This window comes from Malus sylvestris, chromosome 8 (assembly GCF_916048215.2).
Source record: "Malus sylvestris chromosome 8, drMalSylv7.2, whole genome shotgun sequence".
Classification (NCBI taxonomy): domain Eukaryota; kingdom Viridiplantae; phylum Streptophyta; class Magnoliopsida; order Rosales; family Rosaceae; genus Malus; species Malus sylvestris.
Window position 1 is genome coordinate 1,067,419 of NC_062267.1, and position 138,012 is coordinate 1,205,430.

General features: G+C 36.3%; 15 protein-coding genes and 1 long non-coding RNA gene across 21 annotated transcripts; 9 read left to right on the top strand and 7 right to left on the bottom strand.

The window, feature by feature from the left end:
- Positions 1-430: 430 nt before the first annotated feature.
- On the top strand, positions 431-1,082 carry LOC126633404 (uncharacterized). Its single transcript, XM_050303994.1, has one exon. The coding sequence runs from the start codon at positions 431-433 to the stop codon at positions 872-874; it is 444 nt and encodes a 147-aa protein (XP_050159951.1). The 3' UTR covers positions 875-1,082.
- A 727-nt stretch (positions 1,083-1,809) lies between these two features.
- LOC126631193 (WEB family protein At1g75720-like) lies at positions 1,810-4,012 on the bottom strand. 2 transcript variants are annotated; one of them, XM_050301365.1, is made up of 2 exons: positions 3,578-4,012; positions 1,810-2,558 (listed from the first exon to the last, which is right to left on the bottom strand). In XM_050301365.1, exons 1-2 carry the CDS (start codon positions 3,740-3,742, stop codon positions 2,064-2,066), a joined length of 660 nt encoding a protein of 219 aa, XP_050157322.1. In that variant the 5' UTR covers positions 3,743-4,012; the 3' UTR covers positions 1,810-2,063. The 2 variants fall into 2 exon arrangements, with proteins under 2 accessions (XP_050157322.1, XP_050157321.1); XM_050301364.1 differs by having other exon boundaries at positions 1,810-2,564; positions 3,578-3,949.
- Positions 4,013-5,642: 1,630 nt separating this feature from the next.
- On the top strand, positions 5,643-7,663 carry LOC126631196 (AP-2 complex subunit sigma). Its single transcript, XM_050301368.1, has 6 exons — positions 5,643-5,815; positions 5,890-5,988; positions 6,101-6,151; positions 6,240-6,413; positions 6,816-6,875; positions 7,370-7,663. The coding sequence occupies exons 1-6, from the start codon at positions 5,813-5,815 to the stop codon at positions 7,409-7,411; spliced, it is 429 nt and encodes a 142-aa protein (XP_050157325.1). The 5' UTR covers positions 5,643-5,812; the 3' UTR covers positions 7,412-7,663.
- Positions 7,664-8,443: 780 nt separating this feature from the next.
- LOC126631187 (uncharacterized) lies at positions 8,444-11,762 on the bottom strand. 2 transcript variants are annotated; one of them, XM_050301357.1, is made up of 10 exons: positions 11,610-11,762; positions 11,337-11,517; positions 10,946-11,240; positions 10,761-10,827; positions 10,617-10,674; positions 10,406-10,481; positions 10,231-10,318; positions 9,732-10,082; positions 9,442-9,654; positions 8,444-9,195 (listed from the first exon to the last, which is right to left on the bottom strand). In XM_050301357.1, exons 1-10 carry the CDS (start codon positions 11,736-11,738, stop codon positions 8,740-8,742), a joined length of 1,914 nt encoding a protein of 637 aa, XP_050157314.1. In that variant the 5' UTR covers positions 11,739-11,762; the 3' UTR covers positions 8,444-8,739. The 2 variants fall into 2 exon arrangements, with proteins under 2 accessions (XP_050157314.1, XP_050157313.1); XM_050301356.1 differs by having other exon boundaries at positions 10,761-10,830.
- Positions 11,763-20,233: 8,471 nt separating this feature from the next.
- On the top strand, positions 20,234-23,210 carry LOC126631190 (putative HVA22-like protein g). Its single transcript, XM_050301360.1, has 7 exons — positions 20,234-20,496; positions 21,226-21,268; positions 21,370-21,468; positions 21,556-21,612; positions 21,727-21,790; positions 21,897-22,106; positions 22,675-23,210. Exons 2-7 carry the CDS (start codon positions 21,237-21,239, stop codon positions 23,095-23,097), a joined length of 885 nt encoding a protein of 294 aa, XP_050157317.1. The 5' UTR covers positions 20,234-20,496; positions 21,226-21,236; the 3' UTR covers positions 23,098-23,210.
- An 855-nt stretch (positions 23,211-24,065) lies between these two features.
- LOC126631195 (protein disulfide-isomerase LQY1, chloroplastic-like) lies at positions 24,066-25,403 on the top strand. The gene is made up of 5 exons (XM_050301367.1): positions 24,066-24,387; positions 24,477-24,560; positions 24,646-24,697; positions 25,009-25,165; positions 25,254-25,403. Exons 1-5 carry the CDS (start codon positions 24,220-24,222, stop codon positions 25,273-25,275), a joined length of 483 nt encoding a protein of 160 aa, XP_050157324.1. The 5' UTR covers positions 24,066-24,219; the 3' UTR covers positions 25,276-25,403.
- A 743-nt stretch (positions 25,404-26,146) lies between these two features.
- On the top strand, positions 26,147-28,302 carry LOC126631191 (probable diphthine methyl ester synthase). Of its 2 annotated transcripts, none has more exons than XM_050301361.1 (6): positions 26,147-26,509; positions 26,598-26,722; positions 26,910-27,139; positions 27,391-27,430; positions 27,562-27,653; positions 27,766-28,302. In XM_050301361.1, exons 1-6 carry the CDS (start codon positions 26,360-26,362, stop codon positions 27,972-27,974), a joined length of 846 nt encoding a protein of 281 aa, XP_050157318.1. In that variant the 5' UTR covers positions 26,147-26,359; the 3' UTR covers positions 27,975-28,302. The 2 variants fall into 2 exon arrangements, with proteins under 2 accessions (XP_050157318.1, XP_050157320.1); XM_050301363.1 differs by having other exon boundaries at positions 26,910-27,106.
- On the bottom strand, positions 28,295-30,044 carry LOC126631189 (L10-interacting MYB domain-containing protein-like). The gene is made up of 2 exons (XM_050301359.1): positions 29,887-30,044; positions 28,295-29,440 (listed from the first exon to the last, which is right to left on the bottom strand). Exon 2 carries the CDS (start codon positions 29,416-29,418, stop codon positions 28,486-28,488), a length of 933 nt encoding a protein of 310 aa, XP_050157316.1. The 5' UTR covers positions 29,419-29,440; positions 29,887-30,044; the 3' UTR covers positions 28,295-28,485.
- A 1,688-nt stretch (positions 30,045-31,732) lies between these two features.
- On the top strand, positions 31,733-35,411 carry LOC126631188 (endoglucanase 10-like). The gene is made up of 6 exons (XM_050301358.1): positions 31,733-32,172; positions 32,747-33,030; positions 33,236-33,673; positions 33,878-34,019; positions 34,570-34,736; positions 34,853-35,411. Exons 1-6 carry the CDS (start codon positions 31,956-31,958, stop codon positions 35,183-35,185), a joined length of 1,581 nt encoding a protein of 526 aa, XP_050157315.1. The 5' UTR covers positions 31,733-31,955; the 3' UTR covers positions 35,186-35,411.
- Positions 35,412-37,677: 2,266 nt separating this feature from the next.
- Positions 37,678-40,401, bottom strand: LOC126631194 (cytokinin riboside 5'-monophosphate phosphoribohydrolase LOG1-like). The gene is made up of 7 exons (XM_050301366.1): positions 39,579-40,401; positions 39,057-39,154; positions 38,884-38,914; positions 38,693-38,792; positions 38,460-38,530; positions 38,218-38,361; positions 37,678-37,919 (listed from the first exon to the last, which is right to left on the bottom strand). The coding sequence occupies exons 1-7, from the start codon at positions 39,699-39,701 to the stop codon at positions 37,836-37,838; spliced, it is 651 nt and encodes a 216-aa protein (XP_050157323.1). The 5' UTR covers positions 39,702-40,401; the 3' UTR covers positions 37,678-37,835.
- A 14,288-nt stretch (positions 40,402-54,689) lies between these two features.
- LOC126632247 (5'-3' exoribonuclease 3-like) lies at positions 54,690-63,650 on the bottom strand. 2 transcript variants are annotated; one of them, XM_050302563.1, is made up of 23 exons: positions 63,275-63,650; positions 63,019-63,121; positions 62,837-62,913; positions 62,032-62,223; positions 61,764-61,883; positions 61,573-61,635; positions 61,261-61,410; positions 60,905-61,069; positions 60,618-60,695; positions 60,432-60,518; positions 59,351-59,611; positions 58,984-59,079; positions 58,521-58,616; positions 58,365-58,435; positions 57,928-58,056; positions 57,778-57,854; positions 57,644-57,684; positions 57,458-57,532; positions 57,212-57,369; positions 56,521-56,625; positions 56,214-56,289; positions 55,750-55,856; positions 54,690-55,637 (listed from the first exon to the last, which is right to left on the bottom strand). In XM_050302563.1, the coding sequence occupies exons 1-23, from the start codon at positions 63,476-63,478 to the stop codon at positions 54,971-54,973; spliced, it is 3,198 nt and encodes a 1,065-aa protein (XP_050158520.1). In that variant the 5' UTR covers positions 63,479-63,650; the 3' UTR covers positions 54,690-54,970. The 2 variants fall into 2 exon arrangements, with proteins under 2 accessions (XP_050158520.1, XP_050158519.1); XM_050302562.1 differs by having other exon boundaries at positions 56,521-56,637.
- Positions 63,651-66,233: 2,583 nt separating this feature from the next.
- Positions 66,234-70,254, top strand: LOC126633443 (ATP sulfurylase 2-like). The gene is made up of 5 exons (XM_050304053.1): positions 66,234-67,210; positions 68,316-68,721; positions 68,939-69,199; positions 69,484-69,570; positions 69,853-70,254. Exons 1-5 carry the CDS (start codon positions 66,642-66,644, stop codon positions 69,988-69,990), a joined length of 1,461 nt encoding a protein of 486 aa, XP_050160010.1. The 5' UTR covers positions 66,234-66,641; the 3' UTR covers positions 69,991-70,254.
- Positions 70,255-78,317: 8,063 nt separating this feature from the next.
- Positions 78,318-79,094, top strand: LOC126631152 (protein SMALL AUXIN UP-REGULATED RNA 51-like). The gene has a single exon (XM_050301310.1). It carries the CDS (start codon positions 78,448-78,450, stop codon positions 78,763-78,765), a length of 318 nt encoding a protein of 105 aa, XP_050157267.1. The 5' UTR covers positions 78,318-78,447; the 3' UTR covers positions 78,766-79,094.
- Positions 79,095-98,119: 19,025 nt separating this feature from the next.
- On the bottom strand, positions 98,120-103,397 carry LOC126632296 (filament-like plant protein 6). 2 transcript variants are annotated; one of them, XM_050302651.1, is made up of 6 exons: positions 103,108-103,397; positions 102,274-102,396; positions 101,748-101,988; positions 99,204-101,613; positions 99,021-99,063; positions 98,120-98,882 (listed from the first exon to the last, which is right to left on the bottom strand). In XM_050302651.1, exons 2-6 carry the CDS (start codon positions 102,379-102,381, stop codon positions 98,430-98,432), a joined length of 3,255 nt encoding a protein of 1,084 aa, XP_050158608.1. In that variant the 5' UTR covers positions 102,382-102,396; positions 103,108-103,397; the 3' UTR covers positions 98,120-98,429. The 2 variants fall into 2 exon arrangements, with proteins under 2 accessions (XP_050158608.1, XP_050158609.1); XM_050302652.1 differs by lacking the exon at positions 103,108-103,397 and having other exon boundaries at positions 101,748-101,985; positions 102,270-102,396.
- A 21,017-nt stretch (positions 103,398-124,414) lies between these two features.
- Positions 124,415-125,579, bottom strand: LOC126631224 (protein SMALL AUXIN UP-REGULATED RNA 12-like). Its single transcript, XM_050301396.1, has one exon. It carries the CDS (start codon positions 125,474-125,476, stop codon positions 125,024-125,026), a length of 453 nt encoding a protein of 150 aa, XP_050157353.1. The 5' UTR covers positions 125,477-125,579; the 3' UTR covers positions 124,415-125,023.
- A 3,259-nt stretch (positions 125,580-128,838) lies between these two features.
- On the top strand, positions 128,839-129,625 carry LOC126632976 (uncharacterized). The gene is made up of 2 exons (XR_007626920.1): positions 128,839-128,933; positions 129,264-129,625. It is a non-coding gene; the product is annotated as an uncharacterized LOC126632976 (long non-coding RNA).
- Positions 129,626-138,012: the final 8,387 nt, after the last annotated feature.

The following is a 138,012-nucleotide window of genomic DNA, read 5'->3' on the forward strand; positions in this document are numbered from 1 at the left end:
GTTGAAGGTTAATCATATATAATTTAGGAAGGCTTTTGTTGTGTGATTAATTAACAAAAGGTATCTCATCTCATGAGGACAAGTGAAGCCCATGCAAATGATTTTAGCACATGGAGAACGCCATTGCCTACTCCGAATGTGCATGCTCATCATCATCCTTGAGGCTTGAGAGAGTTTTAATTTCCCAAATATATAGAATAACATCAACACCATGGAACTTCGAAAAAAATTTCAGTGTGCCGAAAACATAGTTCGATATACTAAATGTCATAATATAATTAATTAAAATGTTTTTTTTCAAGTTTCGAACCAATTGTATTATGACACTTAGTTTACTGAATTATATTTATGGCACACTGAAAAATCTCTCTGAAACTTCACACCCTCATCTCTCTCTCCCATTTTATATGTATAAGGCAGACACCCTCCCATGATAGCATTCCATTTCCCGGAGGACAAAATCACAGAGAATACAATGCTGCATAATATTCCAAGAAACCACAGCTTTATTATACAAGTAGGTCAAGAAACCCTCCTCCATCGCCAAAGCTCAGACCCTCATCGTCAACCTCCCAAGCTGAACTTGTCTGCAATGAAAATCTTCAACCGCTTCAGGAAGATAATAATGAGGCTCGTGTTTTCTGTCCCGTCTCGATCGGCCAGAGGCACGTCGTCGTCGGGAGCTACGAGCACTACCAGGCAAAGGAACAGCAGCTGTGACAGATTTGAGCCTCCGAAGACTTCATGCAGTTCGCACTACTCGTCGCATTCGCATTACAACGAGGCCATCGCTGACTGCATCGAGTTCTTTAACAAATCATCTTCTAGCCAAGAGGGCAGTTTAAATGATGGAGAATTCAACGTTATGGTTTGATATATCATTCCCATGCATCAATCTCAATATCACATATCACATATGGTTTGGTTACTACTTGTGTTTAATATTTGCCTCATTTTTTCTTATAATTAATTTGCAATCTTTGTTTTCATCCCAAGCGCATCAAAATAACATGTATTGTGACTTCGGTGTAACGATAAACGCTCTTATCCAGTTGCACGTTAAATATTTGATTTGTTTGCCATTCATGTCTCTTACAATGTGGGATTTAAACCTACAACGTACTGTTTCAGTTTGCTTGCGCTATACATTCTCCAATGTATTCATGAAAATTAAAACAACCTTTACTAAACATATCCATATTTTTCTTAATGAATGCATTAGTTTTGTTTAAATTATATCTCATTGTACTATTTTCACTAGAGCTGGGTTGAATATGAAAGAAAAAAAAAATCCTAAAAAGCGAAATGACTATTGTTTCTAGCTAATTTGAGAGGAGAAAAATTTCATTAGAACACCATGACCACGTTATTAAAAAGGAATCTCTTACAAAAGCATGATATTCTTTGTGCTTTGGTCTCATCTTACTCCGTAATGATTCTATCTAGTTTGAAAGCTACTCTAATTAGATCTTACTCCATGATGATTCTATCCAGTTTAAGAGGTACTCTAATTAGACAATTTTATCGAAATTTCTGTCATGCTCCGTATTTGTCGTCAGATGTCAAGGACTCAAAGCACATATTGTTGCGGGCTGTCCATCTATAACAAGGCTGGTCCTGGTCCAGTGGCTCGAGCCCTATGTTTTTATGGCCCGTTGTATTAAAGTCCATTTCATCAAGGACCATTCAATTGACCAAAGGATACACTACTCAAATAATAAAAAATAAAAAATAAAAAAGGTCACTAGTTTAAGAATGAAAATGAAAAGGAACATAACAGCAAGCTTAAAGGGTATCAAGCACACTAAATTATTAGGTACTCCATTCAAGGATGCTGATTTATTAGGTATTTTCGTTGAGAAATTATTATGCAGTACTGGAATACAGTCACGTGGTATAACAAATCGACATACAACGTTACAATTTAATCTTATCTCGAGCTAGATGTGCAATGGATTAAAAGAACTGAAACATAGAAAATACACTTGTGCAAAAAAAGGGTGAAAAGAGTTGGGATGCATTCTTCTTGGAACCAAGAAGTATGTGCGTGCATGTATGTTGCATCAAGCGTAAGCGACTGGCGAGCTTCCTTTCTTCTTAGAAAAGATCCCTGAAATCAGAGGAATCAAGGGCTTCTTCTTTTTCTTGAGAGAAGGGTGTCTTTCCAGTGTTTCCTCAACCCCTCCCGGCGCAATCATCACTTTCGCAAGGGAAGGTGGATTTGCAAATGTCACATACCTTTTCTTTTGGAACTCAAAACTTTCATCTTCCTCACTAGATGCTTGTGGTTTGGTTTCAAACTTGGTCGAGTCTTCGTCGAATGTCCTGACGTCTTCAATCTCGGTTTCTATGAAGTGTTTTTCGTACTCTCGTTCCTTCAGTTGCTGGAGCTCTCGCTTTGTGAGATCGAGCTCCTGTTTTAGAGAAGAGAGGCAGTTTTCCATGAGCTCACTTTCTTCTCTGGCTTTCTGGAGGCTTTGTTTTGTGTCCTCTAGTTCTGCTGTCACAGTTCCAATTCTGGATAATGCAGGGTTATGCCCATTTCTATTTGCTTCATTCTGCATCTATATACGGATCATGTTACAAAAAAAACCAATTAGCATCGAAATCAAATGCATCCCTTAATTAAAATTTTAATTGTATCAGTCAAATATATGTAAGTAAAACAGTTTGGGGAGAAATTTTCAGTATAATGATTTTCATGTCACATCACTTGTACTTTAACAGTCACACACAACGTGATCTTCCTGCATTTAGATCCATTCAAAATGGTCCTTGTGAAACCAAATTTGCAAATATCCTCTTTGTATGTGTTATGTGCGTGCGAGTGACGTGACACGAAAGTCTCAACTCTAGAATCTCTGCAATTAAGAGTCATACTGATATTTGATAGTGCAACAAATAGTAAAGGAACCATGGATGCTTGCTTTGCTTGCTTGTGAGCCCTCCTAAAGTCTAAATAAACATTAGTTAATTTTATTTAAAAAGAAAAGGAAGGGATAGTGCAAGTGCATAGCATATAACTTGGCATCTCTTCATATGAAAGCCAAGAAGATTAGATTCCCTAAAAAGCCGATTAATAAGGAATTAGGCCTTGTGATGATTAGCGTTCTTTGCTTATAGTCTCATAATTAAATATATCAAACTATACATATTTAGCTTTATATATTCCACCAAACATGATAATTAAGGGCAAGTTGTACTCAGCCACAAGCAAAAAGCATATATGATTGACCAGCTTCTAGCAAGACCAACAAAGAAATTACATTTTGCAGAGGTTGAAATCTAAGATTCACGAATACATACAAATATTGATTACAATACAATACGATAGAATATATGAATTGTAGAAATACAAATTTTTTATTAAAAATGTGTACAAATTACGAAAAAATTTCGGAAAAAAACTTACATGCATGATAGCTAAGCTAGTTAACATAAGTAGTAACCCTTAACCTAGCTGATGACCCTAATGCAATTATCAATGTGGTTAAATAAATTAAGGGGAACATGTGTTATATAACGGGTGGAGGATATGAAATTGAAATGTGATGAAGGTTGATGATGAATGATGCACCTGTTTGAGCTGGGAGGCATAGAGCTCTCCGGCAAGAACTTTTTCTCCGAACAACGCAACGGCCTCTTTGACAGAGCGGAAGGGTCGCCTCGTATCAATCTCCGCCCTCCTTGTCCTCGTCGTTTGCATTCCTCCTCCTCTTCCTCCTCCTACTTCTTTCTCCATGTTCACTTTGGAAAATGGTGCACTCCTAGGGTTGAAATAATGAAAGGAAAGAATGTGTTTTTTATTTGGACTAGTAGTACTTGAGAGAGAGAGAGAGATGGGGTGGTTGGTTAGATTGACAGCTTACAAGTGAGGGGGAGAGAGAGGGACTCACAGGGGGAGGGAGGGTGTTATAGGAGGGAGGGACTGGGGAGGTTGAATTCGTTTCTTCGCGTCCACTTCACTAGATATCTGTTCATATCTGTGAATGCGAAAGGCGGTGGGTGGGTGGCTCCGTGGACTTCGGCAATAGAGAGAGACTCTTCGCCAAATGCCCCAACACACCCACACCAACAGAACAAACTCCACCAATTCCAACCCAACTCTTCTAGTATTGGGCTTGCCTACCAACATGGACTACAATCCACAAGTAGTAGTAGCGTTTACATATTCTGATGTTTTACTGCGACATTCCAGATTAATGACTCTGTCATGTAAAAATATAAAAACACATGACATCGTATTAATTGTTTAGCGAATAACGTGTGGAATCCCTTCTCCCATATAGCACCCAATGAATCTCCCTTTTAGCACCCAATGAACGGATTAGAGGGTACACATGAACAGTAATTTATCAAATCTGATCGGCGGCCACAACTCAAGGTTGACGAAAATTTGAGAATTTCAAAAGGAGAATAATTAAGCCAATAATAAAACGGTTTAGGAGAATCATCAATCACTCTCAACTAATCATTATCAATAACCATATTAACAAGATCTTAAGCTTGGCCAGATTCCTCTTCATTTACCTTGTGTTTTACAAAAAATAATATTTGATGGGACAGGAGAACATATAAAAAGGAAATGCTGGCGGTCCAAGTCACGGTAAGCATATTAGGACAGGATATATACTAAAAAACTGAAAAAACATGTTGCAAGCATTCCGATTTCGACCTAACAGCACCAAGCGCAGATCGTTGTTGCGTCTCGCATCCACAAGTCGACATTGTTTTATCAGTCCAGTCCCAATTGTTGTCCAAACACTCATCTTAATCACAAATTTGACGATATTTTAAATTTTTCTAATTAATAGATGGAGAGTTAAATTTAAATAAAGTTACGCTATCTGATTAAGTAACTTAAATTGAGCTTTTAAGTGGTGGATTGTGTGGGTAAATAAGCTCCTCTTGTAATGTAGCTTAGAGTAGTATTATCGTGGTTATGACTTAACTACTGATTGTTGTTAAGTAAGTTAGCTGTTTGGCTAGCCGAAAACTGTTGGGAACATTTTGCCAGTTGCAAACTTTCAAATACCTAGAAAAGATTACAAGATAAATTTCCTTTCACAATCTAAATTTAGACAATCAAATTTCAGTAATAACATGTGTAACGAAATTTGCCTTTCTGGAAATCCAAAAAACCTAGTGAAATCGCTAGCAAGCATTTTGATAACAGAGAAACTCTAGTGAAATCACTAGCAAGAATTTTGATTTCTCAAGTAATTGGTTTGAGCCTCCAGAATATAGAATATTTACTGAGCGTGGTATTAGTAATTGGTTTAGAATCTTCATTTTGTCATTCATTTTATAAGTTGCTAATAAAAGGGAACTTTAACGAAAAGCACCCGGTACTGTTCACTTTAATGAAAAACCACATTTTTACACTAAAAAATCAATTCTGGTACTATTCACTTTACCCTTTATTTTGTCCTTATCATTAAAACTCAAAGTTTTCAAGCCCTTTTCATTAGTTTTCCTAATCAATTATTGTGTGATTCTAAGATGGACCGACAACAAAATCCAAGAGTTTTAAATGAATGAATTAGTTATATCACATGATGACGGTATTTCAGGATCACACAAAACTTGAACAATTCAAATTAGCCGTTGGATGTCTACGTTGACCAAGACCGTCACCCAAGTTACGCCAGCTCCCTCTCCCTCTTCCTCCTCTCTTACCCGCCCCGCTACTCATTGGAACTCCGAAACGACATCGCACAAAGAAACCAAAAGTAAAAAAAAAAGTTGGTAGCTTTCGTCCCGAAGTTTGGGGTTCCTCTGCTGTTAATTTCTCTTCAATTTTGCTTCGACAATGGTACTCCTCTCTAAACATTTCCAGTATTATTTGATTCGATTTCGAAATCTGACCCGATCCGATTCGTATGGCAGATCCGATTCATACTGTTACAGAACCGGCAGGGAAAGACCCGGTTAGCCAAGTACTACGTTCCTCTCGAGGATTCTGAGAAGCACAAGGTCGAATACGAGGTATGATCCACACCTAATTCCCCTTTATTTCAATTGATATTAAATTTTTAATTGTAATTTGCGCTTCAAGTTTCGAAATTTCTAGGGTTTTTGAATTCGATGGTACTTGCAGGTTCATCGTTTGGTGGTCAACAGAGATCCCAAGTTCACAAATTTCGTCGAGGTTTGTAATTTAATTTGTTTTTTTTTGTTGGGATTTTTTAAAATAGTTTGGTTAAACCAAAGATTTAATTTTCTAAATTAATTTGCAGTTCCGTACACACAAGGTTATATACAGGAGATATGCAGGGTTGTTTTTCTCACTGTGTGTTGATATAACTGACAATGAACTGGCATACTTGGAATGCATTCATCTGTTCGTTGAAATTTTGGATCATTTTTTCAGCAATGTTTGCGAGCTCGATTTGGTCTTTAACTTTCACAAGGTCCGTTGCTTGTACTCGCCTTCGTTTTGATGTGATTATCTTCTTTCGTATTTAGTTCCCGAGGTAGTAGTAGTCACCCCGCGCTGATTATATTCGCGAAACTTAACTTGGATAGTGGTAGGAGTAGATTATATGAAATAATGAATCGGCCATACTGCTGGAAGCCGTTGATTTTGCGAATTCAAGCCCGTTGTTTTCTCCTCCAACATTATACCGTACCTTGTGGTTTTCTCTCTGTCAGTTGATGTTAGGCGGTAACCAAGTCAGGCTGCATGATAGATGCCAGTACCTAAAGTTGTAAATACCTTGGTGTTGCAGAGTTTCTTCTCCGCTCGTGAGTATATATGGGTGTGGTTGTTTGTTATCTTACTGATTAATGTTTTCCGTTTTCATTTATGGAAGGTCTATCTGATACTTGATGAGTTCATTCTTGCTGGAGAGCTCCAAGAAACAAGCAAGAAGGTAAGACCACGAGAATGTCTACGAATTATTTTCTTGTGAAGTTTTGTCATCAATGTAGCTTTTCTTCTGTTTCTCCTGCGTTTTGCGTTTGTATGCTGTTAGAATGGGGACGGCAACAGAAACCTTGGTTTTTCGTTATCCATTTTGGTCCGGGGACCCTTTGATCTGATTTATCGTTAATCATCATGTATCAGAATTTTGTGAAAGAAAGTCTCTGCCTTTCTTTGCCCTCATGGGTCTTCTCGTTCTTTCCCCACTAGCTCTTGTCTTGTTTTGTATAGTACACAAAGAAACCAAAATCCTCACTCCAACTTGGCTACATCGCTCTATTTATTTCCCAGAAACTACCTTGCTTTTGTGCCTCGTCGTGTTTATACTGATGTTATGTAATCATTGGTATCATTTGTGGTCTGAATTTGGTATATGGTTATCTGCAATGCAAACATACAACATCGAAGATATCTGGTTTCATGAATTTTTTGCTGTTCATGCAGGCGATAATAGAGAGAATGGGGGAACTCGAAAAACTAGAGTGAAGATTTTCCTTGTGTGACAGGTTTTTAGGATTGAAGTATTGGTGCTTTGTTTCTGCAGATTGTTTCAGTCAATTCTTGTATCGCCATTCCTTATGTGAATTCCGTTCGGGTAGTAAACCTCAATTGAACTTGAAGGTTTCTCTTTTTCGTATCTCCTTTGTACCCGGTTTATCCCCCATTTTGGCATTTGTGTTTGAAATACATATTCATATAATTGAAGGCATATACACGACCAACGGTGTCTATTTTTCAGTTTTTCTGTTTCCAGATAGGCACTTTTGTAGTTTACATGGAACAATGGGTATATGCAAGTTAGCAGACAAATCAGTTTTCGTTGACATTGCTTGGAACAGGGGTCGTGTTATGTTGGCTTCGGTTGCTAAGGTGAGAGCTCCTATCCTGCTGTGCGGACCAACGGTATTGCTGAATGCATTTCACGGGGACCTTTCGATCCCTCTTCAGTTCTACAGGTGTTTAACTTGAATTGTAACAAAGCAATGTTTAACCCCGTGGAAAACTGGACGTTTTCCGGTGAAATCCATTAATTAACCTGCATATTCTTATGTTGTGAGATCGACAATGCGTTACTGATTTGAGATATCGTTGTTGGAAGGTAGGTGTCTCTTTTTGAGGATTGAAAACGAAATATGCTTTTGAAATCACATCACGTCCTTTTAGTGCAAGACAACGTTGTACAAACGAAGGGACCTACGAAAGAGACCAAACATCACCAAAAATACCAAAATCTTCCTAAACTAAATTTTATTCCCCAAGTCTTTTGAAGGAAATTTTAATGAAACATTTTTGGAACTGTTCATTTTTAACGAAAATAACATTTTTACTCCAAAAAATCACTTATGGTACAATTCACTTACACCACATCTTTGTCCTTTTGATTAAAATTTAAAATTTTCAAGTCATTTTTATTAGTTTTTCTTTTAGATTATTGGCTCTGCTTCGATTTAGAAAAGCCGAAGCCATTTTCCGAAACACAAGCCAAATTTGATCCCAATGCAATATACGACCGAGTACTTTGTAGAGCACAAACATTTCTAATCTTCTATTATCTTCTTTGTAAAAGATGAACAATGTGCCCCCAATATGTTCATGAAACGATTACTACAAAACCTCAATGGCCTAATAGTCTAGGGCAATTTCCCTACCAGCCGAATGCCCCAGCTTATCAAGCCATGGCCGAAATGGCGGGTGATCATTTATACATGTTCTTATCTTATTGAGTCGCGATAAAGTTAAGCAGCAAGTCCCCACTTCTGAACAGAAGAAAGAATGAAATAATTTACGAACCAGCTACTTCCCAATAGAATTTACTAGAGGTACTCGCTGCAGAGCAACTGCAGTGGCATTGCACTTCCAGCACGAAATCCACCTCCAGATTCCTCGTACACAGAAGGTAGGTGGTGTTCCTGTCTTTTTACCCTGCCGGGAGGAAAAGATGAAGTGACAGCCATTAGCTGTTGTTGAGACAGTGGTGCGTACTTGGGACCAACAAGTTCAAGTGTTGAAGGGGATGGAGACATTAGACCTTGGCTGCATGGAATCAGCATCATATCCTGCCTTCCATTTTGCCAACCGGGAACATGAACTGTGGGCGCTGAAGTTCCCACCGGCCTGTACTGAGCGGCTAAGTGAGCGGCCCAAAGCCTCTGCTGATGCTGTTGGAGCTGTAGATGTTGCTGTTGAGGTTGCTGCTTTGTCGAGGCTGTGGGGCTTGCTTGAGGACCACAAAATGGGTTGCCATGATATGGAGATACCTGCATCTGGCCCTACAATTAAGTATTATTTCGTAATTTTAGTACTTTGCATTCAATGTTTATATTCAACACTATTACTATAGGTCTAAAATAGTAAAAGGTCTGCTTAATTTGTCAAAGATGATTAGGATAACTCTCAGTTGTCCCTCTCAACCTCCCCGTTGCGTATAAGATTAAATCCTGGTTCTATTAAAGTGAATCTAAGCTTTACAGAAGAACTGGAATAAAAAGCAAACAATTAAAGGAGAACGGAAAAACCTGCTGCGACAGTGAAGGATTGTTAGGGTGAGCGGAGGAGCTGTACTGAGACGGGGTCAAAGAGAAAGGAATGAGTGTGTGACGTTGCATGAGAGGATGGATATAAGTAGCTTGGGATTGTGATGATGGCTCCATCCCGTTTCTAGATCTGCTAAAACCATTATTACTTTCTGAGCCACCACCTCCAGCGGACAATGACAGGAAATCAATACTCTGCAAGAAATGAGACCAGTGAGAACATCATCAAAACCCTGCGATGAACAAATAGCAATTACAACACTAAGCTTTACCTGCTTTGGTGAAGTGTATGCCCAAGATCCCATAGCAAACTGTGGCTGATCTTGATGGAGTCTTGTCTGCTGCAGTGTACCGTTCTTAGCTACGGTTGAATTTTTTTCAGAAATAGAAATACCTATACTACTAGTAGAAACAATCCCGTTTAAACCATTGTTCGATTTGGCATTGATATTAACTCCCAGAAAAGACACTTGTTTTGATCCTTCATGTGGTCTCCTTTGATTAGGCTGTAGCTGTATCTTATTTTTACACTCGGAGTTTTGTAAAGCCTGAATTAAGTGACTTATGTAAACATGAGCTGCGCACTTCTTACACGACCTTCTACCATTGAGAACAGTAGTCACCTGTACAGTTGATAGTCCACCATACCCTCAATCAGAAGCTTCACATGGTATTGAAATTTGAGAAGAAAAGAGTGGCGCATATTGAATTGTTAAAATAGCCGATAATCATACAATGGAATCATTAGAAAATTGAAATTCCTCTCTTCACCTTTCCAAAAGACGAACCATTTTGGACCAAAGCTCTCGAGGTAGACAAGGCAGCATCCAGCCAGTGCGGAATTTTAGCAGCAGGAGACCTTGAACGGATAAAAAGCATGAGAAACGGGAAAATACGGAGAAATAAAACTTATCTAGAAAATTTATTCAGGAATGAAGACACTTACTGTGACGATGATGATGGACTATCATTCCTAGCACCATGAGAGAGACTTGAAGACAAGCCAGGCCACAATACTGGACCTTTGAATCAAAGAACCAAAGATTATGTCATCTTGAAGAAATTGATATGCAATGCAATACTAAAACACGGCTTTTCACAAGTGAAAGTGAAATTAAAACCAATAGTGAAGACTTATCAGCAAACAAGAACTATACCATTTTTCTTGGTTTCCTCCGTATCGTGCGGTACAACTTGACCCCCAACAGTTGTGCTCTGAAGAGTAATCCAAATCTTAAAATCAAACCGATCTCGATCTCACCAAATGATATTTGACTTAGACTTGATGAGTTAATGCTTACCAGCTCCAGTGCTATTACTGGTTTTCTCTCAGGAATTGAGGACAACTCTTGCACAGGCTGCTTTAACCTGCTGGGAGATTAGAAATATGATAATGCTTAAAAACGAAACAGATAGGCGGACACACAAACACACAATGAAATAGAATACAGGGATGGAAGCCAGAATTAAGTTGAAGAGTACCCACCGACTATCCAGACTTATATCAGATATGCAAAAGTTGACAGCATTGCTTGTAGCAGGCCTTTCATTGCACCCCTCAACTTTCAGTGACAACGACGAAACATTCAGATTTTGAGGAACTGAATTATCTGAATTTATACTTGATTTCCTGCTGTTAGGTGATTCAGGCTCTGGTTGAGTACTGGGTTTGTTCAAACAATCAACTTGATCATTTTCTTTTGCTAATCTTTCTACATTTGATGGACCGGCGGCCTTGGTAGCTCTCAAGAGGGAGTCTGAACCCGATTTATCATTTCCAACTGCAGAAACCAATTCCACCACATACATTAACAGTCTGGCACAATGGCATATATTTAAGAAAAAGAAGATTTCTAAGAAGTGAATTACAAATCAACCTTCAAATGCAGGTGTCAAACTCTCCTTTGACTCTGGCAAAGCCGAAGGATTGGCATCTAACGATTCACAGTCTACTTTACTATTATCATTTGCGTCGTTTCTGGGAAACAGTCCGGCCAAAGCATACAACGTCTCCACAACTTCTTCCTCATCTTTGGTGATTTCTGAGCCTCCTTGTTTCTTCACAAGTAATTTCGAGTATATGCATTAGAGTTGCAAACAGAAAAGGCAAACACAACGAAAACATCGAAACAGCAGACAGAGATGACTACCAAGTATGGTTTGGACTTATTTACACCATCCCCTTTCGGAGATTTGATTCCACTCATTGTATGGTTCACCTTCTTTGCATTTGGTAAAGACCGGGCCGGAGATGCAGATTCACGATTGCGTTTCTTCATTGCTGCAAGTGCATAAACAATTTCAAAAAGGTACAAGACATTCATACTTCATACAACAGAATAAAACAGGAACTGTTCCATTTTTTTTTTTTTAAATTCCCCAAAATCCGAAAGGGACCCGAATCATTGAAAGCCATTAAAGTATCTCTTTTGGAAAAGTAAAACTACAGAAACAAAAGGAGGGCAAAATCTCAGACCCAAATATAATAAAGGAAAAATTAGTATCCGGTCCCTAGTTCTTACTGTTCATTGACTAAGACCTTATTAGTTCTCAAATTTTGATTCAAGTCCCTAGCATTAATGTGATAATGAATTTACATGTTTATTATATAATTTTTTAATATAAAAATTAGTAATTAATTTAGGGTTTAATACTCACACCTCTATTAAACTTCTAATTAATTTTCAATTCAAACATTTCCAAAATAATAAAAAAAATTAAATTAAATTAAGTTTGTACCTATTAGTTTTTTTTTTTTATATATATAAAAAGATTCTCAAATTTTTAATCTTAAATGTACCCATTCATATAATTTTTAAATTTTTTTAATCTTAAATGTACCCATTCTCAAATATATCAAAAATTTGTTATATGTAAAATGTACCCTTTTTTTAATATAAAACCCTTTCAAATTTTTTAATCCATGTTTAAACTTATATGGGTACATTCTTTTTCGTTGATTTGAGAATGTATCCATGTTTTGGTACAATAACTTTTTTTGTTAATTTTGGTTAATGTACCCATACATATATATGTACACACACACACAATATAATAGAGAGTATCATTTATATTTTATTATTTTTAATCCTATAAATTATGGTTTTTATTTAAAATCTCATTAATATAAACAATTACAAATTTCAATTTTTAATTTTTAATTTTAAAAATATAGTAACTTACATTATTACATTAATGTCAGGGACCTCAATCAAAAACTAAAAACTAACAAGGTTTCAATCAAAGAATATTGATAGCTAAGGACCGCATCCAAAGTGTCCCAAATTTAGAAAATTAGGTTTTCATCCTTATTTTTACTACTCTATTGATTAAAACCTTATTACTTTTCAATTTTTGATCAAGGTCCTTTGTATTAATAATATCATTAATTATTTCATTAATAAAATATTTTTTATTTATAAATATATTCATTTAATATTAAAAATGTTACAATTAGTATATTTATATTTATGGCTAAATTTTTTATCATATATTTTTATTTTTAGTTTGTACCCATTTTTAATTTGCAACCCTTTTTTAATTTGTACCAATTTTCCTTTCAATTTTAATTTGTACCCATATATTAATTTCTTTTTGTGCCCATATTTTTTAAAGTTTTATTTGTATTGTACCCATATTTTTTAATTTATTTGTACCCATTTTTATTTTTGCTAAATGTACCCATTTTGAAGAATGTACCCATGTTTTGATACAATAATTTTTTGGTTATTTTTTATGAATGTACCCATGTTTACACACACACACAATAGTATATTTATATTTTAATATTTTTAATCCCACAAATTATGTTTTTTATTTAAAATCTCATTAATATAAACAACTATAAATTTTAATTTTTAATTTAAAAAATATAGTAACGTACATAGAAATAAATTATCAATTAATTTTAGGGACTTGGATCAAAAATTGAAAACCAACAAAGTTTCAGTCAAAAATTGTTCATAACTAGGGACCGCATCCAAAGTCTCCCAATGTATAATTTAGTACCCATTCATTAATAATACATATCAATTAAAGACTAGAAAACATCATTATTTTTTAGTCCCATATTGACAAGGTTAGTAAATAAGAAAAAAACACCTCACGATTTATTCAAAAACATATTCAAAGTTCAGATGGAAAACAAAACTCATCATCTATCTACTTATAAGCCCGAAGTTTTTTTGTTTCCCTCTCTCAATACAAAATAAATTAGTCTTTCTGTGTTTCTAAATTATTGAGTTTGAAGTGTTTTTCTAAGTATAATTTTTTCGATATCTTATATGTGAAAATAAATAATTTTCTTACATAAAGTTAGGGCACTTTTTTTTACGTCGCCCCGGGCCTCAAAAATCTCTGGACCGGCCCTGATAAGCATGTCGATACGATATCAAACAATTACATAATCGAAGAATCAATAATACTAATAGTATAGTTATTATCTTGTTCATACATGTCACATGGTCTGACATTTTGATCTAAGGTTATGTGTTTTATAAAATTAGTAGGTGGTGACATATTACATGAGGGAGGTAATTGTGGGGTCGTTATTTAATCTGTAATCCAACCACTAGCCTTCCTCGACATGATTTAAAAGGATTTGTAATGTCCGACATAGCAGCTAGAGTTGGATATGCTGTCACTGCAAGTCGTTTATTTAAGAAAAGCCACCAAAATTTTACCTAACTTCCCAGTTCTTATCTACGACGGATTTTAATACTAATACCATCAATTAAAGTAGGATTTCAATGAGAGAGGATCGTTGCTGGATTCTCTTTGTGAGGATTTCGGAAATCCTCAAATCATATATGTTTATCGTATATCATGCGATCAGTTTTTATCAGGTATCGTTTATATTCAATTTTAAATAAAAAAATTTACAATAATTTCTAACTGCATGATGTACAATGAACATATATGATTGGAGTATCTCCACAAGGATTTCAATTGGCCATGTACTCACAAACCACAATAAAGACCATACAAATCACAATCAGATTTGGTGGAGCTTAGGTTACACGTGTTTAGACCCCGATGTTGATCATTTTCTCCTCTCTCTCATGATTCATGAGTCAAATTATGTACTGTAAGACCAACGGAATGAGTTCGTAATACGATTTTTTTAGTATGCACTGGTAAATAGTGCATATTAAAATCCTTAGCTGTTAAATTTTTAGTTGCTGTAATTATGTTTTTTGGTAACAATAAGTCGAGGGAGGTGGGAGGCTACCTTATTTTAGGATCAGAGTACATCACAAGCTTTTTGAAGACTTATAGAGAAGGTTTTAGTTTCTTTTTTAGTTTTTATAGATCACCTATCAAGATGGATTACTACAGTGAAACTGAAACCTAGGTCATGATCTAGCGAAGAGAACGATCTTACCAACTCAACCAATCCTTGTTGGCTTAGCTATTGTATCTTTGGTCGTACGTTCAACGTTACATTCATCTGGTACATGTCATACACAAAACTGGAGCATAATAAAATTTTGCCATTTTATATGAGAACCGCCATGAATTAATTTCTTTGAATGGAAAACAGTAAAAATCAGCTGTGGAGTTGCACTTATTATTATAAAAGAGAGTAATTGATGGTAGAGATAACAGTTTGCCCATCCCTTCTTCCCAAATAATGCATACAACAAAGTAGGTAGATGGTGATAACAATTATCAAGTGACTTCAATTATCTTTGGTCATTTTTTTTTTTTGACAAAAAATAAAAAATTGACCAAATCCCCTTCCCAAAAGTATGTATAGTTTCACAAATGAAAATGATATGGACTAGTTTAATTAATTGTTTTTAGCGGGTTTTGGCCTAGTTCCCCCGTTTGTTCTACTTTTCCTTTTTTCTTCTTATTATTAATAAAATCTTGTAGAGGGGGGACGGGCGGGGGGTTTCTGGGTGCAACGGTCCTTTCTCCTTTGGGAGAGGGTTGGTGCCTCGCACGCGACTGTTGACGAAGAGCTAATCTCGTCTAATCTGTCTCTACAAAAATTTAAAAAAAAAATTGTATAGTTTCACAAATTATAAGAACACACTATTCTCGACTCTAGCCAACTCGGTTATGTCCAAAATATACTTAAAGAATTGCTACAGTAAGTAAGGACCGCTTCAAATTTTCCCTACATTGGAAAGAATTATAAGGGAGACTGGGGGTATGTTTTGTACCAAAAAAGGAAAAGAGCAGAGAAAAATAGATAGTATTTTTGCTCACCACCCTTAAATAACGGTGACGCTGATCACCCTATTTATTATCGTTGAATAAATTTAAATTTCGAAATTTGTGCAATAAATAGACATAAATCTCAAAATTTAAATTCATCTAATAGTAATAAATAAAGTGATGAGCAAAATTGCACTCAAAGAAAAATATAGAGCATTTGAAGGTTTATGAAAAGGACAAGCAAATAAGTAAAAGAAGTAAAGAAAGAAAAAATGGGTGGGGGTAAAGGGTAAAAGGTATGAGAAAGACATGCCAACAAACAAACATAAATAATTACAGGCACATGAGGGGAAGAAGAAGCCAGGGGAGGGGAGGGGACGATTGTCCCATGAAATGCAATGCCATAGGATTATTTGGACCACCACTCTATCCAACTGCTTCCACTAGCTATGATTTCATTTGCCAGAAATGTGGAATCCAAGGCTTCGAAAACCTTCCCCACTTTCTACATGCCTCTCCCTTTTTGTCTCTTACGATGAAGAACAACTTTGATGACATGAGTATAGTTTTAACGTAGTATTTTGTGTTAGATAAATGCTAAGAAGATTCTCTTAAAGTGAGACTCTTCATAGAATCTCTGTCACCTCACAGTTTAATGTCAATTTTCGTGGTAAAATTATGAAACATTGTGCAAAAAACATGAAATGACAGAGAGTTAATGGATAGTCTAGCTTTTGAGAGAGTCTTCTTAGTATATTCCTAGGTGTTAACAATCAATATTATGTAAAAGTAAATTTAAACATTACAATATATCATTGACACGACATACCACGATGAGAGCGTGCCAGTACCGTGAAGTCTTTCTCCTCATATTCTTTTGGAGAAAATTGTAGCAATGATCTCTCTACTTTAACCCAATTGGAGTAATGGTCATTCAACTAAAAATATGTGACCATTGGTCACTTAATTCATCAAAACGTGCAGCTATAATCCTTTTTGTCAATTCCATTAGAAAATCCGTCAAAATGAGTCATGTTGTAAGAACCATTGCTACAATTGGGTTAAAGTTGATGGACCATTGCTCTAATTTGGTTAAAGTTAAAGGACTATTTCTCCAATTGGATTAAAGTTGATGGACAATTTCTACAATTTTCTCATTTGATTTTTCATATTTGCTATTTGATTCACCCTCACGTGCGTGGCATGAGACTCATTTCACCGGAATTTCTAACGGAGTTGACGAAAAAGACCATAACTGCACGTTTTAATAAGTTAAGGAACCATTGGTCAAAGATTTTTAGTTAAATGACCTGCTTTGGTACCAAGAAGAAAGTTAAAGTTCCATCATAAAATCAATTGATAATTTAGGGAGTAGTCAAACTTACTTATAAGCCCATCCAAAGTCTTTATTCTCATCAGTGTATGATTCATTCTCAACATAATTATTGCTCTAATTGAATTAAAATTAAAGAATCATTACTACGATTTCCTCTATTCTTTGTAGGTAAGGGTTCTTTTGGCTTCCTTGTGGTTGACAAAAACACAAAGGAAACACCCTTGTTCTCTTTGGTGTGATTTTTCACTTTAATACCAGTAACACAATTACCATCAAGTCTCTTTTTTTCTGCTCTTGTAAAATGAATGATGGAATTGACGTGTAAATGGACACTCGATGGCCACGGTAGACTTGGGAGAATCTCATTTATCATTTGCACTTTTTAACTTTAAATTATTTGTCGGATTAAAATAAAATGCTATATCTTGCTTCTTTTTGGAAACAGCGAAAAGGGTTAAAGGAGCATAATCTTTTACTCGTGAGAACTACTAGATTCATCTTAATGTCTTATTTTTCTACTTATATTTTGATCTCGTCTATTAAAAAAAATTTAGAAAATTAAAATGTTACTTCTCCACTCACTGATATTCCTAAAATAATCTCTAATATATTATCTAAAATTATAAACTTGTCTCTTAGAAAAATATATATGATTTGAACATTATTTTCTTACATTTTCAATGAAAATGTCATCTTACACTTATTCAATGGAAACATCGTCTTCTATCTCTTCAATGAAAACGTCATCTTCTAAGTTCAATTTTTTTGTTTTCTCTAAATGAAAAGAGATGGAAATATGAGCTAGAGTTTAAGGGTAGATAAATGTTTCTAAACAGAGGGCGGGAGTTAGAATCATTCCCAACGTGTTTATTTAACAAAATAATTGCGCCCAACTTTTTTATTTTTTAAAAAAGATAAAGTAAAAAGAGGGTGGGAGTTAGAATCGCGCTCAAACTTTTCATTTTTTTTAAAAGATAAAGCAAGAAGAGGGTGGGAGGGCTGGTTTGATATTACTGTACTTTGAAAAAAAAATTATTTCTGCTGTGTTGTGAGAATAAACCCATTTTTGCTGCTTCACATTTTTAGTTTTTTTTTCACCCAAAACTGTGAAAATAAGCTGTTTTTAAGTGTTTTCCAAACACCTTTTTGAGCTCAGCTTTTTTTTATACCCACTTTTTATAAAAGCACATTAGTACCAAACCAGTACTTAGAACCTCGTCCAATTTATTATTATTATTATTATACATCTTTTAAGGTCCTTATTAGTCATTTTACAAATGAGCAAGCTTGTAATTAAATAGTTTATTAAAAACTAGATGAGAAAATAAGACACTGAGATGAGAATTACAGCACTATACTCTATTATATTATATCAGATAGCCCAACTCCTCTGTCAGAGAGCCTTACCAAGCTAGCCTCTAGCTACCAACTCCAGCCCAATTTACTTGCTCCAAAACCCACCGTCTTGTTGAGCGATCTCGTAAATTATTAATATTCTTCTTCATTCGTAAAGAATATCTTTTTTTGTTCAACTCATATAAATGACAAAATTGATACTTACTTAACTTAGTATTGTGCTATCTCGTTTACAGTTAAGTTCAAATTGTACTCTTTCTAATTTAAATCAAATTAGAAAATAGCTCAAGCAAAATAAAAATCCTAACCTCATGGTCTCTAATTAATAAAAGGGTTATGGTCACTATGTTATAAGTCAAAATTTATTTTGTTCACTCTGTTTTTTAATTTAGCCAATTTGATCACTGTGTTGTTGAAGGTTGATAATTTTGGTCACTTTCATAGTTTGAAGTTAAAAATATATTAAAATATTCATTAAACAGATAAAATCAATAAAAGAATTTGAAAACTTAATTAGCAAATAATTTAATAGTTTTTTTAACTGCAAACTAATGGAAGTGACTAAAATTGTTAACTTATAACAACACATTAATTAAATTGGCTAAATTGACAACACAATGACCAAAATAAATTTTAACCTATCGCACAATGAACAAAAATGTTTTCACCCTTAATAAAATTCGAATGGGTAGGATCAAATCATATAGAACCTCATATGTGATTAGACAATCCTATTCAATTGACAACAGTCAAATGTTATATTTATTTCGAGAAATGCTAAGAAGATTCTCTTTCAAAGTGGAACTTTTTATAAACTCTTTGTCATCTAATATTTTAACATTAATTATCGTGTCAAGATTATAAAACACTATGACACATGAGATGACAGAGAATCCATGAAGAGTCTCACTTTTTTTTTTGAACAAATGATATTATTTACATTAAGAGCGTTATGAAGGAGTAAACTAAGTTTTATAGTGGATGAGTTATAATAATGTAGTTCAAAGACGAGAATCAAACATAATACATCTCATTTACTTATAAAGAAGAATAACATTAGACAATTGTTCAGTCCACTTTCTCCTTAGCATTTCTCTTTTGTTTTTGGGACAGAGCGGTCAAATCATAGAGGTTACCGTTATTTCCGTAAGCAAATTTTTTATCCATCCCTGTCCATTGTCCCATCCCAATCATATACTTTCTACTCAATCACAACATCTTAACCCACCTTATTAGTTGACCAAATTGCCACTAAAATAATGGTTTTTCTATAAAGTACCTCTCCCAATGCTTATTTCTTTTAGTCTCAGAACAGTCACGATTAAGTCACAGAATAACATCATATTCAGATTTTTTTTATAGAGAAAAAAAAAAACGTTAGAGAAGAGTGGAGGATTTGAAGGACATAAAATTCTACTCCTCTTGAAGTGGCAAAGGACAGAAAGCAAACCATGCTTCAAATGGAAATTTGTCAAGGCATCAATGCGCATCCTGAAAAGTTTCCAATCGCACTGTCACGTGATATCACAAATTTATTAATGTCATAATATCTCACTCCACTTTTTTAAATTATAAACCAGATTGATAACAAGTGCGAGTTTAGAGAAAAAAATAATAATTTATATAACACGTGTATATTATTATTTGTCATTTTGTAATAATATAATGTTATGTAAAGAGAAATTTACACGTATTGTTGTATTAGCATCACAGGTCACCACGATCGCGGTGTAGCCCTATCCTGTAAAGATGCAAAGGAAGAGGAAACGTGAGCCGTGAGTTTCAACCTTAACGGTGATTAAAGCCCTAGTGCGTATCGCGTGGCGTTGGTAACAATATACACACGCACACAGCGAACCGGCTCTCCGTGATGACGGAACCGAAAGGCAAAGACTCACCGCTATATCAAATCCGACGCCAAAGGAGCAAAAGCAAAACCAACGAAACATAAGATATGGTAATTTAAACGGCACAAACACCTCTCTCTCTCTCTCTCTCCTTCTCAGTCTATTACGCCGCCGACACCGTAACGGTTCTTCGAGCCTTTCATCGGCGCCGTTCTCCCGCGACGGCGATCTCCGACCTGTCCGGCGATTCGAGTTTTCTGTTAACTCTCTCACTGCTCAGTGCCTTCTTTCAATCCGCTGATTCCGTTCAAATTTCAAATTAGTCTTCGAGCGGTTCTCTCTCTCTCTCTCTAAAACTCTAATTGTTACTGTTTATTTTTTGAATATTTTCGTGAACCGATTTTATTTCATGAAAAATGAGATTGGATGATATCTGGATTCTTATCAGCATCAGATTATTGCATTCATAATTTCAATTTAGGAAATTAAATTGTTTTTTTTTTTGCCTTTTTTTCTTAATTTTTTTGCTTTTAGTTCTTGTAATGCGTATGTTGTCTCCAAATGTTAAGAAGTTTTAATTTCTGTGCGGTGTAATCGTATGCTTCAGTGGCTGTTCTTACAAATCTGATCGTTCACTTAGCTCAGTTGAATTTGAATTTGAAGAATTTGAATTTCGGATTTTGCTAATCCCAAATTCAAATCCAAGCTCAAGTTCAACTGAGCTCACATACATTTTCGTTTTGGTTTCCAGGGATTTAGAATATATTCAGGTCAAATACTTGACAAATTCCTCGAAACCGAAGCGAAAACAATGTGCTTGAAGATCAACATTTCTGAATATTGTATCAGCTTTACCTATTGTGATTTTGTTCTGCTCTTAATTTGTTGAATGGTTATGTTGATCGAAAACAAATTCATCCTGTTCTGCTGCTAAAGTTCAAGAAGTATATCCGAAAATTGAAATGTTGTATCTCGAAAAATCGGGAGTTGTTTGGTATTGAAGTGAGCTATTTTATGTTTCTTTTCGTGTATGACCAAGCGGTTATTTTCGTGTATGGGCAGGTACGCAAAAGATGATAGGATCCTTTCTTACCAGAACACTTGTGTATGTGAATGATTGACCCTCGCTTTCTGGTTGCGTTTCAAAGGACGTTTGATTATTGTCAAATTCTGACCTTCCCCGTTTTCCATGTTGGCACTTGACAGGATGGCTCTTGGCTATGCTTATCCAGCTTATGAGTGCTACAAAACTGTTGAAAAGAATAAGCCGGAGATTGAGCAGCTTCGCTTTTGGTGCCAGTATTGGTATCAACTGCGTCTTGTGTCTAAGATAGTTATCTATTTGTCCTTGTGATTTGTAGCGATGACCCGCTTTTCATGCTTGAATTTCAGGATTTTGGTGGCTGTTTTGACTGTATGTGAGAGAGTTGGTGATGCTTTTGTTTCCTGGTAGGGGATTTGTGTTTGGATGTTGCGAGATTTCAAATATGCTTATTTTGTGCCACTTCGTTGTCTCATTCTTTTTTTTTTTTTTTTTTGTTGTTGTTTGTTTGTTTCGTGCAGGGTTCCCATGTATAGCGAAGCTAAGTTGCTCTTCATTATATATCTGTGGTTTCCGAAAACAAAGGTACAGGATTCCGTAAGGGATTTTGGACTGAGATTATTAGCTTATTTAATTGTTTGTTTATCAGTATAACTTTCCTTATACTCACACAACTATCTCTGTGTTGCAGGGAACGACCTATGTGTATGATTCCTTCTTTAGACCATATCTTGCGAAGCATGAAAATGAAATTGATAGGAACTTGTTGGAACTAAAAACTAGAGCTGGTGACATGGCCATTGTGTATTGGCAAAGAGCTGCAAGCTATGGTCAGACGAGAATATTTGATATCTTGCAGTATGTTGCTGCACAATCGACACCAAGGCCTCGCCCTGCTCAGGTACGATGACATGATTTGGACTTGGTGTTTTCAGTTTTACCATTATGTCCCATCATTATTGATTGCAACATCTCTGGCCACCCAGTCAGTTGGAGCAAGTTATCAAAACGTTATTGTCCTTTTATCATCCAGATGTTGATTTTTTTGTGCATGTTGAATTGTTATGTTGGCATTTTAATTCTAGGCTTTTGCCTTTTCACCATCTTGTCTTTAAATTAGTCCTTTCAAGTACTTGTTCAAGGTTATTTTGTTTGAACTTCGGGATATTGTGTGTGTGTTTATATATATTTCTTCATTTAGTTACAGATGATCGTTCATGCCTTGGGGAGGTTGATACCGGCTTGAAAGTAATGCTTTGTTGTTTCATGAGTTATTGATTGTACGTCGCATCTCTTTTGTACCCTGCATTCCGGTATGCGTGCGTGCATCTCGCCTTCATTGCACGATATTTATTGTTTATTATTACCATATAGGCCGTACTGCGCTATACAATGTGGAACCGCTCATCAAGGAAAAAATTATAACAAGGTTTTTGCCTCTGCTGAAAAAGTTACTCTTGAAATTGCAGCCACAACAAGGTGTTAGGCGCCCACCCCCTGCTGCTCGCCAACCCACCACACCACCTCCAAATCGCCAGCCTGCTGCAAGTACGCAATCACAACCAGAGGAACCGCCGTCTCCCACTTCCAGTACTTCTTCAAGCAAGGACCAAAAGGAGATAGTGGAAGCCTTAGCACCATCACCAAAGCCTAAACCTGCCCCTCAAACGGCAGGTTCAATTACTCAAAAAGCCACAGCAACAGCAGCTGCATCTGAATCATGTAGCCAAACCACCCCAACTGAAGAGGCTGCAACGACGCAGACTGACGCAGCACCATCCTCTTCGGCACCTGAAGAGACAAATCCTCCCCCGAAAGAGACGGTCATGGAGGAAACCATTCGGGCCACGCGTGGAAAGTTGAGGAAAGCACGCTCTGGAGGAAACCGTTGAAATTTCACATTTTTAGATTTGCGTAGGTGGACAACGATGGTTCTTTGAATTGTTGCTGTAACCGTGATGTAAATTTGGCATCCTCTGCTTTCTATTTCATTCGTTTTTTGGTCGCTGGACCGTGGACCGGTCTGATGTTTCACAGGGCAGTTCAAACATCAAACTCGCATATTGCTTCAATTGCACTCGGGATGTCAAAATGACGGTATTTCAATCTAACAATGCGGTGTCGTGTGAAAATGTTCAGTACAGTGGCACCTAGGGTTGGATGGTACACAAACACACGAGGAGTCCTCCTTATGTGGAGAAAATTTTCAATGTGCCGAAAATATAACTCGATACATCAAGTGTCATAATACAATTGATTGGATTTTTTTTTCAAGTTTCTAATCAATTGTCTTATTACACTTTGTACACCAAGCTGTGTTCCTGGCACATTGAAAAATATGCCCCTTATATGAGGGCAAATTTTAAGGTTCACTCGTCAAACACAGAACAAGACCCCCATGTGTTGCCTTTTGTCCAGCTCTTACCCATGGTACCACTCGATTTTGTTTAAGACATATATGCAATTGAATGGACATAAGTTTTTTCTTCTTTGTAAGAATGATCTGACCAATCACGTGATTAGACTGTCCTACCGAATTTTCTTCTCACGATTAAAAAAACTCTCTTATTTGAGGGTGAATTTGAAGGTTCACCCGTCACACACAAAACAAGACCCTGGGTATTGCCCTTTGTCCTGTTCTTACCCATGGTACCACCCGATTCTGTTCAGGCCATATACAATCGATTAGACATAAGTTTTTCTCTTTATTAAGAATGATATGACTAATCACGTGATCAGACTGCCCTACTGAAATTTTTCTCTCACGATTTAGATGGGTTGGACGCATCTAAATGGTATTGAGCTTCCATACAACTTATTCAAATTCCAAAGAATTTTCTTTTAGTTTTGTGTTTTTTGGTTTTTTTTATAACTAGGGAGCCACGTAGGAGGAACGTTGAGTTTGTGATAGGAAAAGCTTTCAACTGTTTGGTGGCTGAAACTAGAGGCAACTGCCAACCCCACATATCCAAACTCCACCATCGCTCCGCATTCGCCAGAAAATTGACGTGGAAATGCCGCAAGCACCGTCACTCCCCCGCCTCCACTCTCCCTTCCTCTCTTGCCCCCTCAAGCTCTCCACCTCCCCTTCTTCCTTACGCGTGCCCCACAAGTTTGCAGGAAATCAACGGTCGCCAAAGTCGCATCCAGGCATCAGAGCCATTGATCTCGATCAAAACACGGTTTCCGTTCTTTCCCCGCTCCTTTTCCTTCCAAAATCTCGATTTCGAAGGGTTTTGTTTTGGAATCTGACATAAGCATGAATTTCCAGGTAGTGGCAATCTCAGTAGGGTTTGCGAGTGTTGCGGTTGGGATTGGCATTCCGGTTTTCTACGAAACACAGATCGACAGCGCTGTGAGTCCTTTTGATTCGGTATCTAAATACGATTAATTAAGTAGTTTGTAGATAATTAATTTAACATTAGTAATGCTAACTGCAGGCTAAGAGAGACAACACTCAGCCATGCTTCCCCTGCAACGGAACTGGCGCTCGTAAGTAATTAGCAAACTAATTTACTTGCAGCTATATTTTTTGGTGAAGCATGCAAAGTCTCGCTTCGGAAATCTTACAAAATAAATCACAACTTATTTTACGCGGTTTCAGTACTAATTGCATCGAGACCTTATTGAAAAAGAAAAAACCCGAACTGCACACGTGCTCAAGTTTGAAACAATATCGGTGTTTGAATTAGATACTCATGTGTCAACAACTCGTAGTTCCGGTACTCATGTGTCGTGCTGTTTAAGTCTCTGTCAGTGTCAACTGATGAAACTGGACGACCGTACGTCGTTGTGTGTCTCAGAAAAATGCAGATTCTGCACGGGGAGTGGGACGGTGACAGTAGAGCTTGGCGGGGGCGAGAAAGAGGTGTCCAACTGCATCAACTGCGAAGGGGTCGGTTCGTTTACGTGCACAACGTGTCAGGGTTCCGGGATTCAACCTCGGTACCTTGATCGCAGGTACCATGATTCATATATTCGGGTCGTATTCGATCGATCAGTTATGCATGAACCTAAACTCATTCGTGTATATTTTGTGTTGGAACAGAGAGTTCAAAGACGATGACTGATCGAGGTCTGCTGGGATATTCGATTCTTTCTCTTACTTGTGTTTGTTGTTTTTCATGATTTTCATTTTCTTCATTCTTCTCTGTACAAGAGTACGCAAACAAAGATACGAGGACCTATTTTGTCGAAAGCGGTATTCTAAACTATACTAATCTATTAGGAACGGAGTTTGAATTTCGATGAAAGGGGATCTGAATTTAACATTAACTAATTGGTTTAATTCACCTTTGCATACAATTACCAATCGTAAAATTCACAATTGTGAAGCATAAATGTAGTCGCACTTACTAGAGCGGACGTGCTTCTCTTATGCATCAACATTCAAATCCTCTCTCCATAATTTCATTTAGTTTAGAGTAAACTAGCATTTGCTTACACAATTCATGTGTATGAACACATTTTTTAAGAAAATGAGAAGGAGAGAGGGAGAGAGAGGGAACGTGGGGTAGTTGGACGTTTTTGTTATTGGTTTTATTTATTTATTATTATTTAATATTGGAGGTACTTTAGCATCACCTATAGGTAACGCTTCAATAAAAAAAGTAAAATTTGAACTTGTGAAATTACACTATTGCCCATCATTTTTTTTTGTGTGATAAAAAACTAAGTAGTCTTTTCATCATCTTTTGGTTGACAAAGAGGGTTTCATTAATTAATAAAGATTACTGTCGGACAAGAGAAGAAAAAAAAAACTAAGTTGGGCTTTCGTTAAAACGTTGATATTAATAAAAGGAAACGTAAAGAAAAATCTAAATAAACCTTTGGTTTTAATGAAAAATGATAAATAAATGTGCAGAAAGTAGTACCAGAAAAATATAAAAATATGATTTTTCGTTTAAAGTAAACAGTACATCAGTATCTGGTTAAAACTCCGATTAATAAACTGTTGAATCGGCCTGTCTTCCTCTCTGGCCGCCTCTGGGTATAGAGAGAGAACGACGTCGGATTGACTTGGCAGCACCTGGCTTCCAAGTTCCAACTAGGGTTTTTGCAGGGTTCCAGACTTACAAACCAGCTAGAGAGAGAGAGAGAGAGAGAGAGAGAGAGAGAGAGAGAGAGAGAGTGGAGAGAGAGGGAGAGGGAGAGATGTTGTACATTGTAGGACTGGGATTGGGGGACGAGAAGGACATAACTCTGAGAGGATTAGAGGCTGTGAAGAAATGCGACAAGATTTTCATCGAAGCCTACACTTCCCTCCTCTCCTTCGGCATCTCCTCCGACGGCCTCTCCACTCTCGTACTCTATCTCTCTCTCTCTCTCTCTCTCCAATTGCTTGCAAAACTTGCTTAATTTTTCAAAAAGTTTGAACATTGTCAATGTGCAGGAAAAACTGTACGGAAAGCCAGTGACACTTGCAGATAGAGAAACTGTGGAGGAAAGGGCCGATCAAATTCTAACTGCTGCTGCTGCTTCCGACGTCGCTTTCCTTGTCGTCGGCGATCCTTTTGGGTATGTCCTCTCTCTCTCTATCTGTTCAACTGGTAAAATCTTGTATGGTGTAGCAATTTGTTTTGAGCAGGATTTGAGGAAGCAATTTAAATTTAGTTCCCAAGAATGTTGGAATTATGATTGAAATAATAACGACTTATGTTGATCAATTGAGCTTTTTCCTTGCGTAATTCGATCTGTAACGCAGAGCTACGACACACACTGATATTGTGGTTCGAGCCAAGAAGTTGGGGATTGATGTCAAGGTGGTGCACAATGCGTCGGTGATGAATGCAGTTGGAGCCTGTGGATTACAACTCTACCACTACGGAGAGACAGTTTCGATACCATTCTTCAGCAATACATGGAGGCCGGATAGCTTTTATGAGAAGATTCAGAAAAATCGTGCGCTTGGGCTGCATTCGCTATGCTTGTTGGGTTGAGTTCTAGATACTTGCTTAAAAAGTGACACCGCTGATGCTTATCTTACTATACACTCTCATCCCAAGTTGGCTTCTTGAAAGAGATGATGGAAGCAGAATAAAGTGATAGGCGGAGTCAGATATTCGACTGGAAGCCTCATACCGATATGAGATTTATACTCTAATATTCAATTTCGTGTATGGGGCATGCACTTGTTCCACTTTCACGTTGGTCAAGCTACTATAGCGAAGTTATTTTGGCTGTAGATATACGCGTGAAGGAACCAACTCTGGAATCGTTGTGCAGGTCTCTAGTCAAATAATCGACTGCCTCTTCTTTAATTTCAGCTTCGAAGAATTTACTGTGTGCATAGTTTTCGTGTTTTTTGTGCTTCTGCAACTGCATAGGCTTACTACTGTTACTTGCCTCCCTTTCAGAGGAAAGAAGCAGTATGAACCGCCTAGATATATGTCGATAAACACTGCAATTGAGCAGCTTCTCGAGGTTGAGCACAATCGAGGAGATTCTGGTAACCATGCCATTTTTTCAAATCTTTACTTTCGAACATGAGTGTTATCTGTTGTCTGGCCTCTACACGATAAAACCATTGCTATATGTTTGATTTGTGCATTACGTTGCAGCATATAATGAAGACACGATGTGTGTTGGGCTTGCTCGGCTGGGAAGTGAGGATCAGAAGATCGTTTCTGGTACGATGAGGCAACTGCGGTCGGTTGATTTTGGGGCACCTCTCCATTGCCTTGTTATAGCAGGCAAAACTCATCCAGTGGAAGAAGAAATGCTGGATTTTTACAGACATTCAGAAGAGAATAATCCTGGCACTGTTTGATTATAACGCTGATAGGACGGACTTTGGCTGATCCACTTTTCTACGGTGAACTGTTGTATATGCAGCAGAGACAGCAGAGGAACTTGGCTTTCAAGAGAGATAGGAAGATGGGTTGCTGTGAACGCCAAATTGCTGCCGGTTAGCTGATCCCAAGTCATGCTGCACAATCCGATTAATTTTGTGGGTCGAGTTTGGTCGAGTTGCTGTAAGGCATTACCTGCTGTATTAATTTCACCTGTCTCCAATTTTGAGCAAATTATATTTATCGTGATCATTCCTCATTGTTTGGGTACTTATTTAGAGATGAATAACATTGAGACTTTGCTAATCGAACAACGATGAATGCTTGTTTGATTTCATTGATAATGCGAGATGAATACTTTCTGGGGCTCGGTGTTTATAAACTTTCACTAACAGAAAAGCCATATTATGAACATGTGCTATGAATTCATCCTAAATCTCTAACCAAAAGTTCATCCTCTAGTGTCAAGCCAAACTTCGTCCCTAACCTCTAACCATGCGTACTTTTACTGCACTTCCCTCGCAACCAAGTTGACCTTATCTGATCGCCTTTCAAACAGATGAATGTCTCTCTCAAATTAGGGTCCTCGAACAGGTCTAGAGCGGGAAAGTAGAGTTCTTCGTCAATGCCTTGTATCTCATCCAGTGCTCTGATACAACTGGTAATGGAAAATCTGTCATCGCTAGGCATTGCTGCCGCTCTCCTCAACTTTGATGCAGCAATCATCTCCGAAAGGGCTTGTGCCATTGTATCACATATTTCTTGATCCCTTCTGCTTTGACCCGCGGAATACTCTGCCTCAGATGGACGTTTCCTTTTCCTATCCGCTATAACCTTGCCCACCTTTTCTGCTGTTGACGCTTTGCCTTGCACAGGCTCTGAGGATGATGGGATTTCAGAATGGGGGGCTTCACTGTCGGGACAGGAAATCAAACCCGCACTGTCTATTCCGGCAGACTTGTCCGACCCCTCGTAGTGACTAGACTGAGCATACTTCCCATCGGCTGCAGAGTCTGCGAATATCGTGCACAGCTGATCATATATCGGACAGTCCTTGACTTTAATCGTCTCAGGTTTAGTCTGCACCCCGAGGTCCTCCCACAGATGCTCAAACTCGATACAGCAAGAATCATCCAGAGCGAAGTCATTCGTTTGATCATAAGCCGACTTGAGGTTGTAAAACCGCGTCCTCAGAACATCCAAGTGCTTCCTCAACTGATTGTTGTTGAAGTTGAGATCCGTTTGCTTATTGAACTCATCGCGAATAATGTTCCAGGTTTTCTTGTCGAACACATTGTTCGGTCTGTTTCCCAACTGAATCTGCTTCACAACTAAGTCTGCGAATGTCTTATCGAGGGACGCTGTCCACCGAGTCCTCGAACGTTCTTGGTTAGGCTGACGACGACTAACTTCATTATCCATCTACAAGCCACGAAACTTGCATCTGAAAATCGATAAAATTCCGCTTAGAACGCCATCCCAAAACCCAAAACCCTAAACCGAGCATAAATCATCATTTTCACACTACAAATTTCACAAATAGCATTGAAATGAGTGGAATTATACGCCTCGAGTAAAAATTAAAATTCCCTAAACCCTAGATTCAACCAGACCAGAATGGCCGCGGAATAAAACCCTAATCCAGCAACGGCCGCGGATTAAAACCCTAAAACCAACAATTACAAACCCCCACACAGGAATTAAAGATCATAAAACCCTAATTATAATATCAAAAACTAAACACAAAAAAACAGTTCTTTCCCACACAACCTGATTCTACGTATTATGCAAATTCACATCAAAATTAAAAGAATTGGGGGAATTCAGTAAATATTAATCGGGAGAGAACAACCAGAACGCAAAATGCTTTGAAGACTGTGGAGAGGTTACCTGCGTCGTCCGGGATGCCGCCGCCGGAGAGTGTGCGTCTCAGCTACACAGGAGAGGAATTAACACACAAATTTAATTTAATTTTAATTTTAATTTTTAAGTTATATGTCAACGATGACGGTGGCATATTTGACACCGACATTACATATTTCTCATGAGTCACGTTCCACTTTTAAATTTAGAGCATCTCCATAACAAATGTTAAAATCCTAGGTTAAATACCATTGTGCATATTTGACATCAAAAATATTTTCAACCGAAATATTATTTATTGACTGAATTCGAAGGTTTTGTGATTAGGAGTTAAATTTGACATCAATGCACATTTATTTTTAATTGATTTTAGGGAATTGTAACGAAAAGCCCTCATTATTGCTTACTTTAACGAAAAACCACATTTTTACACTAAAAAGTCAATCATGATACTATTCATTTTACCCTTTATTTTGTCTTTATCGTTAAAACTCAAAAGTTTTCAAGGCATTTTCATTAGTTTTCTTTTTATTTTAATGGTGGGTTTCTTATTCCACTAACATTTCAATCAATAAAAATTTTGTTTCAACATTTTTTTTAAAATAATTGTAACCATTTAAAGCTCTATTTTAATAAGAAAAATAACATTTGACAATTCGGTTGGAAAAATACAAAATTTGACATAAAACTTCATATTCCCACATCAGCTAATTAATTACAATTTGACCGTTATAATTTGATATTTTCTTTGGAGATGGTCTTACATTTCAAAACATGATTACTGAACATTAGTATTTTTTTGTTTTGTTTTAGATGTGGGATCCAGCTAAAATTTAACACGGAGTTGAAAAGTTACGTGATTAAAAGATCAAATCTTCTGCATCTAAAATACGCGAACTCTCGGCGGGATCTATCTTTTGGTCGCTAGCGCATCCCTTTATGGAAATACAGATGTCAAATTTTTAATCAGACACAACGCTCTAACCGAAGCAGGATCGTCAGCCGCACATTCCGCACCAGAAATTGGTCCACTTTCAATTCGTTTTACCACATCTACAAGTAACAACCAGGGACCGGCTTCTCTGCCCTCCCATGCCATACATTATCATTCCATTTTATTTTGTACGATCACAGTTAAGTTACGTTAACATTTTATATTAATTTTTTTATAAAAATAATAAGATGAAAAGTAATAATAATATAAAATATTAACGTAACTTAATTGTAACCGTACAAATAAAAAAGAATTAAAGTGTATTGAAAGTGGAATGGCAGAGAAGCCAGGGCCAACGACCAGGGTTTTAAGATCCACGGTCAATTTCTTTTACCTTCCTGTCGGTGGTCAGTTGAACGGTTAATATCATCTTTCCCTCCCAAATATCCAACGGCCAAAACGAACTCTTCGCATCTCTGACATCGTCCTACTGCAGATCTGCCCGTTCGTTTTGCCAGCCCGCACGAGGGCTAGTTCCGTCATTTGACAATATTTAGCCCAAACAGCAAACCAAAGTACCAAACTCCAATAAACGAAAATAAAAAATAAAAAATAAAAGCTTATTATATTAATATCCTACAAATTATTGGATAAATCTCACGTATTTAATACTCTTTACATTTGTTTTTTCAACCCCACATACTTCCTCATAATATCCTCGCACCCCACATTCTTAATATACACCTTACATTTTTTACATGCATTTCATATTTTCTATACACCCTACATTTCTCAAATCTTATAAAGCTTTTCATTTAGACAAAAAAATAACAACTAGAATTTTGATAAATAAATTATTTAAAATTAAATTTTAATATGAGATCCTTTCAACATTTTATGTTGCGCTAATATAAAAAGACAAAATAAAAGCATAAGGCCGCAAATCAACCTCGTCACGGTTGTCGGTGCAGTAGACCGTGTCCAACGACGAACATAAAAAAAACAAACATCTGAGTTCGGATCCGAGAGGGAGCACCAATCGTCACTTAATCTCCTCCAAAACCTCGATTAATGTTTGTTTGTCTTGTCACAATGTGCTAAGACAGATCTCTACTTGGACTACTTTTTGCCTGCCTCTTGTGGTTTTGGTTGGTCCTGAAAAATGGGAGCTAAATCGAGGTGCAAGGGTTGGTGGGCGTGGCTGCTGGTGCTCGCGATCCTCGGCCTCGTTGTCGGCGCCGTCGTTCTCGCCGTCGTCAAGAAAGTAAAGAAAAACTCCGGCGGCGACGACAGTGCGGTTCCCGGGCCTCCCGGCGCCATTACCCAGAAATACTCCGACGCTCTCAAACTCGCCGTCCAATTCTTCGACGTCCAGAAATGTACCCTCTCTCTCTCTCTCTACATTTGCAATGTGTTCAAGTTCTTTGCTAAATGCTCAATTGATTAACTTTGTTAGCATTTCCCAATGCCCCAATTACTAAAATTGCAAGTGTTTGATCTTTGTTTTGCTGTTTTTCTTGCTTTACATTGCGGATTTTAAATGTATAATTTCCCAGGTAACTATCCAGTTGCTCAATTGGTATAAATGTTTGATCTTTCTTTTGTTCTTCTTCGTCTTTGTTGCGAAGTTTTGATGCATTAATTTCCTTAGTAAATTGCTCAGTGGATTCACATTAGTAGTTTACCTAAAACCCAGATGCTAAATTGGTATAGATCTTTGATCTTTTGCTAAATTGGTATAAATGTTTGATCTTTCCAAAATTGATATAAAGGTTCGATCTTTGTTTTTCATCTTTTCCATTGCGAATTTGCGAGTTCTCGATGTATTAATTTACTTAGTAACTATTCAGGTGATTCGCATGATTCGTATTACCCAAAACCCAGTTTGCTAAGTGTTGTGAAGTGCTTGATCTGTGTTTTGTTTTTTATTTTGTGGGTGGTTGTCATGTGTAGCTGGTCAGTTGGTCGATAACAAGATATCGTGGAGAGGGGATTCGGGTCTGAAAGATGGAAGTGATGCAAAGTTGGATTTGTCCAAGGGAATGTATGATGCTGGGGATCACATGAAGTTTGGTTTTCCAATGGCGTATACCGCCACAGTGTTGTCGTGGGCGATTCTTGAGTATGGTGATCAGATGGATGCGGTGAATCAGTTACATACTGCTCAAGCCTCTCTCAAGTGGATCACTGACTTCCTTGTCAATGCTCATCCCAAGGACAATGTGCTCTACGTTCAGGTTTGTATAAATCAGCATTGTATTGTGATACTGATTTCTAGGCTAACAGTTGATTTTCGGAAGGGTAATTGGTTTGAATATGCTCTAAACTTTTATAGAGCACTGTGTGGGATGATAGGTGGTGTAATGATGAACCATTTTCATTACATGCAAATTGCAATGCTTATGAAGTGTTACTTACTTGTCAATTCATATTCTGGGGCAGGTAGGTGACCCTAAAAAGGACCATGCATGTTGGTATAGGCCGGAAGACATGACCGAGAGTAGGCCAGTCACACAGGTTAACACATCCTCTCCAGGAACGGAGGTTGCAGCTGAAACTGCAGCAGCTATGGCTTCAGCGTCTCTGGTCTTCAAGAAAAGTGATGCCAAATATTCAGATACGCTTCTCACGCACGCCAAACAGTTATTTACTTTTGCTGACAAAAACAGAGGTTCTTACAGTGAAAGCATCCCTGAGGTCCAGCAATTTTACAATTCAACGGGATATGGAGACGAGCTTTTGTGGGCAGCAGCCTGGCTTTACCATGCAACTGGGGATAAGGAATACCTTGATTACGTCACAGGGGAGAATGGAGATGAGTTTGCTCAATTTGGTAAACCGACATGGTTCAGTTGGGATAACAAGCTTGCAGGAACCCAGGTATGTTGAGAACAATCCTTTCTTTGTTTTAATCTGTCAAATGCCACAGTAAAATGCAACTCACCCGAGAAACGTATAATGTGTTACTCTTCCTGGATTATTATAGCTATATTTGTAGGACTTCCATTTGCAAGATAAGTTACCATTATACTTGATTAAACTTCGTCTTTCAGTATTTTCAATAACTCGGCAATTTTCATGCAGGTTTTGCTTTCAAGGTTGACCTTCTTTGATGGGAAGGACACCTCAGACAATTCCGGCCTTCAAAAGTACAGGAAAACAGCTGAGGCTGTTATATGTGGCCTCCTGCCAAGCTCGCCAACAGCCACGAAGAGCAGAACAGACAGTAATCTTCTTCACTATTGTCATATTACATGGATTATCATGCATATCTTTTCTTCTTCAAGTTAAATCAAAATCCTTGCTCCTGCTACCCTGCATCGAGATTAGTTCTCCAAAACTATATCAACGCTTCTTCTACATTCTAATGCAGCAATTAATCTAGATGTTACTGATAATATTATAAACACTCACCAATCTAACAGCCTCCGTTGTAGACTAACTCCTCCACCATTCATAATAACTGATTTGCACTTCAAAACAACTAGGGAGGACCAACACAATTGCTTCCTATTAGGTAGAAGATAGTGTATTTATACTAGGCAAACGTGAAGCTTTAAACACCAAAATGCATACGGTTTCAGATATTTTCAAGCTATCATGTGTCCACAGTTGGAAATGTTATTTTCTTTTGTATCCTTTTAGCTTTATGCACCACACTCATATCTCCTAGGCTGGTTTGCATATGCTCGTAGTCCAATTTGAGTTGATTTATCAGTTCTTTTTTCCATATCTCTCATTCTCCTTCTCTTACTATCATGGTGTCCACATTGCAGATGGTCTGATCTGGGTCAGTGAATGGAATGCTCTGCAGCATCCGGTTGCTGCTGCTTTCCTAGCTGCTCTTTACAGTGACTACATGCTTACATCTCGCTCCACAAAACTAGAGTGCGATGGAGATACCTATAAGCCATCGGATATTCGGAAATTTGTTAGATCTCAGGTATGCTTTCTGATGTGTCTCAAGTACATTCTGCATATATGCACAGGTGTTAGCAACAAACAGCCGTAACTCGTCATAAACGTGTATTCCTTCCTAATGTGTTTCGAATTTTATAGGCGGATTATGTCTTGGGCGACAATCCTATGAAAATGAGCTTTCTTGTCGGGTACGGGGATAAATATCCCGAATACGTACACCACAGAGGAGCTTCTATCCCGGCTAATCAGAAGACTGGCTGCAAAGATGGATTCAAGTACCTTAACTCAACTGAACCCAACCCTAATATAGCCGTTGGAGCACTTGTCGGCGGGCCATTCCTAAACGAAACATACATTGATGACCGGAACAACTCGAAGCAAGGGGAGCCGAGCACATACAACAGTGCCGTCATTGTTGGCCTTCTGTCAAGTTTGGTGACAACCTCTTCAGCAGTTAAATCCTTCACCTAGAGAGTCCTAGATAACTGATTACATTTGTTTGTATTATATATATTGCTCTGTACCTGTTTGTATGCATGCCCTGGGGACTGTTTCTATACACAATTTAGTGATGTAATGCGGTAGTACGTATTTGGTTTCCATTTCAGATCCTCACCAGATCTTGTGTTCGGAGCCAATGGACCAGAGAATTTGGATTACTCAATTTAAATCTTGCGGCTATCATCAGCCCATCTCACTGGCCCACCTTCATACAAAACCAAGCCCTTGAACGATCTTGATCTTTTTCTCACTCTCTTGAACTGTTCGAATTCTCTGGTCTGTCACCTCCAGACGCAGATCCAGAGAGGACTAATATCTACCCTAATTTAGGAGGGAGAAGATTTGAATTTGTGTGGTACACTGTTTTAGTCAATTGGCCTATTGTTGCGTAAAGTTTAGAGCTTTTGTGGTTCAACTTTGTGGAATGCCTTGAAAATTCAAGTTTTCTCCTCTACACTCGTTTTCTAGCATTTTTTAATTTATTTTTAAGAATCTCGTTTTCTACTCTTAAATTGAATAAATACATAAATAAATAAATGAAAAACATAATAGTATAAAGAAGAGAACGAGAATGTAAAAAATTACTACTCGAAAAGGTCAAAACGATCATCTTGAATAGGAGACTAATACATCACTTATATTATGTGGATTCCATAAAGTTTTGGGTTAAAATGACGTTGTTGTCGTTCAATATTAGTGCATGTAATTGTTCATGTTTCGGATGGGAAGTGAGACATGATTTGGATTTCCTAGTTTTCTCGCTCCAAGAAAAAGGTTAAAGTTGAGAGCGACAACTACTGACTGATGCGGTCGTGCATTATCCACAACAGAACGGAATTGCGTTGTTCTACAGGATTTGTAGACTCGCATGACACCACCATTTGATGTCTATCCATATATGGAAATCAACCACACAAAGTGGTCATGCAGCTTCGACAACCATCAAAACTCAAAGGAGTTCCGTACTCCTACTTCTCTCTTTTGGGTCTCAATCAACTGCTTTTTTACTTTGCTCGCAAGTTATTGTGACGGTATCTCACGTCACTTACGCATTGTTAAATAATGTAATGTTTTTTTTATCTCACACGTAACAAAATTCTCGTTGAATGAAAATTCTCGCTTTTTAAGTTTAACAAGATGCAACACCCACATATTTTATCTCGTAAGTGATGAGATCCTTGCTGATAGGCTATTCTTTCTTGCCAAGTCGAATAAGATGCAATACCCACATAAGCTCTTACAAAGTAACGGGATCGTCGTTGCATGAAAGTTGTTCTCGTTTGTGAAGATGCCATACCGACATGTATTATCACAAGTACATAGTCCCTACTCTCTGATCTCATCGACAACAACATAGCACCAAGGAAAGAGAGGGCCACTTAATTTTCCACCATAGCTTTCGCACTCTAGACAGTTTGTAATTGGTACAGTCAATGACAGGTGTCATGTCCACTACTTTGCGTGATGAACAACCTAGCCTTGTCACCAACCAAACCACCACCCAAAAATAATCTCCAGTCCTAGTCCAAAGACTCTTCGAACCACTCGCTCAGATAATAAGATAAATGCGGTGTTATTTACATCCATTTTTACTTTTATTAATTTTTGTTATTTGATTTTTTTTTTTGTTCATTTGATTGATATTTAAAAGATAAAAAGAAATGTGTAAATAGCAATACTCTAAATAAAAAGTAAGAAAATATAAATAGCATTGGTTCGATTCAATGTAATGAGGAACAAATAGTGAATTTAGATAAACATTCAATCCAATGCTAAAAGAATTCTAAGTTCACGTCCGATTCTCTCTTACAATCAAGTCATAGTTGTAATACTGTTGTTTGGCCAATTAATGTTTGTCATGCATTTAAAAAGTGAACCACTCCTCTAATAAGAGCATAATTACGTGCTGAATTGATGATAAAAAATATCTTTCCTCTCATTTGGTTTGAGAAATATCACTTCATGGTATTACTAATCTACTTCCATTGCAACACAAAAATTGATTTTCGTCTTGAACCTTGAGGTGTTCCTAGTTCACTCGTGTTTTGAATCTGGTTCTAACCTCCTTTCTTCCATTTACTACAACTAAACATCAAATTTGTTACATTTCAATTATATCGTATTCACGTAATATTACAACAAATGAATAAGTAACACAAAACCCGTACTTTATGTCACCTTTTTCTTGGTAATCTTTGCATAATGTTCCTCCTCACACCACTCAGTCCTTTCTTTCATAAAAACAACTTGCAACAGCCAATCAATTTTTTGAAACTATATACGAACTGAATCGATAGAATATACAAACATCATGAATCGCTGACATGAAGAACTAGTGATCAAATCGCAGGTATTGTGACCCAGGTCAGACTCTAATTAGCATAAATAATAAATAATTCTCAAAAAAATTATTAAAAAAAAAAAGAAGAAAAAATGAAATCCAAAAGCATGATCCACAGGTATGTAAAACAACTGTGTTGTTGGCACTTTTCTATTGGAGCTCACATCTACCAATGGTTGACAGCTTTTACATAATTCTGTGTATTTTTCAGAAAATAAATCGGTGAATTAATCTAACGGTCATTAATCCTCCACGACGATATGATAGATCCTGTTCTGGTCAACGAGCAATGTCTGACTTTGCCTTGTATTCCAGTTGTTGCTCCATCTCCCAACTCAGCCCGGAATGCTCTGGAGCATATTCCTGCAGGTCAATCAACATCAAAACCCCTATCAGCATCATGTCATCAAAATGGACGGCTCAGATCTCATGAGTCCTCATCATTTAGCACTTTTTTCTCAGGTACCTGTACCTACACGTACTCAATGGCAAGTTGGCAACATACTTGACTGTTACATCAAAACCAAAACCAAACCGTCTTTCGGGCATTTAGTTTAAGCCGTTGAATCAAATTTAACAGTCAAATATGTGTCAACTCTGAATGTTCGTAAATGTTAAAAGACGAAGGAATCTTTTAGTCTTGACAATTACAAAAATGTACCTCTAGTTTGCACATGAGTTCGCAGGGAGTTTCGGCAGAGACAATAATATGACGAGCTGCAAGGTCAATGAAACCTTCGTCCACAGCCTTGTCTATGAACGATAGCAGTGAGTTGTAGTATCCATCCACATTTAACAACCCCACCTGCATCATCCAAAATAATTAACTTTGTTAACTAATCAACCTCTAATTTTAATTAGTCCTATTTAATTTACAGGGACCAAAGCTGAATTATTAATTACCGGCTTATCATGGATTCCCAACTGTGCCCAAGTGATCATTTCCAACAGTTCTTCCAAGGTCCCATAGCCACCTGTAATCAACATTAACATATGGATGGTTTATTTCGGAAGTGCTTGATCGAATGCACTGTGACACTATCACGTGAAATAAGTAAACAAAGTGCGTAATTGATTTAAGAAATTAATGAAAGTGTGATTAATTTGAGACATTGTCACGATGCAGAATTTGGTACCTGGCAAGGCAATGAATGCATCAGCTTGGCGAGCCATTTCTGCTTTGCGTTGGTGCATGCTTGATACAGCTCTTATTTCTCCCACTGACTCTCCTGTGATCTAAGATTATAAAATAATTATTTATTTTAATACCTTCACTTAACAGTAATTAAAGGATTTAAAATAAATACATAATTAAGAAATTAAATACCTCTCTTGGCATGAGGGTTGTGGGAATTACTCTGCAAATTAATAAAAGCAGAATACAAATTAAGATCAGAGGAATAAAAAAATTTAGAAAAAGACAATACAAGTGTATTGTTGATTATTTTTTATTTTTTTAATTTACAATTAACTGTAAAATTAGAGATAAAATGGTTTTACCCCAACACGTGGCGGCCACCATCATAGACAACTTGAGAGATCTGACCCATCAACCCAATGCTTCCTCCTCCATAAACCAAGTCAATGTGTTTTTCAACCTGCATAAAGGTATTCTCTTTTTATATTACCAACTGACGTGCCTCCTTCAAACATCTCATCTGATTATATAAGTATGTAAAGTTCAAACACTCATCATTTATGCCATATTCGTAACGATGTTTTAAATCAATTATATATTGTTATATAACAAAAATGAATAGTAATAAATGATTAACATCGAATACCATTGTAGTGACATATCGTTCTAAGAAATGGCTCCGAATCCCAAATACCTCTAATCCAAATGAATTCACTAAAGACTTCAGTTCTCTAAGTACCAAGAAATTGGTGCCTCAAACTTGGATTAATTTTGTAGAATGACACAAGAGTTTCGATTCTTCAAACATTTAAAGGGTAAAAATAAAAATAAAAAAACTATGAACTTTAGAAGGAGTGAAGAGAGCAGTGAGAAATAAGAGTTACCAATTCTTTGCCGAGTTGAACGGCAGCAAGCTGGTAGCTCGGGTTCTTGCCAGCACTGCTGCCACAGAAAACGCAGATACGCCTGAATCTCGATTCCTTTGCAATCTGCTGCTGATTTTCCATCACAGGAAATTAAACGCCTGAATCCAATTGGGTTTCTTCAATCGAGAAATGTAGAGAGAGAGAGAGAGAGAGAGAGAGAGAGAGAGAGAGAGAGAGAGGGGATTAACGTGAAGGTGTTTGTTGTGTTCAACAGTCAAGCAATCGCTATGAATGCCAATGACAAGAGTTGAGGGAATGAAATTGGTGGTATTGGTTCATTATTTATACTGGCAAAATATTCAAAATTAAAAATGTGTTATCTACACACATCTCATTTTCTTTTATTGTTCGCACACTTTTAATACCGGATCGAATGAATTTATAAAAAAATTAAAAGCATTTTGAAAATCTAGGATTTTAAATGACACTATAAAAAAATCTAGAGATACTCATTTAAAAGATCAAAAAGGTTTATAAAAGTTAATAAAAATTCAAAAAGGTTTATAAAAGTTAATAAGAATTCATATATAAAATCTAGGGGCATTCAATTCTATGAAGATTTGAAAGAATTTATAAAAGTTAATAAAAATCTGAAAGTATTACTCGATCAGGATTTTGAAAAAGATAATAAAAGGAAAAAAAAAATTAGCCCTTAGATTCTATATTTTCGAATAAGAAAGAACTGGAGTTGTGACCAACAAAAAAAAATTATTAAGAAAGGGCTGGAATAAGAAGAGAAGTTCCAACCCCTTTAGTTTCAACAATTTTATAAGAAAGAAATCTTAGTCGATATCTGGTGATGACTTCCCCAGTTATTAGGTATTAATATAATGATTTGGATATAACTAAGTTAATTATCATAATTAATTGATATAAATTTGTATTTTCTAACAGCTTCATTCCAGCTAATTGGGATGATGAGATAGGCACGTACGTACTCGTCCTTGACTAATTGTTTCTAATTAATTAGTTTCTTTGGCTTAAGCTTCGTTTACAACTGAAAATAATAGTGCAAGTCGAATTATTTTAGGGAAATTTTATTTGAACTTATATAACCTTATTTTACACCCAACTTAAATTTTAAATGTTAATTGTCATTTTTATCCTATTACATAATTATCATTAAGTACAAGATGAAATTAATAATAAAACTAAAAGTTATCAATAAACTCATACTCAATAATCAAACTCTACCATCCCTCAATCTTTAATCCTATGTTCATTTTGACTAATGGATGATGATTTTTGAAGTTCCGAATCCTTCAACTAAGATATAAATCGATTTATGCAAGTTATTTTGTTTGATTTTTTTTTTTTTTAGAGTTTAAAAGTATATTGCTTGCAAAGAAGGTCTTTGTTAGCCCGTGAATAAATTTCTGTATAGGACTCATAACTCTTCCAAAAGGAAATGGGAATTCAATACTACCACCAACTGAAACATAAAAATAATGAAGCTAAAACACTAGTAAATAGCTTGGCATATACATAACAAAACATACAAGGTAAAAACAACTGAAGTGAAGAAATGTTGTCACATCCCGGTTCGGGGTCCACCACATCCTGGGCCCGCTCCACCATCGTAGCACGATATTGTCCGCTTTGGGCCCTAACCACTCATTCACGCTTTTGTTTCTGGGAACTCACATGAGAACTTCCCAGTGGGTCACCCATCATGGGATTGCTCTCGCGCGCTACTCGTTTAACTTCGGAGTTCCGATGGAACCCGAAGCCAGTGAACTCCTAAAATGTCTTGTGCTAGGTAGGGATGGGAATATACATATAAGGCTTAGATGATACATTCCCTTGGGCGATGTGGGATGTCACAATCCACCCCCTTAGGGGCCCGACGTCCTCGTCGGCACACATCCAACCAGGGATTGGCTCTGATACCAAATTGTTACATCCTGGCCCGGGGTCCACCACATCATAGGCCCGCTCCACCACAGTAGCACGATATTGTCCGCTTTGGGCCCCGACCATGCCCTCATTGTTTTGTTTCTGGGAACTCACATGAGAACTCCCTAGTGGGTCACCCATCATGGGATTGACCTCGCCCGCTACTCGCTTAACTTCAGAGTTCCGATGGAATCCGAAGCCAGTGAGCTCCCAAAATGCCTCGTGCTAGGTAGGGATGAGAATATACATATAAGGCTTAGAGGATCCACTCCCCTGGACGATGTGAGATGTCACAAATGTACTTTTTGAAGTTCTTGAAAGCAGCAATGTCATCCATCAACCAATGCGAATTCGAAAGGATTCATCTCCAAAAGTGAAGTCTAGATCCGGAACATAGTGATAATTAACAAAATTGTTCTTACTTCTAACAATTTGAAATACAGCAAATACGGCTTTGATAAAGTCCTTGAGTTCTGCTTTGATATATATTCAAGATTAATTTAAATCGATGAACATGAACTCAATGGATATCATACTTGAGCAAATATGGTTTTTGCGTGGCACTAAAACAGAAGACGATTGGGACATTGATGATAATGATTATCATCCATCCTATACAAATGAGAACAATGTATATCATTGTGACTATATTTTTTACTCTAGCGAGAGAAGAGGATCACCATCCTACATGGGCACTTTCTTCATGAGAAATATTGGAGTAGTAGGTTCGTACATTTAAGAATTAGATATGAAAATAGTTTAAAAAACAGAATTGTCTCCAACTAATTTTGGGTTTATTTTCTAACTGGGTGTAAAGATAAATATATGAGTAAATTACATAAAACTACTTCAACTATTGGGTCATTAACAGTTTCATACCTCGTCTTTAAAAAGTTTCAATGACATACCTCATCTACGAATATTTTACAATTTCATACCTTCCATTAAATTTTTGTCAATTATTTCGTTAAATAGTGATGTGGCATGGGACGGAACTCATTATATATTAATAAATTAAAAAATAATTAATGTATTAAAAAATTAAAAAAAATCAAATCAAAATTTATTTTTTTTGGCATGGGGACCCACCCCTTCCCTCACCCTTTCTTCCCCCGCCCCCCTTATCCGACCCAAAACCCAGATCCCTTCCCCTTCCCTGCAGCCCCCGACCCCTTCCCCATCCACACCAACAGCTCCAACCTTCCCCACATCCCCTCTTCCTCATCCACCCCCGCCTCTCACTAACACCGGCGCAGGCCTCCTCCATGTGGAACTGGAAAAATTTCTACCCTCCGCCGTCGCCGGATTCCAAGTTCTTCGACCAACGCCAAAAATCGCAATCCCGCCAACACCAAAAATCGCCCCACTATCTCGACCCGAAACATTCGGACTAAAACGATACAAAGATGGAGCCGCCCAAGGCCGAAACATAGAGATTGGAGTATGATTTCTTCCTCAACCACCGAAACCCAAATGCCCAGAACGCCCATCACCAAAAAAGGCACGAGTCGGGAAGAGGGGTGGGAGGCAAAGAAAGAGGAGATAGGTCTGGGGGGGGAGATGTTGGCGTGGGTGGGGAAAGGGTCGGGGGTTGCAGGAGGGGGAAGGGAAGGGATATGGGGTTGCAGGGAAGGGGAAGGGATCTGGGTTTTGGGTGGGATAATGGGGGAAGAAAGGGTGCGGAAGTGGTCAGGGGTTGCAGGGAATGGGAAGGGGAAGGGATCTGGGTTTTGGGTGGGATAATGGGGTTTTGGGTGGGATAATGGGGGAAGAAAGGGTGCGGAAGTGGTCAGGGGTTGCAGGGAATGGGAAGGGGAAGGGATCTAGGTTTTGGATGGGATAATGGGGGTGGGGGAAGAAAAAAAAAGATTTTATTTTTTTAATATTTAATTAATTATTTTTTTAATAATTTTTAATTTTATAATAGATGATGGGTCCCGTCTCATGCCACATCATTATTTAACGGAATGATTGACAGAAATTTAACAGAATGTATGAAATTGTAAAAAATTCATAGATGAGGTATGACATTGAAACTTTTTAAAGACGAGGTATGAAACTGTTAATGACTCAATAGTTAAGGTAGTTTTATGTAATTTACCCTATATATATATATTGAATTGGGTTCATGATGGTAGTTTAGGTAGACATTTGAGTTTAAAAAGATATTGATAATTTAATTGAAATTAATATGAATGTAGAGAGTAAGTTGAGTGTAGAAAGAAATTATAAGGGTTTAAATAAAATTTCTCATTATTTTAATATATAATGCTGGTTATTCTTAAACAAATCAATAATTATTTCGACTTGGCAATAGTTGAACTGTTAACCTGAGATTAGTAATGGGACACATCAGCAATGCATCAACTAGCTTGTAGTCTATAGTCACGAGGACATGCAATATATATGCTTGGAAAATTCTAAGAGTATTTGAGATGTGACTTAATTACTTGTTATGATATATCCATTTGTTAATTATCATCAAATTTAAAATTAATATAAATGGTATAATTAGTAGTCTGGCCAGATGGTCCATCGTGCAATGTTGCTCTCTCTTGAAGATTCTTAAACTTGCAATCTAAATAAGGTGATAGAATATGATACACCTTGCTAGTTACTAATTAATTTTCAATTCTATAATATATTAATTCATATTTAATAATTTTCAGTTTGATTTCTATTTGTAGGAGAGCTTGTTAATTTGATTGCTTCATTATAGTGTGCTACCTCTTTTGGATCTATATGTGAATGGCGGAGCTGTTTTATTTGGTGAATCTACTTCATTTGGTGTTCTAGGATTGGGGCGGTGATTAGGTGATGTGATTGACCCATGGGCATCGTACCCCATCCCAATTTATGGTTTCCTTGTAATACGAAGTTCAGCAGTTTTATTAATCTGAGTAATCGTGCGATTACTGATGAGCTCGGATGAGTGCTTGAAGTCTACTCATTGTTTTGTAATTAGTGATGTTTTATTGTAATATTTTTAATCTAGTTTGCAAGGACCCTTTTGGGGCAGAGTTCTTCATGATATATATTTGTAATGCCCTTTTATCAATGAATGAAATATAGTACTCTTCTTAAAAAAAATCCATATATATATAGATAGATCTATATATTGTTAAACTATACTTTAATTACATGAGAGAAACCTATATATTCAAATTAAGTATAGCTTCCAAGATCTTTCCTACCACCACACACACACACACACATATATATAGTATTCTGTTTGAAAATTAACTGCAGAAGTATATATAAAGATTTCTGGTCCGCCTATTATTAAGTCCAGAAAGGTTAATATTTTCATAATGTAATCACGTTTATATCCTTTTTAAGTAGTCATATAGTTGGTTCAAAAAAACTCCTAATCTTACTTAGGATGTGCTTTTTTTTTACGGATTCTACGATCGGTTGATTGTTTCTTTGCCTGTATGAACACGGGATCTGTTTCTTTGCCTGTATGAACACGGGATCTCTTTTTCCTTCTCCAAAATTCTTCCATTGAATTTTACCAGAAATTTTTTTTCTAGAGAAAGCTGGTTGAAATAAACGTACGTAAACCATGGAACTCTGGTTAATTAAAGCGACCTTACCCTAAATTCCTTGACATTTTCCCATGCAAAATTCAAAAGAACACCGTGAACAATGGAACTCTGGTCCAATTAATTCAAAGGATTTGGATAGAGTATATTCTCTTCCATTCAAAGTCCGAAGTGCCCTGAAGAATGACGGTCGTTCCTCTTTTTTCTTTTCTTTTCTTTTTAATTAGAATGTTCCAAAGTAACTTTTCCTTTCATCTTTTTGTTTTTGTTCATGAAGTTTCAAAGCATATAAATCTGTATTTTCTTGTTTATAATTTGGTTTTTGGTTCTGGATGTTCAAGTCTTTGGAGCAAAAGAGAGAGAATTGGTTTCCTAAACTTTTGAGCCGTGAATGGCTCCTTTGTTCCTTCGTTTTTAATTATTAACCGACACTGGCAAATGGCTACGACTTTATATTGATTCCATTCCTTTTTATTTCTTCCTCAAGAGATTACTGCTTAATCTTGTTTCTCGGTGGTTAATCATTATGGTCAACAGATGAATTATTGATTGAGAGCTTACAGCATAATTAAGAATAACCATTTGTGCGTGTTCTGATTTAAATTCTAAATTTTTAATTGGAAGTAATATTGCTTAATTTATAACTAGCATATTTGGCTTTAGCAAAGTTGCTAGAACAATTTTCTCTTCTCGAGACCCAAGTTTGAATCCCTTTACCTATAGTTTAAAGAGTAATGTTAGGAAGACTATCTAAATTGAGCCACCTTCTATATTATCTGATGTGGCAAATAATATATACATGATAGGTCATTAAATTTAATGAGTGGACATTTTATTTTATATGACATAGTTTATTCTAAAAAATAGTAATTTGAAGCTCTTTCTTCTTCTACTTCACATCCCCATCCCCACCCGTTACCGTCAGCCATCCACCACACGCCCACCGTCGACGGCCTCAACGGTGACCACCTTTTTCTCTGTATTCTTCTTTTTTCACTTTCTTTTGCTATTCTCGTGTTTAGATATTAGGTTTCAATTTAAATACTGAAATTGGCCAATGATTTTGTAGATTCAATAGAAACCCTAATATTCAGATCGGAGGCTTCTACTCTAGAGAGAGAGAGAGAGAGAGAGAGAGAGAGAGAGAGAGAGAGAGAGATGGAGATGGAGACAGAAGGGCCGACGCCAATAACAGACGGGATGAGGAAGGAGGATAACCATGGGATGGCTAGGCCGATAGGTTTATTTTCAATTTTGTAATTTCTTTTTTTCTTTTTAATCTCAATGTTAACTTCTTATTAGATTAGATGATCTTCCTAGCATTTTCTTAGTTTAAATGAATACGTATAAATATCATTTAAATGAAAACAATATATGCATGCATGATGTTACCAGGGTACATAGCAGACTGCATGAACGTTTTGGTACAGTTTTCTTAAACATACGTCATGCATGTAACCAGCGCGGAAAACTCGTTTTTAAACCCTAGCTCTCAACTTAGATAGCTTGTTAAAGCATGATTTTAAAATATAAAAGTACACCCTAGATGGCAACTCAGATCGCGAAAGCTTGTGTTTAAAGTTATTACTGTTTAATCTCGAAAGCAAAGGGTAAAGTACAACTGAGGGAAAGAAAGCATTATACCCATGTAGCCCTGAGGGAAATAAATTCATAGGCAATAATATAATAATCCACAAGATTTTTTTTTTTTTACTTTTTTCCCTTACCCCCATGTAACCATAGTTTTATACGTATACAAAAATTATTATCCTCTTTACTTTAGTATTTTCATGCCTTAAGATGCAGCTCTACAATCCAACCATTCATTCATTTATTGAACGTAATACGTAACATTGAACTAAATTATTGTTAGCCCATTATGAGGCTAGCCCACCTCCTCCCCCGTAGTATAGATAATATCGTTTGTTCAAAAAACAATTGATGGAATTTGGCATACTGGGTAGGGACTCCTCTTTCGGTTTGAATTGCTTGAAAAATTAGATTATCTAAACTTAGTAAGTACATTTGCGTCTAAAAACGCAAGACATAATATTTAAGTAATGCTTGTATATCTTTCTTCATTTGATATTAATTTTTAATGATATTTGGTGTAGAAATTGACTTTTTCATGTATTTAGCAATTTTTTTTTATACATGTCAATGTACGTACAAAAGGTTGGGGGTCAGAGAACTCTAGGGCCGGCCCTGCATTATGTGTGTGTGTGTGTGTGTGTGTGTGTGTGTTTCATGTGGATCATGATATATTAGTGCTATCTCTTTTCATATAGCTTATGGGATGGATATATACAAACGTATGATCTCCAGTCTCCACAGAAAATACATTGTTTTGAACCCCTTGATTTTCCGTTTGACCACAGAAAAATAGAACTTATAAACGCTTTTGCTTTCTGAAATATAAATATTATTATGTTTGATTAAGAAAAAAGAAAGAAAGGCACACAAATATGAATATATCTTCTGCGGAAATACACTAGTCTCTTGTAATCCAACTAATAGAGGTTTCCCACAAACACATCTAATCTGGTTCGTAGCCTAGTGTTTTGTTGCATGTATTAAAACATATATCTAAATTCCTTTCGAATTAATTAAAATGTGTAAGAGGGTCCTTGGTTCTCCAATCAAACCCATTAAAAACTTCCCTTTGTTTATATGTACCGAACTGAAAATTATTAATTGATTAAACGAGTGAAGTTTGATTTGATTTGATTTTATATTTTTTTACTCTATATTTTTTTCTTTCCATAAAGTGGGGTTTTGTCCTTGACTAACAAACTGGTTGAAAAACTCTGATCGATCTTGGTGTGAGAATTAGAAACCTCTCTCTCTCTCTCTCTCTCTCTCTCTCTCTCTCTCTCTCATAAAAGAAAGGATGACTCGTTCATAATAAATGATATAATAGAAATATAGTTAGAGGGGTATTATTATAATTAGGTTATATAGCTATATAAGGGATTGTGTAACTATTATTTTCTTAAGTTCATTTGTATACATTTTCTCTAATCAATCAATACAATCTCTTTTGTTCTTCTCTACCAATTCTTTCTCTTCCTCTGTACCAATCTTCACCTTTTGCAATATAGTTAATAGTTCATGCATGTATTTGGAATCTGCTTTTGGATATCTATGAACTTTTTGAGTCTAATATGTTTCCTAGACTTGTGTGACTAAGTAACATCTAATAGCCGAATTGTGCGACTACGTAAACGTGCGAGACTATACGTGGCAATGAAAATCATATATACATTAAAGATGACATCTAACTTGCTTTATGTTGCAGTCCCATGTTGAATATATTTAATACATTTTCGAAAGTATATAACATTTTTTTTTTAAGTTTAAAAAGCATAAAAAAGTTTGGAGTTTCACAAGATATTTTACATGTACATGCAACCGTTGATATTAAAAACTACCAAGCTCACGTGGCACGTAAGTCGAGTAACTAATGAGTTAACTATGTCATTTAGTTATGTGCGGGGCGTGCCAACTCGATAGCCGAGCTCAGCCGGGAAGTAAAATATGATGATGTCGCGTTGAGCGAGCTGGCCGAGGAAGGAACACGTCTCGGCCTTTGGGTTCTGGAGCCTGTAGACAAGGCTGCTAGTTCTGCGAAGTTCAATATCAAATTCAGCTTTCAATGTGCCGAACGTAGTAACATGGTAACACCTCACTTCACCGAGAAGGCTGATGAGATGACATCTACCAACAAGGACTCGAAAATCTGTATCGACTGAGACTTGGATAAATAACTAGTTGATCTTGAAGCAGTGCTGTTTATCCAAATTGAAGATGTCGCCTGTTGCCTTTACAGTGTTGTTTATCCAAACTAAAGATGTATTGACGGAAAAAGAAAATAAAAATCTCAAAGTGTTGGAGAGGTTTGCACAGGGCAATTTGTCTGTTGAATTTGAAGGGCTTTTTTAGTCGTCTGCCACTTGGTATTTATAGAGACCTGCATGCCCAAGGTGTGAAAGCCAATCCCAATTGCACTGTGACTCTGAGTCTTTATTTGTTGATGCTGACCACACACTTATCCCATGCATAATCACAATAATAAATGAAGCTCTGAAAATTTTATCTTATATGCACATAAGTCCATGCCTTATCACATCAATCAAAGCTTGATCCCATCTTTTCCATCCTGACCTTCCAATACAATCTTTTTCAAAGATTCAATCCTAATTGCATCATCACCATCGTTCAAAATCCACGTGTCCCTTTGTAGCAACCTAATGCAGTCCCACTTTATCTCCACATCTTGTATGCAATCCCACCTTTTCCTGGATGTGATAATGCATGCAACTTCATTAATCCCATTTAATTAAAATACTTGGTATCCTACCAAGATACTCAATGGCTATGTTAGGACTCAAGCCAAAGGGAAGAGTCCAACCCAAAAGACTAGCCTGATAGGTGGGAGGACCCAACCCAAAAGACTAGCCTGATAAGTGGGAGGACCCCTTGTACTTAAGTACCATTACACAATTTCTTGTGTAGCCAATGTGGGATCATAACATTACACCACCCTTCGGAAGCCGAAACCCACGACGGCCCTTACTCTGGTGGCTTTCACTCTTAACGGCGGCACTTTTTGTGCCACCCTATTAAGGTAGCCCTTTCCAGGTTGCCCTCTCCGTAGCATCGGGAACCTAGGCTCTGATACCAATGTTTGGACTCAAGCCTAAGGGAAGAGCCAAACCCAAAATATTAGCCTGATAGGTAGAAGAACCCCTTGTACTTAAGTATCACTACATAATTGCTTGTGTGGCCGATGTGGGATCGTAACATTGCCCACCCCTTCAAAAGCCGACACCCACAACGGCCCTTACTCTGGTGCCTTTCACTCTTAACGGCGGCGCCCTCTAGTCATCCTGTTAAGGTAGCCTTTTCCAGGTCATCCCCTCTGCAGCGTCGGTTCGTCTGGCTCTGATACCAATGTTAGAACTCAAGCCCAAGGGAAGAGCTCAACCTAAAAGACTAGCCTTATAAGTGGGAGGACCCCAAGGACTTAAGTATCACTACACAATTGCTTGTGTAGCCAATGTGGGATCTTAACATTATGATCTGTAATTAGTGATTAGCTTAATCACTATTAAGGGTTTAGGATTATTAGGCTTATTCTTGTTTTAGTGGAGTTTGTTATAATTGACCAACTGGCATGATGAGTTGTAACTTGTATAAGAGCACTAGCTCTCAGTATTGTAATAAGATAACAGGCTATAATACTTCCATATTTGCACATGCTATTTGAACTCCTCCATGCTTGAATTATTGGAAGATAATCTCCCAATACAACTTAAAAACTCCAATACGAGAATCCCGAACAGACCAGTGGAAGAAGAAAAGTCCTTGATTTCAATCTGCACTTTGGGTACAAAGTTGATCACATTCCAACGTCTAGAATTCTTCATAATCATCCGACAATCTCGATTGTTTGGGCTAAAAATGTAAAATCGGGTCCAAACAGTGACAAAATGTTACTGTCCATTTGTAATGAGTTTTAAATTTTATCGAGCCTCATTAGTGTGTAATGGATTTTTTTTTTAATTTTATTAAAAAATAAATAGAAAAATTACCAGTAAGGTCTGACAACGATTGCCAATTTTATTTTTATTTTAAAAAAAATCATTACGGTTTCGTCACGCCCTAAGTTTCTTAAAGTTTATGTTGAATTTCGAAGATTTTTCAAACGTTGATAATCGTTGTCGGGCCTTATTAGTATTTCCTATTTATCTTTTAAAATAAATAAAAATTATCCATTAAACACAAATGAGGCTCGATAAAATTTAAGACTCCTTCCAAGAGGCCAGTAACATTTTGTTTCATGTACATGAAAAAGATTCGGAATGTCCAAAATTAAATTTAGGAATCATGTGGTGTAGCTAGAATGACTTAAATTTTGACTTATAATGAATCTTGTAAAATTCTCGAAAGTGAATGGAAATCGTGTGCTATAACTCATAGGTTTTATGGAAAATTAAATTTTTTTTAGTTTTATTTATATATTTGCATGAGAACAAAAGAAATGTTGCAAGACCTCTAGATGTGATCCTATCGTTTATTATTTATAAGCACTTTTAGATTTTTTACACATAAAAATGTGAATAAATTTAAAACTAAAAGTGCTGATACACACAAGTGCGCGGTGAGCGGGTATGGACCCATTTCACACGTGATACAGAGCATAAGAAAAGTACAATGATGTAAGATAATAATTATACCATCATAAGGAGCCACCTGAACTGGGAGTGCCACAAGTCCTCGTCGATACGGAACTTTGCTACTAGAACCTGGAGGGGTGCAAAATAGAAAGTGTGAGTGGGCAAACAAAGATTTTTAAAATCATTTCAATTATCAAATGTAGTAACCCCTCGCTGTAAAACCTGTATAGTCTCCAAAAAATTATACTACGTAGAAGCATGAAATCAAATGTATACTAACGGTAAATCCAGAAGTATACCACTACCCAACATCTCATTAGCAATATAAATAATCATGTGCTTAATAACTCATACTAGCACACAAGTCGGAATCACCTAGGGTGACCTGTACGATTGCACCCATATCTCATCAACCAATGCTAGCACATAAGTCGGAGTCACCTATAGTGATTTGTACAACTCATCCATATCTCATCAATCAATGCTAGCACATAAGTCGTAGTCACCTATATAGCTCATCTACCAATTCCTGCACACGAGTCGGAACCACTTAAAGTGGTCTGTACGACAAGCTAGGTGTAAATAAATACGCTCAAGTGTTATGATCACGTGAAAGCTGTGCGAAGTATCGCAAGTCACCTACGAGTCAGAACCATCTAATGTGGTCTGTACGACAAGCTGGCACCTACCTTGGATCCAAGGTGAGCGTGTGGTGCAGGAGGTGAACGATCACATGAAGGCTAGGCTCTGGCCACGGGCGGAACACTAACACTGGGGTGTTGGATAATGAGCTATAACTGCATCTATTATAACATGTACGACTCATGGACAACCTGTATGACAATGTCGGAGTTGCCTATCATTGCAACATGTACGACAATGTCGCAGTTGCCTAAAACACACATGTAGTCATGCCATAACTTCATCATTTCAACTAATATCATAAACTCACCTGAACTTACCTGAGTCTCCTGCATTCACCTTTGCACTTCAAAGCGTTCACAATAATTATGTGCAAGTAATATACATATGGATATACTATGATGCAATATAATACTCAACCATGTCATAGCATTTTCAATTATATACATACATATATATATATATATATATATATATATATATATAATATGGCATAAAATGCATAAGTTGTAACACCCTACTCCCGAACTATTTATTTTCGGGAATAATTATCGACGATAAGTCCAATTAGACACTAGTTTAATTAACTATCATTACTTACGTTTTCTTACTTCAATTTCTTGATTCTTCACACATTGATTTATGAACTACATTTAACCATCAAATCATAAGGTTAAATCTCACATTTTCCACCAATCTCCTTCACATTGCTCAATTCCCCAAACAAGGTTATTGTCTCAATTATTTAGTCTCATTTATTGTATGGTTGCATCTAACGTCTTGTTAGACTGCCTACGTACCCTAAACAGGGATCAAGCCATTCGTAGTTCACACTAGTACTTCAAAGCACTCACAGTAATTATATGTAGGTAATATGCATAAATCAATTTTAAAACGTTTGTGGAATTATCAATCATATATATATATATATATAATATACACAATAGAAGGGAAAAGACCCACTCACTTGAGGTTCGCGCTACAACTCCCTAGCACGAATCTCGAGACGTCACGAACCAATGTCGCATGTGGCCAAGTCCAATTTGGCCGAGAAAAGCCCCAAATTCGCTCAAACTCGCCAGAAACCCTAAGATGGGTGTTCTTCGATTCGACTTCCTCAATGTTCCAATGCCCCTACAACTGATTGGGTCTTGTTCCTAGGTCCAGGTGGAGTTGATTAAGGGTGATAGTGAATGGTGATACTCAATGGAATGACGAAACGCCAACGAGAACCCTCGGGTTCTCCGGTGGAGTTCTACCCGAAATAGGCCTTAAAACCTTTGATTTTTTTTGGCATAAATGGTAGATGGAAGGTGGTGCAAGAAGTTACAAGTGAAGGATGGATGAAACTCGCCTGAAAAAATGGTGGAATTGGCCGGCATTCATCTGGGTCGAAACCGGGTTGGTGGTGCACGGGTTGACAAAGGAAATTAAATAATTTAACCTTTTCTAGCTTCTCTCCCCCTTCCTAAGGTCCTTTTCCTCCCTCTAAAAATCTAATTGGTCCCCTTCATTTTAACTAATTTAACCTTTAACCCACATGTGGAAATTAAATAATTCCCACAATCTATAGTTTTACAACTTCAAACGTCCGTAACTATACCGATATAATCCAGACTCGCAAACGGCTTTCGCCTATGTGTTCGTACCAACGATTACTACACAAATGCGCTAAGTGAATAAGTCATATGTTTCTCTACATGTTGGTCAATGAAAGTCAAAACCTTCACCTCTAGGGCATTTTCGTAAATTCATTCTTTTAAAATTTATAAAATCGTAGAACTAGGGATGGGTTGTCACATTTATTCTTCGAAAATCTTCAGAATAATTTAATTTTAGAAAACATATGGTGCGATGAGAATGACTCTATCGACTCTTGTAAAAAAATTCAAATTGATTGGAATCATGGGTCATAACTCACAGTTTTTGTTGAAAAATTAAAATTTTTTATTTTTAAGAAATATTTTCCGTGAGAGCTTAAGAAAAATGTTGCAAAACATTTGGATGAATTTCTACCATTTACTAGGTCTCAAAACTATTTTTATTGACCTTTAAAGTTGAAAAATAGAAAAACGAATATAAACTAATACAGGCTCCCCCAAATGTACTTTCATGTGTCAAAAATATTTGGAATGTCCAGACGAGACTTAATCGAATTTTGGCTTATAATTAATCGTGTAAATGCTTTCAAAAAAAAAATCTTGTAAAAATTACCAAAATTGGTTTGAAAACATGGGTTATATTTCAGTTTTTGTGAAGAAAAAAAAATTGAAATTTCTAGTTTGAGGAAGTATTTTGCATGGGAGTTTAGGAAAATATTGCAGGACTTTTAGATGTGATTCCACCATTTACTAGGTTCCGAAACTATTTTTTGTTGATTTTTATTGGTTCCACCCCCGTGTATATTGCCTATATAGCGTCAGGACACAATATTTTGTCCTTTGTGAGACTAGAATGGTTTATATTACATTTTCATAACATCATCATCTTATAATACCCCTTTAGCAATTGAAGCACTGTTTGATTAGTTGTCTAAACCTCACTGGCAAAACGGTAAAAGGACACTACCCGGGTGATAGAGGACAAAGAAGGCCTTCTTAAGCGGCCCATCCGTTTATTGGTATGAGCCGCGGCCCATCCTTCTCCAACATTTTAAGAGGCCCAATTAGGATTTTGTTTTTACCACGGCCCAATCATCTAGGAAACTGAACCGTTCCTTTTTAGGCCCAATTAGATTTTTAAATGGGCCAGAGGGAGATTTATAGCAATAGAGCTGACATCTTATTTCTTGGTCAAATAAATCTTGGTTCTTTACCAAGTAAACAAATAAGTCATTAATTCTATTTTCCAAAAAATGAACGAAAATTTTAAATAAAATAAAATAAAATAAACGCTACACTGACGAGAATGTTTTATCTAAATTACACTTGGGAAGAATGGATACTTTGCTGCCGTCGAAACGCCTACCGCGGCGGCGCGTATTGTGTAGCAGAAACACAAACCAAATCGGAAAATAACTTCCGCTACCATTTTTGCCGTTCGTGGCCTAAATATAGTACAACAATTTCATCACAAGCAGAAGGTCGTTCTACTTGTGGCCATAACCATACTGGGGTGCAGGTGGCCTCCTATTTCCTCTCCTGTCCAATCCAGAGAATTGGTTTCCGGATTGCTGAGGGCGGCCATAACCTCTGCCCGGGTTATGGCCGACCGGTGGAACCCAGTCATCATAACCATGATGGCCAGACGCTGCAGATGGTTGGTAACTCTGATAGTAGTTATAGCCACCTGGATAAGGAGCACCGCCGACTCCCGGCGGAGTCTGTAAAATAGGTCTCTGAGGGTAGATTGGCCCACCGTTCTGGTGATTTCCTGATTCGTAGTATACATGCCCAGAATTCCTTTCATGGTGCTGAGTGTGAGGCCTGTTCTGAAAGTGGACAGCCGTTGAAGACTGCGCGACATTATACCCACGGTCACCGTGACTAATATTCGAAGCTCGGGGTTGCTGTTGAGGATGGTGGATTGCCCTAGGTGGCGGCATTCTACTGTGTCCCTGATCATAGCTTCCGTTGTTTGCATAGGAAGGAGGCGGTGGATAATACTGAGGCTCGGCATAAGATGGTCGATGCGAATGCATGTGATTGCCATACCCATTGGAATCCGTTTTAGCCTGTAAGCTATTAACAACAAGGCGATGTGCCGCTGCCCCGAGCTGTCTTCCAGAAATAGCTCCTGCAGGGTTCTGCCTGGAACTGAAAGCAAAATCCAAAATTGTAAAAAATACATTCAGAAGAGAAAATAAATTACTGTGGAGGACAAGGGGCGCTGCATATTTATCAAAATGGATTTGTTAAAAGGACCTACTGGGAGCTTTCGTATGGCGTCCGCCCAGAATTTTCATGCCATGGCTTTCGCCCGGTTTCTTCATGCCATAAAGGAGGTAAAGGCTTCACATCCCCCACTGTAACGGTCTGAAAACAATTTGATGTCAATATAATGATAAGCATCAAACTAGTGGACTACATACAACTTCTCCATTAATGACGTGCCAAGGCGTAAACAATATAATTTTTTATTACCCAAAATTAGAGGTAACGGACAAGTTAATTTTTTATTACCTGAAATGCTTAAATGAGAAACCCGGAAAGCAGCACAGGCAAACAAAATAATTTTTCATTACCGAAAATTAAAGGCAACGGACAAGTCATGAAGTTCAAAGGAGCACATGCAAACACATAAAGCAACACCCACAATGCATATGCATAACACCCATACAACAAAAAATCTAATTGGAAAAAACAAGCTTAAGATCAATATGGACTATATACCTTCTTCGGGAATATAACACCTGCTGGAGGTCGAGTTATATGCTTATGTACATCCGGTAGTATGTATATCGCACATCTGAACATCAAAGGGAGGGAATTACAGTTCAGAAATGCATGATCACTTCTATATATAGAACGAATCCATTAATGAAGCCATTTTGTATTAATAAAGGCCACTTCTATTTACATCCAATTAAACTACCTAACACACCTTAGTGTAAAGAATACCCATCAATAAAATATAGTGTTTCTTCTCTCTCTCACAGTATATTTTATAGCAAATGAATTTCTCAGTTGAAATACATACATTACTTGGTTGTCCATAATATCCTCCATGCTGTCAACAGGAGACCAGAAAACCGGAGGGCAAGGCTCCCCAGTACATGGAGACAGATAACCGTTCATCCCCTCACTGCATGCATCCCTAAATAAAATCAGAAAATAATCTCAAACAATTCATAAATACATGATCAGCAACAACAACAAAGCCTTATCCCACTAAGTGGGGTCGTCATAAATACATGATCAATAAGAAAATATGTAAACAGAAATATGGCTTTATATTCTTGTAGCAAACATTTCCATCAAGAGCCAAAAATTTGCCACTGTGGAGTCGATGTTGATTCATCATTTTTTACGTCTCTAATTCAAAACTGTACGGGAAACTTTGGTTTCATTCGGCTCTTCCTCTTCCCAGGAATGAACAATTGGATAAAAAAAGGGATTTTCTTAGTTCAGAAAAAGATAGAAATAATTGATTGCAAAGTGCCAAACTAGAGCATGATTCCCAAGAAAAATATATAATATATCAACTTGCATATGCCTTATGCCACCAATATGGAACACATGCCATATGATCTATAGCACGCGGTTTTCCCAATCAAAAGAATTAACCTATCAAAACTAGCTCAAATGGAAAATAGAAACGGTATACCGTAAAATTCAAATTAGAAATCTGGTTGCTGCTCTTAAGCAGGGTAAATGTACTGAGAACAAACCTGTACTTGGGATCAATCCGTTCCTTGACTTCAACTCGCTCTTTGTCTGTTAACTGTTTACATCGATTGTCCAGAGAATATATGCATACAGATAGAGGATGAGACGATGCAACAAAAAGCATCTCGAACATCACACTGTTTCTCCGGGTCTCCTCCTCCTACAATCCAAAAGCAAAAGTTGAATTAGACAAAATAGAATACCAAAATCAGTAGTGCAAAGTAAATCAAATGAAATAAATACCCTACCGTCAATGTATGTTCAAGTTTTTCAACCTCAGCTAGAAGGCGGACTTCATCAATAAAAGGTAACTTTGCAATACCCTTCAGAAAAGCAAATGATGTCAAACTCTGCTCGCTAGTTGTCCAATATACACCGTATCATCATGACCAAAAGCAAAATATAGTTATAATTTTTACTAGAAAGAAACCTACCTGCCATGCATACCGCTTCCCATTCATATCCACATCAAAGTCTGATAGCAAATAAAGGTTCAGAGAAGAATGTCAGTAAGCAAGTAAAAAAAAAGGAAAACTAAAACCACCAAATATTAGGCAAGAAAACATACCGATAGGGTAAAAGTCAATGATAGGTGAATTTGGATCAGTCATCAACTTCCTGTAGTGCTCAGGAAGAGCATGGGAGCTGCAAACGAATTATCATTAGTGCCTTACTTAATGGATAATTTACTAATAAAAGGAATAAATTAAAAGCAAACCTTGCAGCAGGAAAAACCCCCAATAGCTGATTGAACGGTTTAAAAGGAGTGCCCAAGTTGAAACTTATATTTAGCTGACCAAGGTCTTTCAGATCAGAAGCAAAGGGTGCATAGTGATAGGGGTAAAACCTGAAAAAAATGGCAATCAATGGCACGATTAACATATATTAATAAGATCATTAATGCAGCTTTTACATAAAATGTTACAATAAAATCCCATCTATATGGCATTATTCTGATATGCAATCGCATTTTTGTACGATATTCTAAAAAAAAAAAGGAAAATGTTCCTATTCTAATCCTGCTCCTTATACAAGAATAAAAACCCCCATCCAAATACAATTAATAATTCCAGTCACTGCAAAATGCTACAAAAGCAAAAGGAAGGGGAAAGCCCTTCATCATGTAGTGGAGGAAGGTGGATCAAAACTACTCACCACTGCCACGAGCAAACACCTTCATAATAATAGTGCATCACCCAACATAGACCCTCAGTGTATCGCAAAACCTACCCAAACACAAAAATATGAGAAAAACTAATGGGTACACAAATAAACATTTGAAATCAGCAGAACCAGAACTCATATACGTACAACATCCTTTCTAATTGCATCACGTTCTTCAGGAGTTTTTGCAGAAAACTTTTCTTCGTAATACCTATCTTTCCATCCAGGTTCTCCCAATTTAACCTAATGATACAAGACAAAAAGAATCACATTAACAATGCAACCAGCAAACAAAATTCAAGCTTCTCAGCTATAGCATAACAAATATAATAAGGTAAACAGAGCAATGCAGCAACAGCTATATGCATAAACTAGACAACAGTTTAACATTCAGCATTCAAAGCTGCCATAAAACAATACAGAACAATGTTGTGACAGGTCACCTTCATAGGGAATGCAAGATAATTGCAAATTCTATGGTTCCAACTTCCAAGATACAAGCAGACAATACAAATTATCAAATTTCCAAAAAGCTTACAAATGCTTTAAACATAGGCCTTGCAAAAGCCGATGTCAAAATATCAAATATATGTACGGTAAGTAACTGAACCTTGTCTACGTCGGGATTTCCAGAGTTAAAAGCATCAGATTTCTCACGAAGAATCTCATTCAGCTTTGCTTTCAAGTCTTCTTTGTTTCCATGTTCCTAGAAGAAGAAAAAAAAGTGACAGCTTAACGACCACATAGTTAATAATATATAACAAGCAGAACTCATTAACCACCTTAACGACCACATCATTAATAATATATAACAAGCAGAACTCATTAACCACCTAATCCTGTTTGTAAAGCGATTATTACAAGATGGTACAATAGAGATTCAAAATTACGGTCATCGTCACAAATCACATAGTTAAAAGTAGATACAAAGAAGAGACTAAAAATGTTTAAGTGATCCCTTGAGCTAAAAAACATACATCTAGTTCAAGACTGTCCTCGGCTTCAACAATAGCAGCACCAACAGTTGACGTCTCCGAAGACAAACGTGCAACCTTTCGAGGATTTCCTTGATCATTAGATTTTCCAGACTGTTGATAAGGTGAAGCTGTATGACCCGAAGCAAGACGAGATCCCTGAAACCGAGAAACTGGCACCAAAGAATCTGGTTGCACTTGGGGCGCTGCATCATCTCCTCTTCTTAATTGCCTTTTATCACGCTTTATTCTATCTGCCTGACGCTGGGGAGAGGGGGAAAATTTTTGTTATAACATAAAGCAGTCTACTCACACCAGTATAACATCTATTAATCCACCCATCAAGTAATTCACACAAGCACAATAAAAGGTAAACATCCACGGATTTGGAAAGGGGCGTCTGCTCAAAAGGCCACATCCACGGATTTGTTATAACATAAAGCAGTCTAATCACACCAGTATAACATCTATTAATCCACCCATCAAGTAATTCATACAAGCACAATAACAGGTAAACATCCACGGATTTGGAAGGGGGCGTCTGCTCAAAAGGCCACATCCCAGACCTAGCACAAAAACCCTCTATCTACTGCAACAGAGACCTTTTCCAAGAGCAGATTGATTTTATCTGCACTCTTTCAGCTCACATTTATTGAGAAAAGTATCCTCCCTCCCAAATCCTGTGTTTTCTTGTGAAAGCTTGAACAAGCTATCTGAAACCTAAAGTTCCCCCCACCCCTCTCAAAAACATTCTAAAACCATAGCTAAGTACCATGCTCCATCACTAAACAGCCTAAACAGGTGCACTAAATAAAGGTCGTACCCAGTGCACAAGGCTCCCGCTTTACGCAGGGTCTGGGAGAGGTGAATGTCGGCTAGCCTTACCCCCATTTAAACAGGTGCACTAAATAAAAAAATAAAAAAAAACTTTGGACTTATCCACGCCATGCAAATCAACACGGTTATACAATCATGCTGACCACAGTACCAACGATCTTGCCTATCTAAAATAAAAAACTGACAAGGCTGGTAACTGGATGGCCATAAAAGTAATACTGTTTCAAGGGGCTAATAAAGAACAAACCTGATGCAATCGAGCTCTTTTCTGAAATATTTTATCTTCATAAGATCCAACTGCTTGAATGAAATGCTCTACCCGACTTAAATTCGGCTGAAAAAAAAAAGGTAGGTAAAGAACATTATGAAAAAAATGCTTAAGCCAAATGTAATTCATTGGCTTAAAAATAACCTACAATAGTCAATTAACTACCTTGCTTCCATCAGTCAGATATCCACCCAATGCCCTAAATTCCTTCTTGTATACAGCCAAGAGCAAATTGATCGCACCCTGAACAATCACCAATGAGAATGTTATAAGTTGTAACAGGAAATTATTACTCTTTCAAGCCCTCCTATTTTCATTTTTATTTTTTTAGCCCTCCCATTGTCTTATCAAACAAACAACATAAAGAAGTTAATATATTTCTGTTAAAACATGAGATTGGAAAATAAATTTCTATTATGTCCTATTTTGCAAACTTAATAAAAATTACATACCTCACGAATCTCCAGCGTGGGCATGTGTGGCAAGAAATCGTTACCAACGAAGAAGCACATGAATATGAAATCGTCCACAATGCACTCAAAATCAATCTCGAATGGGGTGTTGGGAATTCGCATCTCATATTCCAAATATTCTCTAAGAGTCCAGATGTTGAGAAACTGCCAAAACAGAGCGCAAAGAGATAAAAAAATTCAATATATAATTGTCACATGGTATTTCAAAAATAGGAATAAAGTTATTCCATTAGTTCTATTCAATGAAATCTCCAATTCGCAATGGCTTTAAAATGAATACTTAAAGTACAAAATTCGCAACCATTCCTTCCAATCAATATATTGCAAAAACTAACCTGGTAAGGCTTCTTGGGCACAGCCTCACCATCAGCTTTCTCATCAAACTCTCCAGCCTTCCGTTTCGCCTTACCTTCACAATTTGCTGCTAAATGACCCACCTGACCACATATGAAGCATTTGTCTTGCTGTCCGGGTGTGAATACAACCTGGAATGTTGCATAGCCAAATTACAACTATAAGTTGGAATGAAGGTGGAAATCATGAAACACACTGTAGGAGAATTGAAACCAATGAAGATGCCAATCATACAGAAAAACAAAGTTGAATTGATTTTTAAAATGAAAAATTGCAAAATCATAAATACATACCTCTCGAAGAATTGAAAAATGAACCTCATGGGTAGCCAAAGCAAGCATAATCAAATCAGCATCCTGTAATTGACCACACATTAATAGACTACAGGAAAAAAAATTACCAGAATAACCAGGGGGGTTTATAAAGCAATGGATGAATGAATTAGGGGTATGAGAAGATCCATGTAATGCAGGAAGAAACATACCAAACCATACAGACAATGGCGTGTATTTGGATCATAACCAGGAAGATTTCTTTGAAGACGAATATAGGACATAATTTTGTGTTCGCCTTCACCTGGAACATTTGCATCAGAAAGAATAACCTGCCAAAACAAAATATTAAAAAAAATTGGTAAGAAAAGAATATTCATCAGCATTGATAGAGCAATAAAATTAGGTAATAGTTATTAATTGCAAAAATAAAACACAATACAACTTCAGGAAGCCAAGGGAACAAAGCATAGAAAATACCTTAACATTTTTCCATCCTGGGTCATTGTTTAATCTAAGATGGATGTAATACTGCAATGCTACTGACAGAACAGCCATAAATTCAGTTCCAGGAGTGATGACATTGGAATCAACAACTTGTGAGTCTTGTTTGGGAGGAAGCTTTCTCCCCTCCATTTCAAACTCCTCACGCAGCCTTTCTTCTTCAGCTGCCTATAAAAGAGAACCAAAAATCAATAAATATAAAGACTTGGCTTCGTTTCTCCTATCTACTTCCCCCTGCCAATGAAGGCTGTATAACAGTATGGAACAAATGTGACAGGCAAGGATTCAGGAAAACAATGAGTATACACAAATACCAGGGAAGCGGGAGAGACATGAGAAGCTATGTTCCTTCAATTTCCCTAATACGAGATTGAAGATTGAGTTATGACCCCCCCCCCCAAAAAAAAAAAACTTATTGCAAATACATATTCCACAACTCCATTAAGCTTGTGTTGGATTATCAGGATTCATAACAAAAATTACACAAACTGCATCACTTGCATAACCCAAACAATGACTAGTAAAAATAACAATGTGCATATAATAAGAATTGATGTTAGCACTAACGGGGATATTTGAGATAATTTTCTGTCAACATCACTTGTTAACTCCTAAATATAAACACCACTCTGATTCAGCTACAGAGGATATATAAACATACCAGTTCTCTGCAATTGATGAACATATCAGAAATTAACAGAAGAAGAAAAAAAAAAAAAAAAAAAAGCCCTTCACGTGCAAACACATGGAGGACCCAGCTAGAATCCACAGAATGACGTACCGCGTCTGCTGCATCTTTCGCAGCCCTAAATCGCCGAGACCGCTGTTGATTCATTTTTGCCCTGGGGGCAACACCATCTATCAATAATTTCCAACAATTAGCATTACGCAAATTTCATACGATATTGCATTTCCTTCTACTTTTCTATAAAACATAACATCCGTTCCAATTCCAACACTCACCAATCGCCATGTACAATAGCTTTCGAGGCCGAACCATCACAAACAGTCTGTCAATGTAATCAAACATGCACTGGAATACCTCGTCGAAGGTCGAGGGAGAAGGCTGCATCATTCAGGTAACAAAATTAAGCCGCCTAAACAAATTTACAGCTACAAAGGCAAAATTTTGATAACAGTAAAAGGGGTAAAATCTTTAGACATCATAAAATTTGAAATTCGTAAACACATTTGTAAAGAAATTAAATCGAATCGTTACCCTATCTTCTGGGTGGAAACAGGGGTGAATAATCCCGTTCATGTCGAGATACAGATTGTCGTATTCCAACCCATTAGGATTTGGTTTACTGGTGTCGACCGGTATCGATACGTCATCGATCACGACGGGCTCTTCTTCCACCACGTCGACAATCACGAGCGGGTACTTCTCCGCCAACCACCGGTAGAACGCCGGAACTCCCATCGTCAATTGGAGGTAGCTCGCGTCGGCGGACTAACAGATTAACGGATCTCTCTCAGTCTCTCTCGCGAATCGAGAAAAAAAAAAAGGCGCGAGAAAGTGAGCGAAAATCGGAACCCTAACCCTAAATCGCTGACGGAAACTTTAGCGGCGAAAGAGTGATTATGTAGAAAGAGGGCGCGAGTGTTTGTTGGGCGCGGGGAGGGAATTAGGGTACGGAAGTGAGAGATTTGACGGTTGTGCCCCTGGAAATTGGACTACGTAAGGTGATGGTTTGGGGAAAATGGGCAGGGGTGTTTGTGTCTTCTAGTAACCTCGTGGGTCGGTTAAGGTAAGGATAGTAGAGATTTCGATCCTATGATTTTGTTTTATATACCAATCTACAACGTCGGAATTGAAATGTATAATTGAATTTCGATTACAGAGTATTTTGGTGTTTTACTAAATGTTAAAGAATTAAAAAAGCAGCGGGGCCCACACAAATTTAGAAATTCAATTCCTTGTATTGGTGGAATTGGATTTCTTATATGTAGGTGGTAATTCAATTCCGGCCAAATTGGATTATTCATCCCGTGGTCATAGGAAACTTGCATGATGACCCCCATAGTGAAAAAACTAGGACTTACACCCTTGTGGTCAAGAATGTTAGCAAATTTAGTCCAAAAGTAAGATTTATGTTAAATGACTGTTAAAAGTATAGGTAAAACTGTATTTTCAGTTCCAATTGACATTTAAAATAAATAATTTTTTTATAATAATTTACAAAAAAAATAATGCTTAATTTTTTAAATAAAAAAAAATCTCAATTCAATGTTAATTGGAACTGAAAATACAGTTTTACCCCGATTCCATGTTAATTGTATTATTATTTTCGATAAGGACATTTTAGTAATTGTATTGGATTGTATTCCGATTCCGGTAAATTAGTAAACAGCTTATACGAAATCGATACTATTTTTACTCCGATTCCAGATAACTTTAGTAAACAGTTACAATAATAATCCAATTCTAACTCCTCATCAATTTAATTACTCATCAATTCAATTCATCGTATTTTAATTATGTTTTAGTAAACGAGGTCCTAGCGTTTTGTTCGGTTGAGTATTGTTTTCCTTTTTGGTTTGTATTTCCCATTTCCAAATCGTCCAACCCGAAACCGGAAAGCTTACATATTGGGCCGAATGGTTGCTAATAAACAAGCCCGAGGTCCATGAAGCTTAAGCCCATTTAGCCAATTTAGCCCATTGATTTTTTTGGGTGTTGAGGACGATATCTGTTTTTTATAAATTTGATCGTAAGTTGTTGACTGTTGTTGTGGGTGAGTTAACAGTCCGTTGTAAAGTATTTTTGTAAATATCGTATTTTTATTGAGAAAAATATGAATTCCAATAACACATTAATAGTTTCCGAATGTTGTATTATATGAATTGTAGGTGATTATGGTTGTCCTAGAATGTTCTTGCAACAATAACTCTTCTATTCCCCGAGTTTCAAACGTTGTATGATTCTTTCCACGGGTTTGATTTATATGTAACTATTTAATATTGATTTTACTTGTTTTATATGTCTCTCTTTCTACCTCTCATGTTACGCCATAGAAGAAGTTTCTTTATGTAAGAGCATCTTCAATGAGAAACAATGTTTTAGGGTCTCCATCGCCACTATTTAGGACTCTTTTTAGGGGCTTCAAAAGAATATTGTCTTCAATATGAGGATTTTATAGTAAATCGTCAAATTTATAAATAAAAGATTATTTTGTTGAGTATGATGGTCGTCCATAAAAACAAGAGGCTATCTAGACCGTTGAAAGGCACAAGTGCGGTACTGGACCCATGCCTACGCTGCGTCAACAGTTGCTTGGCAAGTAAGCTTGCACTTGCATGTGAAGGGAGAGTATGGGACGCTGCTATGCAACATTCATGTGGATGGGGTTTGTTTCCTACTCAAAAAACAACCTTGGGGCCATTATTTGAGTCCCTATACGATTCTCACATTTGAAGATTTTTTAAAGGTATTTGGCTGAGTCCCTCTATCATATGGAATTTAACTCAACCTCGCTGGAAGTCTTCTAAACTCTAAACATGAGGACATACGTGGTAGGAACAAAATTTAAGGCACCACTATGAACGCTCTAAACCTATAAGGATTTGATCATGATGTCCCCGCACCTGTTTTGGTGTAAAGATGCTTAAAGTAAAGTGGAAGGGAAAACAAATAATGAGCAATGTACAATAATACAACTTTGACCAGTGTCATCTAAAGTCACCACTTTAGAATAAGCGGTCGAAAGTGATGCTCACTATTCGCATATCTGAACTACATTATATTCCCTCCATCCACACCCAAGTTTGACCACATCATTCATAAAACATTTCTCACAAAAGCATGAGCGAAAGAGCCTCATGTATTATGTCGTTGTTGACCCAACACGATCTTACTTGGTGTCAAAGTTGACCCTATATGGCTATATTCTCATTATCCAGTTCAAATGTGAAGGCCCTAATTATACTAACACTATCATTGTAATTTAGTAATATTCTTCTTCATTTATAAATAAGAGATATTAGATTCAACTCGTATGAACGATAAATTCAAAACGTCAATAAGTGGAGGGGTGGGCTTTAAACCTCTACCCTTTATAGTAACTTTGTAACCACACTCAATTAGCTTCCAAAGCAACGGCCCATATCAAAAATTGACAAAGGTTCCTTCTTTCTTCTGGATTATGCTCCCCGGAGTCCTCCAACAACTTGAGACCACCTTAATGAGATATTTTTCTGTATGACTGTTACACGAAATAATATATCACGTATCGTTATATAAATATTAAGATATGTTTGTTAAAAAGTTAATAACTTTAAAAATAAAATTTCTTACCATTTTATATAAAAACACAACCATTCCGTGTTCCCATCAGAACTAAAAATTTATCCACCCCAAAGCAGAAGCCACAATCTCACTCAATCCTCGAACGTGTGGATCGCACTCGGTTCAACCAAGTTATTCCCCTCTGCGCTCGCTTCCCACGAGACGAAGATGTTCGCCTCCAAATTTAGAGGCCACCGCATTACACTCCCCCACACTAACCGGATCTCCACCCTACAACTCCTCCACTCCTCCACCACCACCTCCTCCTCCCTTCCCCCGAATCCCTACCCCCACCAACATGTCTCCCACCATTAAACTCCACGACCGCCACCTCAATCTCCTCAACAACAACAACATCGGCATCTCCAAACCCAAAACCGAACTCCTACACTTCAAGCTCAAATTCCGAACCAAACCCATCTACCACTCCGACCCGTTGCTCTCCGTCGCCTACAACTCCACAATGCACGCCTCCTCCGCTCACCCGCCTCAGTCCGGCGTCATCAAGAGCTCCCTGATCGACCCCGACGGCGGGGCCCTGGTCGATCTCGTGGTGCCGAAGAGCCAGAGGTTTGCCAAGGCTTTGAAGGCGGAGGCGCTGCCCAAGGTGCGGCTGACGAAGATTGATCTCGAGTGGGTACACGTCGTCAGCGAGGGGTGGGCCAGCCCGCTGCGGGGATTTATGAGAGAAGACCAGTACTTGCAGAGCTTGCATTTTAATTCGCTGCGAATCGAAGACGGGTCGTTGGTCAACATGTCACTGCCCATTGTATTGGCGATTGACGACGAGACTAAGGAGAGAATCGGGTCGTCGAATGATGTCGGGCTGGTCGGTCCGGATGGTAATTTGGTTGGCGTATTGAACAGGTTAATTTTTTCTTTTTTTTTATATAGCATTTACAATTGAGAAATTGGCCGAAATAATCATTTTTTAATATGTCAGTTAACGTTTCATTGTTACGTTGTCATTATTTAATTGTGTTGTGGATGTTTCGATATTTGATTTTGATCAGTTTAGCAATTGATTGTTCCATCGTCACCATTTAATCACGTTGTGGATGTTTCGATATTTGATTTTGATCAGTTTAACGATCAAGATTTGGTTATTGACTATTTTTTAATTTGATATTTATTGTTTGCACATGGAAATTTATTACTCTTTTTTTATAATCACCTGAATTCATGCGGAAGGAATGTTATTATTTGTTTGCTTAGTGCCCCTGATGTAAACAAAAATCAAAGTTCCCACGGTTCAGGGTAAGATGACTGAAAGCGTTTTCGGTGAAATTAATTTTAGGTTTTAAAAGCACTTTAAATGCATTTTGGAAGAAACATTAGATATATGCTTCATGTAGAAAACCTTAAAGTGCTCTTCAAGGATATGCTTTTAAAATGACTGAAAGCGCTTTTAGAGAAAATGTTTTTTTGTTCCAAAAACACTTAAAGTGATTTCTGCAAGAAGCACTAGTTAAATGCTTCTTATGTGCTTCTTTCAGGAAGCACTAGTTATGTGCTTCTTTCAGGAAGCACTAGTTATGTGCTTCTTTCAGGAAGCACTAGTTATGTGCTTCTTTCAGGAAGCACTAGTTATGTGCTTCTTTCAGGAAGCACTTAAAGTGCTTTTCTAGAATATACTTGCATTTTTACTAAGAATTAGTTCCAAAAACATTTTCAACAAAAGCGCTTTCAGTCATTTTAAAAGCATATCCAAACGAGCTCTTAGATTTTTACTAAGAATTGTTCTAAAAAATATTTTCATCAAAATCGCTTTCAGTCATTTTAAGATTGAGACTTGTTTCTGCTTTTAATAAAAGTCAATTTGTTTAATTTGTTTAATTGTGATTTCAATTAACTATACACTCACACATGCAACAGAACTGAACATGTTGATTTGTTGGCTATCAATTTACTGAGAATCTCCTTGTGGCAAAAATCATGTGTAATTAACAATTTGACTTTTTTTTTGTTGCAGCATTGAGATTTACAAGCATAACAAAGAAGAAAGGATTGCTAGGACTTGGGGATCAACCGCGCCGGGATTGCCATACGTTGAGGAGGTGATCACTCCGGCTGGAAACTGGCTTATTGGCGGAGACTTGGAAGTACTAGACCGTATCAAATATAACGACGGGCTTGATCACTATAGGCTCTCTCCTCAACAGCTCCGGAAAGAATTTGACAGGCGTCGAGCTGATGCAGTTTTCGCCTTTCAGTTGAGAAATCCCGTGCATAATGGCCACGCCTTGTTGATGAACGACACACGCAGGCGACTATTGGACATGGGATACAAGAATCCAATTCTGTTGCTTCATCCTTTGGGAGGTTTCACAAAGCCTGACGATGTGCCATTGGATGTTCGGATGGAGCAACATAGCAAGGTCGCTCCCTGCACTCCCTTAATAATTTGTAAATTTGCTATAGGTTGACCAAGATATGCTATCAAAATATTTTGACCTGCCATAGCATTCTATCTACGTCTTTATTTTCGTTTTGTTGAACAGATGTTTTTTCACTTCTGCATTGTAAGTACCGTAGATGCATTGCAAATTGGGATGTCGAAAATGGGTAGTTTTTATATGTTTTGTTTCTGTTCAGGTCCTAGAAGATGGAGTTCTTGACCCGGAAACTACTATTGTGGGTATATTCCCATCACCTATGCACTACGCAGGTCCAACTGAAGTACAGTGGCATGCCAAAGCTCGGATAAATGCAGGTGCAAATTTCTACATTGTCGGCCGTGATCCTGCTGGTATGGGACACCCCACAGAGAAGAGGGATCTATATGACCCTGATCATGGGAAAAAGGTGTTAAGCATGGCTCCCGGGCTCGAGAAGCTCAATATTTTGCCTTTCAGGGTAGGTGAAACCATACGTTGCTTTTAGTCTTGACATATGGTGCGCTCCTTCTTGTGCTTATTTGCTTGGTTGATATATGTTATCGGAAATTTATGTATGTGTTACATCAGAGTTCTATTAGTTTGGATCCGATGAATTCTTCCTTCGTTTTATATGGCCCTTGAGAGGGTAGTTTTATTCGATGACTTGGTTGTGGTTCGTGGATACAATGCTTGATTACGAGAGACGATAATTTGCTCCATTTTGTGCGTCAATTAATCTTCTTGTTTCATTATAAATTGCAGGTGGCAGCTTATGACACTGTGGAGAAGAAGATGGCATTTTTCGATCCTTCACGCGCTAAAGATTTCCTCTTCATCTCTGGAACCAAGGTATGAACCGAATTTGGTATTGTTTTTTTCTGGAACCAACGCATGAACAGATGGCACAGTCGAACAGCCTTGTTTGCTGCATAAGTCCTTAATCTTTACTACAAGTGTGTAAACTACAACGGGTGTCGAATGCCTACACATGATGAAATTCTCTGATGTTGCTAGCTGCATTAAACCTTATAGAATTGTATGTGCACGACCGTTGAATTAGATATTTGATCAGTGATTAGGAAAATCATATCTCTTCTGTATGCTCTGCATAATTTGTTACACTTGTTTCAGATGCGTGCTTATGCAAAGAGCGGCGAAAACCCTCCTGATGGTTTTATGTGTCCGTCGGGATGGAAGGTTCTCGTCAACTATTACGAGAGCTTGCAAACAGAAGAGGCATCGCAGCAACAAGCTGTGTTATCCACTTAGACATCAGTGATAAATTAACACCAGAGTATTCAGCCAAGTTAATTCCAGTTTAGCCGCAGAAAGAGCGTAGCCACTAGCCAGATTATAACCGATGCAGCCCTTCCAGCACAGGGGTGACCTTTTGGAGAGTATCTTTTGTTTTCCAATCCGGTAGGCATAATGCTTGTAACATATTAATTTTTTTTCTTTTTCTTTTTTGTTTCTGAGGTTATGTAAACCAGGAAAACATTTGCTTTATATAATTGGGTGAGTTTTTTCTTGAAACTAATGTGAACCGAAGATCTGCATATAAGATTTTGTTGTTGTTGCCTAATAGTCAATTTGGGCTCTATATAAGTCGTCAATCGGCCCAGGTTGTTCAAAGATTGGGATTTTGACAAGAGATTAGAGAAACATTTGCTTTATATAATTGGGTGAGTTTTTTCTTGAAACTAATGTGAACCGAAAATCTGCAGATAAGATTTTGTTGTTGTTGTAGCCTAATAGTGAATTTGAACTCTATATAAGTCATCAATCGGCCCAGGTTGTTCCAAGATTGGGCCTTTGACAAGAGATTAGAGTGAAGCTTACCTATAAACGTAACGCCACGAGTATCCAAACCAATTCAATACTACCATGCGTACGAGTTAAAATCCATTGTAGTTTGATTGACTTGGAATACTGCATGTCATCCCAATTTTAGATAACATGACATAACCTATTGTTGTGCTTTTCACTTGAGAGAGGTGGATGAAAATTTTCAAATCTCCAATACTTGTACAGGTAGTTGCTTATTTGCTATTGAATCTACTCCAGCTAGGAAAATTTAATTTGACAAAGAGAAATGATTTTCATTGTTCTTTTCTCTTTCTGCGCTACGTTCTTCTTTTCTCTTTATGCACCACTCTTTTTGTTTCTAGCCTTAAAATTGAATACATAAATAAAAAATCAAGAGAAAACAATTTTTTTTTTTAAATGAGTGCAAAGGAGAAATTGAGAGCGTGAAAATAACATTTCGTCAACAAACCCAAAGGTGTGCCCGATGTACAAGATTCTTCATGCTTTCCAATATTTTATTTCTTCGTATTTCGCCTCCAAGTCTAATCTCTTCAAGTTGGGCTATGGAAGCGACCGTGTATGGAACGAACAAATGATCCATCCTGGGTTTGGACCCTCAACTGGAGAACAAATTTTTTAGTGTATCAAAAACACGGTTCGGTGTACCAAATATTATTTCAACCAACCATATGTAGAATGTTGTCCTTGTTTATGTTGTGGGTCACTTATGTTGTAGTATTTTAGACTAATATTTAACTTGACATGAACAAATTTTCCCCACCTGAAATACATTACATGTGCACGTACGTATGGTTAAGCTACTTCCATGTAAACCACTTAGGTTCTCCAGGTTCCGAAGCTGAGCTGTAATGGGGCCAAATCTTCCCTCTAATCCGGAAGAGATGGGGGTGATGGCTTTTAAAAACCTCAAAGATTTTTCAGATGTTGGATTCTTCATAGAATCCACTTGGCACAATGTAATTGGCATTGTGGGTCCCACACATGTACCACATAAGCATCGTACCAGAACTTTTAGCAGAGTATGACAGGAAGAAAGATTAACGATCATTTGTGATAAAAACCATATATTTCTCCCCTGATTTTCGGGCAAAGCATGAAATTTAGAACAATATGGATTCATTTGAAAGTGCTTTTAAAATGACTGAAATATTTTAGAGAAAATGTTTTTGGGTTTCAAAAGCACTTAATTAAAGAGATTTCTACAATAAGTATCAGTTACGTACTTCATGCATAAAACACTTCAAGTGTTTTTTCATGATTTACTTGTATTTTTACTAAAGAGTGGTTCCAAAAACATTTTCCCATTTTAAAGGCACTTCCAAATGAATTCTATGTAATGTAGGATAGCTAGCTAAGCTAGTTTTTACGCCATTTGGTAGTTAAGAGTAGTCTGCCTCAAACTTTTTTCCTAGTTGTCTCAAACATGTTTTATTCTGTGTCTGAATTGAATCCATGATAGATCATTTTCTCTTCAGTCTGCATCATCAGAACTATGTACATCATTGATCATATATATACAAGGTAATGGCGGTGGCAGGGCCGGTCCTAAGATTTCAAGGGCCCTGTGCGAAAGTCAATTAGAGGCCTAAAATGTACTTAAGAATTTTATTTTTTTGTTAAAAAAAAATAAGTTTAGTTTTCATTTGAGTTTCTTTAAATTCTAATAGTACAAATACATTTAACAAATCAACAAGTGGAAAGGTGGAGTATTGTTTTTCCTTAACTATTTAGAGGGTCAAGGTTCAAATGACGAGTTTCGAACCCATCACCTAGGCTGATGTGAAGAAACAGTAATACCATTTGCGCTTATAATCAAGTTATAATATTTTAGGCTTTTTAATCAAAATGGTCGATATGTAACCAACCACACTTGAAACCCATTAGGTGGCTATTCTATGGCATGGACTATTGACGAATGTAAGAATCTCACATTACAAACTTGATAAAATACAACACTATATAAGCTTTTTAACTAAAATGGTAACTGAGATTGTCATAATTCCCCACTTTAATTCCTGAGATTTAAAATCGATAGAAGTGGTCCTTAAGATTGTCCACCGTCAATCATTTTGGTCAGGTCCTTCTGAAAAATGACCTTTAAATTGAAGAAACCACCAATTCAAGTGGAGGAGTTGAGTACTCAATAAGTATTTTTGATACCCATCTAATTTGGATACTTAACAATGATCCCCAATTAGCAAACCTCTATTAGATACCCAATACCTAAAGGACTAGAGAGGGGGTGATCATAAAGGTATAAGTTCTTTCCATATTTGGCAAGTTTTCATGTTTTAAGTGTTAGGGTTATGTTTGGGACTATATTTTCAAGTGCTTGTTGCGTTGTGCTTTTATCTCTTTGGGAGCAAATGCATGTGCTAGCTGGGTCATTTTCTGGTTCTACTTTCTGCCCAAGCTTAGCTACATCACAAAAGAAGAGGACTTGCCCTAGTACATACAGTCTGAGTCAGTGACTGCCTTTGGTGACAAAGAAGGGGGTCCATATCCTTATTTTCTCTGTTTTTATCCACCATTTACCAAACCAATCTAAACCCCAGAACATGCAAACTGCAAAGGGGTGGCTTATTTTCAAGATTGCAAAACCCTATGGCCCCGGTCAAAAAGTTTGCATTTAAAGCCTTCAAGTCCATACCAGCTTAGCTTCCCTCCTTTAATATGCGTTGTCATGCAACCGAGTTTCTCACGTTTACACAGTTTTGGAAAATAGGGTTTGTTGCACCATGTGCTGGAGGAGAAAAACTTGTGTGGAAAATGCTATGTTCACATCATTTATATTACACCTCTTTAAATGCATTGGACCCCTTGCATTTTAGTACCGCGTTGATTTGACCCGGTGTGAGAGTACGTAGTCGGGAAACCTTATTGAAGATTTATTCGTTGAGTCACGATGGATATTATATGAACCTACACTAAGCATGGACAAGGTGAATGAACGGCTGGATAGGGATGCCCCCAAACACGTCCTGGAGATGGAGGAGAAACTCGAGTGAAGATGTCCGTATCACGTCATCTGTATAACACCTTTCGATAAAAATGGACCCAAGCTAGTTTCACCCTACCCAAAGTTGATAGTTAGGCAACCCTACTGAAGATTTACTCGTGAGTCGTACGGAGATTATATGAACCGAAAATTCTAGAATGAACCGGCCCATAGCATGAGCTAGATGATCAAGAGGCTGAATATGCAGCCAATAACTCAATGGCTAATGATCCAACGACTAAGGATCCCGATGCATGCTATGCTCCAGTCCATACTGGAAAACCCTATATGAACGCGGTTTTGCAATGAATGGCCGCAAATCAATCAAGCTGTCAAGTCTTCGATCGAGTTAACTCACTAGTTGTAGTCCTTCCTAAGTTTCAAATTTTCAATCTAAACAGAAGGTCAAGGACTTGAAGCCTTACACACCAAGTACAATGGCCACCTAATTAATTGTCTGGCTTTCTAGTACTGATGATGGTAAAACGGGGAAGACATTGCCGGACAAATGCCGTATAAGAGCATTTAAATGGGCAATGTTATAGTTGAGAAGCACAGCCTTCTTCTACACCTCAGAACGTGCGGGGGGAAGGGGCAATGGCCCCTCGATTGAATCCACATCATTGGGTTAATTCATGCAATTATTTAATACAGCCAGGCTAGCAAAGGTAGCAATATATGAGCAGCAATCGAGCGGTAGTACCATTTTTCACTGAATTTTGAATTTATGATCGGATTATGACACTGCTCCTATTGGTATCTCGGCCATACGTACATATGACCAGTTTCTTAGGTATAGAACCATCGCATGAACCATGCATGCATGTATACATTTCACCATCCTCCCAGTTTTGCTTCATGTTACAAAAATCTTATACCGTAACTACAGGGTTCCTATGAAGATCTCTCGACGCCTTTTGCTACAGTAGAACAAGATCCTTACTAAGAAAAAACTTGTATATATGTACTGCTGGTGGTACGTACTAGCAGACCACAAGACAGGCCATTTTCCTCTCTATCCGTTGTTATTTGTAAAGCTAAATATGAATTAATATAGGAATAGATAGATCGATGAGTTAGGAGATCTTAAAGACAAGGCCATCTTCTTTCGTTTATAGCCATTTAATTCTGTTAGATTAACTAGAAACATCAACAATAACCAAGTGCTATATATATATATATATGTATGTATATGTATGTATATATGTATGTATATGTATATGTATATATATTAGTTTATTAAGCAAGTCTCACTTTCACTTAACATGCAGGCCCTTTCCATGATTTTTTTTCTTCTTAAATTATGGGAAAACACATTATTCTAACCAACTTGGCTACGCTCAATTCTAACATGTTCCATGAACTTTGGCTACTTTCTTAGTTGCCTAATGGGAAAAAGAAGATTTATTGTTTGGTTATTAGGTTTTCGTAAACACCAAAGCAACGAGAATGTAAGATGTAATCTGAAAATCAACAAGTTACTAGAATCACAAATAAAACAAATATAACTACAATAAACCAATCAAACAATTAAAAGGGAAATAAACTTATCTTCCGAAGTGGAGGAAGAAGAAGAAGCCATGACTGCTAGGGTTTCAAGGAGGAACTTCTACACTCTAGCAGCCGAGATTCCTTGTGCACAAAAATAGGGTTTTGCACTAGAATAGGATGATGCTGTGAGTGCAGGGACCTCCTAATATATAGACGCTCATCCCTTTAATCCGGCCTATTAACTGATTAAAGGGATATTCCATATCAATTACGATTTCATTATAGTCCTAAATGGTAACGAACTCTTTGTCAACTAAATAAGGTTTTCATAATTAATTGCACTAAATAAGGACTCCTAAACCTAACCAAATAAGGCTCCATAATTTTCTCAACCATTAACTCGGATTGACCAAGTTACTGTATACGTATCCCGGCAGGAATGATTCATAGTCACGGGTGCACAGTGGGTGGCCCGGTTGGGGGGGGGGGGGGGGTGGTGTCTGGGGGCCTCATTAGCCGTTTAAAATGCTGCAAGCAAACGTGGATGTGCATGTGAAAAAAAAAATCTGCAACCTCATCTGCCAATGATTTTATATATAGAAAGAAAACATGAAAAATGATAAACCCAGCAAGCATTTAAGATGACCCAGCCCTACACTCCACACCACAGCTTCCGGCAACTACTGCGTCGTACGTAGCTTCTGTACATGCATACATGCAGATGCTGAGATATAAACATCAATGCGAATGATTCCATGGTAAATAATTACACACACACACACACGCGTTATATAAAAACCCTAGTATATTCACTGTAGCAACTGACTCGAAGAATTGTTCGTGGGCTGAGTCGTCCTTTTACGATGGTAACTGGCTAACTGCAATCAAACTATGTCGAGGTCCTTATGACTAGTAAGTTAATAGATACATCTTTAACTACTGAAGCAAGACAGTTGACTTTGACTGTATCCCAACTCAATCAAACATGGTTAATGGCAGAAACAACATGCTAGTACGGATTTTCAACCATAAACCCTAGAGGGAGAATCTCAAAGTTTATTTGATAATATGAATAAGAAGGTTTAAATACTTCCAAACCTCCAAAAGGAAAATAATATTAGAAATAAAACTCTGAAAAATCCCCAAACTGTGAGAATTTCTTGAAATCATGCAGTCAAATCTTCTGGCACTCGAACCAAAAAGTACATAAGTTTTTTTTAGGGTGGAATAAAGTTCATAATTGGAGATCGTATAATGTTCGTATGGAGAACATATTTCTCGAAGTTGATACATCTTAATTTTACACTAGCTTGTCGAGTCGTTTTTTAAATTTGCTTACTAATTATCTTAGATAAGTTGTCACATGTTTTAATTTTTTTTACGCGATAATACTTTATTGAGTTGAAGTACCAGAACAGTGCTGTTGTGAATGTAAGCAAGTTTCTCTTTGACTAACAATTGAAATCGAAGAATGTGTCAAACAACCCTAAAAGAGGAGACAAAGAAAACTCTGAACCCTAATTGAAACGGACTTCGATTGTCTGCCCTCCAATTTCTGTGCCCTTCTCGTGTCCTCCTGTTTTTGTGGTCACGGTTAAGCCACGTCAACATTTTATATTACTATTTCTTTTTGTTTTATTATTTTTATAAAAAAATAATATAAAATATTAACATGGCTTAACCGTGACCACACAAAACAGGAGGGCACGAGGAGGGGACTTAAATGGGAGGTCAGACAATCCAAGTCCAATTGAAACTTGAAATAAACAGCATTCCAAACAGAGTAGGGTTGATTGAAAACAGAGACCATGAAAATTGCAAAAAAATAAAGTTATTGGTAGCTTTAGCCCTACTAGAGCTGGCCTACGCTGATGATAGCAATGTACACTGGTCATTGCCTCACATATTACAGTCAATATTAATTTCCAGGAAATTTCACTATTTTCCCTTTATCCTTGGTACACAATCTGGAAATGAGATCCGCTCTGGATCTTGTGTCCGGACCATGCGGACTGAAAGATTCGGACTGTTCAAGAAAGAGAGAAACAAATTTGTGCTGTTTAATTTTTTTGAATGTTTGTGAAATGAGTCAGTGTGATGAATTAATACAGATTGCAATATTGAAATTGGGTGGTATGGATCTCTCGGTCCAAGGAATTCAGACACAAAGATCCGAAGTAAATCTCAAACCCAAAATCTAAATCAAACACCACAAATAAATAAATAAATAAGTACAGAAGAAATGAGCACTAGGAAATTGGTGTAAGACGAAGTCAAGGTCAAGCTGTACTCACCACAATCTAAGGAGTTGGGATTCTGATCAAACTCTTATCCTTTCTGATACTCCTAGTTTTTAGGATTTGTATTTCAAATATTTGTTGTACGCAAAGCTGTGTATGTAATCTTGTGTTTATGTTTGTATTTTAAAAAGCTCCTTGTATTCAGGGTTTTCAAACCCAGATTGTAATCCTGAAGTTGTACACCAATGTGGACAAAATTTATATGGATATTATTAAAAATCATCGATAACAAGTTAATACATTTTGTAAATGACAATGACATCAACACATTATTAATAAAATATTAATAATTTGTTACATCTGTTTTATATCTGGACTAAGTTTGCATGGGGAAAATTTGAATCAAGTACCACTAGAAGGTAAAAATAAGTACAAATGAGCAGTAGAAACTTGGTGGGATGCTTCTCAAAGTAAATGTACAACTAACAGAGATAAATTTTGTTTCAATATTGTAAAAATGCATTAATAATATGGAGAGATTTTTCAAAATGACCTAAATATAGGGCCGTACGTCATATGTAATTGTTGAATGAAGGGAAGTTTTTTTTTCAATTATCTCTCCACTTGTATAATGATATTATTGATAAATATTTAGAAATATGCTACATATGTTCTATTGCGATTAAGTGAGAGAGGGATTATGGATTCTTTTCCCTCTAGTCCTCTCCTCTCTCACTGTCTTATTTTTCTCTCTTATAAAGAAGTCAATACCAGACATTGACGTAATCGTGACCGTTCAAATAAAAAATTATTGGAGGTAAGGAGGATTTGAAGAAAAGAGAATTCTATTCCGTGAGAGAGAGGGACCAAGTTGCCTTTTGGAGGGCAACAATGGTATGTAAACCCAATGGGGTTGGCTCCCCTCCCTCCATGTCCTTTGAGCTCACTACGGACCCCCAAAAGAACCCCCTCTCTCTCTCTGTCCTCTTGTCCCTACAACCCCACATGACTATGTTTCTCTCTACCCGTAGACTCTCAATTTCTCACCATAAATACTCCTGCACTTTCACACAATTCCTTTACCCTCCTCCCCTCTCGCTCTAAAGTCCCCAACAACCCCAATCTCTCCCTCTGAGACATTTCATCAAACACATAGCGATCAACTCCAAAATGGCCATCAGAAAATCAAGCCGGCTTCCGCAAACAGCAGTCCTGAAGCAGATTCTCAAGAGGTGCTCCAGCTTGGGAAAAAAGCAGCAGCACTACGACGAACAGGGCCTCCCTCTTGATGTCCCAAAAGGTCATTTCGTCGTCTATGTCGGAGAAAACAGAAGCAGATACATCGTACCGATCTCCTTCCTCACCCGGCCCGAGTTCCAGAGCCTGCTTCACCAAGCAGAGGAAGAGTTCGGCTTCGATCACGACATGGGTCTCACGATTCCTTGCGAAGAAGTCGCTTTTCAGACATTAACCTCCATGCTCCGGTGAAGAAAAGCGCTTTTGAAGTCTGGATTTTGGGAGTAAATGGCTGAAAATACAAGCAAGACGAAGCTGCTGACCTGCTTCTCTGTTTTTTCAAGTTTTTCTCCTTTATTTTTTGGGGTTGTTTTCTTACAAATTTGACTCTGACCCAAGATGAAACCCTAGAAATTGAGCCCATGGAGATAATATTATCTGGGTTTGAAATTGTAAATCTGATAAAGTGTGAGGCTTTACTCACGGCGGCGGTGCGGTGGTTGTCGTACACCAAAATGTACCCTGTGGGAGAAGATGAGAAGTAATTAATATTAATATTAATATTAAATTTGAGTTTGTCACCTTTTTTCTTGGTTCACCTGCTCTTGGTTTCTAGGTTTTTGTCTGCTGCGCGTGCATATAATTTTCGTATCTTGTGCAGCTCTGTCTGCCTCTGGTTAACTTAAACAGTTTTTATCCGTTAAAACTGTTAATACCAGCACAGATTCTTAACGGACAGCCCACAGCTACGATAGATTTTTAGTGTGATCGTCACACGAGATAGTATATTATGTTTTCTTATATAAATGGTGGCTTATGTGTGTTAAAAGGTTAATAACTTAAAAATTAAAAAATTTCACCACTTGCATAAAAACAAGTAGTGTATCATCTGTATTCTCGTTACAACTAAAAATTGTATCATAGCTACATGGGATTTTCTATTTACAAATATTTTGCAAGCAATTTTCCAGTCATCTGAATACAAATCTTAACGTTACTGCTCATTTTTTCAACGAAATATTCCGTCAATAAAAATTCTTGGCTCCTCGAACGTAAGAACACATTTTTCTTACAGACGAGTGTGACCGGTACACAAGGTGGTACACCACGTGTCACTATACAAATAATAGGATATGTGTGTTGAAAAGTTAATAACTTACAAAATAAAATTTACCATCACTTCTATAAAAACATGTGATGTACCATCTATATTCACGTCACAATGAAAATTTTCTCCTTACATACTGATCACAACTCGTCGATTGTGCGTAAACTTTCTACGCATGCTCGTGGACTTGTAGTAAGTAGTTTGTGCATATCGCTCAACTACTTGGCTCATTGAATGTCAAGATTGTTTCTTCTGCCAGCTCTTCATAAACTTTTTCATTTAGGTGAAATTCATTGCTGCTGCGGAGTTGGGGTTAAATTAACTTGGAATATTTTGATGAGTTCGGTTCAAAAGTAGTTATGATGAACCCTATAAATTGATGACCCACCAATTTGATGGTTCAGATTTCAGACTCATTTGGCATTCTCAAACAATGATTTCATTGCGACTGTTAGAGCTTGGACCAGGAAATTTAAAGAAGATAATATATTGGGAAATTTTATTCAGACCCATTTATCATCTTTTTACATTTAGCTTATCTTTTTTTATCTTGAAATTCCAAAAGTACCCAACAATTTCTTTTTACATCCATAATAAAAAAGGAAAACTAATGAAAAGGGCTTGAAAACTTTGAGTTTTAATGATAAGGACAAAATAAAGGGTAAAGTGAATAGTATCATGATTGACTTTTTAGTGTAAAAATGTGGTTTTTCGTTAAAGTGAACAGTACCGGATGTTTTTCGTTAAAATTCCCTAATAAAAAAGAACAAAAAATAAAAATAAAATTACAACACTAAAAAATTCCGGTCACCCCATCTCTCCAAACCCCAACCACTTCCAATTTCTACCCATCCCTAACCCCCCCCCCCCCCACCTCTCCTACCACCCACAATGAAAACCCCAAAAATCTTAGCCATCACTCACTCTAACTTGTCGTTCAAGTACTGGACAATGAAAACCCCTTGAGTTGTTCTACGTTAGGGTCTTTATGTTGTGCCAACACATGATTCACCCATTTGGCGTATCTAAAGCTTGGCTGGGATTGAAGTTAATGGGATCGAAGTTGAGAGCTATGGTAAACGCCCAGAGATACCACCATCACCTAGAAAGAATACTTGTAGCTGCTACATGCTTGAGCTGCATGCATGACACAGTTACGCACTTAATTCTTTGTCATTTCATATTGTTAGCTTTGCTAATGGATAAGGTTTTCTGTTTTCAAAGTAACTGCTTGATTGTTATTGGAAAAAAAAAAACATCAGTACATTAAACTTTGAATTTCAATATGGATGAGTATTTTGCTTGCCTTAATGTTCAATAGATTGAAGCCTACCTGAAAACAACGGCTGTGCTTGTTCGTAACCATGGGATCTATGTCTGGGGAGACTCGTGGATCAATGCTAAGACTCAGGTGATGCTTATGATGCTAATGGTTTGGCAGTTAGGGTAATTGTCAAATCTTATGTTAACTGTTGATACAGATGGCTAACATATGGATCTAGAAGTATGGAGCCTTCAATCCTCTTTAGTGGACTGTAGGGAATGTGGCAGTGGGGGTTGGGGAAGGGTAGAAATTGAGAGTGGTTGGGATTTGGAGAGATAGGGTGGCCGGAGTTTCCTAGTGCTTGATTTTTATTTTTATTTGTTGTTCTTTTGAATTTTGGGTGTAAAGAGAAAATTATTGGACACATTCGAAATTTCAAAATAAAAAATAATAAGTTGGGAATAGAAAGAAGATAAATGAGTTTAAATAAAATTTCTCTAACATATTTTTCATCATTATTATCACCATCACTATCATCGTCTTTAGATGAGCTGCTTCTTTTCATTCCATTTGTTGTAAGCAGTAACGGATGTACATTAGGACACTCATCAACATCCGTTAAATATACATTAGAAGGTTTTTCGATGACTCTTCGAATATTTAATATGAATCTACTCAGTGTTTGATGTAATTTCAACACATTGGATATTGCAGTGTACTCAAATGATACCGTACATGCGATAGAGCATTGGCACGCACTCAGTCGTCAGTGTCTGAGCCTTGTGCCTTTTGATGCAAACTCACATTTTCTAGTCGTTGAAAATAAAAACCTAATAACTTTTGCTTTTGTCTTTAAAATGCCTTGAAAATTTTTTAATACTAAGGATAACAATAGTTCTTACAAGAATATTTTTAATTTCTTATGTTGTTAAGAGATCAAAGAAAATATGGGAAATGCTATTGAAAAATGAAAAAAAGAAAGATTAGATCCCATCTACGCATGAAAATTATAGGAAAACACATATGTTCGACTAAGGAATGAGAAAAACTTCATTAGAGCAATCTAACGACGATGTGACTGGTTAGGGTTCATATGACTTTCACAAGAGATGGGATCCCTTGTATTAAAAACACTATATATAGAGCCGAATATACTCAAACATATGAGATTTTTTCTACAAAAGCGTGTTTCTCCAAGGAAAGACGATGAAATACAAGGACAAAATTGTACAACGCAATCCATAATATGTAGAACGATAAATGCCCATTCCTTCAAAAAGATTCCATCCTTTTCTTCTTCTTTCTTAAAACAACAACAAACACAATTTCTTTTTGACTAAAAGAACATGTTTTTTATTCATTTGGTTTGGGTCGGACCACACTTCATGGGTCTTTCAGTTATCAAAAGTGCAACAAACCAAACCCCAAAAAGGCACGTAAAGATTTTAATTATTTGATTAATATAATTTATGTTGATATAGAAACCATAAGGCAGCCCGAAGATCTGCTTAAATCTTTTGACTTTGGAGCTAATGAATCTACGGTTTTATATATGAAGTTTGAAGTAAATAAACATAGGGGTGTGTTATTCACACATTTTCTTTTTTACTTCTCACATATTCCTTGTTAATTTATATCATTTGATCTTATTTAATTCATCAAATTCGACGGCCTAAAATTAGAAGGGTGTGTGAGAAGTAAAAAGGGGTGTGTGGATATCACATCCCAAAATATATATATGTGTGTGTGTATGTGTTACGATAGGGGACACACATTTTGTTACACCTATTTTTGTAGTGCTCATTTTGTAATGTTTTTTTAACAATCCAAACTGTCTATTATTAGGTCTTCTTGCAAAGATCATGTCAACAAAAAATGACCCAAATTTGAAACTATAATTGTTGGATTAAATAATAGTAATTTTAGTATTTTTTTGCAAAACCGTATTCGTCTATTTTTTCACAAGAATAAATATCTTAATAGTTTCAAATTTGTCTTATCTTTACTAGGATAATTTATAAATAATGAATTGAAATATAGAGCGTTCGAATTCTTGAAAAAAAATTATAGAATAAACCTTACAAAATAAATGTCAAAGTATGTGTAAAAAATTGTTCTCTTGCGACCCTACATATATATAAATATTAACAGTATGAAGGTCATAGAAGCGAACATGGCCACTTGGGCAAGTGGCTGTTGAGTCTTTTGAGAGGTGGACCGTTTGCTTGGAAAAATTATGAAATTAACAATAAAATATAAGAAATTGCCTTTACTCACTTAATCATGCTAACAAAGTTTTATCCGGCATCCAATTAAATTACACACTAAGTAATTATATATTAGTTTTATTAATTAGTTTAGAAGTTACCGCTAACTTGCAAAACTTAAATTGGATTTCATCGATTCTGTCTCGACATAAGAGCATTGGTGGATCTATGATTCTCTGTGTGTTCATGTATCAACTCCCTACTTTTTTGTAATATTTTTCTACCAAAGGATGAAGCATGAAGACGTACATATGAAGTTTTTGATGCGATATTCATATGAGAAGATTTTACATGAAATTGTGACGTCAAAGTCCAATCACGGGATACCATGCAGACAAGTGAATACTCAAAACAACGTGTGAGAAGTTTCGCATACGGGTCTCGATTCTATGCAAGTTCATCCACTGATTTGATACAGTAAACCATGAATGACGGGTTTAATTAGTTTTATTAATTTTGTGATAAAGCCAAGAGAAGTTGGATAGAGACACCAAAACGAAGAACTTAGGGACCACTCGTTTGAAAAAGAAACAAAAATCACATGTGCTATAGTAGAATCAGAGAAACAATTAGAGAAAGTATATTTACAAAAGACTAAAACTAATTTTAAATATATGTCTATAATCTCTGAAGTCTTATTCAGCATCTCTGTGTCCAAATATGAACCAGTCGTTATCTGAATTAGAAACCAGCTAGAGTGCTTAATCAAGAATAAAGTTGGGCAGAAAGAAATAGTGAGCTTAATTATTGTGATATAATGGAAATATTCAGACTAATAATACAATGGAATTATAATCAAGAGCACTCAATGATATCAAATCAAGTTGCTCTCGGGTCACATTATGGATAGTAATCAGCAGGCAACAGACAACAGGCAACATGCATGGCATAATTGAATAATTAAGGGAAAGGGATATGAATCCTTTGGTTTCTGTTGGTGCTGACGGTAAATCCATTGACCTGAGCGATGAAATAGCGAAGTGCATGGTGATTATGGTGGTGACGACTTGTATTAGCGGGCTGAGTCTGATTGGATTATCATGTGCTTTGTTTGGACTTCTTTGTCATTTTGACCTAATTACAATTTGTTTTTATGTTTATCTCCGGAAACATCTTCTTCTACCAATGAAGTTTATGTTTGACAAAAACAAAACATTAACTTCCTCTAATTGTTGGAATTATTCACTCTAAATCATGAATATTTGATTCTTTAACATGGCTTGAAAGATATGTCTGAAACGAAAAGATTTAACTCCACTTTCCAATAGTTTTTCACCTCAAAAAGGGAGGAGGAAGTGCAGGCAAACTCAATCTCTTTGCAATCTTGATTTGACAATAACAACTGTCGACACAAAAAAGGAGAGAGAGAAGAACAAGTACGTCCCTGCATGAACATGATATTATTTCATCTCAAGGGACAAGAGTCTACGAAATTGCACTTTGGGTGGATCGAAGTGGGTTTCTTTGATATGTGTCATTGACTATAATGCTTTTATTATCTACTTTGATCATTTTCCTCTTGGAGAGTTGGAGAGTGACGAGCGTGGAGTATGGTAACGTCAAAATACATTAAGTCTCATACTTTTGTAGAAAATATTGTTTTACAAATGACGTAGTTTGGTCGGCACTTATACTGAAGGTTTTTCTCCCATGCATGGATGATATAAATATGTTTCAAGAGTCTGTTGAAGTGTGTGAAAAGTCTACATCTGTCATCTTACGAAATAAACCGATGTACATCTGTATGAAATTTTGATAGATCGGTCAAAAGGTTCGAGAGTATACTAAATGCACTTTGGATGGATTTAAATGCCATTGACTATATTATGTTTTTGTTATCTAATTTGATTCTTTTCCTCTTGGAGGGTTGTAGAGTTGAGTTGGAGAGCGAGAGATGAGTTGGGTGATGGACAAGGAGAGCCATGCATGTTGGGAGGTGGGCAACGTTGTAGGGTAGCCATGTTGGATTTTCCACTTAGTAGATATGTTAGATTTCTTTGTTTCTGGCAAACCGTGGGCTACCACGTTTCTTTCATTTCCTTTCCTATAGTATGTATATTCATCAGCAGCTTTTCCCGCTATTAAGCAACTGTTTCAATCCCACTGATTTGAAATTTTAAAGGGTCCATTGTCCAGCACGATAGCGAAGTGAGAACAAAATTATCAATCACCATATGGTGGTTAGTGGGTTAGAGATTAATTTCATATATGTATTCTACACAACACTTTCTTGGTTTGATTACTAGCATTGGTGAATCTCATGATGGTGATCAAGGAAAGCTAAAATCCCGTTGTAAGTATTGCCGATTTCGGAAGGTAGGCCAGCTAGTCTGTTTTTTGCAAAAAAAAGAAGAAAATAAAAAAGGCAGTAAGAACTGTTAAGCAATCAAGGGACGAGAAAAGAAGAATTACTAATTGCAAATGTTGATTCTTAACGGCACATATATATTATGTACGCCGAACGTATAGCTGAAAGACTACAAGACTTTATTATGAAACAAATATGAAAACAATCTTGAACTGTAAAACGTAAAATGCAACAGTGCCCTACATAAAAATAAACCAATTTGCTAACTAACTTTTTCAAAACAATAATCTTCTCTGCTAAATAAGAAAAGTGTTAGGAAGATCACATTTTTATAGCACATTGGTGTACCATTTGACATGACAAGTGATGTGTATTTAACAGGTCAATTAGTGAATTCATCTAATTGGTTAATGGTTGTATGAATCTTTATCGCATATAGTACACCAATGTAATATAAATATATTGTGACATCCCACATCGCCCATGTGAGTGATCCTTAACTGTATATTCCCATCCCTACCTAGCACGAGGCCTTTTGGGAGTTCACTGGTTTCGGGTTCCGTCGGAACTCCGAAGTTAAGCGAGAAGGTGGCCAGAGCACTCCCATGATGGGTGACCCACTGGGAAGTTGCTCGTGAGTTCTCAGAAACAATACCGTAAGGGCGTGGTCGGGACCCAAAGCGGACAATATCGTGCTACGGTAGTAGAGCGGGTCCGGGAAGTGATCCGCCCTGGGCCGGGATGTGACATATATGGTCTAGCATTACTCCTAAATAATTAAAACCTGCAGAAATCTGTGTAGCATGCATGGACAAACTAATTATTTAAGATTTAAGACTGATCTTCATCTTTTCTGGACAACTAACGGCCATGTTAAAAGTGAGAAAGTAAGAGATCAATATTTTTACAGGTTTATTTATTTATTTTTTCACAAAAGCTCCTTCTCTGATCAACAATTGATTTTGTATGTATAGAGATTTAATTTAAAAATCTGTAAATTATGATATTAACAGATGGAAAGACTTTGTGCACAGAATGTCCGGCAAGAAACCAAGCTTTGACTACGTCCTGCCCTAACGAATCCGAAACGTGATCGAAGCCCAAACTTTAGCCTTAATTGAAGCAGAATAAATTCCCCATATATGAAAGGGTAATTAATGCTAGGGAGATAATTTATTTAAACTAAATTCTGTAGATCACATTACGTGGTTATTGATGATTGTATTATTACTTAAGTGTTAATTAACATACTTATTTCTAATTGGTGAAGCATCGCATGATTTATAAATTTGATCGAAAAAGTTGGTCTATCTAACATAATCCTACATAAAAACCAGAAGATAAGCAGATATTAACTGCTACTGGCAAACTGTGTTTCAATTCCACTGCGTTTGTAGGTGTAAAATTCGTTTTGTTAACTGGTTTCGACTCTTTGTCCTAGTTAGTTTTCTGTCCATCCGCATTTTTAAGATTCACGGTTCGAGACTCTCATTTGTGAAAGAAAAAAAAAATTATCTGTGGATATATGATTTTACTGATTTATTATGTTAATTAAGCATAGTGAACCAACCCTCCCAAAACAAAACCTTCGATCACAATTAGTTATGAAATTTTTTTTTTTTATTAACTAAACAGTTGGTTCAACTCAGTTATACAGATGTGAAAATTAAATTAGGGTTGTCCCAACTGTATTTATTCGTAATATGAATATATAAATCCTCAAAAGCGTCAATATATAACATATGTTTTTTTCATCTTCATTCATTTTACAATATCCACCATATATACGAGACTAATATAATATGTTCGCTGCCTGCAGGAAGTGTTGCAGTCAGGCATGGCACTTTCGCACAGCCCGTACGGTTATATCCATTGCTCTGCAAGAACCTCCGCGACTCTGTAGCCTGCAAATTTCAAACAAACAAAAAAGAAAAGGTAATTAATTCCTCCCTAAGATAACTGGTCGTAAAACTGTGACCGTATATACAACATAATATTCGTAAAATGATTTCATCCAATACGTACCTGAGCTCAAACAAAATAGCGCGATGCAGAAAAGCACCAAGAAAAGGCCTCGAGCAAAGTTGATGGAATTCATATTGTCTGAGAATTTTTGCTATTTGGATGAATGTTTGAAATCAACTCCGTCTGTGTAAGTTTATCTTACATTGCCGGTCCCAAGCCCGGGTAAAGGAGGAGGGGGAGGGCGTCAAGTAGTTGATAGCCAGCACTCCTCGGTTACGTCAAATCCTTATGAAAATGAATCCAGAACGAAATCGGGCTAAAGCTAGGACGTCACCTGTAAGTGGCGCGCTGTGTGGCCCGAGCACAGTGATAAGTGAGCAAGGGTCGCTGTATCTCCATCGACACCCGGATGCAGTGTTAAATGAGCAAGGGGGCCATAGAAACTTCTTTTCGAACGACTCCACTCAAAGTTGTTTGGGAGCATATGCTCCTATCAACTTTACACATGACACACAAAAGAAGTACTTTGATCCTATTGGACGGGGGGGGGGTGAAGAAGCTAGGACAGAATGGTAGAGTTCAAGAGAGTAGAATGCGTTTAGGAATGTGGAATATAGGAACCTTAATGGGAAAATCTATGGAAGTAGTGGAAGTTATGGTGAGGAGAAGGATAAATATTATGTGCCTACAAGAAACTAAGTGGGTTGGTCTTAAGGCAAAGGATCTAGAAAACTCAGGGTTTAAACTTTGGTATTCGGGCACAAATAGAACGAGAAACGGTGTTGGCATCATCGTGGACAAGACATTGACACAAGATGTTGTAGATGTCAAGAGGGTAGGAGACAGAATCATGGCAATCAAGATTGTAATAGGACAAGAACTCATCAATGTGATTAGTGCGTACGCACCTCAAGTAGGGTTGGATACGAGTTCGAAGGAGAAATTTTAGGAAGACCTTGGAGACTTGGTGCAAGGAATTGCCCAGACGGAGAAGTTATTTATAGGAGGAGATTTAAATGGACACGTGGGCAGGGAGACAGGCAACTATGAAGGTTTTCATGGTGGCCATGGTTTTGGGGAGAGAAACGAGGATGGGAAAGCTATATTTGATTTTGCAATGACATATGATCTCTTCTTAGCCAACACATTCTTTAAGAAGAGAGAAGAACATGTTATCACCTACAAGAGTGGGTCGTCAAAAACACAAATAGATTTTCTTCTAATGAGGAAAGGGGATTGTATAACTTGTAAGGATTGCAAAGTTATACCGGAAGAGAGCTTGGCTAATCAACATCGCTTGTTGGTGATGGATGTACATATCAAAAGAGTGAGAAAAAAGAACAAGACTTGGAAGTGCCCAAGGACTAGATGGTGAAATCTAAAAGGAGAAAAACAAGCTATTTTCAAAGACAAAGTAATCACCCAGTGTGGGTGGGATAGAGAGGGGGAAGCTAACCAAAGGTGGGATTCCATGGCTAATTGTATCCGAAAAGTAGCAAAAGAGGTATTAGGAGAGTCCAAGGGCTTTGCTCCACACCAAAAGGAATCTTGGTGGTGGAATGAGGAGGTACAAACAAAGGTGAAAGCTAAGAAGGAATGTTGTAAAGCTTTATACAATGACATGACTGATGAAAATGGTGAAAGGTATAGAAGAGCGAAGCAAGAGGCGAAGAAAGCTGTGAGAGAAGCTAAGTTAACGATTTATGACGATATGTATAAGCGACTAGATACCAAAGAATGAGAGTTGGATATCTATAAACTAGCTAGAGTAAGGGAAAAGAAGACAATGGACCTAAACCAAGTGAGGTGCATCAAGGATGAGGATGGAAAGGTTCTTGCTACAGAGAACACAGTCAAAGACAGATGGAGAGGTTATTTTCATAATCTTTTCAATGAAGGACATGAAATGAGTACTTCTTTAGGGGAGTTGAGTAACTCAGAAGAGTGTAGAAACTACTCATTTTATCGTTAAATCAGGAAGGAAGAAGTGGTTGTAGCTCTGAAGAAGATAAAGCATAGAAAAGCAGTGGGCCCATAAGATATACCGATCGAAGTGTGGAAAGTCTTGGGAAAGACAGGTATAGCATGGCTCACTGACCTTTTCAATAGGATTTTGAAAACGAAGAATATGCCAAATGAGTGGTGAAAGAGCACTTTGGTGCCTATCTACAAGAATAAAGGCGACGTACAAAATTGCATGAACTATAGGGGTATTAAGCTAATGAGTCATACAATGAAGCTCTGGGAGAGAGTCATTAAGCATAGATTGAGGCAAGAGACACGGGTTTCGGTCAACCAATTCGGGCTCATGTCAGGGCGCTCAACCATGGAGGCAATCTATCTCTTACGAAGATTGATGGAAAGATATAGAGATGGGAAAAATGATTTACACATGGTCTTTATAGATTTGGAAAAAGCGTATGATAGGGTCCCAATAGACATTCTTTGGAGGATTTTAGAAAAGAAATGAGTACGAGTAGCATATATCCAACCTATAAAGGATATGTATGAAGGAGCAAAGACTGCCGTAAGAACTCATGAAGGACAAACCGAAAGCTTCCCCATAACTGTAGGATTACATCAAGGCTCATCTTTAAGTCCTTACATTTTTGCGTTGGTAATGGATGAGTTAACAGGACATATTCAAGATGATATTCTTTGGTGTATGCTTTTCGCAGACGATATAGTGTTGATAGATGAAACTCAGGAAGGGGTAAATGCGAAGCTTAACCTTTGAAGAGAAGTGTTGGAATATAAAGGTCTTCGCCTAAGCCGATCAAAGACAGAATATATGGAGTGCAAGTTCAGTGCAAATTGAGGTCAAAATGAGTTAGGGGTGAGGATCGGAGATCAGGAAATACCAATGAGCGATCGTTTTCGCTACTTAGGATCTATCTTGCAAAAGAACGGAGAATTAGATGGAGATCTCAACCATAGAATACAAGCTGAATAGATGAAGTGGAAGAGTGCATCCGGCGTGTTGTGTGACCGCCGTATGCCACTGAAGCTCAAGGAAAAATTTTATAGGACGGTAATAAGGCCGGCGATGCTGTATGGCACAGAATGTTGGGCGGTGAAGCATCAACACATACACAAAATGGGTGTAGCGGAGATGAGGATGCTTCGTTGGATGTGTGGGCACACGAGAAAGGATAAGATTAGGAATGAGGATATCCGAGGTAAATCTGCACTCGACGGAGCTTCAGAAATCGAAGAGGCGCCTGCCCAGAAATCGAAGAGGCGTTTGCTTTCTCAAAAGATGGGCTTCTTAAAGACCACGATGGCCGATCTCAGAAATCTAAGAGGCGTTTACTTTCTCAAAAGCTGGGCTGCTCAAAGACCACGAATGTCGATCTCAGAAATCGAAGAGGCGCTTGCTTTCTCAAAAGCTGGGCTGCTCAGAGACCACGAGGGCCAATCTCAGAAATCGAAGAGGCACCTGCTTTTTTTCAGCGTTGTCAACACCTATCACATGCACACTCAGCTTTGCTGAAATTACGGGCATTCTGTTGAAGATTTCTGGTGAAGTAGAAAGCACGTGAATCTTACTGTTCAATCATCCACTTTCCACACGCACCATCAGCTTATGGGTACCATATATAACTTTGCCAAAGATCTCTGACAAAGTTTAGACACATGAAGCTTGCAGCTCCCACTACATCGCTATGACCAAGAAGGGTAAAAGAATAGCAAAGAAACAACACTAACAAAGTTTAGACACATAAATTTTGAAGGTCTAGCTACCATATTATTACCCACAAGGGTAAAGGAACAGCACCACTGCTGGATAATTGGAAAGTCCCTGTGTGTCAACCTCTTTGCTCCATGGCAAGGTAGACTAGTAAACATGCCCAACCTTTACTCACATTCGAGAAAACACTCCCAACAAGATTGCTTGCTCCAAAATCGAAGAGGCACCATCCTCCGAATCTCGAGAGCCAGACTCCCAACATGATTACTTTCTCAAAAATCGAAGAGACACCGTTCTCCAAATCTCGAGAGCCAGACTCCCAGCAGGATTGCTCTCTCAAAAATCGAAGAGGCATTGTTCTCCGAATCTCGAGAGCCAGATCCCCGACAGGATTGCTTGTTCGAAAACCGAAGAGGCACCGCTTTCTCAACTTCGAGAGCCAGATCTCCTTGGATAAAGCTTGTCTGTAATCTTCACACGCAACATCAGCTTTCCAGATACCACATACCACTTTTTCAAAGTGCTCTGACACACGTGAAACTGGCAACTCCCACTACCGTGCTATGACCAAGCAGGGTAAAGGAATAACATTACTACTTATTGTTAGAAAGACTCCTATATATGTCGACCTTCATCCGCAACGGACAGGCAGACATGCAAAAATGCTCAACCCTTCCTCATATCTGAGAGGGCACTCCCAACGAAGCCTCTCGAAATACTTAGTTTTCTTTCCCCCCGATAATACCTCTGCAAACAAGCTACACCAGAGCAAGAATATCTCATATCATCAGGGTTAAAAGTAAGAGTATCCCATATCATACTTTCCCTGTCTTTTCCTTTGGCCTTGTTCTTACCTGCAAGACAAAGAGAAAGAGAGCAATCAGTCAGCACTTGGAATCAAACTTCCAGTCAGGAACTGACTGCCTGGAACCCCTTACCTGATTACTTACCTGGCATTGCACTCGAGTACTCATCTTCAACATCTTATGCTTCCAGAGAAGATACCACATCTGCCTGAGGAACAGATAGGGAAAGTGAGAAGGATACAAGGAAACATGTGGAGACAAGCGTAACAGAACACATGTCGATACATCCACTACTTTGTCAACAGCAAAAGTATCCCATATCAGCAGGGTCGAACGTACTCTAGATTTGATGGACTTGTTTTGACCCTTAAATTCTTCGGTCGACCTTATACTCTGGAGGAAACTAGAAAACCCTCCAGCCCAGTTCAAGAATAAGCCTGTGGAAAGTTACTTCTTCAAAAGCAAAAGTATCTCATATCATCTATTCTCTTTTTCTTCTCTTTATCCTTCATGCTACCTGCAAGATAGGGAGAATGAGAACAATCAGCCGGAACTCAAAATCAAACTTCTGATCTGAGACTAATTGCTTGGAGCTCTTATTGCTTACCTTGTCTGTCACCTCTTTCAGCAGATCCCCTAGCTCGGCGACTTGGGGGACTCCTACTACATGGTTTGTATCGCGCTTGACCAAGCCTGAAACTACAAGTAAGCTTCAAGTGAAATTGATACATTACCTTGTGCATCTCCACCAGTTAAAGATACCACCCCTGGATGGAGGAAGAGTACTTCCAGAGAAGATGCCACATCTACCTATGAGACAAATAAGGCAAGTGAAGACGATACCACACTTCGGTACTTAGAAGTTTCGTGATTACGAGATCATTCTCCCATAATATTTCCTAATGTCATTTGTACTAAATCATTCACTTGTACTCACTAAAGGAGAGCTTGAACTTATGTACTTGTGTAAACCCTTCACAATTAATGAGAACTCCTCTACTCCATGGACGTAGCCAATCTGGGTGAACCACGTACATCTTGTGTTTGCTTTCCTGTCTCTAACCATTTACATACTTATCCACACTAATGACCAGAGCAATCTAGCGAAGATCACAAACTTAATAATTTCTCTTGTACCAAAATCCTCACTGATTTTGTGCATCAACAATCCTTAAGTCCTTACCTTTTTGCGTTGGTAATAGATGAGTTAACATGACATATTCAAGATGATATTCCTTGGTGTATGTTTTTCGCAAACGATATAGTGTTGATAGATGAAACTCAGAAGGGGTAAATGCGAAGCTTAACCTTTGGAGAGAAGTGTTGGAATCTAAAGGTTTTCACCTAAGCCGATCAAAGACAGAATATATGGAGTGCAAGTTCAGTGCAAATGGAGGCCAAAATGAGTTAGGGGTGAGGATTGGAGATTAGGAAATACCAAAGAGCGACCGTTTTCGCTACCTAGGATCTATCTTGCAAAAGAACGGAGAATTAGATGGAGATCTCAACCATAAAATACAAGCTGGATGGATGAAGTGGAAGAGTGCATCCGACGTGTTGTGTGACCGTCGTAGGCCACTGAAGCTCAAGAGAAAATTTTATAGGACGGCAATAAGGTCGGCGATGCTGTATGGCACAGAATGTTGGGCGGTGAAGCATCAACATGTACACAAAATGGGTTTGGACATGTGCAAAGAAGGCCTACTGACGCTCCGGTTCGAAGATGTGACTACGGGATAGAGGTTCAAGGCCGAAGGGGTAGAGGAAGACCTAGGAAAAACTTTGGAAGAGACCATAAGAAAAGACTTAGAGTACTTGGATCTAACGGAGGACATGACACAAAACCGAGCGCAATGTCGTTTTAGGATTCATATAGCCGACCCCACTTAGTGGGAAAATGCTTTGTTGTTGTTGTTGTGGATGAATGTTTGAAATCATGTTGTTAGAGCATGTCTATTTATAGTACACTAAAACTCTCTCTCTCTCTCTTTGATGGCGGATCTGGATTGACATCTAGCAAATCAGTTTTGGGAGAATGTAAGTTCTGAGTAAGTATCTTGTTTGATTCGCTACCAAATCAAGGGATCATGTAAATTCATTAGGATTATTGACAAAAAAAAAATTACATTTCTCAGATAGTGACCCGTTTTGCATTTTATAAATACATTTGAACTATTTGTTTTTTATTAGTTGATCATAAAAATATCATTCTTGCTAAAAACTAAATCAAATTCAAAACTATAAAGACATTCGTTTATGTTATCATGTTCACCAAACGACCGTAATATGACCATAGGAGGACATGTAAGCAACTCTTTAAAAAAGATTTTTAAATTTATCCACCGGTGTATAGGGTATTAGGTTAAGCTATCATTTTTTTCACTAAATAGTTAGTCTTCCTGGCATTATTCTTTCTAAAAACAGTAAAATAACGATTCATTGACTTGAGTGGTTAAATGGTTTTGGATGAATAATTTTTGCAAGAACAAACTTTAAGGGAAAACTTAAAATGACGAAGGACAAAGTTGATGTTTTTTTAGATACGGAAAAGTTAAAAGGAAGAAGCGCCATTTAATTAAAAAAAGTGATTCGAGAATTAGTAATTCATAGGTTAAAAAAATATTTGATGTTGTCATATCCCGAAAGTGGATGTATTTTACTTTTCAGGCAAAATTTGAGCGAATTATGTCGTTTAATGTGTTTTATTCTTGTTTTAATATTTTAGGATCTTTTGATGTTTTGTTATTTGTTTGATTCCTTTCCTATTTAAATTCCTAGGGTTTCTAAGGCTTAGTTATATTATAAATAGGTCATTTTGGCATTAGGTTTGTTATCTATCGTATTATAAATCAAAATTTGAGAACTTTTCTCAATTCTCTGATGTTTCAGAATTCTAATCAAAAGAGTGATTGTTTGTTCGTGATCCCTTTTATCCTCTAGAATGACTGGTCATTTTCGCAATATCCTCTAGAATGACCATCTAAAGTTAACACCAGACCATATTTCTTCAAAGAAAATAAATCCTTAAATTATGAAAAACTACCAATCATCCCTCTAAAGTGTATCACATGCAAGTCAAGTGACTTAAATTGATAAAAATTTGAATAAAATAGCTACGAATCTAATATTATGGATGTAATTAGCAGATTTTTATTAGTTTAAGGACTGATTTTTCTAAAAAAAAAATAGTTCAAGAACCTAATTTTTACTCAAATAATAATTGAAGGACTAAATCAAAATCAATAGTTCACCCTAAAAAACTAACTTAATTTATTGAAATACAATGGGGTTAGGTCCTGAAAGAGTATCCTCAAACAAATTTATGGAGTCCCTCAATTGAAGCTCCCTCAAATGATTTGAACTTTTAAAAGAGTCCAGCACGAAAGCGAAGGGAGGACAAAAATTATCATCATAAACAAGACAGTAACTAGGTAACAGTTCGATCACAATTAGTTAAAGAAAGCTTTATTAATTAAACAGATGAGAATATGAAATTAGGGTACGTCCCGACTGTATTTATTCATATGATCCGCAACATCCTCAAAAGTGACAATAACAAATGTATTTTTTTCTTCCAACTTTACTAAATGTATCGGCCTCATTGCTGATAGACACACTGGACTGCCAAGCAATCTTCCATAAGGGATTTGGATCCTCTTCTGAGCCAATGAAGAGGATTCTCCTGACCAAGTATTGTGGGCCATTGGATTTTCATCCAACAACTATAATTATTATAACTTTAAATGAACCTCCTTGTTTGTAGCTGTTGGATAAAAATTCAACGGCCCACAATGTTTGGTCAGAAGGATCCTCTCCATTAGCTCAGGAAAGGATCCAAATCCTTCCATAAGCGCTCGAGATCGTCCTCCCAATCTTGTCGGGTCTTGGTCTTCCTTGGGCCTCTTGGAGTCGGAAGGGATCGCGCGTTAACAACCATCATCTCTCTTCCTCCTTCATCCATCATCATCATCTTTCTCTTCTCTCTCACAAGTCGCTCCTTCTCCTTCCTACCCAACACCCCCCCCTCCTCTCTCTCTATTTTTATTTTTATAAAAATAAAAAATCAGTCATATTTTTAAAACATAATAACATGAATTATTTATCACATGCAAAAATTCAACAAAATTATTATCAACAAACTTTTAGCAAAAAACACTTAATGAAATTTTATTAATAAATACTCATAAGAAAATATTGTTTCTTAAATATAATAAATTTCTAGAAATAATATCACTATTTCTAAACACGGTGTCACTGCTTCCAGAAAGTGTGTCACAATTTATTGAACTAGCGGTCACCATTTCTAGACGGCGATACTAATTTTAGAACCAGTGTCAGTGACACCCAATCTAACATTTGGATCACAAGTAGTTTATGAAATTTTTATTAATTAAAGACCGTACAACTCAATTATACAGATGAGAAAATGAAATTAGGGTTGTACTTCCCAACTCTATATATTCATATGATCTGCAGCATCCTCAAACGCGACAATAACACATGTTTATTCCAACTTCATTCACTTTGCAATAGCCACCAAATCGAGGGTTTATACCAAGCTTAATGCAAAAAGTGTTGCAGTCAGGCTTGGCCTTTTCGCACGGCCCCCAGGCCCAATGCCTTTGCCCTGAAGGAACCTCCGCAACATTGTAGCCTGCAAAATTCAAACAAACAACTAAGGTAATTCCTCCGTAAAATACGTGATCGTAACAATGTCAGTGTGACCGTGCGACCCCAAGCCAACAAGAAACCTATTTTGCAAGGATCGAGGGAGGGGAAACCTAAGCAAACTTACTTTTGTTTTTCAAATAGGCTATTTCCACGACTCAAACCTGTTATCTTTCGTTGCACCAAGGCTCGCCCTCGACTATACATATTGCATAGTGTTTGTAAAATGATTTCATTTCAAGGCGTACCTGAGCTCAGACGAAATAACACGATGCAGAAAAATACCATGAAAAGGGCTCGAGCAAAGTTGATGGAAGTCATATGGTCTGACGATATTAGTTAGTTACTATATAGTTTGGTGTGTGATGAACGTTTGAAATCATGTGGTATTTATAGTACACTAAACCTCTCTCTTTGATGGAGAATCTGGATTGACTTCTCGCAAATCAATTTTTGTTAAATGTAAGTTATGAGTAATAAGTATCGTTTTCGATTCGCTACCAAATCAAGGGATCATGTAAAATCCATTAGGATTATTGACCAAAAAAAGAATTAAGATTCTATTTAGGGATCCTTCAGATAATTTTGTGGGACCGTTTTGAATTTTATCTTGTATTGGAACTATTTTTTTTAGGAAAAGTAATGAACAATCCACAAAAAATGGAAGGAGGATTGTCTCCCCGTCTAATCTCTCAGCTTCTCTCCCTTTCTATTTAATCGGTTACGATTAAGTCACGTCAATATCTTGTATTGATTTTCTATAGAGAGAGAAAGACAAAAAAAAAAAAAAAAAAACTGTGAGTGGAAGGGAGAGAAGAAGATGAAAATAACATAGGAGAATCATACTCCCGAAAAATAAACAACAACCATATTTCAACAAACATTAAAAGTCTAAAATAACAATCATTCAGTTAATTTTTTATTTTATTTTTACAAACGATAGTGTTAGTAGGTTAAATTGTCAGTTGTTAGGTGGAGGATGATCAATGGGGATTGAACCCACACCAGAATACATAGACATAATTGTATTCCACCACTGTGATAATGCACTATCTGCTATCAATCATTTAATTGAGTAATTAAAAACTAGACGGCTTTGATTACTGAAATATAACAAGGACTAGCTCCTAAAAGAGTATCCCTCAAATAGACTTATTTCAGGCATCCCTTAAATATGTATACTTTTAGTATCCAAACGTCATAGGAGAAGAGAAAATCGAACATAGGACCTCATGTACAAAGGGTAAACGCTCTTAATACTTGTAAACTAGCTTGAACAAGTTAGTAAGAACAATGTCTTCCTCTATACACCTAAGTTCGAAACTCTCCTACAATGAATATATATGGTCCACTCAAATACCCATATTACACATTCACACATTAAATACAGTCTGGGCTTGGACAGGCCCGATTGGATACAAAGCCCGTCATAGTCTAAAGCCAATAGTAAGCAACAAACTGGAAGCAAATGGTCAAATCCGACCAGGCACAATCCGGTGTTCATTTGCTAAAACGAATGAGAAATCATATAACAACTGTGACACACATTTTGTATTCAAATACTTTGAAACAGTTCATAAACTATGTCATTGTTCCGATTAACCCGAAAATACAGACGCGGCGTGCGAAGGACAGAAAAAAACGAATAAACAGATATGGGATGATATCATATACAGCCATTGGTTACAAAATTACCTCCGCCTTCACACCCAGGAATTCCCGGGAAATGGCGTTTATAGCGCGAATGAAGGAGGTTTCTGTCTTCGGTGCTGGTTCTAATTGTTCCTTTCAACGGCCTTTCCAATGAGAAAATGCGATTCAGGCTTTCGAGCTGCAAGCCTAATAACCGTTCTTTCCTTTTGAGGAGAAGAATCTGCTGATGCCGCGCTGATGTTTCTCTGGTGTTGGGGTAGAAGACGTTGATGAGGGAGTTGACTTGGAAGACTTGTGTTTCGGACTTTTGGAACTGACTGGTGATTTTAAGAGAGTGCCTGCCTCTGTGTCGGATGGGCATGGAGAGTTATGCAGGTTGATGGGAGACTCGCTGCCCACCACTCTGTTTACATTGACAGAAGAAGCGCCTTCCGTCTCACCTTTTTCTGAGTCTTGCAAGTTCATGGCACTGGTAGTGGGTTCATCCTCGGTGAACCCTTCACCCTTTTGACTCCTCCCACTGTATGGAGATCCCACGACCTCTGTTTGAGGGTGCAATGCTTTCAACTGCTTGCCGAGAAGAAATATGGTTTCTTGACACTCGGCAAGCTTCTCCGCTGCATCTGCCAACTCCCTGTCCTGTGATTACACAATATAAATGTTCAAGCTATCAGCATCCACTTGCTTCGGTAGGCCAGGATAGATCAATGTTGACAACACAAAAAACAATCAAGCACGGACAGAAAAGAAACAAGCAGAAAATGAACGTCGCCTCACCTGTTTTGTCTTGAATTCAGTCTCAGCTTCCAAAATCTCATTGCTGGCATAAAAAAAGGAAAATGTGAAAGTTAGAGTCGATCGCCAAACGTGAGACCAAATAAATTGAATGCTCAATAGTTTTGTTTTTTCATTTGCTATCAAGCAACAGATGCCGCTGATGGAAAAGAGATTGACTCTAACCTTTTCAACTGCTCTTGAAGTTCCGTGCACCTGGCCAAAGCATCTTGATGGTTCCTTTTCTCTTCTTGTAGCTCGCTTTCCAAAGTTTCGTTTCTGACTTGCAGAAGCTTCAGTTCAGTTTCTAACTCCTGAGCTCGTGACTCTAGTGACCTGTATGATTCTGCCATACATTTCAGCTGCGTCTCGGCTAAGCTATTTGAGTTCTTAGCAGAAGCAAATTGTGATTTAGCTTCAGCAAGAAGCTGCTCAGTTTCCTGTAATTGAGACTTTGTAATCTCTAGAGTTTCAGAACATCTTGCCAAATCCGTTGCCAGGTTATCTTTCTCTGATTTCAGTTGTTCAAACTCCTCCAGCGAGATTTTGCATGGCTCGGCATTTGGTTCATAGCCGGAGACAAGATTTCCATCGTCAGGAACTTCAGGGTTCGTATGATTAGGAATGTGGACACAAACATTTTGAAATCTTTGTGATGAATCCTTCTCAACTACCTTATTCTCTGGTAATGCTACCTTGTCAATACAATCAGGACTGTTAGTTTCTGATTCAACACCCTTGAAGCCTAGAACGTTGAATTTGAGTTCACTGGCGTTTGCTAAAACATGCGAAAGGCCAAGAACAAATTCACCCAAACTTAAGTTTCCATGAATAACTTTACTAAATGTGCCAGAGAATTCTTCAATCTTTAGGGTCAATCCATCGCCATCCGGAAATGTGTCATGCACTTCCATCACTTCTTTGCCCAGGGACAGCACAAAGTCATGGATCAAAGAAATGGCAGATGCCAGATCTTCGCTTATTACTTTCATGGTCTCTGTGGCTGGCTGGGACAAAGTGATTTCCTTTTCTGTGGTTAAACCAGAATCATCAGGATTTGCCTGCCGGTCACATAGGGCATCAGAGCTGTGAACTTCCTCAGAAACACACTTTACAGTGTGCGGGTGCAGAGTATCTTGTGCTTCCTGGACTACAAGTTTGATATCCTCAACAACTTTCCCAAAATCGGTTTCCTTAGATAAGAATTCCAATAGCATACAGATTTTCGAACGGAGTTTCACCAGTGGCAGCTGGCTTTCATCAGATTCAGGACTGGATCCTGACAATTCCGCATTAGAAGATGCCTGGTCACCTACCAAGGGACTTGAATCATGCTGCTGCTCAGATTGCACATCTTTGGCGGCAGTGACATCTCCCAAAGCATCATGACTCTCTCTTTCGGATGTCTTACTAGAGATGGCTGCATTCGAGTCATTTGGCAAACAAGCCAACTTCTCCATCTCCAGAAAGTCATCCATAAGATTCAAGTCGTTTTGACTTTCAGATTTGTTTGACTTTGCATTGTTCTTCTCCAATGTTGTGGCCCAAGACTCAGCATAGCTTCTGGTGTCATCATTACTATCTTCAGACAAGGAGGTCAAGCTTGGTGGATTGCTTGCGTCCTGGCTTGACGAACCTCCAGGGGTGATCTGAACAACAGATTTTGGCGAGCCTTTCTGTAGATTGTTGATTTGAAGTTGTGCTTCTAATGTTTGAAGCTTGCTGGCTGCCTGAGCATACATACTCCTTGAATCCAGCACATCGCTGTTACGCTTTGCCAAAGCTTCTTTCAGCATCTTTGTTTCTTCTTCCATTGCTAATAAACGTTCTGTGAGAAATTCATTCTCCTTTTGAAACTTCTGTACATTATCAAGAGAAAACTCAGTCGCTGGGGACATGTGTGGGGACATTTGTGGACTAGAAAGCTTAACAGGAGACTTCCTTAATCGAGTTTCTCCATAATCTCGGCCTAAACTTTCAACCTCTAGCTTCATTTGTGCAAGTGCAGCAGGACCAGGTAACTTCTTCCGCACAAGACCACGTAATCTTTGGCACTCTGCTTCAAGCTTAGTTATTTTTTTAACACCTTCCATATGCTGCTTGTTGGCTGCTTCGGCAGACCTCATACTCATGTTCTTTTCCTCATTCCGAATTTCTAGCTCCTTGGCGGCTAGATGGAGTTCATACTTCAGAGAATGTATTTCCCTTTCACAAGACTCAACGTTGCTCTTAAAATGCTCAATTTCTGCCTCAGCTTGTGACTTCTCTTCGCTTATCTTGAATAGCATATTCGAACGCTCTTGTAAGGACCTGGAAATAGCGGCATTTTCAGCAGCAGACCTTAGGAGTTCTTGATCTAAATTAGCTATCTTCGTTTCGAGCTCATGCTTGATTTTGTCAACTTGTGTGTTTTTGGTTAAAACAACGTCTTGTATTTTCTGCTCATGTTCTTCCTTAAGATTACGTATCTGTCGCATGCACTCTTTAAGAGCACCATCCAAATGTGCGGCCCGGTCTTCAGCAGTGAGCTTCAAAAGAGTCACAGATTCTAGATGAGTTTTCAATGCGAGAGCCTCCGCTTCAGCCTTTTCCCAACCTGCGGCAAACAGGCGTTTTAAATAAATTAATTTCTGTCAAGTGTCAACTCAAGAAATCCTTGATCAGCACCCAATCAAGAACTTTATTTTTTCTGTAGTCGAGTTACTTACACCAATATCATTATTATCATACCTGAGACGGCTTCTTCGGCAACTTTAGCATGCTGTTTAACCAAGCTCTCTTTGGTAGTCATCTCGGAATCGGCCTCAGTGAGCTTATCATTCAAATCCTTAATTTCGTCCTCCAATGTCTGAACTTGATCCTCATAATTCTTCACTTGATCCTCGTAATTCTTCACTTGCTCCTCCAAACCGGTCAGATGCGAATATTGCTCCACAGAAATTTGCACATAATTTGGTTTTTTGTACTTCTCCTGATTGCATAAGAAGCAAAACCGAAAAATAACTATTACTAAATTTGTTGCATCAAATTTCGAAAGAAACCTAAATAATCCATCAAATTGCAACAGAAATTGCTGTCAACTGTGACAAATTCATTAAAAACTAAATAATCCATCTAATTAGAACAGAAATTGCTGAGACAAATTCATTAAAAATTCAAAACTGCATAACGAAAACATGCTAGAAATGCCTACTTACTGAGTCAATGTAGTGAATATGCAAAATATTACTGATTAATTTACTGTCAATGAACTTACTTGCTCAGTCTGTGCCTGGCTGGCAAGAGAGTCCGCTGCGGCGGCGGCTTTCTCCGCTGCCGCCTTGTCCGACGACTTTTTCTTCCACGGCCAACCCCGTCGGTCCATATTAGACTGTAATGTCTGCATAAATTACGATTCAAAATAGTAGTTGTTTGTTAGTTGCGAGAAAAAAGGAAACCGATTGAATTAAATTAATTAAGAAACAAAAATACTGATTAGGAAAGTAATTAGAAACTTAAAAACTTGAGTCATTCAGTTTAAAATCCAAGTCAAATAATGGTAAGAAAACTCAGAAGTTCCATTTCTGCAAGAGCATTGCGAAGAACAGAAAATGCAGATGCAAATCACAAAAACGACATGTCGACTAATGAAGAACGGAGAACGACGAGATCTTGATTACGGAGCTATATTTAGCTGGAGATCCTACGGATTTAAAGAGATTAATACCGTAATACACTGACACTGAAAAAGCTCAAAAATCCGATACGAAACGGAAACAAAATTAGAAAATCGGAAACACGAACGAAATCGTTCAACACAAAAGCAAAAAGATGAACAGGAAAATCGGTGGAAACAAGCGGAGAAAACCTCACCGACAGAAAGAGATGAAAATTTCTAATTTGATGAAGTAATAAATCGCATAAAAAATCACAGTCTGTTTCCAGGAAGCAGAATAAAGACGAATTATCAGCAGAAAACCGCATTTATTTATTTATTTTAATTTCAAATATTTTTCATCTCTCGTGTATGAGAAGCTTCTGGTAGATGGCGGTGACGAGCAGAGATTAAAAGAAGTCGGTGGAGACAGAATGCGTGGGGGAATCAGCTTACCGGAACTAATGCAGCTTCCGAAACACTCCGATGCGGAGAGTATCAGACTCCGAGACCGAGACCGAGACTCCGAAATGGAGATCCGAATTCGGAATTTTGTTATCGGCGAGTGTCGGTTTTAGAGAGAGAGAGAGAGTGCGACGGAGGTGGAGGTTGTGGAAGAGCGCGGGGAGAGAAAGAGAGAGAAAGAGGAAGAAGGAGAAGGAGAAGAAGAAGAAATGGATTGCGGTGGTGGTGGTGGTGTGGTGGGTGCGAGAAGAGAGTGAAATATTCGGACTGAGGTGTCACTTTAAAAGGTAAGACGTTAGAAAAAGCCTCCAAAAAACCATCACCTTAAATTTTGTATTATTTTTTTGAAAAATTAAAAAGAAAAATAAAAACGGAGAAGACAACAAAATAAAAAACTAATTAATAAGCATGGGGAATGCTTCTTTTTTCCTTTATCTTTTGTTCCTTTAATTTAATTAGAATCTGCGATATTTATTAATCGGAGACGAATTGGCGAATTTACCCTCGATAGAACGTAAGAATGGCAATTAAGTCAAGACTGCTTCTGTAAAAAACACCTTTTCTCTTAAGTATTTGTACTGGTTTGATACTGAGATGTTTTTATAAAAAGTAGATATAAAAAAAATTGAGCTCAAAAAAATATTTAGTAAACACTTAAAAACAACTTATTTTCACACATTTGGGTGATTTGGGTGAAAAAAAAAAACTAAAAAGGTAAAGCAGCCAAAATAAACTTATCCTCATAACGCAACAGAAGCAATTTTTTTTTCAAAATACAGCAATACCAAACCAGCCGAAAAGCTATAAATGTCAAAATTTGTCGAAAATCAAAGCGTTTCTACACTTGAATGCTTATTCAGAAATTTTTGTAATTATCAAAAAGCACTTTTGGCGTTTACAGAAGCAGTCGCAAACGGACGCTCTTGCGACGCTTGTGGGGGAAGCGAATGTGAGCTGTATCCAATATTAGAAAGTTCTGTTGGGCTGTTGGAGTATGTTATGTTTCCATTACCGGGTCTGGACCACCGTCAGTAGTACAGCTCACCGCTCTAATGTGCTGTGCTGTGCTGTGCTGTTGGATGCGCTGCGGGTGCTGCGTGGTGCGGTGGACCGTCGCAGCAAGGTAGTGATTTTGTTATTTTATATAGATCGGAGCATCAATGCCATGAGAAATTTTACAATGTGACCGGTACACAGTGTAGTACATTACGTATCATTATACAAATTATGAGATATATGTGTTAAAAATTTAATAACTTAAAAAATAAAATTTTCCACCACTTATATAAAAACACATGATGTACCTTTCGTGTTCCGGTCACAATAAAAATTTTCTCCAATACCGTGGGTTGGACCAACCTTGGATATTTGGGGTTCTTTCTTTTTTATCATGATATAATTTTTGGATATTTGTTTTCTATACCCTACTTCGGCATGGAGTTATTATAATTTTCTACCAAAGCTTGACAAATAATTTGTTGATCTTGATTTTAGGATTTAGCCATGAATTAAAGTGGAATGGATCCATGACACTATTTTTTACCTAAATTACATGTTCTGATGAGGCTATCTTCATAATGTATTTCAACGATCTGAACCGTATATCTTCTAAGTATTCCCTCAAAGATCATGATTACCATAAGTCCCCAAAATCTACAACCTTATAAATATAAGGGTTTAGGGTTTCTTTGTAGAACCATACTCTTCGATTTTCTTTACTACAAATAAATGTATTAATGGTTTTGGATCTGTCTTATTTTTTCAAAGATGATCTATGAATGATGTTCTAAAAACTAAACGATCCGAGTAGTTAAAATACAATGAGCCCCACCAAAAATGATTAAAAAATTGTGTAAAAAAATAGTCACAAATCTGTCTCCAATAAAGGACGTGTGACTCTAAACAAAACAAAGCATAAGTGGCAATGAATGAAAGAAAAATACTGTGCGAAAATCAATTCCCTTGTTTAGTGACTTTGGAATGCTCGTGTACTTTTATTTCGTCATGTGTTTTAACATTTTTGTACTGTATCATAGTTTATTTGACCCAAATTTCTCGTCTCGAATTTTTCTAGTTTATGGACAATAGACATGTATTGGTGCACATATTACTGTTATACGCATTAAACGTAAAAACATGTAAAAAGTTGGTAATTTCCCCTTTTTGATGATTTAGCCCCATAATTGGTGATAGGTAGATAGCCCAATCAATCATTCAACAAATAGACCTCGTAAAAAGTAGTCATATATGATTATATACGATACTTTCAACCAAAGCAATATATAAGAACGACACAAAAATCAAAAGTAAGATTTGTGGTGTTTAAGTTTTGGGCATGTGAATTTTGACATTAGATTGCGGGGTATCAAAGTGCAAGATTTCACGATTGAATCAAGATTTTCTTCGGATCATCAGAGCTGATAAATTGAGTAATTCGAATCACACAACGTTCAGCATTAGTCATCACACTATCCACCTCACACAAATCAAATTTGTATCTCTCTATTTCTCTTTCATGGTCCAAATTACACGGTCAGCCTGCGAGATCTTGAAACAATCTGAATTCGTCACCATTGTTCCCTACAAAAGGCTGACTTAGATAACATGTATGCACTTGTTGTGGCAATGTTTCGCGTAAATGATACATTGATATGTGATTTTTTTTATTTTTCTTTGTACCCTTAAAAATGGTCTTTAATTATTTGGTTACAGTGTTTTTTTTTTTTGTCAAAATTTAGTAACAATGTTGGATAAGTATTAATGCAACTGCTTGATATATTATAGCAGGATTAAACAATAGTACAGAAAACATAAATTTGCTCTGAATTTCTGTTAAACAAAATGAGACATGTATATGGGAAAATATCATTAATTGAAAAAAATCAGAAGCATATATTTTGGTGTTATTGGGGGTATTCAGAGCGATAGTAATGAAAAGATGTAGATTTTGTTTTATTTTTATTAAACTTATCAAAATTAAATATCAATGACATATTAATCAACTTGACAATATAGCAATTAAAGATGGACAACATAACGATCAGTTATCAACGACAAATTGAAGGTCACAATTGTAATTTTTGACGATATATAAAACAGGATTACTTACCTAATCAAAAGATTAACGACATCCATATACAATTATACTTGCAATTACACGAAAATCAATTGATTTAGAGGTGTGCTATCTACACATCCTTTTTACTTTTCACACACTCCTTATTAATTTATATCCGTTGATTTTCTTCGATTTATTCGATCCGACGGCAGAAAACCAAAAAAGTGTGGGAGAAGTAAAAAATGGTGTGTGGATATCACATCTCTTGATTTATCTATTTATTTTGGAGACTGTCAGAGTGTGGGCTAGTGTACAATAAAAGCCTGCGGTCCACTGCTACAGAACGGCGACTATGAAAAGCATCAACAGCTTCACTTTTTTCTTTTTCTGATAGAATGAAGAATGAATAGTTGCAGCCACTTTGATGAGATTGTGTACAAAGTCAACCTAATTTTAGTTGATGTGGGATCATGACTGTTCAATTCAAACGATAAATAAGGAATTAGATCCGCTCCGAATCTTAATATCTGAACATATAGATCAATTCATCTGGATCGTTGATTACTGTGTAAAAGAAATTAGGGTTGTTGATTTGTGTGAGGGCTAAGGAAATGAGTTAATGGAGACCGTGAAATTCAGTTTGTGCTAAAACTATCCATGAAGAATATCAAGAAAATGAACCCTCTCGCATGCTAAACCAAATTGTTTTCAAACTCGAATCGAGATCTTTTTCGAATCTCACAGTCCGAAGTTGACAGACGGAGATATTCGGACTACTCATTTTAAATTGTACAGCTTCTGTTAACTCATCCCACTGATCTACTGCACAAAAATAAAGAGACTGGATCTCTCTCTCCCTCTCTTGAACAGTTCGGACTACTCCGTCAGTGGGTTCTGGACCGCATATTCTCTATTAGCTTTTCATTAAACTTAATTATGGGTTTTAAACATATTTAACTCCATTAAAATTCACCATGTTGATAGCTAAGGTTTTCAATGGAAGTTGTTATTAAGATTTTAAGATACAAATCAGCCACAAATAATGTAACAACAAACCACACTGATATTGTTGTCCCAACTTATAATTTACCATCGGCACATTACAACAGGTATAAAAGTTCCATCGCAAAATTATTAGTGTAAGTACTTAATATAAATCATATTGGAAAAGAATCCCCGCCGAATCATTTTCCTAGGGATTCTGTAATTATGATCGTTCATCGTATATCGTGCGGTCAGTTTTTGTTAAGTAGTATTTATATTTAATTTTAAAATTTAAATTTTAAATGATTTCTGATCGCATGAGATACAGTAAACGATCACAATCACGGAATACCTAGAATCCTTAGAAAAAAGATCTAGCAAGGATCCTTTCCCAATTATATTAATTTTTTCGGTGTGAGATTCTTGTAATTTTAAAACGGATTTGGATCTCATTTAGATTCAAATTGTGAGGATCCCTAGTAACTATTCATCGTACATCGTGCTATAAGAAATCATTTGAATTTTTTATTCAAAATTAAATATAAATAATATCCAACGTTATAATGGTAGAATACGGAAAGGAGTTTCATCCTTCTAAAACATGTTATACAACCCCAAAATTGAGCGACTGGGACCCACACGCTAATTGAGGTGCGTAGGAGATAAGACCAGTACAATCCAACAGTGGAGCAGAGGAGGAGCGGAGGGCAGCATCCTATGAAAACGAGGTGGTAAAAGACACGTGGTCCCCACGCAGCACACGTTTCAGCCTTCAGTTGTCATGGACAAGCTTTAGGCTTTTTATCACGTGGGGTCCACTGACTTCTTACCCTCTTTCCTAGAGATTTTTGTCAAACGGCACACAAGATGATACACCACATGTTACTATATAAATAGTGAGATATGTGTATTAAAAAGTTAATAATTTAAAAAATAAAAATTTCTACCACTTATATCAAAACACATGGTGTACCACTCGTGTGCCCATCACAATAAAAAATTTCTCCTTTCCCACATACAAATGAAATATTTCAATGTACCAGAAATACAGCTCGATACATCAAATATAATAACACAGTTGGTTTAAAATTTAAAGGATGACACCAAGTATGCCGAGCTGTATTGACATGTGTCGAAAGAAAACGACCATGTTTCATATAACACGGGTGATTAGCCCCCTTAATCATCGAAACGTACAGCGTCGGCAGCCTTAATTGTTAATTAGGTTCCAATGACGACAGTCTATGAAACAAAAACCAACCCGCGCTCCAAAACCTACCATACAAAACAAAACATCATCCCAACTTCACAAATTATTAAAACGACAAAACCAAGATTAAGATGTAATTATCCTCCTCGATCATCCTTCTTTTACTATTTTGTGCTCCACATATTTTAAATTTCCTTCCAAGTACTTTCCCTGTTCATGTTCTATTTTGTACTCCACAAATTTTAAATTTCCTTCCAAGTACTTTCTCTGTTCATGTTCTATAGTATGTTCTTCATTAAATAAGACGAGACAACCACCGTATGACAATTTCTGTGTTCAGATTCTATACGATATGTTTTGAATTCAATTTATGATGCTGTGAATCACATAATAATGGTCAACTGGAAATTAAAATGCTTATTTGGTGAATATCTTTAATTGTTTGTGCGGTCTTTCGACCTTCTTTTTGTTGTTAAATGATTCATTTGTGATTTGCCTCTCTGGCTCAATGGTCAACATATACGACTTAGCGTGAGGAATTTTGTTCATTCATAGTTTCATACCAGTTAAATTTTGTAAATTATTTTTTTATCAACAAAGAAAATACAATACAATATTTACTATAATTTTATAGAATTCTCTTTTTATTTGTTTTAATATATGGATTAGCTGTAAACTTTAGAAAAATCTAAACTGTTGATGGATACATTTGAACCAGTCAAATTTATGTTTATATTTACACACAAAATGTGTCCATCTTGTACTACTAAGTTTTTTTTTTTTTTTTTTTTTTCAAAAGATGCCAGCTGGTAGTTTTGTTACGGTAGTGCACCATTCGAAAGGTCAGGAAAACTCATAAAGACATTTCAACATCACTCCAGACACCATTGTGTGTTCATCAGTGTTGTGCCGTGTGAAATACAAGCATTACTAAGTTGTTTATTTTATGATATATTATACGTCTTAAACCGAACTACCAAAGTATATAAATTGCAAATTGGAAAGGGTTGTTCTGAGTCTCCAAAATTAATTTATAGTTTATTGTGCACTTATTCTTTTTAATTCATATAGTGTATGTCACAGCCCGTCCCGGAATTTTTAATTCCGAGGAAATAAAATTACGGAAATGTCCCTAATACGTGACGGCCAGCATGCCCTCCTTCGGGACGGGGTGTGTCAGTGTATGCATTAGATGACATACTACGCTCTAATAGATTGAGTGGATTTATATATATAAAACGAATGCATTAGATTAGATCAGTCCTAATGTATTGAAACCAACAAGTTAACAACCGAGTCCAGATTAATGAACGCATCCACAACTAATTAATCACCATTTTAGTTGATTGCTAGTCTTTTTATTCTTTTTATTTGTTAAAATATGTTAAAATAGTGTTGTCCTTATCATCCTCTTTCTTAAACTTAAACCCAAGCCTCTTTGACTATTTTCATATCTCCTTCCACTAATCTCAAGACCAAAGTTCTCCTTAAAGCTCATAAACAACAGATTGTCTGAATTCCATAAGAGCCACTAACATCAAATCAAACCTAATGAAAGAAATTAAAGTAAAAACGTTGGATTCAGGCCTTGAGCCTACGGGAATTTTTTAAAGATCATAATTGTATAACACAAATTTTTTTACGTCAAAAAAAATATCAGAACGGGCTTGTGACCATTCTGGTCCCTTCGTTCTCCTCGTGATAGATAAAGAAAACCCTAATTTTCAATCAGAAACACAGTTTTGGTTGGAGGAGAAGAAGCCAAGTCCCGTCTGCCTCTGCATTTGTCAACAATTCGACCCCTCTTTTTTCTGCTTTCCCTTTCCTATGTCCCCAAACCATATTCATAATTGAATCGTGCATGCTGCATGCAATAAATTTTCTACTATACGTCGGTACGCAATATACGTAAATTCTCGTCAGTTGATTATTGTTTATTGAATTTTTTTACTACGTATTTAATTATTTATTATTCTTTTGCTGTATATCTATACATCTCCATTATCTATTTCTTAAAATATTTTTAAAATTTTCCGACATAGAAATTCAATTTCTCAATAGACAACATTGGTAGAGAAAGCATTTGGGTCCTCTGCCAGACTAGGCTAGACTTCTAATAGTTTCTCTTATATGATATTGAATTATTGAATTGAGACATTTTGTATCGGTGAACCCATTATATGTAAGTTGCTTCGTGTATACCTAATAACAAGGAGCATGAATTGCAATAAAATCCATTCGATGATAGGGCATTTATCTTTAACCTATTGCGTCCCAGTTAGCATAAATTATGTAACTCAAGCATAAAACATCAATATCAACAACAACAAAATAAATATTTTATTGATACCAAAAAAACCATAAAAAAAAAATCTTCAATATATATATATATATATATATATTGTACATAAATAGATTAAGACAATACCTTAATGGGCAGTTGTCCTGCCCAATTACTTAATGTACTCAAAATCTTCATCTATAAGCAATTATCAAAAAAAGAAAACTAATAAAAATGACTTGAAAATTTTAAATTTTAACGATAAGGACAAAATAAATGGTAAAGTAAATAGTACCATAATTGATTTTTTTAATGTAAAAATGTGATTTTTCGTTAAAGTTCCTAATAAAAAATGTATTCTTTAGTCTTGGCATACACACACACACGAATAATGGAAGCATTTTCTATACACTACATTATTGTATAAAATATTTATTTATTTTTGTTATAAAATAATTTTAAAAATGTAAAAAGCCGTGTAAACGGGGGCTGACATGGTAATATGGGGAACATTTTAATTGGGTTTCTTTAAGCACATGCACCGCGCAAGTACGCAACCATTATAACTCCGTCGTCGTCCCAATCATAACTGATAACTCATTCATTTGCACTCCTGCAAGTTATTTAAAATAATTAAGATTACTAAAGGGATTAAATTTGTAAACAAAACCTTATAAATTAGATAACATATAAGGATGATTGGAGTATTACTTAAGCTTTGATAAACGTACTTATTTTATATTGATAACACATCATTTAGTTTACAAATTTTATCGTCTCCCTAACATTACCCAATAAATAAATGGTGTTGTTTTACCGTATTGACGGAAACTAATGATGTCTACACTATCTGATACGAGATTGTTCTCACAATTTTTTTTCCCTTTAATAGTTAACAATTTAACTAATTTACGCTATAATTTACAATAAAATAAAATAAAATTATAGCGTTAAAAATTTCCACAATTATATTTATGGGTGGGGTGTCCTATTTTTTTTCCTTTTTTAGAATGTTTTTTTTTTTTATTGAATCCTTTTTTAGAATGTCAATACGGTGTTTGAGGTGAGGATAATGATTCGTAAACAAGAGGTTGGTGTGGTTTGATAATTAATGATCACATCTCAATCACTTTTAATTAGCAATTTATTATGATCAGCTAATTCATGTATGTATGGGGCATTTTGGGGATTTGCCTATTTGAAAATAACTTATTCACACTAGTGTTTTTGCTAGGACTTATTTAAAACCTAAGTGCTTCTTACAGAGTGTTTGAGAGTTTCTCTGCCTGTCTAGTGCTTCTCCGCTTCTCCATAGAGTGTTTACGCGTGTGTTTGAAAGTGTTTTTAAAATAATTGAAAACATTTTTTTATCAAGTGCTTCCTGTAGCTTCTTGTAAAATCCATTACAAGTGCTTTTAAAATCCAAAAACACTTTCGTCAATAGCGATCTCAATCATTTTAAAGCACTTCCAAACGAGCTCTATAAAATCCTTATATAAAAGAATTAAAAAATTTTTTAATACAAAATACACACATAAGCAATTTTTATTACCAAAGAAAAGAAAAATAAAGGTCACTACACACTTATCTCTAACTATAATGTAAAGAAACTCAAGTATCTTTCATTTCATAATTCATAAGATATAATAGTTTCAATCTTTTGTGAGAATGGGAATTGGAATTTCGTGCCTTTGCTTCGTTCGTACGGAAGATTTTTGTCAATGGGTTAGGAATGGGATTGGGGAGCATATATATATTTTTTTTAAATTGTTATTATTAAGGGAAGGGAAATGGTTCAAAACTATTACAATAATTTAGGAAGCGAGAATTTTGAACCTGGTACACATAGATAATATAATAAAAAATATATTTGTGAATAGTATATGATGAGATTTTTAAAACGCTAATAAAAATTCTCTAATTAATTTAATTTAATAACCCACTCACTCACTCACCCTTTCACAAGACAGCTTTAATCCATCTCCCAATATCCCCCACAATTCAGTTTCTGTTGCCTGCCAAATTAATAGAGTTTTTTCTTTCCTTGGATTCGATTTCCCTTTGTTCCTACTTCACTATATATAAAATATATATATATATATATATATATATTTATGCTTTTCCTTTTCCTGCTTTTCCCCATAGCGCATCATTATCACCATCATCATTTTTCTCTTTTGTTCGCAACCATACTGAAAGTTGATTTTCATTCTATTTAGCTTTTCACATAGTTTTTTTTTTAATTCTTAATTATTGAATTGGATAACTCAAATAGAATTAAATGATAAGATTTAACAAGAGTATGAGAGAAAATTGTCTAAGATAATTTGGACACGTGAACCGAAAACTTATAGATGTTTTAACTAGAAGATGCAACTTTAAAATGGAGGGTTTGGGCAAAAGAGATAGATGGAGACCTATAAAAACTTTGAAAGAGATTTTACGAAAAAATATGAAGTATTTGAAGTTAACGGAATTTTTTTTGCAAAACGTAGTGAAGTGTCGTTCTAGAAATTATAGAACCATCCCCACTTAATGTAATAAGTCATAATTGTTGTGGTACTTTGTGTAAAAAACTTTATAAAAAAAGAAAAAAGAAAAAGTGTTTTTATAATTATTTTTTCATGGGGTCTCATTTTATATTACTTGTGGTTTTTCTGTCTTGATTTGCATCTTTGCTAGCGTGAATAGAAGAGAAATGCCAAAGTGCAGTCTCCTTCCAATGATTCCATTTTTCTTTACAAAAATTTGACCCATCAATGTGAATGCATTATAATCAATGAAATTAAAGAATGTAAGCGTTTCTCATACTTGAATGTGCCACATTGACCGAAGCATATGCACTATTTTCTTTGTAACTAAGTTCAAAATTCTTCTTCACACGTTAAATCAATCATAAGATTACTTATATCAGAAGTAGAAAACATAATATTTTTTATGTTGGAGTTAATTATTTTTTTAAAAAGGACTAGCTGACCATTCTTCTCGGAGTTGAAAAGACTCGCAGAAGCATTTCAGCTTCATTCTGACCAACACCGTGTGCTCAGAGTTTCACTGTCTCATTTTTCAGTGTCATTTCTTAAATTAATTAATTAGATATTTTTTTAGGAAAACCAACGAAAAGTCCAAAAAAACTTTAGTTTTAATAAAAAGAGACAAATAAAGGTGTAGTGAATAGTATTAGGGAAAAGTAAAAATATGATTTTTCATTAAAAATTAATAGTACGATGAGTGTTTCGTTAAAATTTTTTTTTTTAATTATTTGACAGTTCAAAAGTGTATGAGAAGATGGAATGTTGCTTTATAATTTCAAACAAGCATAATATGTTGGGCATTGTCTAAGTTCGGATGATTCTTAGTGCTTAAGATCTGACAATTAACGAGTAACTTAAGGGAAGCTGGGCCCTCGCTCTGGGTTACGTAAGATTAGGAAGGGGCCCATATGACAATACTGATGGCCTGTTACCAAGGGCCCATTTGTCATTTTCATCAGCCTGTCTGGGAAGTCACAAGTCACTGTTTCTATCTCTGTCTGCTTCATCATTCTCTTTCAGGTAAATTTGGACTTGCTTCTATAAACAGCCTCTGACAGAAGACGTTGCAGATTTATCTAAAAAATATAAAAGTATTTTTGGATTAAAGAAACGCTTTTGAAAAATAATAGTACTTGATTGTTTAAGGATGAGTATCAATTTTTACTTAAAATTCTTCGTGTTTGAATTACAGAGCTTTGTGCTTATAATCGAAACCGTTCATATTATGAAGCGCATTGTAAAGATAATCTCTGCAAATAATGAATTAATATTAAGGTTGTTTAGTTAATCTATTAGCAAATAAATAGATGGTTTGTAATGCTTTATCAATTCCATTTGTTCATTTTTATACAGTTCGATGATTAAAGAATTAGTTTTGGTTGAGTTTTTGCAAAGATGATATTTATACGATGATTTAAAATATAAACGGTTTTAATCATAAACACAAAGTTTTGTGAATCCATAACGAACATTTTGAATATAAGTTCTCACTCATCCTTTAAGTAGCCAAATACTATTCCTAAATACATACTACTTGTTTACGAAGCATTTTAAATAAACAAAAAAACAACTCTGAAATTATACAGTTATGACCAAACCAATTTTATCATCTTACACATGTTATTACTTAATAGAAGTGTAGTTAAAAAAAAGGGACACTTTGGATGCGGTCCCTAACTATCAATATTCTTTGATTGAAACCTTGTTAGTTTTTAGTTTTTGATTGAGGTCCCTGACATTAATGTAATAATGTAAGTTACTATATTTTTTAAATTAAAAATTAAAAATTGAAATTTGTAATTGTTTATATTAATGAGATTTTAAATAAAACCCATAATTTATGGGATTAAAAATAATAAAATATAAATTATACTCTCTATTATATTGTGTGTGTATATACATATATGTATGGGTACATTAACCAAAATTAACAAAAAAAGTTATTGTACCAAAACATGGATACATTCTCAAATCAACGAAAAAGAATGTACCCATATAAGTTTAAACATGGATTAAAAAATTTGAATGGATTTTATATTAAAAAAAGGGTACATTTTACATATAACAAATTGATATATTTGAGAATGTGTACATTTAAGATTAAAAAATTGAGAATCTTTTTATATATAAAAAAAAACTAATAGGTACAAACTTAATTTAATTTAATTTTTTATTATTTTAGAAATGTTTGAATTGAAAATTAATTAGAAGTTTAATAGAGGTGTGAGTATTAAACCCTAAATTAATTACTAATTTTTATATATAATAAACATGTAAATTCATTATAACATTAATGCTAGGGACTTAAATCAAAATTTGAGAACTAATAAGGTCTTAGTCAATGAACAGTAAAAACTAGGGACCGGATACTAATTTTTCCTAAAAAAAATGAGAAATTAGGTTTACATCATTCTTTTTGCTACTACATTGATTAAAATCCTATTCATTTTTCAATTTTTAATCAAGGTTCTTGAATATTAATAACATCATTAATTATTTGAATAATAAAATATTTTTATTTTTAAATATATTCCTTTAGTGTTAAAAATGTTACAATTAGTATATTTATATTTATGGCTAAATTTTTTATCATATATTTTTATTTTTCGTTTGTACCTATTTTTAATTTGTACCCATAAATTAGTTTCTTTTTGTGCCGATATTTTTTAAAGTTTTATTTGTGTTTGTACTCATGTGTATACCGTCACGTGACATTGTATATTTAATCAATGATAGAAAAATTACATATGGTATATTTATGTTTTATGCCTAAACTTTGTATCATATATTTATATTTTTAGTTTGTACCCACTTTTAATTTGCAACATTTTTTTTAATTTGTAGTATTTTCTTTTTAGTTTTATTTTGTACCCATGTATTAATTTCTTTTAGTGCCTATATTTTTTTTAAAATTCATTTGTACTCATAATTTTTTAATCTTTTATATGTACCCTAATTTATTTATAATGTACCCATTCTTTTTTATTAATGTACCACTTTATCATATGTGAAATGTACCAATTTTTTTAACACTATGGATACATTCTTTTGCCATTTATTATTTCTTATTTTTACATAGTTTTTATCCATTTATTCAATAAACATGTTTGAATTTTTTTATTGAAACCGTTTCTAATAGTATTATAATAAGAGATTTTAAATTTATAGGATTATAAATCTCATAAAATATCAAACAATTAATGTCAAAACTATAAAAATATAAATATTAATTGTAATATAATGAGGTGTACAAAGTAAAGGGATTTTGATCAAACTTTGAATATCATTAAGGTTTTAATCAAATAATGTTAAGGATTAGGGACCGCATTCAAAGTATCCCTAAAAAAAATAAGGAAAACTAATGAAAAATGTTAGAAAATTTTGAGTTTTAACGTTGAGGACAAAATAAAGGGTAAAGTAAATAATACCATAATTAATTTTTTAGTGTAAAAATGTAGTTTTTCGTTAAAGTAAACAGTACCGGAAACTTTTTGTTAAAGTTCCTTAAAAAACATTATTATTTATCATTACAAGGTGAAGTTTGTTCAAATATACATAACCGGTGCCAAGTTGGGACAACAATTTTTTATTATTGTAAGAGGTTATCTTATTTTAAAGAGATTTTATTGTAATACGATTTTTTTGCTGCTCAATTCAATTATTTATCTTTAACGTGAACATGCATGCATTTTTTGGAATGAGGATACTTTCCGGATCCTCTTTGTGAAGATTATGTGGATTGTCCAATCACATTCATTTATCGTATATTGTATGGTCAGAAATTATTGTAAATTTTTTTATTTAAAATTAAATATAAATAGTACCTGACAAAAACTGACCGTACGATATACAATAAACGGATATAAGACAAAGAGAATTCGGAGAGGATCCTCATTCTATTGTTTCATCTATTTTCTTCTTGAGTCAGTATGGAAATTATAATTAATAAGCAACTTTGACGGAAAAGTTTCAAATTAAAATTCATTGTTTTCAATAATAGATCTCTCTACTCATAATGGCAAATCATCACTAATTAGGAACTTAATCTGCTTTTTACTTTCGGTAATCCATCAAAACAAAGACAAAAAACAAAACAAAAAAGTACGCAACGACAAACCAAAATATAGATATAATTAAAGATCTTGAACAGGTTGAAAATTACGTATAAATTAATGATAACATTAGTTTCAACATATTTTTGTTCGATGGACATCGTCAAACTTCCTGTCAAACGTCAGCCATGAGGAATTCTAACAGTTCGTTAAACTTCTTGTTATGGCAACATACAAGTTAAACTGATAAATATGTTATTCTTGCGGGCCTTCCTCTATTGTTGCCATGCATGCCTGTCGTAACTGTCAAAAGTAAGACTGTAATCTTGTTACAGTACATTATTGGCTCGTTTATATTTGCTTTTAAAACGATTGAAAGTGTTTTGATAAAAATACTTTTGAAACCAAACTAATCTTTAATGAAAATTTAAGTGAATCATGAAAAAATACTCTAAATACTTTTTGGAATAAGCATTAAATATAGGAAACTTGAACGAAAAGCTCCCGGTACTGTTCATTTGAACGAAAAATCACATTTTTACACTAAAAAAATAGTACTATTCACTTTACCCTTTATTTTGTCCTTATCATTAAAACTCAAAGTTTTCAAGTCATTTTCATTAGTTTTCCTTTAAATATATGCTTCTTGCAAACGAGACATATGCACTATAATGAAGCACCTATATAAAAAAATCAACCATGGCTAGCTTGAGCTATGCAACCAGAACATTAAGGTGGCGGTCATGATATCTTAATCCAATCACGCATTTGTTAAGAGTTGAAATGTGAGGAAGAGTTGTCCCACATTGGTGAGGGACAAGATTTGCTATGTGCTTATATTGGTCTTGGGCTACTTCCCATATTGCCAATTGGTTTTATGGTGGAACCTCAATTTCATCAGCATTTAGTGTAAGTTAAAATGTACACGTGATAGGTTTGGATTCTTTGGTTGCATGTAAGTTTTTCAGATGTGTTTAGTTGCAGTATAAGTAAGTTAAAATACGAGTGTTATACGGACGTCTTGATTGCACGTAAGTTTTTTCGAGTGGTCCATTGATAGAAGATGTGGAGATCCAAAGCAAAGGGTAGTCGCATTCACAATGCCCTAAAACAAGCATGCCTCGTAAATTATCATCTTCTCGGTTGTTATTTTGTTTTTGGAAGCCACGAATGGATGGTCGTCAGACTTGCAAATGAAATCTTGGGTCCTGCAATGTAAGGCACGTTTCTGGTTCACATGAGTCCCACTCGAACTGTCTCACATGACATATGAAACAAAGAAAGAAAGGAATCACTATTACCAATTTTTCTTTAATAGTTCGAAACTAATAAGTATTTTGGAAATAAATCACAAATGAAGATTGTTTAAATAATCAAACTACTTAGATGGATTAGGTCGTCTCTGATATTTCGAGGATCTTGTCTAAAAATTATAATGGGTCTGTTTGCTCTCGTACTTCATTACATAATATATCACAAAAGTAATAAAACAATAAAAAATTAGCATGCATAAATATCATGGATATTAAAAAATTTAAATAAAAAATCCACATATTCTTTTCTTAATCTCTTTAACTCTCACTCAATTCTCTCAGTCCAAACAAGAAACAAAATAATTAAAATCACGAAGTTAATTAATCTAACCATATATCAGTCAAAAGTTGCTCTTCCTCAAAACCGGTAATGAGGTGGGCTATCAAAGCCAAACCCCACTTTTACTAATACTATTGCGGGTTTAATTAGAGAAAAACTAATGAAAATTGTTTGAAAATTTTGAGTTTTAACGATAAAAATAAAATAAAGGGTAAAGTAAATAATACCAGGATTAACTTTTTAGTGTAAAAATGTGATTTTTCGTTAAAGTTAACAGTACCAGGAGTTTTTCGTTAAAGTTTCATTTAATTAGACGATAGTCTTCTTACTTCATGTAATCCATATTTATTCGAGCAATACTCAATTTTAGTTTAAAGCTACATGAAGGAGAGTTTGAGTTTGGATGCTTAGCCAACTTTGCGAACTCGAGTGAAGAAAAAAAAATCGTACTGTTATAGTTAACTTGGCTACACTCATATCTGCTTCTTCGCTTAATCGCTTAACTAATTAAAGGGAAACTTTTTGGCGGATCTAATAAGTGTTTTGTAGTAAAGGCATGCAGGACAGCTAGATGTATGAATTATCAAAAGAGTTTGTAAGCATTGCCCTAGCTAGTAGCAGACTACCAGTAGAACAGAAGGAGCAACTTTCAGAGAGATTGTTTAGGCCTCCACCAACCGGCAATGTGATCAATAATCTACCCCCCGTAATATGTTTTCCCTATGATATGACTCCTTGCTTTTGTCTCCCACTCTTGAAGCTTCCAAATCAGAAAAAAAGGGGAAAAGGGTAAAACTTCTTTCTGTTTCTGGTTGGCAAAGAATAAAGCCAAATAAATAATTGTTTGATCACATTTTTTCTCTTTATGTGCACTTTTGTTTCTTTCAAGCTATGTTTTATTCAATTGAAAGACCAAAATAAACAAGGGTGTTCATGAAGAGAAAAATGAGGTATGTAGATCATTTCTACACAAGAAATTGTGTAAGAAAACGACTGGACGTGCAATTGGGGTCCATGAAGATATTAACGATACTTCTTCATCTTTGAGTTGTTCTGCTTGATTGGTTGCTCAAGATCTTTGGTCTTTACCCCGACCCAATGAAACAAATGGAAACACTTCTTATGACTCGTTGTGAATGATTATTAGAAGCAGAAGGCTACTTCGGTGGAATCCTCACGGACATAAAAAGATTGCAGTCTATTTAATAATGGTCGGAGTTTCTTCGGCCCGAACCAAGGTATCTCTTGATGAAATTACAACTTACAAGGCCAATCGGTTTGAAGCCCAAAATTACGATATTGAATAAAAAAAAAGCCCACCCTAGTCAAGTTTGGTGGTGTTGCTGCGAGTCGGAGAGGATGGAGGAGTGTGATCGACGGAGTAGGAGTGAGAGCATTAGAAGTTTAGAGAGAGAAAAGAAAAAGGTTTTTGTTTGAGGGTTTAGAAATGGCCCATTTAACGACGTGCATGACCTGTTTTCCTTGGCCCAAACAGTTTCCAAGCTAATTATGGGTCGAGCTATTGACGTAAAGAGATCCAGATCATGGGCCTAGGTGTTTTTTAAGATTTTGTTCATTCAGATCATAGTGGAAAGAGTATTTGAACACAGGACTGTGCGCGCAAAAATTAATGTTCTTAACTACTTGAGTTATAAGCCTCATGTACGTGGTTTTTTAGTTGGCGTCAAGCGGGTACAAATCTGTACATTTTTTCAATTTGTTCTAGCCCATTCATTCTTAGAGCTATTTACTCAATTGCAAACATTTCCAACATGGAAATAAAGTCATAGCAAAGCCCCTCTAACGAACAATTTATATTTTCTTAATATTATTCATCTTGTGTATTTTTATTATTATTTAGGCACTGAAAAATGAATATACCTTCTAGAAAATCACTTGGCACAATATACCAGAAAAAGTCGAACCTATTTTCGTTTTAGTGGAATGGCTCCAAAGGGGTCAAGAGACATCATACCCTTATCCGACCGTCCAAATATTTTCTCGAACAGAGATGAAAGCAATCGATGCCACTCAAAATCTGATCATATTTTTAGACCCTATATCTTCTCCATAACGGTCCCCATAAGTTGGAGAGTCCTTATTTCCATTCATTCACCAAATATACGACTGTGTTTCTAACAAGAAATATAATATTATGAACGACTCCAACTTACATGAAAAGAGATTCGAACTCGAATTCGAATTCTAAAAGGCGGACATATATATTTGCTGCTCTAATCAACTGACCTAATTCATATCTACCAACCGATGAAGGCGCCAACCCTATATATAAATTGGCTTCCACTATGTTTTTTTCTTTGGCACATGATTTATTTGTGTTTTTAGAGAACTCCCAAGAGAAATCGATGTCAGCAACTACCACTGGCTCTCTAGTGCTTTCAGACGTTCAAGCGTGATTCCCCAACTTAGACTCCTCAAAACGCTTGAGAGTTGAGATAGATCATCTTGGCTTTAAGAAGCAAATTTACATGTACATAGTCGTTTGATTGAGACGTCCATTTTTCCATGGAAGGGTCAAGTCTCCACATGCATGTGTTCAATGATCAAGTGCTTTATTCCTTTTTTGTGGTACTATCGTATCATGCATGTCATTTTCCAAACATAGATTGTACGCGTTGCATGGCACAACATAGTACTAGTCATATATGACACGCCTATTCATTTTCCAACGTGCAAACAAGAGAGTTTTTTTTTTTTTTGGCGAACATGCAAACAAGAGAGTTTGTGGGATACTTTTCATACGCATCTTCATTAACATACAAGTCTCTCGTTTATAGAATGATGTTATCTACACACCTCTTTCAATTTTCAATCATTGAATCGAATGAACTGAAGAAGATTAAAATACATAAATTGTGTGAAAAGTAAAAATGAGTATGTGGATAGTACCACCGTTTATCAAACATGTTGGAGACCTAGATGTAGCTCGTGTTCTAACATATGTAGTAAGGGTAATGCTATAGAGACTAAATTTATAAACAATATTTTGGAAACTAAATGACATAGAAGTTAATGACTGGTTTATTACTTAAGCGTTGATAAACGTGCTCATTCCTATTGGTGACACATCATTTAGTTTGCTAATTCTATTTATAAATTTAGTCTCCCTAGCATTACCGATGCAGTAATCAGTCGCTTAATTCTCAAAAAGGTTATAGTATATACATAATTTAGTTAGATAAAACAATGTGTATACTACTATGCACTCAAGTTCAAAATTAATTTGGTCTTTTTATATAGGTTATAATAGAATATTATTTGAATAAATTTAATTATCTCAAAGACGCGGACCATCATTGACCCCATTGCTTGAAAACTCTTCAGAATTGGAAACTAGTTTGACCTAGTTTGGGACAAGAAAAAGAATAAGTAGGAGTTTGAATCCATCCCCCACAAGTCAAGGAAACTAAATTCATCAAGGGCACTCATGATACATATACATACATACATATAATATATATAGCTAGTTTCTTTTCTTTTTTCTTTTTTTTTAAAAAATAAAAATAAATAAATCTCAATGAATGGATGTTGGTAGACAAACGGTAGTGCATTGTGAATTCAAATCCTCTCCAAACTTTTGTGTCTGAAGCCTATGGATTAGAGAATCTGGACCATTCAATTTAAATTCAGCGGCCCTTATTAGCCATTTCGCTGACCAATTTCACACTAAATCAAGCCCTAAAAAGACCCAAATTCTTTGGTTCGTTGGCTCCGAACACAAAAATTCGAAAATGATCTGAATTTGTGCATTGCAATATCTGTACTTAGCTTGTATTTGAAGTATTTGGTTAAAACTCTAATCAAGTAATTAGGCTGGAGCGGGATCGATCAGCGAATATAACATGAACCTAATTCTTGGTCTAAAAGCTTGGACAGCAAAAAGCAAGAAAAATAATAATTCAATCGTTCGTTGCAAGTCAAAGGTTCATAATATAAGTAGATCGATGAGAGATTATATTCTCTTTGAATGATTAATTGGTTGATCCGAGTGACCTCTCTCTGCATCTCTGCATCTCTTCTGCATGGCCCATCAGAAAAGTTGGTGTCCTGTACACCACCCAAATTCGCAATGTTTTGTACTCTTGGTAGATCACTCTGCCAGTATATGCTTATACCTGTGATTGTAGACGCGGATGCGGTAACAGTGGTCAGAAACCGAGTTTGAATCGCCCTCTGTATTCAATAAACAGTATCTAGTGTTCAATACATTTGAATTCACAATCTTTTTGTATTTTGTAAAATTTAATAACAATGTCATCCTCCGTGTAATTCACAAATTTAACCTCACCGCATTTCTCGATTAAGAGTAAATTGTAGTAATGGTCCCTCAACTTTAGCCATATTGTAGCAATGGTCCATCAACTTTAACCAAATTGGAGAAATGATCTCTTAACTGAAAATCCATTACCATTGGCCCCTCAACTCATCAAAACATGTAGTTATGGTCATTTTCATCAACTCCGTCTGAATTATGTCAAACTGAGTTATGATGGAAGAACCATTGCTACAATTTGGTTAAAATTGAGAGACCATTGCTCCAATTGGGTTAATGTTAAGGGATCAGTTCTCCATATGGATTAAAACCGAGGGACCATTGCTACAATTTGGTTAAAATTGAGAGACCATTACTCCAATTGGGTTAAAGTTGAGAGATCAATTCTCTAAATGGATTAAAACTAAGGGACCATTGATACAACTTTTCTTATTTGATTTCTCATTTTGACGAAAGTTCTAACAAAGTTGACGAAAAAGACCATAGTTGCACGTTTTGATGAGTTGAGGAACCAATGGTAATAGATTTTTAGTTGAGTGATCATTGATCCAATTGAGTTAAAGTTGAGAGGCCATTGCCACAATTTACTCCTTGATTAAACATCATTGTTCACAAAGTTATCCGTGACAAAACTAGAATAATCCGTCAAACCATCCTAACCGTTAATCATGTAATCTGGTGTACGAGCCTGAAAATTTCTTGAGTTTGACCGTCACATTGCCAAATGATTTCCACAAATACAAAATTGAATGAAGTTAAACATACGAACCCTACATAAGGACCCTGGATTTCTGTTGTAATGTAATATGTGAATGACCTACATGAATAGTTTGTTACTCTTCATCCGAAGAAAAAAATCAGATGGGTTATCATTCATACGAAGAAAGTTTGTAGAACAAATAATGTTGCTATAGTAATATTCTGCCTATAAAATGAGAACATAAAAAAGTGAGAAAGAAAAGAAGAGAGAGGAGAAGAAGAAGAGAAAGAAGAGAGATACAAAATAAAATACCAAGGAGTTGGGCTAGAGAGAAGAAGGAAAATAGTGAGATTTATCTTTGTACTCCTATTATTTTACATAATGAAAAAAAGTAATACTGCTCGAGGACGTAAGAGAACCTCGTAAATATTGTATCTTATTTACTTTATGTTCAACTGCACACATACTGTCGATTTTACAACAATTTCAATATTATAACTCCCATAACGGCCTTCCATGATTGGAATTTTATATTTAAAATTTTTAAAAACAAAGGGTACTAATCAGTAACTAAAAATATTGCAGTTAATAGTTGTCAAAAAAGGTACTAATCTGTATTATTATCGCGATAATGAACTATCATGCTGGAATTTCTCTACAATTTATCATCTAATTAATCAATAAATCACAGAATTTACAAGAAAAAACGAGACCCAATTCAGTAATTTCACTCTTTCCGTCATCTTTCTCCTCAGCAGCTCGCTTCAGGTCCAAAAATTTAATCACACTCACCTCCGCTCCGATTCGAACCCGGGACGACTCGGTGGATTGACTCACCCACTCAGTTGCCATCTCCATTGCATTCTTCGGAGCTTCATGCATTCGTAACTCGGCCACTCGGCTCAGTAACTCGGTATCCAGTGCCCCCAATAATTAATTACATAATTTCCACGGCAAAATAAAAAAAAGGGAAATGTAAAAGAGCACCCAACCCAACTGGGTTAACTCGTCCGAGCTGATTTTGCACTTGAACTCGGTCGCTTAGCGTTTTACTCTGTTCAATCGATGGCTTTGGAGCGAGACGACTAGGACTGAGTCACACCCGGGCGAGTGAGAGAACCGGTGGGACTTCGTATGCGTCTTTATTTTTTCGGAAACCATAAAAAATAAATCGACAAAATTCAGCCGGTTTCTGGTAATTTTACCAAATTGTCTTCTCGGAAAATCCACGAAGCAGCGGTCGAGAATCGGCCCACAATTCGGGGTTACTCCGGGCGCCAACGTGGCAGTATTTCTGGAAGTCGTCGACGTTGACAAACCGGGTCGACTTACCCGACTCGGAGCGGGAAATGAATCGGAGAGCCTCCTCGAACAGCGACTCGTCGCAGGGGATCGCGAGCGGGCCGCTGTTCGAGAAGCCGTACTCCTCCTCGGCTTGCACAAGGAGCTTTTTGAAGACGGGGTGGTTCAAGTACGACGCGCGCACCACGAATCTGGTGCGGCTGGTCCCCACGCAGACTGCGACGTGTCCAGCGGGAACATCGGAGGGTATGCGCTTGGTGGACGTGCAGGCCTTGCTGCGCCACCGCCGCAGCAACTGGCGGAGCCGCACAATGTGGCGGATCTTGCTGCATTTTCCGAGTCCGGCTGACATTTTCTGGGAAAGTGAAGGAAAATGCGAGACTTTTGCGTTCTGTTTGGTTCGCTGGAAAATATAAGGTGCTGAAAAAGCAAGATTTGGGGGAGTGTGCTTCTGAGCCGAGAGGGAGTTATAAAGAGAAAGGGTTTTGAAAGTACCCTTGGTTTTTGGAGATAATTACATGGGCGCCGCCTGTTGTTTTTTCACACCTTTTTATTTGGGGCTGATTTGCTGATTGTGGTGGATTTTTATGTTTTGTTGTTGTTGGGCTATTTAGGTAGTACAACATGGATTTGGATCCTCTCCTGAGCTAATGGAGAGGATACTCCTGATCAGTTATCATGGGTTGTTGAATTTTTATCCAACGGCTACAAATATGGAGGTCCCTTTAAAGTTATAATAATTATAGCTGTTGGATTTTTGTCCAACAACTCATGATAACTGGTTAAGAGGATCCTCTTCATTAGCTCAGGAGAGGATCCAAATCCGTACAACATAGTAATTCAATATTACGATATGATGATATTTGTTTTCATTTGAAAGTGAGAAATCTTAGGTTCGAATCTCATTGATGGCGAATTAGATACCAAATTAGGTTGCTTATTATGTGACTTAACTGAACTCCCTTCTCCTTAGTGTAAAAATATCGATGTACTAAAAAAAAGGGTAGTACAGTCATAGAGCCATATCCAATTAAAAGGGCTAAAGATCTAAAAGTCAAAAAATTGTATGATTTACCAAAAAACTCATATCCAACCGATTATTGAGTTATAATTCTATAGAGTCTACCAGATTATTATTTGGCCAAAAGGCCATCAGGCTAACCAAATGTAGCCCTCCTCTTAGCTTATTTTTTGGGGCCCAACTTCTCAGTTAAAATAATTGATTCGAATTTAACGGCTAGATTTGAAAGCATCCAACGATATTTAATTAAATTAACAATAAATTTAAAATATAAAGTTAAAGCTAATAAATTATTGAGAGAGCTATCTTTAGCAATTTGGTTGGAGATGGTATATGAATATGGCTTGACACTGTTCATTTAAAAATAATTTTTTGCAGAACTATAATTTTAGACGGGACTATTTTTAGCCCTTTTAGTTGAAGATGGACCAAATTATGATTGTACTATCAACGCCTCACATGCTTTGATAGTACAGTCATAAGCTACTAGGATTTCTAGTATGGTTCATTTATGGGTAGGACTTTATTAGATTGAATCCAATCATCACAAGCCATCCGTTTCTTATATAGTTCTTGTGATTAAGGTGCAGTAGTGAGGAGAAAATCTCGAGTTCTTCTGTGGAGATTATTATCTCATTCATCATGTCGAGCTCGCAAGATTAATTTATTCATTATGTTTTAATGGTACGAAACTGATAATAACTTGCACTTAGATGGATTGAATTTCATGTTCCATTGCATGAGTTTTTCATTATAGATTGTTTTCGAACCTGCTAATGATGATCAAATTTTTTTTCTTAATTATTAATTCGCGCCGATGAACTAGAATAAAAAAAAATAAAAAATTTGGACTCCAAACCGAAAATTGAAAACTGAAAGCTCATATTGCTTTTAATTCAACATAAGAAATTGAACTCTGAGCTGAAAATTGAAAATTCGTCACCCATGAGCAAATGCACATACAATACTTGTGAAGAAAAAAAAGGAAACACGAAAGTATATTTTTTGTATAAGTGGTTGAACCCAACTATTACCAGATGCTTTTTTGGTTGCTCCAAAATATTAAAATTATTTATACAAGTTATTCAAAAAGTGCAGCGTAAGATGCTTTTTGGCTGCTCCAAAATATTAAAATTATTTATACAAGTTATTAAAAAAATGCAACGATTTTGTATTCTCCAAATCTGACCCTGCCCCATGTGCAAGGATGCCCTATCTTTCCATCTCTTTATACATCCCCCAAAACAAAGAGCCAAAAATGTCCCCTCCTAATCACTCTTTTAGTTAAGAGATAATTAGAGTAATGATCTTTCAATTTTTGCTCGATTGAAATTTTGGTTTTTGAATTAAAAATTCGTGAGTATTGATCCCTAAAGTTGTAATAATATGGAGCAATGATCATTTTGACTAACTTTATTAGAACTTCGATCTATTTCTTACCTCTTTAAACCTTTTACTTTGGATGGAAGTTCTAAAAGAATTAGCGAAAATGGCCATTGCTCCATATTATAACAAGTTCAGGAATCAATACACTCACCAATTTTTAGTTCAGGAACCAAACTCCAATAGGATTTTATAATTTAGGGACCATTGCCAATTTTCACTTTTATTTGCCCATATTTTTAGCTTCCCACCCGATCGAAATTCCAGGTTTATTTTTCTAATCGTAACCCTGATATCACGACATCTGGCACTTAACTAACCATCAAGATCAATTATTTTCCATTATATCGATTTGGAATACTTAAAATTTGATCAAAGGAATAATAAAACAATGCACTAAGAAAACTAGGTCAAATAATATGAGCTAATATAAGATGCATCAACGGGTCCACGTGCATGTTATGGAGCAATGGCTTAAATCTATCCCCCTCTTTTGTTTCTACTGGGACAAAATTTCAGAAAGATTTGAGGAATATATGCAAGATTTAGTTGACATGACGATATCTATTTGAAGTTATTTTAGTTTATAAGATTAAGATTTGAACTTGAGTGCAAATAGCAAGCACATTGATCTTCTAATCAGTTGAGCTAATCCATATACGCGTCATATATGTAGAACTTGAGGAAAGAAAAATGATTTTTGCACTCACACTATCTGTTTGCCATAGAACATTGGTAGAATATGAAGAAGGAAAAATAACTTTGCACCCAGAGTCAATTTTTTAGACGCACTGCCGAATAAACCAAAGAATAATCCATAAATAAAAACATAGGTAAAATGCAAAAGTGGAAAACCAGCGTGTGAAAATTATTGTACAAGTGGGTAAAGTGGAAAGAGAAATGCTAAAGAGAAACTTTCAAAGTGAGACTTTTCATGAACTATTTGTCATCTCACAGTTTAACGTTAATTTTGTGCCAACATTATAAAATAAGGAATTGTTATTGGCACTCCAAAAATCTCATTTTGCACTCCAAACTTTATATAATTAGAAAGAAAAATACACTTGTGAAGTGTGTAGAATGAAAATTTTGAAATGCTAATAACGATTCTAATAAAATATTGTGCAAAAAATAAGAAGTAACAGTGAATATATGAAAAGTCTCCTTAGAGCATCTCCAAATGAGATGTCAAATTTTAAACATAAATTTTGATTTTGACAGCCCATGTGGCATTTTGACATCTTTCTAAATTTTACTTTCCGCCCGATATGTCAAATTAAATATTATTTTATTAAACTATTATTTTCTGGGTTTGGAATGAAGCCTCCAGAGTCCTAACCCACCCCCACTCCTATGCGCAGAGAAAGAGAGAGCTCCCATTTCCTTCTGGAGACAAACGAAAGAGGTAAGCAAGCACGCACTCAATTCTCACTGTCTGTTTTCAATTACGTATTCTTTGAATTTCCATCAAATTTTAAGTTTTAACCAAATATTGGATTCTTCATCATGACGATATCTGGTCTGATCGATTCCCTTTTTTCATAAATACTTGCTAGGTTGTTGAGAAAAGCATAAGAAAAGTCATCAAAAGAAAAAGAGCTTAAGAAATTAAACTATGGATTATTGACTTTATATAGGGTTTTTGGAAATTACAGTTACAGCCCTTGAACTATTTCAAGAATTTTTATTTGATGTATCCTCCTTTAATTTTTCTCTGTTCAATTTGGTTGTCAAGAAAATTAAAGCGCCGCTGCCTCTTTCTTCGATTCCTAGACGAAGAGATTCACTAGCTTCATGTCGTCACGCTTGATCAACCTGTTTGAAATTCGGAGCCTTTGGCGGGTCCTGGGCTTGGACCCGAGATGGGTTGAGAGCTTGAGGACGGGGGCGAAATGGGCAGATGACGGCTTGGGGAAAGAGTGAGAGGGGTAGGGGGTGGCCATGGACGCCATTGAAGGAGGTGAGAAAGGAGAGTTGCAGATCTGATAAAAAAATTAATAAAAAAATATTTGACGTTGCTGTGAAATTTGACAACAAGGGGGAGAGCTGCTATTTCTTGTCATGCCACATTAAATTTGACTTCTCAGTTGGAAAACATTGCAACTGTCTTTTTTTTTTTTACTGTTATTATTGATTTACACATTTTGACATCTTCTTTGAAGATGTTCTTTAACATTCAAAATTAAACACTGATTGCATTCGAGTGCGCGGTTAAAACCCCGTTATCCCACGTCAGTGTCAGGGGCTAATCTGGCAAAGCCACTCATCTGGGGACACATGACAATGGGTCCTGCAATCAGCTACTAGGGTCGGCATTGTGGTGGGTTTCACATGTGGGACCATGTGTCATCTAAATTGGCCAATGGAAGTTTTGGCCTTCGAAAGGGCTTTCAGGTTTGGAACAGATTTTTCAGAATGATGGAAACATGAGGATAGTACGTTTTTTGTTATTATATAAATTGTGAGATATATATTTTAAAAAGTTAATAACTTAAAAAATAAAATTTCTCACATGTAGTGTATTACCTATGTTCCGGTCAGAATAAAAAATTTCTTCAAATTCAGAGAGTGCCACGGGCGTCACGGACCCACAGACGGAGGACAAGGAGAGGGTTTGAATGAATGAGGATCCTCTCCAAAACCTCTTTGTGAGGATCTTGGAGATTCTCAAGTCGTATCAGTTTATCGTATATTGTGCAGCCATAAATTATTTTAAATTTTTTTATTTAAAATTAAATATGAATAATATATGATAAAAACTGATCGTACGATGTAAGATGAACATATATAATTTGAGAATTTTTAAGATCCTCACAAAGAAGATCCGAAGAGTATCCTGAACCGAATCCTCTCCTCCTCGTACGAGCTGTCGTATTTAAAAGCAAAAAGCAAAAATATATGCACTGTATGCTATTGCAGGCAAACCATGATCTAAAAGAAAAAAGCTCTTTGTTTGACCAAAAAGCAAAAATATATGCACTTTATTTGACAAATAAAAATAAATAAATAAAACTAATAAAAATGTTTTGAAAACTTTGAGTTTTAATGATAAGGACAAGATAAATGGTAAAGTGAATAGTACCATGATTGATTTTTCAATGTAAAATTTTGGTTTTTTATTAAAGTAAATAGTACCGGAAATTTTTCGTTAAAATTCTCAAAAAATAAAGACCAAACGGTGACAAGAGTCCTATCCATATTTTGTTGATAATATAAATTATAAACTAACACCAATGGTGCTCTTAATTCTAATTAGAGCACCTGATTTGATTATTATGTGGTATATTAACTTGTTGAATAGCCCACTAATACAACAAAATGGTTATATTCCTTTTTCGTTATAGGTAAAGTAGAAGATGTAATGTTCAGCTCACGAGTTTACAAATTTCATAACTAATTATTATAGATGTCGTAAATCCCATTAAATATGAATGCTTGAAAATACCACGATCATGGTTCATTGACTTGTACACTTTTCATTTAGTTGTACATTTGCCACATTAAGTGAGGAATGCAACACAGCTTGAACAGTCTACTACACCGTTTGATTGGTGTAAGTACACTGTTTGATGAGTTGTTTGGAAGTGTTCGTGCTTTCTGTACCACTGAAAATCTTTTGATTAGGAGCTATAAAATAAGTTTAAAAAGTACTTAAAGAGACGCACAAAGGTAAGCTTGTAATTGCTTTTGACGTCCTATCCAAAAGAGAAAAAAATGGTAATAGCCAGCCATGGACGGTGGAATGCAGACGTGGGCACTTTTTTGTATGTAAGTTTGTTTATCTGATCATAACTTACAACTTTTGTTGCTATTGAGCATCGTATTTGGCATTAATGTTTGGTTTAGGGAATGTCCTTTATCGTTTTTATACTTAATCCACTGATTAAGCTTTTTTCATGGCAGTCGAGTCGGACGATGGGTGACAGTGTAAGCTGGCACATCCCAAATGCCAAAGCTAGTTTTGTAACGTACGTTCTAATCACTAATTGTTAATTAGCTTAATTAACACTCTCTTTAATCAGTCGACTTGTTCTTTGCGTTTATTATTTTTAAATTTTGGATGTTTTGGATTTTATGTGTAACCACTTTCGATCTACGTACGCAGTAATGTTTTATATTTTTTTTTTCCTTCTGTTTTTGGGGAGTACAGGTTGTACAGACGCCACAGGGCCGCCAGGTAGAGGATATTAACCTGAAGTTCTGCTTAATTGTTTTGGATTAGCTTGTCAATTTGTGATTTGTTTAATTAGGATGATTAAGATTAATACAAACATCAGCAGGGAAGCGTACTGGAAACAAACTACAAGCAAGTTCTTACATGGTACAGGTCTAAGTACCAATCTTCATCAGACTCGTGCATGCAACAGAAACATATAGCAGATGGTTTTTTATTTTTTACTTTTATTTTTTATCAAACAAGAGAGAGTGATTAGTGAAAAGGATTGTCTTCTTTGTCCCCGCTTAATTAGCTTCACTAATTAGGACATTTTTTTACCGTCCAGTGTCAGAACACTGCAGCATCACCATGTTTTGCTTTTCAATTAATCTTATCCGATTTGGATAGCTGGATGATAAAAATTTGATGTGTTGATTGTTTATATTTTTGAAGTTAATCCCTAATATTACTGATATTATTAAAGCGCGTATATATATGAAGCGTGAAATTACAGTGCAAGAGTTTTGAAAAGGATGTTAATCAAAATTAATCTTAATAAAGAAAGATTGACTACCTCATGACTAGTACTGTGAAATATATATCATTAGATTCACTACGTAATTCTCAATGGACATGTACTGCTAACGTGCACTTGGGGAACACATATGGCTGCATCGTTTGTTAGTAGAATGCAAGATTGATTTTACTACACGTGAGCTCATTGAGGCAATTTAATTATTCAATATCTTGATATTTGATGTAAATGTTTTTATTCATATCTAATAAAGTTTATCTATTCATAGAGGGAAAATAATACCAGTTGGAGAAGTACTAATTTATATAGGAAACAACTTCGCTGTTGAAAAGATCAGCAGTAGCTGCTGCTGATAGCCTATCATACGCGGACACGTGTTCAAGTTTTGATTAAAATAATCAAAACTTAGACACGTATCCGTACGTGATTGCTTATCAGCAGCGAAGTCTTGTTCTTTATATATTGTCTAAACAATCAACAAAAGGGGAAGGGAGTGAGTGATTAATAATCAATTAGGATGTTATTATTCATGCTGTTAATCAATTTGAAGCACGCATGTACGTACACCTGTTGATTGTTGACAATGTCATAGTCACAACAGCGTTTTTTAGTTTGCAAACACACCTTTTAATTGAATACTTAATTACACACACACACACACCACTAAAATGGCATGGAATATGCAAATTAATTAAGAACACCTTCTCAGCGAAGTCTTGTTCTTTATATATTGTCTAAACAATCAACAAAAGGGGAAGGGAGTGAGTGATTAATAATTAATTAGGATGTTATTATTCATGCTGTTAATCAATTTGAAGCACGCATGTACGTACACCTGTTGAGTGTTGACAATGTCATAGTCACAACAGCGTTTTCTAGTTTGCAAACACACCTTTTAATTGAATACTTAATTACACACACACCACTAAAATGGCATTGAATATGCAATTTAATTAAGAACACCTTCTCTACCAAAAATTAAAAGAAGTGGCGTCGTCTATTCGATTTGTGAATATCTTGCTCCAAATTATATATATATATATATATTATTCCAGGTTGGAATTAAGTAAACAGCTCATGTGATTCTTCTTTGACACAAGTTTCTCTTAATTTATCATATTAATTATATAGTTTTATCATTAAGAAATGAAACATGAAAACAGAATATAGGGAAACTATGTCAACATCTGAAACTCGAGTTCACATTTAACTGACATATATATGTATATATATATATATATATATATATATATATATTCATAAAAATGCACAGAAAAAAACGTTTTAAACAATTAAAAAAAAAGAATCAGCTAGTGGTGAAGCCACGACAATCCATCACTTCGAGGGTTGGAAAGACATACAAAGGCAATTTAGCCTTCTTCTAGCTACTATCATGTGATTCATAAGCGTAAGGAATTAAACATATAATCAACCATGTGAAATACAAGCCTGAAATTCGAGTCAACCAGATCATTATGTGGTGGTTAACTTTTCAAACAATCTAAATAGGTGAATAATCAATACCATCCAAACAGATAAAAAAGAGAGGAGGAAATGGATGAATAAAAGTGAATTTATATATGTTCAAAACAATGTGGAATCTGGAGGGGTGAAGGAAGGTTCCGCTGAATGTACAGTTATGCGCCGCACCGTTTAAGCAAGTTAATTGGAAGAAGAAGAAGAAGAAGAAGCCGCCGGCGGTGCATGCTTCATCCTCCTGTAAAAGTCAAAGTATTGTTTTATTGACGTGTGTGTTTGAGTAGCTACATATTTTCGTTAAACATGGATGCATGCCTGCATGTTATTGGTTGAATATGCATGCGTGTAGCAAATCTATATATTTTGGCATCTCTCCTTGTTCTTCATTACTCTCGAAAATTCAATTTTCATTCGTTTGGTATAGAGAGGATTTTCATCCAGGAAAATTAGCATAACATCTAAATTAAAATTTTCTTTTGACTCTGGATGTAGGTGGTTTGAGCATCCTTCCCCTACTGTTTATTGTGCTTTGTTAGATGATTTTTGGGGAGTTTCGAATCAAAGAACCATTTTGTATATTCTCTCTCGAGGCTAAGTTGTTTTTGTGCTATAAAGAAAAAATATTTGCACATTTTGACACCCCCACCCCCGAAAGAAGAAGAGGGTTATAGTAGATAGTGCAGTAATATAGGTTAGACTATTTAGTTAGGGCAGTGATCTCGCTACAGGATAATGAGTAGTAAACAAAAGAAAAAGAGTCTAAATTTGATTTTCCTCTGTAAATTAAATTAGATTAAAATATCACTTTATAACAAAAATAAAAAAGGCAAATAGTGGGGGATACAAGTGGAAACTTATGGATATGGTGAATATGGTGAGGGCAGCAGATGTGATGAGTCATTAGGGTTCCGTGCAACCGAAAGGAGAAGACAGTACAGATAGAAGTGCACTCAGCAGAAAGAGCTAATACGTGCGTGCAAAATATGGAAATTTTTTTTATATCCAACACACAAACCCACCACTACTCACTCTTACGTAACAAAGTCAAAATCCAAAAGCACTTCTCTTGTGGTTCCAGCTTTTCTGAACCACACGATGCCATCATGATTTGGACGGTGAACACAAAAAAAGTTTCAAGAATCTAATAACCTCTAAATATCGATCAACATTCTGCATTATTTGTCATTCTTTCTCTTCTGATATAAAGATATATACCTGAAACAGAAGAGCAATGTATCGAGAGAGATCACCAGCAATCTATAGAGTCACATGCCACATGGGGGCGGATTTATCATCTATATATGAAGGTAATGCCAATCAGATCATAGCCATATGGCCAGCTATGTGCGTACGATATATGTGATGATATATCATCATATAGCTCCTTATCTGCAAGACAGTAACCAACAAAACCACTATTCATCCTAATTATTATCATCGTTGCTCATTCCCAAGAAAATCCAGAGAGAGAGGCCATGACACCCATATGCCTCCAAGCCCTCATGCATTAACCGCCGCCCTCTTGCCTTCAATCATTGATTCGTTCCGTTTTTTGTTAGATCAAACCAGGAAAACGAATAGCATCTAGAATAGTCCATGTCGAAACTTCAACTTTACTTCGGTGGATGGCATGCACCAGAGCAATGCATGGTATGTACGCTTAAGGATTCAATGCTATAACAACAAAAAATTTCAGTGTATATTGTATTCTTGTGCACACTAAAAAACCCTAAATTCATAATTGAGCTTTGACAATTGACATAATATTATAGAATTTACAGGATTATGCTATAGAATGATGATATCATATCCCGAGTTACACTCAAGTTTTTAGCCCGGAAAATAGTATTGACTGTAGAACTTATTTTCCTAATTACACCTAATTAAAAAGGTCGAAACTTTTCTAAAGTATGACCATCCATTAGACTAAAAGCTTACAGTAAAAACATAAAATTGCTTTTGTTAAAAAAAAAAAAAAACACAAAATTCCTAGCTGTCTTTGGACCTTGATTCTTCTAACTGCTTTAACATATATTCTCCCTTTCCAGAGAATAGGGTCGTAGACTCGTAAATTAATTGGAATTAAGCAAACATGCACTTATAGACTTCTAGTAAGAGATTAGAGCCTCCTTCCATAATATATAGCGGGTGATGTTAGAGAGATTATTTACTTGAATTATATTTTGTAAATTATATGATGTGATGGTTAATGATTGAATTTTTTGAATCATTAAAAAAAGAACATTCATTAACCGTCATATTACATGAATTACAAAATATGGTCTCTCGAACATTTTCTGTAGGGTAATACTAGGGAGGAAATTTTTTTAAAACCAAATGACATGGTTGTTGATAATTGGATTATTACTTAAGTATTGATTAATGTGCTTATACATATCATTTGGTTTGCAAATTTGATTTAAAAGTTTGGTCTCCCTTGCATTATCATTTTCTGTATATAGGGTGTAGCTAGTGTGTATAGTCAGGGACAAATTATGGTGGTTTGAGAGGTTGGAACAATTAGTACTCAAAGCTCTAATCATCTGTTTATTAATTATCTTTTTTTTTAATTAGGACAAATGATTGAAAATGATTGGGATGTTTTAGCAATAAGATTTGGTGGTTAATGGTTAGTTATTACCTATAAAAATATGATCAACTCAACCTATCAGATCATCACTTTAAATATATAGAGATAAGATATATTTTGTGTTCGTAATCTTCTGGCTAAGAGGACTCGATTCCCACTGTCTGCATCTTTTCTCTTAAAACTATATTTGGCCAACACGTTTTAGGACTATGATTTCCATGACACCTCAATATCCTCGTATAAAATGAGCTAAACAAATTCACTAATACAATTAACATTGAAGAGAAAGAGATAATGTCGTTAATTGACATGAGATATATACATAATTTGTCACATGCATAGCATTCAAATGCAAAGTTTGTCATTGAATTATGAAAAAAGGAAATGACTTTCACGCTCTACTTCTCTCCTTGTGCACTTTTACCTTTTACTTCTAGTTGTAGAATTGAACAAATAAAAGCAGAATTACTTGATCTAAACAAAGGTAGTGCATAAAGAGAGAAACAAGAACAATAGACAAACACTAATTTGATATCGAACTCCTTATTCAGAGTTAAAGTTAAGAACTTTCAATTACAAATAAAGATAACAGTAAACCGTAATACTAATGATCATATTATCTGTTTTTAACGTAAAAGAAAGATTAAAAAAAAAAAGAGAATGTCCGTCGTTAGTCATAACGGAGAACGAAGATTCTAATTAAATCGAGCACAGTAACGTAAGTGCTTTTGCTTTTACATGGTGCAAGTGTACACTGTAAAGGTGAAGGGGGCTTTATAGCTAGCAAGCAGCCAAAAGCCAATGGGGGAAGAAGGGAAGCATGTTAGTAAGCCGGATTATGTGGGGAAAAGACTTTGTCACGATCCTTTGTGTATTTTTCTCTCATTTTACAAAACACACGACGGCGCACATGCAACTCGGAATCATTCCATCTACCTGAAAACCCCATCTTCTCCCACCCCACTCTTGTCTTTCTCTCTTCCATAATTAAATTTTATAAAATATAAACAACTATTTGGTTTTAATTTTGTAATCGATGAATATAATACTAGAAAAGATAGGATGAAACTAGTATGGGCTGTTTTTGATAGATGCCCCATACCCTCCACACGATTTGATTATGATTCCACCTAAATAAATATATTTATCGTATATGGGAGGAGTTCATATAAGATATCTTGTTGCACTGTAGCAAGAAAAAGACTAGGTTATCACTCATGTATCGTTTTTATATACTCATATTTTACTCATAAGTTACAAGCTAAAATACTTAAAAACTATTGTCTGATAGTATTTATCTCTGACTTGTAAGTAAAAGATTTTAAGTTCGCTTATTGTTAATGACGAATTCAATTTCAATTTATTATAGTTGAATCATTGTGTGTTTGAGCCAAAATCTCTTGCATTCCGATATTTTTACCCTAAAAGGGTGAGGGAGTGGGCTAAGTCTCACAATGGACTAGCAATAATGTGGTTCAAATACGCTTTTGGCAATAATCAAATATAAGACCTCTCACTTATAAGTGAAGAAGAATACCACTAAATTGTCATACTAAGTAGCAAAATAGCGTGTGTTAAAAAACAAATTAAACTCCAAACAGGTGATACGCAACCAGTATGTAATAATAATATCTCTCGTTTTTGCACAGTTGTAGGGTACCGTTAAGAAGGGGGTCCTTTGTATATATTAATATTATATGAGGTGCCTGCCCATACGTGAAGCT

What these genes read in the sequence shown, in the direction of transcription:
- LOC126633404 (XM_050303994.1), top strand. Translation starts at nt 431, where the DNA reads ATGATAGCATTCCATTTCCCGGAGGACAAAATCACAGAGAATACAATG.
- LOC126631193 (XM_050301364.1), bottom strand. Translation starts at nt 3,742, where the DNA reads ATGGAGAAAGAAGTAGGAGGAGGAAGAGGAGGAGGAATGCAAACGACG. An exon ending in ATGCCTCCCAGCTCAAACAG is followed by an intron (nt 2,565 to 3,577) that starts GTGCATCATTCA and finishes ATCCGTATATAG; the next exon opens with ATGCAGAATGAAGCAAATAG.
- LOC126631196 (XM_050301368.1), top strand. An exon ending in AGCACAAGGTCGAATACGAG is followed by an intron (nt 5,989 to 6,100) that starts GTATGATCCACA and finishes TGGTACTTGCAG; the next exon opens with GTTCATCGTTTGGTGGTCAA. An exon ending in TCCAAGAAACAAGCAAGAAG is followed by an intron (nt 6,876 to 7,369) that starts GTAAGACCACGA and finishes CTGTTCATGCAG; the next exon opens with GCGATAATAGAGAGAATGGG.
- LOC126631187 (XM_050301356.1), bottom strand. Translation starts at nt 11,738, where the DNA reads ATGAAGAAACGCAATCGTGAATCTGCATCTCCGGCCCGGTCTTTACCA. An exon ending in GATATAAGTCTGGATAGTCG is followed by an intron (nt 10,831 to 10,945) that starts GTGGGTACTCTT and finishes CTAATCTCCCAG; the next exon opens with CAGGTTAAAGCAGCCTGTGC. An exon ending in CAGTAATAGCACTGGAGCTG is followed by an intron (nt 10,675 to 10,760) that starts GTAAGCATTAAC and finishes ATTACTCTTCAG; the next exon opens with AGCACAACTGTTGGGGGTCA.
- LOC126631190 (XM_050301360.1), top strand. Translation starts at nt 21,237, where the DNA reads ATGATAGGATCCTTTCTTACCAGAACACTTGT. An exon ending in CGCTTTTGGTGCCAGTATTG is followed by an intron (nt 21,469 to 21,555) that starts GTATCAACTGCG and finishes CTTGAATTTCAG; the next exon opens with GATTTTGGTGGCTGTTTTGA. An exon ending in GGTGATGCTTTTGTTTCCTG is followed by an intron (nt 21,613 to 21,726) that starts GTAGGGGATTTG and finishes TGTTTCGTGCAG; the next exon opens with GGTTCCCATGTATAGCGAAG.
- LOC126631195 (XM_050301367.1), top strand. Translation starts at nt 24,220, where the DNA reads ATGCCGCAAGCACCGTCACTCCCCCGCCTCCACTCTCCCTTCCTCTCT. An exon ending in TTGATCTCGATCAAAACACG is followed by an intron (nt 24,388 to 24,476) that starts GTTTCCGTTCTT and finishes ATGAATTTCCAG; the next exon opens with GTAGTGGCAATCTCAGTAGG. An exon ending in CTGCAACGGAACTGGCGCTC is followed by an intron (nt 24,698 to 25,008) that starts GTAAGTAATTAG and finishes TGTGTGTCTCAG; the next exon opens with AAAAATGCAGATTCTGCACG.
- LOC126631191 (XM_050301361.1), top strand. Translation starts at nt 26,360, where the DNA reads ATGTTGTACATTGTAGGACTGGGATTGGGGGACGAGAAGGACATAACT. An exon ending in GTCGTCGGCGATCCTTTTGG is followed by an intron (nt 26,723 to 26,909) that starts GTATGTCCTCTC and finishes TCTGTAACGCAG; the next exon opens with AGCTACGACACACACTGATA. An exon ending in ACTCTGGAATCGTTGTGCAG is followed by an intron (nt 27,431 to 27,561) that starts GTCTCTAGTCAA and finishes CCTCCCTTTCAG; the next exon opens with AGGAAAGAAGCAGTATGAAC.
- LOC126631189 (XM_050301359.1), bottom strand. Translation starts at nt 29,418, where the DNA reads ATGGATAATGAAGTTAGTCGTCGTCAGCCTAACCAAGAACGTTCGAGG.
- LOC126631188 (XM_050301358.1), top strand. Translation starts at nt 31,956, where the DNA reads ATGGGAGCTAAATCGAGGTGCAAGGGTTGGTGGGCGTGGCTGCTGGTG. An exon ending in ACAATGTGCTCTACGTTCAG is followed by an intron (nt 33,031 to 33,235) that starts GTTTGTATAAAT and finishes ATTCTGGGGCAG; the next exon opens with GTAGGTGACCCTAAAAAGGA. An exon ending in CACGAAGAGCAGAACAGACA is followed by an intron (nt 34,020 to 34,569) that starts GTAATCTTCTTC and finishes TCCACATTGCAG; the next exon opens with ATGGTCTGATCTGGGTCAGT.
- LOC126631194 (XM_050301366.1), bottom strand. Translation starts at nt 39,701, where the DNA reads ATGGAAAATCAGCAGCAGATTGCAAAGGAATCGAGATTCAGGCGTATC. An exon ending in TGCATTCATTGCCTTGCCAG is followed by an intron (nt 38,531 to 38,692) that starts GTACCAAATTCT and finishes TGTTGATTACAG; the next exon opens with GTGGCTATGGGACCTTGGAA. An exon ending in TGGGAATCCATGATAAGCCG is followed by an intron (nt 38,362 to 38,459) that starts GTAATTAATAAT and finishes TGGATGATGCAG; the next exon opens with GTGGGGTTGTTAAATGTGGA.
- LOC126632247 (XM_050302562.1), bottom strand. Translation starts at nt 63,478, where the DNA reads ATGGGAGTTCCGGCGTTCTACCGGTGGTTGGCGGAGAAGTACCCGCTC. An exon ending in GGGGTTTTTCCTGCTGCAAG is followed by an intron (nt 57,855 to 57,927) that starts GTTTGCTTTTAA and finishes ATTCGTTTGCAG; the next exon opens with CTCCCATGCTCTTCCTGAGC. An exon ending in ATTATGGACAACCAAGTAAT is followed by an intron (nt 56,290 to 56,520) that starts GTATGTATTTCA and finishes TTTGATGTTCAG; the next exon opens with ATGTGCGATATACATACTAC.
- LOC126633443 (XM_050304053.1), top strand. Translation starts at nt 66,642, where the DNA reads ATGTCTCCCACCATTAAACTCCACGACCGCCACCTCAATCTCCTCAAC. An exon ending in TTGGTTGGCGTATTGAACAG is followed by an intron (nt 67,211 to 68,315) that starts GTTAATTTTTTC and finishes TTTTTGTTGCAG; the next exon opens with CATTGAGATTTACAAGCATA. An exon ending in TCAATATTTTGCCTTTCAGG is followed by an intron (nt 69,200 to 69,483) that starts GTAGGTGAAACC and finishes TATAAATTGCAG; the next exon opens with GTGGCAGCTTATGACACTGT.
- LOC126631152 (XM_050301310.1), top strand. Translation starts at nt 78,448, where the DNA reads ATGGCCATCAGAAAATCAAGCCGGCTTCCGCAAACAGCAGTCCTGAAG.
- LOC126632296 (XM_050302651.1), bottom strand. Translation starts at nt 102,381, where the DNA reads ATGGACCGACGGGGTTGGCCGTGGAAGAAAAAGTCGTCGGACAAGGCG. An exon ending in TGCCGAAGAAGCCGTCTCAG is followed by an intron (nt 101,614 to 101,747) that starts GTATGATAATAA and finishes TGTTTGCCGCAG; the next exon opens with GTTGGGAAAAGGCTGAAGCG. An exon ending in CTGAATTCAAGACAAAACAG is followed by an intron (nt 98,883 to 99,020) that starts GTGAGGCGACGT and finishes GTGTAATCACAG; the next exon opens with GACAGGGAGTTGGCAGATGC.
- LOC126631224 (XM_050301396.1), bottom strand. Translation starts at nt 125,476, where the DNA reads ATGTCAGCCGGACTCGGAAAATGCAGCAAGATCCGCCACATTGTGCGG.